This window comes from Camelus ferus, chromosome 9, assembly GCF_009834535.1.
Source record: "Camelus ferus isolate YT-003-E chromosome 9, BCGSAC_Cfer_1.0, whole genome shotgun sequence".
Taxonomy (NCBI): domain Eukaryota; kingdom Metazoa; phylum Chordata; class Mammalia; order Artiodactyla; family Camelidae; genus Camelus; species Camelus ferus.
Genome location: NC_045704.1, coordinates 10,671,908 through 10,795,932, shown reverse-complemented (window position 1 = coordinate 10,795,932; position 124,025 = coordinate 10,671,908). Strand labels below are relative to the sequence as shown.

Here is a 124,025-nt window from a genome sequence, read left to right as displayed (position 1 = left end):
GCTATCATTTGTTTTAGAGTTCTGTTCATTTGTTCTGCCTTCCCTGAGCTTTGAGGCCGGGATGCTGTGTGCAGGTTCCAGCGGATGCTCAGTGCCTTTGCCACTTGCTGTACAATTTCTGCCACAAAGGCGGGTCCATTGTCAGACCTGATGGAGGTAGGCATTTCAAATTGAGTGATAACATCCCTGAGGAGAGCCTTTGTCACTTTCCTTGCTTTTTTTTGTCCTGGTGGGGTAGGCCTCTACCCACTCTGTGAAGGTGCAGACGAAAACCAGCAGGTACTTATATCCCTTACTGGGCCCAAGTTCAGTAAAGTCCACTTTTAAATCTTTAAAGGGAGCCAATCTGCATCGTTGTATTTTCATTGGCCCAGTTAGCCCTTGTTTTGGATTGTTTTGTGCACAGAGCAAGCAGCGTTGGGAAACTGATGTACACAGAGTAGGGAGATGAGAAATTAGGAAATATCGCTTTAAGAGGGCCTCCAAAGCCGTTTTTCCCATATGTGTGGCTTCGTGTTGTTGTTGGACTAGATGATAAGCTAGTCGTTCTGGGATGAAAACCCTCCCATCTGTCATGATCCACCATCCGTCCTTTCCTTTTTTCCCTCGTTTAGCCTGTGTCCACTTGTTTTTGTCGTGGCTATATTCTGGGGCAGTGGGTAGCTCTGGCGCTGCCATAACTTTAATTACTGAGTGTTCCCAGGCGGCTGCTTTTCTTGCCTTTTGATCAGCTAGCCTGTTCCCCTGGCTCACAGGGTCATTTCCTCTTTGGTGTCCCTTACAGTGAATAACGGCCACTTCCTTTGGATCCCATATTGCCTCCAGTAACTGTAAAATCTCTTCTTTGTTTTTGATTTCTTTTCCCCCAGCAGTCAAAAGTCCTCTCTCCTTATAGATGGCTCCATGTACATGCAAGGTTGCAAATGCATATTTGGAATCAGTGTATATATTGACTCATTTTCCTTTCCCTTCCCTTAGTGCCTGGACCAGTGCCCAGATCTCTGCTCGCTGAGCAGACCATCCTGGGGGAAGGGACTCTGCCTTTATTACCTCTCGGGTTGTTGTTACAGCGTAACCTGCTCGCCGCTGTCCATCTTGCATGTAACTGCTGCCGTCTGTGAAAAGTTCCAGGTCTGGGTTTTGCAGGGGCTTGTCGGTTAGATCAGGCCTGCTTGCATACACCTCTTCGATGATTTCTTCGCAGTCGTGGTCAGGCTGTCCTTCCCCCTCAGGCAAATATGTGGCTGGGTTTAAGGTTCGCACAGTCTCTAGACAGGACTCTTGGATTTCCACATAGAAGCCCCTGGTAGTGGGTCATCCTTGTGTTAGTTATCCATTTGTAACCTGGGCCGTTCATCAGGGCCACCACAGAATGGGGCACTTTTACACTTTAAAGTCTGTCCCAGTGTGAGTTTGTCTGCCTCGTTGACCAGGAGGGCTGTGGCAGCGAGGGCCCGTAAACAGGGTGGCCATCCTGATGCTACAGGGTCCAGTCTTTTAGATAAATAGGCCACAGGGCGCTGCCATGGCCCCACATTCTGAGTCAGGACTCCAAGAGTGGTTTGGTCTCTTTCATGTACAAACAGATTAAACTCTCGTGTTACATCTGGTAAGCCTAGTGCTGGGGCTTGGGTTAGTAGTTCCTTTAATTGCCTAAAGGCATTTTCTTGTTTAGTTTCCCATTTGATGGTCTCTTTTCCTGATCCAGCAGTTGCTTCATAGAGGGGCTTGGCTATTCTTGAAAGCCTGGGGATCCAGATCTGGCAAAACCCAGCTGCACCCAGGAACTCTCGCAGTTTTCTTTTTGTTTCCAGTCTGGGTATGGCGCAAATAACTTGTTTTCTTTTTGGTCCTAGGGCTCGGTGTCCCTCTGAGATAATAAATCCCAAGTATTTGACGGTCTTTTTGCAGATCTGGGCCTTTTTCCATGAGACCTTGTACCGAGTTGTTTGGAGTAACCCTAGGAGGGCTCAAGTTTCTTTCCAAAAGTCCTCTTCACTGGGGCTGGCTAACAGCAAGTCATCCACATACTGGAGCAGAGTACAGTTCAATGTTTCCCCAGGGAATTTTACAAGGTCTGCGGCTAGTGCCTCTCCGAACAAGGTGGGCGAGTTTTTAAAGCCTTGGGGGAGACGTGTCCATGTCAGTTGAGTTCTTCCTCCTGTATGGGGATCCTCCCATTCAAATGCGAATATGGGCTGGCTCACAGGTGAGAGTCGAAGACAGAAGAAAGCATCTTTAAGGTCTAGGCATGTAAACCATTTGGCATCTGCCGGAATGAGGCCTAGAAGAGTGTATGGATTTGGCACTGCTGGATGTATTGTAGTGACTACTTCATTTACTTTTCGTAAGTTCTGCAGTGGCCTATAATCTGTTCCTTCTGCTTTCTTCACCAGGAGCAACAGTGTGTTCCAAGGAGATCTGCACTCAGTTAGGATTCCCTCTTGTCTGAGGCGCTGTATATGCTTCTGGATTCCTAGGTGGGCCTCTCTGAGGCATGGGATATTGCTTCTGTCTGACCAGGCTGGCTCCAGGTTTGAGGTCAATCACCAGTGGTGCCTGATTATGTGCCAAGCCTGGTGGTCCATTTTCAGCCCAGACTAATGGAAACTCTTCCAGGAGTTTACTAGGATTTCCCTGGAGTTCTCTGCTCTCATACAGACACCACTCTTCTCGGGGAACTGAGATGGCTAGAATCATAGGACTCTCCCTGTAAGGTCAGATGTGCCTGTTTCCCGGGGACGAAGGTAATTTGTGCCCCCAATTTAGACAGAAGTTCTCTTCCGAGCAATGGTATTGGGCATTCAGGCAAATATAAAAATTCATGTGTCACCAGATGGCCTCCTACTTGACAGGATTCGTGGTTGGCAGAAATGGCAGGCAGTTGAGTCCCCAGTAGCCCCAATAATAGTCGCCTTTTTCTTGGTCAGGGGGGCTACAGGTTGGGTCACCACAGAATACTCTGCTCCTGTGTCTACCATAAAAGTCATTGGTTGGCCCCCTATAAACATCTTGACCTTGGGCTTCCCGGGGGCCCAGGGGCAAGGGAGCCCGGTCTCTCCTATTCTGAGTCAACCCCAGCCAGTCCGATGTGATTACCAGCTGGTGGCTCCAGCTGATAAGTAGGCCTTTTGGGGGGTGCTTCTCTTTCCATCCTTTCTGTTTGGGCACTCGTTCTTCCAGTGTCCTGTCTCCCGGCAGTATGCGCACTGGTCTCGGCCCAGGGGCATCCATGGTTGGGGTCCCCTCTTCCAAGGTGGTGCAGGATTCTGGCTGAAGCTTGTTTTCCTCAGGGCTGCTGCAAGGAGTGCGGCTTTCTGCTTCATTCGCTGGTCTGCTTCTCATTGGGCTTCCCATTCTCGGTTTACAAAAACTTTGTTTGCTACTTCCAGCAGCTGTGTAGCGTTCATCCCTGCGAATCCATCCAGCTTTTGGAGTTTCCGGCGTATATCTGGGTATGATTGGGCTACAAAGGCAGCGTTGACCATCCGTTGGTTTTCTTGGGCCTCAGGATCAAAAGGAGTGTAGACTTGGAATGCTTCACATAGTCTCTCATAGAAGTCAGTGGGGGTTTCTTCTGGCCTCTGGGTCACCGTGGTCATTTTAGACATGTTAGTTGGCTTCTTGGCTCCTGCTTTTAGCCCTTGTAGGATGGCCTCCCAGTATTCACGCAGTGCTTCTCTTCCTTCTTGGGTGTTAAAGTCCCAATCTGGTCTGGTGTCAGGGGCACGTGTCATGGCCCATCCCTCAACATCCATTGTGTCCCCAGGGGCTCGGCCCTGCAGCCATTTTCGTGCTTTAGTGAGAATGCGTCTCCTCTCCTCTGTATTGAAAAGAGTCAGAAGCAGCTGGCGGACATCTTCCCAGGTGGGCTGGTGAGAATGGAAGATAGACTCTATGAGGTCAATCATAGCCTGCGGCTTTTCAGAGTAGGAAGGAGTGTGATGGTGCCAATTGAGAAGGTCTGTGGTGCTAAAAGGTTGGTAGTAGAGTACAGGGTGCCTGGGCTGAACAGTCCCGCCTTCCCCAACTTGTTGTGGCCCTTGTGTCTCCCGCAGCAGCATTTGGAGGGCTGGTGGTGCTGGCTTCACGGCTTGTGCTGAGCGGAGTCTCCTTTCTACCGGCTCAGGCTGGGGGCTGGGCTCTGCCTCTGGGTCCTCAGGTTGGGGAGGTGGTGACACAGAGGGTGGTGGTGTTTCCAATGGGACTGGAGCTGTCTGTGCCTTGGGGGCATATGGAGGGGGCAGGCCCATTTCATCTTCTGCGTCTCCCTGGAAAATAGGCTTTTTTCTGTCTGTCTTTTTGGCCTGGACCGTCTGAGCTGCTAATATCTTGCATTGTCCAGGTCCATTTGAGCAAAACCGAATCCATGGGGGTACAGTCTGGGCAATATTCAGCCAGGAGTCAATGTAAGGGAATAGATCTGGGTGGCCTGGGGTTCCAGTGATTATTTGATAGACCACTCGCACTGTTGCTAGGTCCAGAGTTTCTCCTGAGGGCCACCCGACTCCAAAGGCCAGCCATTTAAGCTCACACAAAGTGTGGAGCCTGCCGGGGATCATTCAAATTCCACAGTCTCCTGAGAACCCCTTTTTGAAATTCTTAATCATGCAGTCTAGAGTGGTGGGTTTTGACTTAGAGCCTCCCATTCTTTTTAGATGTTTAAGGATAATAGATCTGTTGCTTTAGATGTTTAGGAAGGTAGCCTTTATATCTTTTTCTTCTTTACTCTTCAAAACACCAGAGTTCCCAGAGAGACTGCTCTCTTGCTGGGTCTCTGAGTTGTCTGAAGGCTAATTTGGTCAGGGACTCTGGGTTCCAGTCACAGCTGATGTCTCTGGAGCTCAAGGCCTCAAGCAGTTCCAGGGACTTTCTTCATTAAATTCTCTCTATATTCTGAACTAACGTATCAGGGGCATGGGACTGATGACAGATGGTAAAACAAATGGACTAGAAAAGGGACCTCCGTGGCCGGGTGAGCCCAGTCCTGAAGGAATTCGTCTTCTAAATTTGAGTCCTGGGGGTCTGAGGCTAGGCAAAAGGGGCACTACTTGGGTCAGTTCAGTAGGGGAACAATAAGTCTCGGGTGTTCTGTGACAGAATCAGGTAGGAGACTTTTTCAAAGAAATAGCATCTTAGCCTCTGGGGGCACAGGGGCGTTGACTCATTGGCTGTCTATGTCCTTTTCCCTCCCAGTGTAGCCACCCTGTGCCAGTGTCGCAGACAAGACAAGGGAGGGTTTTCGTTGTGTCCGCCTGGCCTCTCCCCTCGCGGGGACGAAGGTGCCTCTTAGCTTTGGCGGGTCAGTATAAGCCGCTGACTCTGATCGGGACCCTGAGGGACTGATACCGCCCTGAGCCATATGAGGTCACCATGGAACCGCAGGTTGGGACTCACTCGAACTCCATAGCAGAATGCCGTGGAGCTACAAACTCGAGCCTGATCGCATGCTTCACAGGCCGCTCATTCACTCACACACACACACAGAAGGTTAACAATAGTCCTCCCACCAATACCAATATCCTGTTTCCTGTAGGAGGGGATCAGCCTCCTCTTCTGTCCACTGGGACAGGACCTGATTCCTGACCTGATTTCCCCATCTGAAATACCATCAGATGGAGAGCCTGTAGGAGGGGATCAGTCTCCTCTTCTGTCCAATGGGACAGGACCTGATTCTTCCCGGGGGATCCTACCTTGTCCGGACGGCCATCTGGTGAGTCTGTCCGTCCCTCCACGGAGTCTGGCTCTGGTTGTAGCCCAGCCACCTGGGGGGCTGAGTTGCCGTCACAAAAGAGAACCGGAATACCGTCGGGCGGCGCCACCTCGTTCGCTGCCGGAGTCCTGTCCCCTGGTCGGCCGGAGCCACCAGTCCAGCGGCTCAAGGGGCCGGCGTGGTTGTATCTCACTGGGGCCTCCAGAAATGTTACGGAAATGACAGGCCAGCCAAGAAACAAGCACCACTTGGAGGGTTGGAGTACTCAGATTTATTATGCCGGCGGGCTCAGAGGGGCTTCTGCTCCGAAGCTCTGAGCACCTCCAAGACGTGCACATAAGGTTTTATAGGGTTAATTACAAGTATGGGGCTATTAGCCAATAAGGTTCAAACAACAAAAAAGCAAGGAATCAGTACACTGGAGCTTATCAATTTGGAACAGATCACGTTACTGACACTTGTTGAGATTGGATTTACGAGTTAGCTTGTTAGCCCAGTAAACTGACACTAACTTCAGATTTATGAGTTAGCCCAGCAGAACTTACATCAGTAAACCGACACTTATCACACTTAGATTTGTGACTTAGCTCGTTAGCCCAGCTGGGCTTTTCCTTCACAGTCCCATGAAGAAGGCTGTAGCTTAGTTGTGCCAGCCCAGAATTTATACATACATATGTTCTTTTTAACATTCTTTTTTCATTACAGGTTACTACACTGCCATTGAATATATATGTGTAAATTCTTCTCTGTTATGTTTTTTTTTAATTAAAAAAAATTTTCCCCCTAATGGAGGCACTAGGAATTGAACCCGGGACCTTGTGCTCACCAAGCATGAGCTCTACCACAGAGCTATAACCCCCACCCCACTGAGCTATACAACCCCAGCCCCCATCCTCCTATTCAATACATAGTAATTTGTATCTGCCAATCCCAAACTCCCAGCTGTCATATAATATTGTTGCTGAAAGATCAGTCCCCATCCTTGACGAGCCAAGTAATTCAGAGACCGGGTCTTGGAGCTTAGAAGAAAAGAGGTAGCTTTATTACTTTGCCAGGCAAAGGGGACTCGCAGAAAGCTAGTTCCTTTAAAACTGTGAACCCACCTTGGGGATGCCGTGGGGTGGGCATATAGCCATAGCTCAAACAATAAAGCATCGATAACAATCAACAGAATCATTTTCTCATCAGAAGATGGAATGGCATCATGATACCTCCAAAAGACCAATTCTATGGAGGCCAGCGGTTGTTCGCTCTTTCCATCTCTTTATCTTATAAGCACCCAAGGTGTGGTCTTCTTGGTAATTCAGTCTATTTTGTAAGGTTAAAGTCCTGTGAACGTCTCCTTGGAGAACGACTCAGAGACCAAGCATGATTATTACTTTCAATGACTGGAATAAAGTAGAAACGGTAAGCTCAATAGCTTTAGTTTTAACAGTGGGCCTGGAGCTGTGGGGAGCACCTGGTCAGTCAGGTCAGTTGGCTGTTTAAAGGGTGAGCATAAGAATAAGCAATATGTTAGCCTAAATGTGGCCATTTTATTAACCCTCTTCAATATCACTTATATGTGGAATCTAAAAAAATGACATTAAGTTATAAAACAGAGACTCACAAATACAGAAAACAAACTCGTGGAGGGAGGGAAACAGGGGAAGGAGGGGTAAATTGGCAGTTTAGGATTGGCAAAAACCCTGTTTCTTTATCCCTAAATACCCAAGGCCCTTGCCTTCAGGGAGGAGGATTTGGTATTTTTTTCTCCAATCTCCTAGCATGGCTGCCTTATGAATAACCCTTTTCGCTGCGGCAGATCTTCGCATCTTTGGGTTTGGCTTGATAAGTGTTGGGCAAACGAACCTGGTATGGTAATTCAACCAGTTGGGGTGGATCTCTGAAGAAAGAGAACCAGGCATGGCTTTCTTGACAGAAGAAAAATCATTTTGAGGGGAGTGGGTTTAGCTCAGTGGTAGGGCACACTGCTTAGGTTGCAAGTGGTCCTGGATTCAATCCCCAATACCTCCATTAAAATTAAGAGAGAGAACAAAAGAATGCAGTTGTCACGCATGCCAAGTAACAATAGCAAAGATACTAGGTCAGGTGTAAAGAATCCCAGTTCTGTTTCAATGGCAAAGATTAGCCTGAAGCACTCGATCACCATATCAACGGAACCTAAGGGATGATGATAATGTTGACTTTTTCTGACCCTCCAGACTTCAATCAACTAAAGCTTGGACTCCGTTGATGGCTCAAGCCCCTTCATGAACATGCATTTATCTTCAGTTTAAAACTTCCCCGGTTTTGCTGTTGGCAGACACTGCTTTGGGAAAGATACCCAGTGTTCTCTTTACTTGCTGAGAGTAATAAATCCTTCTTTCAGGCTTTGGCTTCATTGTCTTTTGGCTCTAAACCCATTTTCCCATGCACAAGATTGTCGGTTCAGTTCCCAGTACCGCCATTAAAATAAATAAATAACTTAATTACCTTCTACCAAAAAAAAAAAAAAAAAAAAAAGAAAGAAAGAAAAAAAAGGAAAATAGAAAGACCTTAAAAAAAAAAAAGGTGAGTGGCCTGATCATACTCTCATACTCAACACTGTGTTCAAGTTTCAAAGACACAGAAGGACAAGACCTGGGGTTTGAGGCTTGGAGGACTAAGGCATGTGATAATTTAGGTCACTAGCTATTGCAGTAAAAAGAGAAATAATAATTTAAAAAAAAACTTGTTATAATTTGCATTGTTTATTTTTTGCTTAAGTTTTTTTTGTTTGTTTGTTTTTTAGCCGTAGCTTGCAATTATCCAAGTTGCAATTTCTCTCGTTATTCCCAAATTCACTCACTTCTGCTGGTAAAATAACTGGATGTTGACAAACTTGGTGCCAGAAATCAGATTTTTTTAAAGTGGACTCAGAGACAACAAATCTCCCTATCAGGTACTGTTAACTAAACTTTATGATGACAAACTCCAGGGAGTAGTCTGGAGCCACATGTCTATCACACGTGAAGACATTTGTAGTAACCTGTAATGAAAAAAGAATATTAAAAAGAATATATATGTATCAATTCTTCTGCACTGGCACAACTAAGCTATGGCCTTCTTCACGGGACTTCCTATTCAGAAAAGGGCTGTGTTTGCATGTTCAGAAGAGGGAGTTTTCGGCCCTCTGATGTCGAAATGTCACAGAGCAGACACTCACAGATGCCCATGTAGAGGGTCTGTGGTTCTAATTAATTGTAACCAGCTGGATCTCGAAGTGGGCACAGCTGATTCCAAGTTAAAAAAAAAGTTTAGTCAAATCTCTTCTTTAGCTACATGATACTTGAGGATGTGCAAGTTTCATAAAAATAATTAAAGCGAGCTGCATCAGCAAAGGCCTGTTACCGATTATGATTTACTTAGCCAGTTATAGTTTCATGAATCTAACTGATGACTACTTTTGGTTTCAATGATCTTAACTCAAGCAGAACGCAAAACTGCTCTTCAAGGCTCAAAAGACACATCTTTCTAAGCCCCCAAGGGACACTTTTCAGGCTAAGCATGCACTCTACCACTGAAGTATGGTCTCCCTCCAGTAACTCTAAAAAAAACCATCTAAATGAAAAGGTTTTGTGAGTGGGTGGAAACACGTGTCCTGGGAGTGGGATGCCTACAGCTTAGCAACTAGGTTGCGTGCAGGGAGTGGGGTAGGGGACAGGGCTGGCATCTATGGTGAACTGTCGATGAGGGGTGTTGGCTACACCCAGAACTTTAAGTAGAGCCGACTCACTTCTCACCCGTGCTTTAAATAAAGTTAAATGCATCTACTTTCTCCAGTGCACTGAAACTTTGTGTTCATCCTTGCCGCCTGTTCTATGCTTGTATTGTAAGCACAAATACAAATAAAACTAAGACTTCATTTCTCTTGTACATGACAGGGATAGACATTAACTGAGTGAGTGAGCGTGCAGGGTCCTTCAGTGACATTCAAAGCCATAAACACTGAGCTTCCTGGCATGTTTGGTATTATCAGAGAGGAGAGAGGACTGGAGATACCTTAAGGACAGAATTAAGTTCACTTTTGGACACTTGCAGAGGAGGTTCCAGTTAAAAACCCACTATCTGCCTACAGCACGCAGCTGAAACATGCGGAGGGGAGAAAAAGCAGAGGGGGGAAAAAAAAATACCCATACACCTCTCGACAGCATAAAGGCCAGAATTCGGCGGCCTAGGCTTGGTTATTTATCCCCATGGGCGGGAGCTTATTGGTGGGTTCTTATGCAAATAAGGGTGACTGAGAGGTAAGTTTTGATTGGTGAGTATACTGAAAGTGAAAGGGGCGTGTCTGAAAGAGAGGGGCGGGGATGAACAGTCCCGCCCATAGTTCTCACTCAGGTCCGGGGAGGCGAAAGTTGTTACGCAGATGAGGAATGCTGAAGAGTAGATGCTGATTGGTAGGTTTTGTAGAAGGCCGAAGTCGTTACTTGCAGTCAGCTCTGCTTGTCCTGAAATGGCGGTGAATCTGCAAAACGGAGTTTGGTCGTGTCTGTCAGTTATTAATTTAAATTTTTTTAATTCCATTTTTCAAATGTAACGTAGGTTTTTTTTAAAAAATTTTGCTTGATGTCATATAGCGACCATATTAGAATTTACACTAAGTCTGTAACTGGAAAATAGCAAAGGTAAAAGAACACTTTTTCTTCCTTGGTGCTGAGGAAAACAGCGTACTTGCTAAGAACTACACTTCCTCTTTCATTTCTTTTTTGGCGGGGGAGGTCATTAGGTCTATTTATTAATTTATTATTAGTTTTTTTTAAAATGGAAGTACTGAAGATTGAACCCAGGACCTTGTGCATGTGAAGCATGTGCTCTACCACTTGAGCCATATCCTGCCCCCTTTAATTTCTAATGTTTATATTGTATTTTTACTTTTTGGAGGGGGAAGACAATTAGGTTTATTTTTATTTACTTATTTGAGGGAGGTACTGGGAGTTAAACCCAGGACCTTGTGCATGCTAAGCAAGAGCTCTACCACTGAGCTCTATCCTCCCCCCTGCCATACCCTCCCCAATACTTCCCTTATAATTTCAGTAAGACAATGATAGCCTCCTTGTTTACTTCGGAAAATTCCAGAAAGGAATCCTCCAAATTCCCATCCATTGCCTTATGAATGATTACTGATTTGTTTGTCCTCAGTGATCAGTGGGAACTATGCTCGGTTACATGGTTTAATCAAAATTTACTTAATTTTCTCCTCTCCCCAGTGCCCTAAGTTTTGGACCACTTTTGAGGTTTGTAATTCAGAACAACCTCACTGTCAGACTATCCACAATCAAGAGTAGGTGACTTCAGCATAAAACATCACCTGAGAAACTGAGGCTCCTGCCACACTCCTCCACTCCTCCATATGGGACTTTTCCTGCCTTGTTTACCCCTGGATGTAAAAGAAAAGCTCTTTTTGTTCTGACATTTGAGCCTTTACACATTTTGTGGTTGCAGCATTCTCTCTACAATAATAATCCTTTGGAATAAAATCTATCCTTATCTAAGCTTCATAGCAGTAAATATTTCAGTCATTCCATCTGGACTCAAAAATGTGTATTTTTGGAGGCAGTGGTAGAATGCAGGCTTAGTCTTTACGAGTTCCTGGGTTCAACCCCCAGTACCTCCATTTAAATCAATCAATCAATCAATCAATCAATTTAATCACACACACACACACCAATTAAAAAAAAAAAACTTTACAACTTCCCACTGTCCCTACAAGTATATTCTTTAAATTTTTAGGGCATGTCAAACTATATCCAGTGTTTTTCACCTTTTTGAATCATTAATAATTTGCATCTGTTTCATAAGAATCTCACAGGGAGGATCTGTGTCAAAAATCTTCCTGTGATTTAGGAAATGTCCTTTTTTTTCTTATAGGATATGTTCATTTGATAATTATATAAGCAACAAAACTCTCCATTTAAATAAAGGACTCATCACTTCCCCTTATAATTGACTTCTCTATTGTTCTGCTTTTAAAGAAAGTTTCCACCATTGACTCATTTCCTTGCTTGGAATCATGGAAGTCCATACTGAAACATCTTTTTTGCCAACATAGCTAGTTTGAAATAATGCATGATACAGAATGATCCATCTAATAAATATCCCCAAATTTACCCAGTCACTGTCTGTTTAAAAAATGTGATGATATATCGCCTTGTTTTCATATGTGTGATACACCAGGACATTCTACTCATTTTATCTGAAAATTATTTAAATATGCTAATATCCCTATTTAAACATAATCATATTTCAACTGATCGCCATTTCCCTATGGATGAAATCTTCCACCTGTAGGACTGATAAAAGAAATTTTGCAGCGTAAATAAGGGACAGCTTTGTCTGAGTTAACTTGAGCAAATGGTGGTGGTTCACATTCATATTTTTTAAACTTTCAAAAGTGTTAAGTATTAAAACTGTAGTAAATTCCATTTAATCTTTGGGGGGAAAATTCCAACTATACTGTTTGTATTAAAGTCTGACAGTCATACTTATGCTTTTAAGTGAAGTTTAAATTATATACATTGTAAATATTGAATAGTGTTTAAAAAGCATGCTTCAACATAGAAGTAGCAGCTATGTAATTATTTGAAGTTACACTTAACACACTCCACTGCATTGAATGCAATGGACGAATAAGAATGTTTAAGAAGGACATTTCCAAGGTTGAGTACTATGTAAAATTAAAATTTTACAAATTACAAAAAAAAAATCTTCCACCTGTAGGGATGTGATAAAACCTGCTTTGGAGTAGATGTTTAATGAGAGATATTGCCACAAAAACATTGAGGGTAGAAATCAAGTGACTGTATCATTGATAATCTGGCTTTACTTTCTTTAGGGTTCATATTAAAGAGAATATACCCCTCTTACAAAATGCCCTTAGACATATTGCAAAATTAATTATTCTTTAGATGAAAATAAATCCCAGTGTCTTCTGAACACTGTATGTTTACAGGCTCTGTTATTCAACCTGACAGAACTTTCAGAAATAGACTGCAAAGAGCAAAAATAAAATTTTTTTAAAAAGGTAAATTTCTAATTAGTTTCATAATGAATGTACACTGAATTTGAAATTCATTGTATTTAGTTGAGATTATTATGATGTAAGCAAGTTTTTCTCAAAGACATTTTCAGGTAATTCATCACAAGTGTGGAATAGAATAAGTGTTTTAAAGAATAGGGAGGAGGGTATAACTCAGTGCCAGAGTGCTTCCTTAGCATGCGGGACTTCCTAAATTCAATCCCCAGTACCTTCTTTAAAAAAAAGAAAAGAAAAGAAAAAAACCCGTAATTACCTCCCTCTACAACAACAACAAAAAGTTTAAAAAAAATAAAGAGTAAGGCAGTTCTCATCAAAAGAAAAGTATTTTTTGCCCTTACTTTCCTTTGTTGGATGCAAATTAAACATGTTGTGGTAATCCTTTCACAACATAGGGAAGTCAGACAATTTTGGTGTATTCTAAATTTATACAGTGATATATGTCATTGTATAAAGAATTGTTTATAGAACTCTTACATGTCACTGTGTAAACAGTTGGGTTTTTTTTTTTACTTTTTTGGTTTTTCTGTTGGGGAGGTAATTCGGTTTATTTATTTATTTATTTATTTAAATGGATTGAACCCAGGAATTCATGCATGCCAAACACTCACTCTACTACAAAGCTATACCCTCTACCCCTAAGCTATACCCTCCCCAGTAAGAGTTAGTTTTAAAAAGGCAAATCATTATAACTGGTTAGCAAAAAGAATAATACAATATATAACGTTTTTCAAAAATGTGTTGCTCTTTTTAATTTTTAAACTATTCTTTTGGGGCAAGCGACTAGGTTCCTATTTATTTTGACAGAGGTACTGGAGATTGAACCTAGGACACTCTACCACTTAGCTATACTCTCCCCTGCATTGCTTCTTTTAAAGCAATGGTTAGTGACTTAAATTATCACTTGACTTAGCCGTCCGGTCTCAGAACCCAAGTCTTGTACCTGAGTCTCTGGAACTGAGCAGATTGGTGAATTTGGCCTCCTGCGTGAAAAGGAAATAGAAACAGAAAACCTGTTCTGTAGGCTGTCTGTATGAAATAGCCCATTCTACCTAGAAAACTTTGTATTTCTCATTCTAGTGTGTGATACAAAGACAAGTTCAGTTCTCGTTTCCTTAAACTGCTTAAATTAATTCTAACTGCAGGAAATGTTCCTGGATCCAACCACTACACTATGTCAACCTCTCTGGGAGACCCACATTCCTGAACCCTGAATACCTTTGGCAGAATATGAGAGCAACCCGCTAGCAAAAACAGCTTTTTATTTAAATCGTTTTCAACTAGTTAGGAGGAAATATCTTAGTTTCCTATATTACTGGCCCAAACAAGTCTAAGCTTTAAACTGCTACAGGCTGTGACTTAAAAGCAGGCACGGGTAAGCAGCGTCCCCTCCCCGCCCCCTGCCCTTGGCCCGCCCCAGCCCCGCCCCCCGGCGCTCCCGGCTCCGACCTTGGCTCCCTCCTCGCCCCGCCCCGCGCCCCTAGCGCTCCGCCCAGGCTCCGCCCCCGGCCGTCCCGCCTCTTCACCCCGCGCACGCGCGGTTTCCTAGGAACCCGGAAACGGAAAGCTTGGAACCAGGCTCATGCTGCAGAGCGTAAGTTTCTCTTTTCTACCTTAAATCTGCACTTCGCAGACACTTTACTCCATCATCAGAGTCTTGGAGTTACTGCAGACTTTAAATTCCCACTCCCGCGCCTCCGCCTAAAGTTAATCCAGAAGATACTGTTCAGATCGGGGATCGTTCCCCCTGGGGCATTAAATTTCCCGGACATTGGTCCCGGAGCCCTTGGCTTTTCTCCCTTTGGTCTGCGAGACACCGCCTTTCGCAACTTTTTCTTTCTCGAAACCCTTTGCCACCTCCGCCCCGCCATGTAACGTCCCCTTCCGCGAGGTGGACTCGCGCCCCTAGCCTCGCCTCTCTCGGCCCCTGGAGGGCGGCGCCGGTCGCCCCGCTCCCGTGAGGCCGCGTCCTCTCCCGGGTCCCGGGATTCTGCGGAGCCGGGCCCTCTCCTGAGACCCCATCCCTCCCAGCCCTTCTGTCCTCGCATCCTCCTCAGGCCGGTCCTTCTGCTCCGCGGGCCTCCCTTCGTAGTCAGCCCTTCCCCCACCCCGCGTAGGGGGAGGTGACCGGGGTCAGCCTTGTGACCCCGCAGTATTGTTACGTTCCAAATTCCATCCCGCTGGAAAACGGCCTGTTCCTTTTGAAGGGCACCTTATTTTGTCTCCATCCCTGTAAATACGTGGGCGAGGTGGGTCGGGAGAAGCAGAGACAGAAAGCGACTGAGAGAAAAATAGAAACACTGAGGAGGAAGGATGAGGGAGAACCAAAGGGAATGTAGAGGATGGCTGAGGATCTTGCAGAGATAGTGAAATGAGAGAGTTTAAGCCTTAAAGGTAGCAGGTAGGTAAAATAGAGAAGTGAATTAAAAAAAAAAAAGCCGGATCCCCAGGGACTGGAGAGAAACGGGGAGCGGGGCCCTGGATCAAACGTGGGAGGCGGAGTAACAGTTGTGAAGTACTTCACACAGAGAGTGGGGGCGAGGAGGATTAAAGAGTTGGAACTGTGGCCTTGAGAGTATCATGGTGCTGGGAGAGAAGGAGAGGAAAGGAAGAATACGTACCTGGGGTACCAGAGGGTGGGGTGGGAAGGGAGGGAAAGGGGGAGACAAAGGGTGTAACTCGGAGGGCAGGGGGCAGCAGTGATGGGGGGAAGAAGGAATCAGAAATGCATGGAGATTTAGGACAATCAGAAAAGTTGGGGAAAAAGAGCAACAAGAGGGGCACAGATTGCAGAGTGGGGCAGGACAGGAGTGAGGGAAGACATAGAGGGGAGGGCAGATACAGCAGGAGAGTGGAGGGGAACAAAAAGAAAGAGAAGTAGGGAAAGAGATAAACAGAATGAAATGGAAACACAACAGTGCAGGTAGAGGGGGAAATTGGATGCAGATGGGTGGTGAATTGTTTGGATGTAGATGATTATGTTGTGGTATATAATTTGTGCCTTTAGAATCTAGTACACTTAAAGTTTATTAGCTTCATTAGGCTTTAATAGGGATGTGTGATCTGAAGAAAGTGTGAGAGGACCCAGAGATTGTCATACTAAGTGAAGTAAGTTAGAAAGACAAATATATGTCACTTATATGTGGAATCTAAAAAAAGACATGAGTGAACTTATTTACAAAACAAACTCACAGATACAGAAAACAAACTTATGGTTACAGTGGGAAGGGGAAGGGGAGGGATAAATTAGGAGTTTGGGATTAACATAACACACTACTATGTATAAAATAGATAAACAACAAGGACCTATTATATAACACAGGGAACGATATTCAGTGTCTTGTAGTAAGCTATTTAGGAAGATAATCTGAAAAAGAATGTGTATATATATCATTTTATGTACATATATAAAATTGAATCACTTTGTTGTACATCTGAAACTAACAGAACATTGTAAATCAACTATACTTCAATTAAAAAAAAATAACCTACACTCTTTGATACTCAAAGTTCTGTCATGCAATGAAGAAAAGAATAGAGTGTGGGAAAACTTAACTTGTTTGTCTCATTGTAGGGGTTTACTGTCCTGAATCCCTCCTGTGTACGGGAAAGGGGAATGTTGATCTAAGCACTAAACAGCATCTCTTCAACTTTCAAGACTGACTGCTAAAGACTCAGCCTGAGGAAGAAGCCTGGAAGAGGAGAGAGAAGGAGTGAGGAATGGCTCTGTCTCAGGTAAAGTCATATTCTCAGTTGATTCTCACTGTGTCCTTCCTGACATGTCCTTCTTTGGACTCACTAATCTTTGCTAACTTTGAAGTATCCTACCTGACACCTGTACATTCACAGTCACCCAGGACACTCCCTCAGTGCCTGTCCTCCCCACTTAGATTCCATCCCCATGACTTCCCGGGACTTGGAACTTGTGAAGAGTCTCCCTGGGCATCGTCCTGGTCAGGCTTCACACCCATGGATTGGAGACACGAAGTCAGTGCTGTTGGGCAGCAGGGATTTAGTTTAGGGGCCCATCTGGGTGCACTGTCTGCTGAAAAGATCCTGCCCTTGGAAGTCAGGTAATAATATGCACAACTCCCGGTAAATTTCAGAAACAGACCAATAACGGGAAACATATTCTGACTTTTCATCCTGCATTTGAAGTTAAATGAGTGTGTCACTGATTTCAAAATCTTAATGATTAGAAATGAAATGGAAAGTTCAGAAAGAGAAATCACTGATAGAGCGTTTTATTCCGTCATTGCTTTCAAACTGTGAAATCAACCTAAATCTCTGACACATGGAAATTCCTATACCATTTTCCTCACCTCCATTGCTTGGAGGTTACTTTTTCACTGTGTTGATTGCTCCCTTTGACACTGGCAGTTTCTCAATTTGATGTAGGTAAGGTTCCAGCTTTATTCTTTTGCTGGTAGATACCCAGTTTCCCAGTACCATTTGTCACTGAGATTCTTTTTTCTATTGTATGGTCTTGGCACCATTGTCAATACATTTTACATATATGCAGAATTATTTCTGAGCATTCTAATCTGCTCCATTGCTTTATTTATTATTATTTTTTTAATGGAGGTACTGGAGGTTGAACCCAGGAACTCATGCATGCTATGCACGTGCTCTATGACTGAGCTATACCCACTCTCTAAAACAAGTTGTACACTTTTTTTCTAGTGAGCTATTTCTTTTTTCAGGGTGGGGGAGGTAGTTAGGCTTATTTATTTATTTTCTTTGTTTTTAATGGAGATACTGGGGATTGAAACCAGGACCTCATGCATGTTAAGCATGTGCTCTACCACTGAGCTATACCCACCCCTCTGAGTGTTTCCTTCTGATCATAATGTTTGGTGAAATATTCTTGCTTAATAACAATGTATTTTTTTCATATTCTTTTTTTGTCAGTATTTTTAATTCTCCAATAAGTTTTTAACTTTTAGTAGTACTGATTTTTTTCTTAATCTGTTAAACTCATGTATAATAGTAATAACTTATAATTTTGAATCAATGTTTTATGAGTGGAATACACAGATAAACTGTTTTGCATTGTTAATACCTACCTATGTAAATTTTAGTGTTTAAATTGTATTTATATTTTTGAATCTAGATATTCTATAGAGATAGCAGTTAAAGTACTTTATTTTTCTATTTGTGTTTGTACCATTTTACTTTTACAAGACTGCTATAGACTAGTGTTGACAAACTAAATTAAGTGAAGTTAATAACTTTTCATTGTCTGAAAAAGCTGAAATACATGTGGATAAAAATGATAGTGAAAAATGTTATCCAAAAATATGTCCATAGACAACTCCTATCTTTTAAGTTAGTTGTGTATTGACATGGGTTTGCATGAGGGCATCGAAGTGTAAGCCCTTGGTTTTGTTAAAGACATAATAATTTCAAAACTATCTTTTTGCAGTTGAAATATATCTTAAATATATTTCCTGACCCTGAATTTTTTCCACACTATCGTGTGAATGATTTAAATATGATTACTAACATTTAAAAAATTTTAGAATTTATTTGTATTATTTTTAAAATTAATCTTTTTGTGAGGGGAGCTAATTAGGTTTGTTCATCTAATTATTTAATGGAGGTCCTGGGGCTTGAACCCAGGACCTCAGGCATGGTAGGCATGCACTCTACCATTGAGCTATACCCTTCCCTCTTGTCAGTATACTTTAAATACTCTTATTACCAAACTGATTCTTCACTTATGATTCCAGAGCCCAACCCCGTGAGTTCTGGTGCTTGCTGTGTCTTTTAGCTTCTTGACCTAAGTGTCTCCAAGTGTGTCTGACATGGCTGTCTTCTCTGTAAGATGGGAATAGATCATTCTCTAATGAGCTATTATGTGGAAAACAAGTTCTTAAATGTAAAGAATTTATTTAGAATAACATTTAGCACTTGGAAGTGTTCCAACACTTTTAGTCTTTGCTCTTGTTACCATTAGCATAATTTAAGGTCCTAACCTTTCCCTAAAGCCACCGTAGACTTTGTCATGTCTGAAGACACCACTCAGCCTGTAGTCGCTCTGGATATTGCATATCACTCAGTGTGTGGAACGTAGTATCTACCACTTCTGCATAGACAACCGGTGGTTGAATTTTATTTGTATGTTTTTCTTGTGTTGTCCACAAATATGAGAAATCCACATTGATTGGAGGGTATTTTAATCTCTATGAAAAGGCATAAAAAGTCAAAATTATAGACACATAATTTGCTCCAAATACCTTTACATGAATCTGTCTGAACACATGCCTCAGTTAAATTGATCCTTACCCCTCTCTCCTCTTCTCATTTTGTGTACAAATAAGAGCTCTACTCACGGCCCCGTGGTCAAATGTGTTTTCATTTCAGGCGCGATTGACCTTCAAGGATGTGGCCATTGAGTTCTCTCAGGAGGAGTGGGAGTGCCTGGACCCTGCCCAGAGGGCCTTTTATGTGGATGTGATGTTGGAGACCTACAGGAACCTAGTCTCCCTGGGTGAGGAGAACTTCCTTCCAGAAGTTAGAATTTGTCCTTGGATATCTTTGCATTTTCCTCTGTGTCCTTCTTGGGAGCCCCTGTTTTGCCTGACTGATCTGAAAGCTCTGCTGACTAAGACGTGAAAAGTTTCATCATGTTGTATCACTAGTTTAAACTTACGTTTTCTTCAAATGTTCTCCCCTTTTCATGACATATCAGGGGTTCCAGATCTTAAGTATTTATAAGGCTCAATGACGTACTTTCAAAATACCTAGTTCCCTATTTCCTGCCCCTGTGCTTTTGACTCACTACTTCTTGGAAGAGAGCTAGATGTTCTTCCCTCTGTGTTCAGAAGGAGGCAGGCAGTGGATGAGTTTGTGAAACATTTTCCAGACCCACCTGTAATGTCCTCACTCCTCAGCTGAACATAGAGCTGGGATTCTGGAAAAGCCACAGCACTTTACATTCCTTCTGATAAGCAGGATTTTTTTTTTTTAAAGACAGGGAGGTAATTAGCTTTAATTAATTAATTTTTGTTTTTCATGGAGGTCCTGCAGATTGAAGCCTGGACCTCACTCATGCTAAGCACGTGCTCTATCACGGAGCTATGCCCTCCATCCTCAGAATTTCTTTTTTGGCTCTGAATATTACTTGCATTTTGGAGCAAGAGGAAGAGCCCTAGATTGTGAAGAGCGATGTGACGATAGTAGGAAACTGGGTGGGTGGGAAAGTATGGAAAGTGTGAACACAGGTCAGGTCTCAGAAGGGCAGGGAGGAAGTGGCAGAATTAGTAGTCTTTGGGAAAGTCTACCCAAGTGAGAGGGTTCTTTGAGGAAACAGAAGTTTGTTTAGTGTGAACTCTCAGGGGAAATTTTTCTTCTCATTAACTCATCACTCTGTCCTTCATATGTAAAATGTATTCTTTCACCCTCCAGTGGTGCTGCGGCTCCACCAGAGACAAATACACAGTCTTTGTCATGATCTACAATGCTCTGCCCTCTGCCTCCTGTGAGCTTGTTGCTCGACTTTGAGGAGCTTATGTGGGCTGTATTATCTGGGTCTCTCGCCCCCTCCTCTCTCTTTCTGAACTTGACTCCTTTGGGTGCTCAGTTCTCAGTCCCTATAAATAAGAGTTGATGCCTCCAGACTCCAATCCCTGAGCCTTCCTTGGTTCTATCCCCATTGATGTTGTGCATTTAATCTGTTCTTACTTTGTGGTCTGTACTTTTGGTGTCACGTCTGATAAACCATTGGTGAATGCAACGTCAAGAAACTTTGCCTGTATGTTTACTTCTAGGAGTTTGATGCTTTTAGATCTTAGGATTACATCCTTAATCCATTTTGAGTTAATTTCATATGTAGTGTAAGATAATGTTCCGACTAAATTTTTTTGTATGCCGTTATCCAATTTTCTCAACAACTTCTGCTTAGTAGACTGCCCTTCCCCCACTAAGTGGTGCTGACAACCTAGTGGAATAGCATTAGACCATGTACACAAGAGTTTGTTTCTGACATCTCTGCTGTATTCCACTGGCCTCTCTGTCTTTATGCCAGTACCACACTGCTTTGATTAGTGTAGCTGTAGTATAAGCTTTGAAGTAAAGACGTGTCAGACTTCCATCTTTTTTATTTTATAGCTTGTTTTCTATTCAAGGTCTCTTGAGATCCCATTACAAATCACAGGATGGATTTTTTTTTGTATATATACATTTATTTATTGAAGTATAGTCAGTTTACAATGTTGTGTCAATTTCTAGTGTACAGCACAATGCTTCAGTCATACATGAACATACATATATTCGTTTTCCTATTCTTTTTGACCGGAGGTTAATACAAGATATTGAATATAGATCCCTGTGCTGTACAGTATAAACTTGTTTATTGGATTTTGTGATGATCCTGCTGTATTTTGAATCAAAGACACTCTGCCAGAGTTCAGTAGGTGTTCTATGTGATTCAGTGGGTTTGTAGATGTAATTCTTGGCGTATTTATGGGAGAGGGCGAGCTATGAGTCTCTCTACCCCACCAGCTTGGCACCTCCTTTTTTTTTTTTTTTTTTTAACAGAGGTACTGGGGATTGAACCTAGGACCTGGTGTATGCCAAGCGTGCTCTCTACCACTGAGCTATGCCCATCTCCCCCCAGGATGGATTTATCTATTTCTTAAAGACACACTGTTGGGATTTTATTAGGGATTGGATTGAAACTGTTGATCATTCTAGGTAGTATTGATAGCTTGATAGTATTATCTTCCATTCCAAGAACTTGGGATATATTTGCATTCATTTGTGTTGTTTGTAATATTTTTCAACAGCTAGTTTAGTTTACAGTGTACATGTATTTTCCTCTGTGTATAAGGCGATGCCTAAGTATTTCTTTCGTTTTTAATGCTTCTATAAGTGGAATTGTTTTCTCAATTTCTTTTCTAATTGTTCGTTGTTACTGTATAGAAATGCCGTGATTTTTGCATGCTGATTTTATATCATTTCAAAATTCATTCATTATTTCTAACTGGTTTTATTGTGGAATCTTCAAGGTTTTCTACATATTAGATTACGTAGGTTGTAAACATATAATTTTGATTTGTTTTTCTATTTGGATACCTTTTATTTCTTTTTGTTTGTTTGTTTTGGTTTTTTTGGAGGCGAGGCTATTAGGGTTATTTACTTATTAATTTTTTTTTAAATGGAGGGACTGGGGATTGAACCCAGGCCCTCGTGCATGCTAAGCACATGCTCTACTACTGAGCTCTCCCCCTCTCAGCCCCCTAAAGGGTGCTGCCTTGGGAGCCTTTTTTCTTTTTTTTTTTTTAAATCTTAATGGAGGTACTGGGGATAGAACCCAGGACCTTGTGCATGCTAAGCATGTGCTCTGCCACTGAGCTATTACTCTTGAATGGTTTTTGATTAGACATTCAATCTCCTTACAGGTTACAGGTTTTTAAAATTGTTTTTAATTAAAAAAATTTTTTTTTACTGAAGTGTAGTTGATTTACAATGTTATGTTAGTTTCAGGTGTATAGTGAAGTGATTCAATTATGTCTATATGTGTGTGTATATATATATTTCTTTATCAGATTCTTTTCCATTATAGGTTAATTCAAGATATCGAATACGGTTCCCTGTGCTATATAGTTGCTTATCTATTTTATATATAGTAGTGTGTGTCTGCTAATTCGAAACTCCTAATTTATTACCCATGACTTCCTGTTTGGTAACTGTAAGATTGTTTTCTATGTCTGTGAGAGTGTTTCTGCTTTGTAAATAAGTTCATTTTTATCATTCTTTTAGATTCCACATATCAATGATGTTATATATTTTTATTTCTCTGAATTACTTCACTTAGTATGATAATCTCGAAGTCTGTCCACATTGCTGCAAATGGCATTATTTCATTCTCTTGTGGCTGAGGTAATATTCCATTGTATGGATGTATGTGTGTGCACACACACACCACATAGTCTATATCCATTCGTCTGTGGATGGACATTTGCGCTATTTCCCGGATCATATGGTAACTATACTTTCACTTTTTAGGGAACCTCCATAATGTTTTCCATAGTGGCTACACCAATTTACATTCCCACCAGCAGTGTAGGAGGGTTCCCTTTCTTCCACACCCTCTCCAGAATTTATTATTTGTAGACTTTTTGATGATGGCCATTCTGACAGGTATGAAGTGATACTTCACTGTAGTTTTGATTTGCATTTCTCTAATAATTAGTAATGTTGAACATCTATTCTTGTGCCTCTTGGCCATCTGTATAACTTCTTTGAAGAAATGTGTCTTTAGGTCTTCTGCCCATTTTTTGATTGGGTTTGTTTTTTTGATACTGAACTGTATGAACTGTATATTTTGGAAATTGAGCCATTGTTAGTTGCATCATTTGCAACTGGGTTGTCTTTCCATTTTGTTTATGGTTTCATTTTCTGTGCAAAAGTTTTTAAGTTTGATTAGGTCTCATTTGGGTTTTTTTTCTTTTATTTCTTTTGCCTTGGGAGACTGACCTTAGAAAATATTGTTATAAGTTATATAAGAGAATTTCTTGTTCTACTCTATTAGTTTTATGTTGTCATATCTTATATTTAAGTCTTTAAGCCATGTTGAGTTTATTTTTATGTAAGGTGTGAGGGAGTGTTCTAATTTCATTGGTTTACATGCAGCTGTCCAGCTTTCCTACCACCACTTGTCGAAGAGACTGTCTTTTCTCTACTGTATATTCTTGCCTCTTTTGTCGAAGAATAATTGACTGTAGCTGTGTAGGTTTATTTCTGGGCACTGTTGATCCCTATATCTGGTTTTGTGCCCGTACCACGCTATTTTGATTACTATAGGTTTGTTGTATTGTCTGAAGTCTGGGAGGGGTGTGCCTCCAGGTTTGTTCTTTTTCCTCAAGATTGCCTTGGTATTTCTGGATCTTTTGAGGTTTAGATGAATTTTAGGATTATTTGTTCTAGTTTGTGAAAAATATCATGGGTAATTTAATAGGGATCATTTAAAATTTGTAGCTTGCTTTGGGTAGTATGGCCATTTTAGTCATATTAATTCTTCCAATACATGAGCATAGGATAACTTTCCATTTCTTTGAATTATCTTCAGTTTTCTTTATCAGTGTTTTATAGTTTTCAGAGTGTAAGTCTTTCACTTCCTTGGTCAGGTTTCTTCCTAGGTTTTTGTGTATGTGTATGTGTGTGTGTGACAGAATTTTAAAAGAGATTGTTTTTTTAAATTTTCTCTTTCTGATATTTCATTGTTAGTGTAAAGAAATGCAACTGATTTCTGTATATTAATCTTATGTCCTGCTGTCTTGCTGAATTCATTTATCAGTTCTGAGAGTTTTTTAATAGGGTTTTTAGGGTTTTCTATGTAGACTGTCTTGTCATCTGCACATAGTGACAATTTTACCATTTCCCTTCCAGTTTGGATATGTTTTATTTCTTTTTCTTTGCTTATTGCTGTGGCTAGGATTTCAATACTGTTGTGAATTGAAATGCTGAGAGTGGGCTTCTTGTCTTGTTCCAGGTTTTAGCTGGAAGGCTTTCAACTTTTCATCATTGAGTGTTATTTTAGCTGTGGGTTTGCCCTAAATGGCTTTTAATATATTGAGATGTGTTATAGGTTTGCTCAGTTATTTTATTTTTTCATGACTCAGTGTTGGTAGGTTGTGTTTCTGTAGGAATGTATCTATTTCTTACAGGTTTTTCTATATTTAGGCATATAGTTTCTCAGTCTTCTTTTCTAATTTTTTGAATTTTGGTAGAAGTAGTTGTAATCTGTTGTAATGTCCCCTTTTTCATTCCTGATTCTAGTAATTTTGAGTCTTCTCTCTCTTTTGTTGTTGTTGTTGTTAGTTAATGTAGATAAGAGCTTGTCAAAGAAGTAACTTGGAATCTTGTGACTTTCTGTAGTTTTTATTGTCTATTTCATTTGTCACTAATGTAATTGGTTTTGCTATCTTCTGCTAGCTTAGGTTTATTTTGTTCTTCTAAGATCTGTTTCCTTTTGTTCTTTTCCTTTTTGAAAATTGTTTTATAGACATGGTAAACCAGGACCTCTTTTTTTGTACTTATTTATATTTGCACTCTCCCTGATTTATTGACATTTAATTAATCTATATCATTGTGTAAGTTTAAAGTGTACAAGGTGATGATCTGATATACATTTGTATTGCAAAATGAGTATTTCAGTAGTTTCTTATCAGTTTTATTAATCACATAATTACAGTTTTTGTGTGTATGGTGAGAACATGTAAGTTTTACTGTCTTAATAACTTTCAAGTATGTAACACAATATGGATAATTGTAATTACCATGCTGTACATTAGATTCCTAGAGCTTTTTCAACTTACAACTGGAATTTTATTCCTTTGACTAATATCTCCCCATTCTCCCAACCCCTATGCCCTGGTAATCACTATTCTACTTTCTCTTTCTATTAGTTTTGCTCTTTTTTTGTTCGCTTTTAAAATTATTTTTTGCATGTATATGAGGTCATGTAGTATTAGTATTTTTCTCTGAATTATTTTACTGAGCATATAACCTCAGTGTCCATTCATGTTGGTACAAATAGTAAGATTTACTTTTTTTTATGGCTGAATAATATTATATTGTATATATCTTTAAAAGACTTTTTTTGTCCATTCACGCCATAGACATTTAGGTTGTTTCCATGCCTTGGCTATTGTGAGTACTTCTGTCAGGAACATGGGAGTCCAGGTATCTCTTTAAGACAGTGAATTCAGTGTTACATATCCGAAAGTGGAATTGCTTCATTGTGTGATAGTTTTTTTTTTTAACTTTTTGAGGAAGCTTTATGCTTTTCTAGTTTCTTTTTATATGCACATGTGTGTACAGACTAAACCCCTCAATCTTTTTTTGATGGTTTCTTACTGATTTTTTTATTCTCGTTTCTGCTAATAACATTCTTACCCAATCTCCTGGAATGTCACGTATGTTCTTTTCAATATATGTAAGGAAATGGGATGTATTGAAAATTCAGTTTGATGCCTTAAATAGAAAATTGTGTAATAGATGCAAACCTGCTTTGTTTCTACACTATCCCATTTTCTCCATTTTAAAATCTCTTTCATTTCCCTGTCATACACATGATGTAATTCCCATAGTTAAAAATGGGCCAGTGTCATGCTACTTGCTAAACCAGTTCTTTTGTCTCAAGGTCAATATCTTAGTTGCGGGCGTGAATGATGCAGTTACAGTCACACAGACGCGCAGTCCCAGGCTGTGCTCCCACGTGTGCGTGTGCCCCGTGCTCCACTCAGACCCTCTCTCCTTCCTGACCTTTCCTCACATGGCACCTGGATATGGATGATTATTTGTTAGCACTTTTAATTTGTTCTCCTGAACTTCCCAGATTCCACAGCCCTCCCTGAGCCATCCCTCCACCTTCCACATGACTCACGCTGTAAAATGGCCCCTCTTCTTCCATTGAACACCTTTCTCAGGATGCTACCAAAATCACTATGTGCAGCTGTGATGACTCAGAGACCATTTCCAGGATGGATGGCTGAATAACATTACTAGTTCACACAGCTCACTTCTTGCATCTGCCTTGAAGTTTTCTTCCTAAACACCTTGAGTTTGTTGTAATATTTTATAATCTGTCCTGCCTGGGTGGGCAGTTATGCTTTAGAATATGTGTCACGGTTTGTAGATTTAAGTTCAAATCCTGGTTCTCTCACTGGTTTCTGTGTCACTTGGGGTCATGGACATGAACCTGTGAGTCTACTGCCCTGATTTGAAAAATCATAGTCATTTACCTCAAACCTTTTAAAACAAATTAGTGCTGTCACATGGGTTAGAATCTTGCCTGTTTTATAGTAAAGATTGGAAAGTTACTTTCTGTAAGTAGTTGTATTGATATCTGTCATGTTTATTCTGATATCACTTTGCATACATCATATCTTGTATGCTTTTCATTTGCAATTTGTTCTAAACAACATTGTGTCTGACCCTAGGTAATAAATTTACACATTCCTCACTCTTTATTACATGTATTGTGGAGTCAGTGAACTGGAGAGTTTAAGCGCTCTGCGTAGGAAGGGAATTGCTCTATTTATTGGCTGTTAGATAACTGGAGAGTATTTCATTTATTAATATTTAATTGTGATTTATATATGATGGTTTTTCAGCATTTATTATAGAATACAACTGACATGCACCATGTATTAACACTGTAAAATGCATATTCTTCATGGGTACATAGGTTTGTGTTTGGGTTCTTTGCTTGTTTTTTAAATTGAAGTAGTCAGTTTACAATGTTGTGTCAGTTTCTGGTGTAAATAGCAGATGTTTAGAATAAAAATTTTTTTGACTGTGTTACCAAGTTCTTCATTTTCTCTGTTCTATTTCTTTTGCAATTCTACATTGCCAGTTATTTAAATTATTCATTAGATAAGCTTCTTTCAGATTATGTTCCATATTAATATGTTGTGTGTTTTTAGCATTTATTTATGTGCAATAGAGTGCAGATGTATGTATAGGGTAATATTTTTAGTCTCCTTAATTATGAGACAACAGTATCTTTACTGTTAATCGGTATGTGTTTTGGGGTCATGGTGGAAAAATACTCTTTCTCTGAGAGCTTAAAAGCTTGTCTAAGGGGGGAGGGAGTAGCACAAGTGGTAGAGCACATGCTTAACATACCCAAAGTCCTGGGTTCAATCCTCAGTACCCTCTCTAAAAATAAATAAATAAATAAGAAACCTAATTACCTCCCCCCTAAAAAAATGAAAAAAAAAAAGTTTGTCTAATGTGAAAGTTATTGTTGCAGGGTGTTTGAACTAGGCTTCCCTAAGGTTAATTTGAACAACACATAATTGCTCTTCCTTTAGTAAAGAGTCCTATTCCTTTAGTGTTCCTAAAAAATTTAAGGTCCTGATTGGGAAATTTCATAACCTTGTTGGGAATAAATATTACTATTGGTTTAATATCGTATATTGAATGTCAAACTTTTATTCATGAATTGTAATGATTAGGACACCTATGGGTTTTTTGTATCTTTTAGATGTCTCTCATATACATGTGATCAAGAAATTACAGCCAATGACAAATAGTGATAGCAGAGAAGTATTCCAAGCAGTGATGTTGGAAAGACAAGAAAGCCCTGAAGTGAAACATTTTTACATCAGGGAAATCCAGGAAAATACGTATGACTTTGGGTGTCAGTGGAGAGATGATGAAAGAAATTATAAAGGAATGCCTGTAACCCAGAAGGAAGATGCCCCTGACAGAAGTGACCAGCAAGGTAGGTGGAATGCAGGAAACAAGCATATTGATAATAGGCTTGCATTCAGCTTTCTGGACGAACTGCATATATTTGAGAAAGATATTTACCAATGTAATGAGTGTGGCAAAACCTTTAATCATGACTTGTCCCTGAGTAGACACCAGATAATCCATACAGGAGAGAAGTTATATAAATATGGTGTATGTGGAAATTCTTTTAGTCAAAAGTCAAACCTTGCAAGTCACTGGACGGTTCATACTCATGACGATACTTACAAATGTAACGAGTGTGGCAAAACCTTTCATCATGGCTCATCCCTCAGTAGACATCAGGTCATCCACACAGGAGAGAAATTGTATAAATGTGATGTATGTGGCAAAGTCTGTAGTCAGAATTCCTCCCTCAAACGTCATCAGAGAATTCATACAGGAGAAAGGCCTTATCAGTGTAATCAGTGCGGCAAAACCTTTAATCGTGGCTCTCACCTCTCTGAACATCAGACAATCCATACAGGAGTGAAATTATGTAAATGTGATGTATGTGGCAAAGTCTTTAGTCAAAATTCATGTCTTAGAATTCATCAGAGAATTCATAGTGGGGAGAAACCTTACAAATGTAATGAGTGCGGCAAGGTCTTTCGTCAAAATTCACATCTTGCAAGACATCAGAGAACTCATACTGGGGAGAAACCGTACAAGTGTAATGAGTGTGGCAAGTTCTTCAGTCAGAATTCAAATCTTGTAAGTCATCAGAGAATTCATACTGGAGAGAAACCTTACAAATGTAATGAGTGTGGCAAGTTCTTCAGTCAGAATTCAAATCTTGTAAGTCATCAGAGAATTCATACTGGAGAGAAACCTTATAAATGTAATGAGTGTGGCAAGTTCTTTAATCAAAGGGCAGACCTTACAAAGCATCAGAGAGTCCATACTGAAGAGAATTCTTTCAAATGTAACGAGTGTGGTAAGATCTTCTGTCGAACTTCAAATCTTGTAAGTCATCAGAGAATTCATACTGGAGAGAAACCTTTCGAATGTAATGAGTGTGGCAGATTCTTTAGTCAAAGGGCAAACCTTGGAAGGCATCAGAGAGTTCATACTAGAGAGAAACATTACAAGCATAGTGAGTGTGGCAAGGACTTCAATCAAAATTCACTTTTTCCAGTTTCATCAGAGAGTATATATTGTAGAGAAGCCATTCAAGCATAATGAAATTGAATTACCTTTCATCAGATATCTACCCTCACTAAACATCAGATAACTTATACATGAGAGAAATCATACAAATGTGACATATGTGAGAAGGCATTCATTCAAAATTTATACCTTATAATTCATCAGAGAATTCATAGTGTGGAGAAGCCGAGCATGTGTCATGAGCATGGCAAAGCTTTTGTGCATGCAAGCATCCATTACTGTGAAATAATGAATACTGGAGAGAAACCTTTAGAGATGTAATTAGTACCTCAAAGTCTTTCGTCAAAATTCATACCATAAGATCCATGGAAGAATTCATACTGGAGAGAAAACTTTCAAATGTAATGTGTGGCAAATCCTTCAGTGTTCTGTCAAGCCTAACTTACTATCAGGTAATCCAATCCATACTGGTGGGAGACGTTAATAATGTAATGCAGTTACAAGGCTTTTGTCAGGTGTTCACATCTTAGGTTTCACTGGAAAATTCATTCTGGATAGAAACTAGGTAAATGTAATTGTTGTGGCCAGACCTTTAGAGGAGGAACTCATTCATTAAAGAACTCAGGCTGGTGGGGAGGGTATAGCTCAGTGGTAGAGTGCGTGCTTAGCATGCAGAAGGTCCTGGGTTCAATCCCCAGTACCTCCATTTAAAAAAATTAAATAAATTAAAAAAAAATAAAGTCTGTCTGGAGAGTACCTCACCAGTGCCGTGAGTTTGAAACAATAATCTTACTTCTCAGGTGGGACAGCTGTTGTTTGTGAGTGACAGGTTGCCTGAAAGAAGTGGTAGGTTTGTCATCCTCACCTGACAGGAAGTCCAGAGGGTGCGGTGTGGGGTGTGGTGGGTCCTCTGCCCCCCTTAGTCCTCACATTCCTTGTAGCTACATGCCTGCTGTGTGGCCAAGAAAAGTGAAGGTTGAGGGGGCAAAACCCTTTACATTTTAAGAATTTTGGGGTGGGGGATATAGCTCAAATGGTAGAGCACATGCTTAGCATACATGAGGTCCTGGGTTCAGTCCCCAGTACCTCCTCCAAATGTAAATAAATAAATAAATAAACCTAATTACCTCCCCCTCATAAAAACAAACAAACAAACAAAGGAATTTTGTCATGTTTTCATGGAAACAATCATCCCAGATATTTTGTCTCTTATGGGTCATGCTCTTCTGACATGTCTAAGAATCCTGCACCAAGTTTTGAATTTTGATGATTTTATTCTACAGCAATTTTTAAAAACTGAATCTCTTATACTTTAAAATTTTATAATGTTTTTAAAAAGCTTTGATTAACTTTGAGCTAATGCTTGTACAGATGTGATGTTTAAGGGAAGTGAAGATTTTTTTTTCCCCCCCTACTATGATTATTTCACTGATTAGCACCAGGTTTTGAAAATTTTTCCTTCCTTGAATTACCTTGGTACCTTCATCAAAGATCAGTTGGAACTGCAGTTGACCTTTGAACATTGCAGGGAGTTCAGGGTGTCTGCTCCTGAGCAGCTGTAAATCCACATACAACTTTAAGTTGGCCCTCCATATGCACAGTTCTGCATTGGTGGGTTCGACCAACCTCAGATCATGCAGTACTGTCGTGGTATTAATCAGAAAAAGTGCACATATAAGTGCATAGCTCCTGTGTGGGCTGTTTCTGGTTTCCTCATTCTGTTCCCTTGGTCTGTGTGTGTCTCACTCAGAAGATCCCACACAGTCTTGGTTACTGTTACTGTATTACAGATCTTCAGGTCATGTGGAGTGATTCCAACCACTTGAGTATTTTTCAAATATTTTAGCTCTTCTAGTTCTTTTTTTTTTACATTTTGTAAATTGATCTTTTAGTTCTTTTACCTTTCCCTGTTAATTTTAGAATAATCTTGGTTGTGTCTACAAGTCTTCATTGGAGATACATGAAACATCTATGCTGATTTGGGGAATTTTAATATAATTTTTATGTTATGTTTTCCAATCAATGACTATGGTATGTTTTTCTAACAATTCACTAGATGTGGTATGTTCATGTAAAATGACCTAAGTAAAAGGTCATCTTTGATTTCTTTCCTTACCATTCATTGTAGGTTTCAGCATAAAAGTCCTTGTTTTGCTAGATGTACACATTTTTCTTCTACTTTGATGTTTTTGAGCATTCACACGTAGCATTATCTATTTAATTTCAATTTCCATTTGTAAACTACATGTGCATAAAATGACAATAGATTTTTGCACGTTGTATCCTGGCACCTTGCAAATTGTGCTTTTTCCAGAATTCGTATAGATTCTTTTGATTTTCTGCACACACCCTTTCGTTAAATTTCCTATTAATTTCTCTAACAAATTACCACAAACGAAGAGCCTTGAAGCAGCACAGATTTATTCTCTTCTGGTTCTTGAGACCAGATGTGTAAAATAACCCAAAGAACTGTGCTCCTTCTGGATGCTCCAGGTCAGAATTCATTTTCTTGCCTTTCCTGGGTTCCAGAGGCCACTTACATCCTTGCCTCATGGTCCCCTGGTGTATTTCCACGACACACTCATTCAGTTAATTAACAAAATTCTTCACTATCTTCTGATCATGTGGACATTTCCTAAAGACATTGTTTAAATTAGGACACTGTCACTCTGTCATTGTAGATAGACACCTTCATCATACTTAACACGGTCATATCTTGCTTCACTATTGCTGACTTTCCCTTATAGAACATAAACCACTTGAAGGCAAGGTATTGATTTTGTTTCCTGCCAGATATTCAGTGATTGATTGGAACTATTCCCAACTGACAGATGAGTGAAGTGCACTTTCTCAGTGTAGGAAGGTTGCTGTTCTGCATAGGCTCATAGATCAGTAAGTCAAATGGTCAAATAAACATGTCATTATATTTGTTCAACCAAATTCCTTACTCTGTTAAATTACAGCCTAATGTTCTGAACATAAATTCTCACAGTATAATTTTTCACACATTATGAATTTTCTGCAACATGTGCTTAACAGATCTAACTCTTTACTGAAGGCATGTCTTCATGAAGTTTTTTTAAGCCACACTTAATTCATTTATTATTTGTTTTTTAATTGAAGTATACTTGATTTACAATGTTGTATTAGTTTCAAGTGTACAGCAAAGTGAATCAGCTTTATGTATACGTATATGTGTGTGCATATATATAGATATATATTCTTTTTCAGATTCTTTTCCATTATATGTTAACTCAAGATGTTGGATATATTTCCCTATGTGATACAGTAGGTCCTTGTTAGTTATCTATTTTATATATAGAAGTAGGCTGTAATATTTTATTTTTTCCTCTTTAAAAAATTTTTTTTGGAGGGGGAGGTAATTAGGTTTATTTATTTATTTCTTTTTAATGGAGGTACTGGGGATTGAACCCAGGACCTCATGCATGCTTAGCATGCACTATATCATGTGAACTATACCCTCCTGCCTAAGCCACAATATTTTAAACTCAAGACTCTCCAAAATGCTCCATTCTACACCCATCACAAGAGTAATCCTATTTTTCATATAGGATAGTTTTTATTGGTGCATGACAGACTGCATGGAAAACGGGAACTGCAAGAAATACGAGGTTTATCAGTCTCACCCGACAGGAAGTGCAGAGGGTGCCGTGTGGTTTGTGACGGGTCCGCTGCCCCTTCTACCTCCATCAGCACTTAGTCTTCACTTTCCTTATAGCCACATGGCTCCTATAGGACTAAGAAGAGTGAAGGGTTGTGGGGAGCATGGGGGCAAAATGCTTTTCATCATCAGATATTGTCTTCTTTACCTGGAAACAATAATCCCAGTCATTATTTCCAAATACTAGCCATTTGCATTAAGTGCCCACCATAATTTTAATAAGAAGTGTGAATTTTTGTATTTCATATTTACATCATGAACAAAGAAAGGTAAAGGGGAAAGGTGTTAGGGACAGATTATATCAACAGACTTTGTTCTTTATCCTGAGAATATAATACTCCATGTATCACATAGCCACTCTGCCCAGTGTTGCAAATGTCCAGCAAAAATTATTAGAATCCTTAGTGCTTTCTAACTTACAGGTTTATTTCCTTTCTACTCTATCTGAATCCAAACACACTAAAATAATTCTCCAATGGTAATACAGTTATTCTGACTCCAGAATCAAGATAAGGAATGAAAGAATTCATTTTGAGATGTTTTTTATTCATGCCACCATACTTGAAAGTGAGAGATACACAAAAGACCTGTATTAAATACTATAATACCACCTCCAAACGTACTTTAGTGTTAGACTCTAACTTAAAGTAATATAACTGTTATAACTCTGGGATGTTGAAAATTGGGGAACCTACATTAAATATTTTTCATCAAGTGCTAGAGTCTCAAATAGGATTTCCTTGCTACTCTACCTAAAATAGATAAGCAACAGTGACCTACTGTATATCACAGGGTCCTATATTCAAAGTCTTGTAATAGCCTACAATGGAAAATAATCTGGAAAAAAAATGTAACTGAAGCAGTTTGCATTACACCTGAAACTAACACAATATTGTAAATCAACTATCCTTCAATTAAAACACCCCAAGATTTCCTTGAAAACATAGAATATATTCAATTGAGGGTAAACACTTAAAATGTTATCTGAAAGTTGTTCTGAAAGACATGAAGTAATTCTTTATTATATTATTTTCCATGTTCTTTTTTATTCATTGTTCACAGTGAAATATTGAGTCTTAAAAATCAAATGAAACAGTTTTGCCAAATATGGTGAGAGTGGAAATCATACTTTTCTCATAAGAATGACCAAATCCATATTTCTTGCAAATCACAATATTACACCAAGCAACTCCTCTTTTAGAGTTAGACTCAAATGATTTGAAAGCATTTATCCACATAAACATCCTGTGGAAGATTGTTGAAAGAAGCATTTTTGATAATGGCCAAAATATAGAATGAACCGAAAGCTCCATTAAATGATGAATGAACAAACAAACTGTGAAATGTTACTCAGAAATAAAACATGATTAGGCACTGATAAAAGTTCCAACAAGGATGATCCTTGAAATCATGATGCCGAGTGCAAGAAGCTAGAAGGCCACGTGCTTTGTGACTTAATTTATATGAAATGCTCAGAGCGGCCATATCCATAGAAATAGAAAATAGCTTAATGATTGCTTGTGGCTGGGGCTAGAATGTAGAATAATCATTGGGGATGGTGGAGCTCAGTGATGGAGCACATGCTTAGTATGCACAAGGTCCTGCATTCAATCCCTAGTACCTCCATTAAAAATAAATAAACCTAATTACCACTCCCCCCCCAAAATAAATCAAATTTATCCTTAAAAATGTGGAGTAACTGCTAATGAGTACAGGATTTTTTAAGGGTTAATGATGTATGATGAAAATGTTGTTGGTGGACAATATTGCAAACATACAAAATCCCACTGTATCCTATACTTGAAAACTGTGTATTTTATTATGTCCAAATTATGCAATAAAAGAAGCATAAGCTATTATCTCCATGTTGAATTCAGAAAATCATTCTGATCTGCTAACCATGGCGTACAAGGTGTTGGAGACCTGAGTTCCAGATTCTATTGTATGAATGGAAGGAAGACAGGTTAGGGAAGCACTGGAGAGATACATTTTATGGTAAAATTAACATATCATGTTTCCAGAGTCACTGTGATGCACCTGCAGGTTGGCAACAAGTCTCTTGCCTGCCGTTATGAGCCTTTAGTCCATTATCTTGTATTATTCCAAGTCTCTCACTGAAGCTGAACTATGAGGAGCTTCTGTCTTCATGGTGATGGAACTCATACATTGCATCTATCATTCCTCTGGGTACATTTTCATGTCACACAAATCTGAAAACAACCGCTTGATTTATGCCTCCACGAGTCATTTCAGTGAAGTAAAAAAGGAAGAAATAGCAAATAAACTACATAAATTGGGCAAAACTGTCTCAAAACAATCATAAAATGTATAATTCACAAAATAAGTTTTCTTAGAAAACTAAAAATAAAACTATCATATGATCCAGCAGTTCCACTCCTAGGTTTATATCTGGAAATTATGAAAGGACTAATTTAAAAGGCTACATGTATCCCCATGTTCATAACAGCACCAACCTGAGTGCCCATCAACAGACAGATAAAGATGTGATATGCCTATATACAATGGAATACTACACAGCCATAAAGAAGAATGCAATTCTGCCGTTTGCAGCACCATGGATGGACCTAGAGCATATTATGCTCACTGAACTATGGCAAAGACAAATACTACATGATCTCACTTACATATGGAGTCTGGAAAATAGGTTAGTGTATTATTGAAATAGAAGCAGACTCACAGAGAAAATAAACTAGGTTACCAGTGGGGAGAAGAGGAGAGATAGGAGTATAGGGTTAAGAGATCCAAACTATGTAGAAAATTCATAAGCAGTATCTTAATATATTGTACAACACAGGGAATCGTAGCCATTATTTTGTAATTAGTTTTTATGAAGTATAATCTATACAAATACTGAATCACTATGTTGTACACGTGAAGCTAATACAATATTGTAAATCAACTATAGTTTAATAAATGAATGTATATGTTATGCCTATATATAATAAAATATAGGGTGCACAAGATGGAATTTTACTGCATTTGAGTAATCTGGATATAATGCTTATTACCATTACTTCAAAAAGATTTTGTTGTTTTTTTATTTTTATTTTCTAATTCTTATTTTTTATTGAAGTGTAGTCGATTTACAATGTTAGTTTCAGGTGTACAGCAGAGCGATTTAGTTATACATCGACATACATACATACATATTTTTTCAGTTTCTTTTTCATTATGGCTTATTACAAGAAATTGAATATATTTCCCCCAAAATATTTTTTAATATTTTATTTATTGTATTATTTGTTAATTCTTTTTATTTTGGGGGGAAGAGGTAATTAGGTTTATTTATTTTTAGAGGAGGTACTGGGGATCGAACCCATGACCTTGTGTGTGCAAAGTATGGGCTCTACCACTTGAGCTATACCCTCCCCCCTCCCAAAAAGATATTTAATAGTCTTTCAGAATGGCTCTTCTGGAAATTTTTGATTCATGTTTATAATCTGATAAACACCTCCACGTATTAATTTTTATGAGACAAGTGGAGAGAATATCTTAGGCAATTCATCTAAAGAGTATTTGACAAGTATTTCCAACAATCACATCGTGCAGTGGGAGCTGGGTGCATGAGGAAGGGGAATATAATGAGTGTATTATTAGCATGAGGAATATCGTGGTCTCTCCTAAGCAAGGGGCCAGGAGTTTCAAGAGTAAACATTCTGTTTTATATGGAAGAGTCTGACTGCATTCATGAGGTCTGATCACAGACACTTTTAAGACTCACTACAGACTCTTCCTCCTCTGCCCATGTGCACAGGGCAAGCTGATAAGAAAGCGTGAGCACTCCTTCCCTTGGCTCCTTCCTTTAGTTGTGGGTTTGCACCACAAGCATGTGCCATCACCATTCTCTGCTCTGTCTAGCCATTTTTGGACCAACTTGGGAAGTCTGTCCTGCTCGCCCCAGGAAGCCTCATGATGTTACATTCTCCTAACACGTCAGTATGTGCAGTCATTAGACCTGACATCCAAACTAAACTTTGAGTGCGTTCCATCCTTTTCTAAAGGAAAAAGCAAACGGGCAAACTAATGAAAAATGTCTTGGAGAGTGAATAGGTGAAATTTCTAGTTCCTCTATCAAACAATCCCACTGTGTTCATTCCTAGAGGAAATACATGAACATTGACTTTTTTTAATGTTTTCCCTCCTTAAACATTTTTTATTTATTTGAAGGAGGAGGTAATTAGGTTCATTTATTTATTTCTAGAGGAGGTACTGGGGATTGAACCCAGGACCTTGTGCATACTAGGCATGCTCTCTACCAGTTGAGCTATGCCCTCCCTCCTGAACATTGATCTTTTCTAATTATTTCTCTGAGCACTGCAAGCAAAAAGATAAGATTGTGTCATATTAATTCTTATTTCTGGAATTTTATTTCCTCATATTTTTCAGATATTACTATATTCCTATACCAGTAATATACACTGTATTTCATGTAAATATGCAAACCATGTGTCTAATACCACCCCTAAAAAGGCACGTAGAAGTATAATTGTATGGTGTATACTCAGGCGTGGAGAGGCAGGTGTTAGGGAGCTTGAGTCTGAAGTTTTGCTGCCATGGTATTTTCGTTACAGCCACAGAAATAATGAGGGATACACTGTGGAGTTCACAGCTCAAATGCAAATTATGAATATAGATTTCCAGGATAGTAAGTTGTTTTAAATCTAACGTGGAAAGAAACTGTTATAGATGCCAGTCAACCTGGAGAGCCTAACCACGTATAATTAGTGATCATTATCAAGCACAGAGTAAGGTGGAATATGCTTGGATCAATAGAAAGCTAATGACTCCTTCAGGATTTTAAAGAAAAGACTACCTTTCATTAACTTACACATGAGAAGTGTGGTATATTCTAAATAAAATGCTATCAAAATGCAGTTTCAGTGGCCACATTTGAATTCTTCCCAAGCACTCTGCTTTTCTCTGTATTAGACTGTCCTCTATAACACTAGGTCTTCAGTGTCCAAAAATAAGACAAATTTTCATGAATCACTGATATGCAACAGCTGTTCCCTTTTAAAAGTGAGGGAAACCATCTTTCCCCTCCAGTTTTTCTACCACACAGCTAACCCATCGTGTACTCATACGAAAACCTCATTCTCTCAGTGTCGGTTCTGCTCTGTTTCATGATCACCTGACAGAGAAAGTTTTTTCCTATAATCATCAGGAATGGTCCTCAGATTGTTAAGACTGAGGAAAGAGGGTAGGAAGGGATACATTTGGGAGTTTGAGATTTGCAAATATTAACCACTATACATAAAAATAGATAAGTTTCTTCTGCATAGCACAGGAAGCAATATTAAATATCTTATAATAACCTTTAATGGAAAAGTATATGAAAATGAATATATGTATGCATATGCCTGACTGGGACATTGTGCTGTACACCAGAAATTGACATATTGTAACCTACTGTACTTCAAACAAACAAACAAAAAATATCAGTGGCCTTCAGTCATAACAAATCTAGAGGAGGTGCCTTGACCACAGAAAGCAGGATATTTTGGATAATAGTTTTATGTCTATACTGTTACTCCTCATGCTCTTGAATTTAGACCATATTGCATCTTAAAACGGGTGTCCTGGTTTTTCTCAGTCACATGGATCTGAATAAACCCCACCTCATGAAGTAGGTCCTTTCCTCTTACCCACCCCTTCCCTGGGACTGTCATGGCGATAAATGAAAAGCAGGTAATGCAAGAATAACATCAACAAATTTCAGCCTTCAGGTTGTAGGTCATTAATAAGAGTGTGTCCGTTTCAAGAAACCTCAACTAATTCAATAAAAACATTGTACAATCTGCAGATAATGAGATCTTTCCACAGATGTCCTTGCTCATTGACAGGTATCGATCTCATGAGTTTTAAAGAATTTCAACACTTAATTCTGTTGGGAATTTAACATCAGAGTTTGGTTAATCTTCAAAAGTATGAGTTTCTTAGTGTAAGTCCACTGAGAGCATTGCTTGAACATTTGTCACCTTCATTACATTTGTCATGTTTCTGTCTAGTGTGAGTTGGTTGTGGTGTATCCTGAGGTTAATGCTTAAAGTCCTTGACACGTTTGTACATTTCCATCTTATGTGAATTCTTTCATGACCACAAAGGTGTAGATTTTTGATAAAGTTGATCATACTCATTAAATTTGTTAAGTTTCTCTCTATAAAGAATTCTGTTATGTTCCACAAGGCTTCAGACTTCAATATGCTTTGCCATGTATTTTTTGTGGTTTCTCTCAAAAATATATATATTCTGATATCAAGTGAGGTGTGAGTTCTAGTTACAGGCTTTGCCACATACATTAGTTTTATACGGTATCTCTCCACAACGGAATCGCTTGTTATTTTTAATTGAAATGTAAGTGATGCATAATATTATGTTTCCAGTGTAGCATTGCTGGTGTAATATTTACATACATTATGAAATGATCAGAACAATAAGTCTAGTAGCCATCTGTCCCCAAACAAAGTTATTATAATATTATTGAGCATATTTTTAACGCTGCATGTTACATGCCATGACCTACTTACTGTCCAGCTGGACATGTGACCCTCTTATTCCTCTACACCTATCTCACCCCACTACCCCTTTCTGAAAATCACAAGTTTTACTGTGAGTCTGTTTTCACCATATTTTTCATTTTTTAAAAAGATTCTATATAGAAATGAAACCATGTGGTATTTGTCTTTTTCTCACTTCTTTCACTTAGCCTAGATCCATCCATGTTGTTGCCAATGGCAAGATTTCTTTATCTTATGGCTGAGTAATAGTCCATTTTATATATATATCCCACACTTTCATTATCCATTTGTTCATCAGTGGTGCTCAACCCAGGCTTCACATTAGATTGCTGAGACATTCTGCAAATACTTGGGAGTCCCTTTCTTTCTTTCTTTCTTTCCTTCTTTCTTTCTTTCCTTCTTTCTTTCTTTCTTACCTTTTTTATTGAGTTATAGTCATTTTACAATGTTGTGTCAGTTTCCAGTGTAGAGCACAATTTTTCAGTTATACATGAGCATACATATATTCATTGTCACATTTTTTTTTTTTTTTGCTGTGAGCTACCACAAGATCTTGTATATATTTCCCTGTGCTATACGGTATAATCTTGTTTATCTGTTCTGCATTTCCTTGTCAGTATCTACAGACTTTGAACTCTCAGTCTGTCCCTTCACACCCCCCGCCCCCTTGGCAACCACAAGTTTGTATTCTATGTCTATGAGTCTGTTTCTGTTTTGTATTTATGTTCTTTTTTTTTTTTTTTTTTTTTTTTTTTTTAGATTCCACATATGAGCAATCTCATGGCATTTTTCTTTCTCTTTCTGGCTTACTTTACTTAGAATGACATTCTCCAGGGACATCCATGTTGCTGCAAATGACATTATGTTGTTGTTTTTCATGGCTGAATAGTATTCCATTGTATAAATATACCACATTTTTTTATCCAGTCATCTGTCAATGGACGTTTAGGCTGTTTCCATGTCTTGGCTATTGTAAATAGTGCTGCTATGAACATTGGGGTGCAGGTGTCTTTTTGAAGTAGGGTTCCTTATGCCCAGGAGCAGGATTACTGGGTCACATGGTCTCTTCCTAGTCTTTTGAGGAATCTCCATACTGTTTTTCACAGTGGCTGCACCAAACTGCATTCCCACCAGCAATGTAGGAGGGCTCAGACAGTCCCTTTCATATAGTCTGTGTGGGGTCCAACCTCAGTGATATTTGAGGGGCCCCAGGTGATTCTGGTCTGCATCCCTTACTGAGCATCCGGACTTTGAGTCCTCCCATCCTGAGGGCTGGGATCTGGGCTGAGAGGGAGGGGGCTCTGCTCTGCATGGGGATGGATCAGGGCCTGGTCTGTGACCTGAAGGGGGCTGTCAGGTCCAGCTGAGGCACCCACTGCTGCAGTGTGGGTGAGGGGCTCACCAGGAGGGGAGGGTGATCTGAGGACAGTGTGGGGAAACTCCCTTGTTGGTCTGTGTGTGGAGTTTCCTGTCCCGAGTCCTTCCTGTGACAGCGGGCAGCAGAGGATTGTCTGTTCCACGTGGCGAGGTCTCCCCTGTGTGTGTGTGGTTGTGGCACAGGGAGGGCTGTGTTGATTCTCAGCATTGAATACCATGTTTTCAACCTTCAAGATTGACTTCTGAAGACTCACGTTGCTTGAGGAAGAAGCTCTGAAAAGAAGGAAGAGGAAAGAAAAGGAATCAGGAATGGCTGTTTCTCAGGTAAAGTCATATTCTCACTGGATTCTCAGTCAGACATTCCTCAAATGCCCTTCTTTGGACTCATTAATCCTGTCTGACTCTGCAGTGTCCTGCCTGACACCTGTACATTCACAGTCACCCAAGACCCTCCCTCAGTGCCTGTCCTCCCCACTTAGACTCCAGCCCTATAATAGTTGTATTTCAGATTGATGATCAGAGTCCTTTCAGTGATTCCTCTGAAGATGAAACAGATTTCCAAAAGCATCAGAGTAATGCCATAATTGCCTATAAATGACAAGTCTTGATAATGCTTATTATTAAAGACCCAATGAGAGATAACTAGAATGGGATTAAGTAACAAATCTACTTATTTCTGTAACGTATCTTTTAAAACTGTGACTGGTAATATTATATCAAGACATCTTAGGATCTGAGGAGTTTCATACAATTTTGGAATCCTCTATTAATGTATAAGAAATATAAGGTTAAAAGGTTTAGTTGTTTTTGTTTTTTGTTTTAGTTTGACAAAGCTCCAATTAAAGGGAGCATATTAAATAACCCTGATTAGTTCCACATGTACCAGGTGAGAGAGAAATCCTTCAAGATATTCCAGGGGTCATCTAGAAGAGCCTAGAGTTATTTGAAAGTCAAAAAGTCTTCACTCAGATCCAGATTTTTGGGAAGGTTGTCACAAATACCACAAGGTTGTGTACATTGACTCATACAGGAAATGATACTTAATCACCCATTTGTTCAAAGTAACAATACGAGATTTCAAAGACAAATACAAAAGGATATAGAGTTGTAAGGGATACTTAGCTCTGCTGTGTCGAAAGGTTTTACTTAGGAATCATAGACCTGTTGAAGGAAACAAGAAGTGTAGGAAATAAGTTGAGTAAAACCCAATTTTTTTCCTAACCAGTTTATATAAAGGTAAGGCAAAAACTTTCACAATCTCTTACTAGGATCAGACCAGTAGTCAAAAACATCTTCCTTTAAAAGAACAATCATTTTTCATTTATCAGAGGGAAAACCCAAATTTGAGTTTTGTACCAAGGCAGTTTTAACATTAAACTCAATTATCTTTATTTCCTGTGTAAAGGAAGCCAAACATAGATGAACCTACTTTTCGTGTTAGTGTGTTAGTATTTTATCTTATTTGGGAATGATCTAGATATTTAATAACTACCCATCATTCAGTTTAACTTGGGAGAAGTGTAAGGTTTCATGTTGCCAAAGAGATTTGGGAAAGCGATTCAAAATCTTTACCTTAAACGCTTTACCTCATACACATATAATGAATTCAGTTGTTTTCAACATTAATGTTTAGATTACTCACAAAAAATTTTATCATACGGAGTTATTTTTCTTGCTGACAGTTTTATAACAGAGACAACATAAGCTTCTTTGACTGAAAACTCTAGGTAGGATAAAAATTATATGCCTCCATTGTTTTCATTTCATTTTATTTTATTATTTTTTGATAGAGATACTGGAGATTGAACCCAGGACCTCATGCATGCTAAGCATGCACTCTGCCACTGAGCTGTACTCTCTCTCTGCCATTATTTTCAGTTTTGGTAACTCCAAAGATATGTGTGTTTTCATCGAACCAAGAACCTTAAGCTAGCTTTCAGTTATTAAACTTTAATCCCACATTGCATGAACTTGAATAGCATTTTGGTTAGGTTTCCTTAGTTTCCTTAATTCCTATAAGTGCTTGTTTGTTTTTAAGCCAAATGAGTAGAGTTCTTTTACAAATTGTAGCAATACCATCCCAACTGAGGAAAAAAAAAATCTACAAGATACATATACACATATATAGAGATATACATGAAAGTGCAGACAGATGCAAACAGAAAATATATATTTCCCTTTAATTTTTAGCCAAGTCTCAGATATGAACTCAAAAGACGTTAGATCCAATTTGTGTTTGCATGGTGTGTGGACTCTTTTAAATCCTTTGTGAAATTGATTTATCTTTTGGAAGCTTCTGCATACCAGTGAAACAATGCATTACGTTGTCTGCAGAGAGGGTATGAACCCTCTCTTGTAAGGGTGCTTTTATGTGTATGGAAAGGTGCAAAAGTCTCGGCTCATTGAAATTGTTCCTTGGATCTGCACGCTAGCTATCTAGGGCCAGTATTCTTTTGTTTCATATCCTGAGTTCCCCGAGGGTACACCACTGGGGGTGGCTGCAGTTGACGAGGGCTTGGCTGAAGTCAGTCTGTTCTTCTCCATCCTGAATTCCCTCAGGTTCCCTGTCCTGGGCAGTGGTCGTGGCTGATGGCTTAATGGTCAAAGCATCTTTTGTTTGCTGATGTGGCAGGCAACATTTTTCATTCACAGGTTCATAAAGTCTTCCTACCAACATGGCTAGTGAGACACATTGTAAAATATAAAGTCATCTACCTAATAAAGTAAACAAAACTTATCCAAGTCACTACATCTTTTAAAAATGTGATAAATCTTCTTTTATTCATATCTGTGTTACACCAGGACATTCTGCTCCTTTTACCTGAAAATATTTTAAATATGCTAATTTCTTTATCTAAACATCGTCATATTTGCAGGGATTCCCATGTCGCTATGAATGAAATGTTTCACATGTAGGGATGTGATAAAACATACATTGTAGTAGATATTCTCTGACAGACATTTCCATAAAAATATTACCGGTTGAAATGAACTTGTGTATTTCACAGTCTATTTTCACTTTCTTTAGGGTTCGTATTAAAGAGAATGAACTTGGCTACTAAATGCCCTTGGACATATTGCAGCTTAATTATTCTTTAGATGGAAACAAATCCCAATGTCTTCTGAAGACTAAATATTTTACAGGCTCTGTTATCCACGCTTGGGAGACAGGATTCCCAGAGATGGGCCATTATGTATAGCTTAAGCTTACAGGCAACATCCCCTTCGTGATTTTTTTTTTTCTTTTTTTTTAATGTATCTACTGAGCTAGCAGCCACATAAAAGAGCTGGAGACAGCCCTGCTATTTTCCTGGAAAAATGAGGAGAGGGAAAGTTTTAGCATGTCACTTATAAGAGCTCTCAACTGATAATTGTAGAGAAATTTATTTATTCTTAAGAGTCTGAAATCACTTTTGGTTTATTTTACCAATGGAATCCCATTACACTTAACTTTCTGGGATTCTCTCTCTCTCTCTCTCCCTCTGTCTCTCTCTCTCTCGCTTCTCTGCCAATCTTCTCAATGTTTAGTGTCTACCCTTTTATGGATTTTTAGGATTACTTCACTGCTTGGTTTGATAGCAGCTGATTTTAACCCTGGGAGGTTTGATTCCTAGAGTAGTATCTTCTCACTAGGCCAGCGGTTCCTTGCCTATTTCAGTCTGTGGACTTGTTCTGCTGGGGGAGGTTTTTCCTCTGGCTCATATTAAATAATTCACCAATCAGGGAAGAAGACCTCTTGATGTTTTTAATCCCTTCTCTCCCATTTTGGTTGCTATTTCTGTTTTCATCTACATTTTGTATCCAGACATCTACCTTTCTCACCAAAATGTATTAAAAGGATTTGAGGGAAATTGTATGACAAGCCAAAGAAATCTTTGCATTATTCATTATGACACTTAGCACACTATGTTTTAAATGCTTGCATTTTTGTCTTTCTTCCCCTATTAGACTGTGAATTTCAGGGCAAGAGCTGTGGCTTTATCTTTTTTTTTTTTAACATTTTTTATTGATTTATAATCATTTTACAATGTTGTGTCAAATTCCAGTGTTCAGCACAATTTTCAGTCATACATGGACATATACACACTCATTGTCACATTTTTTTCTCTGTGAGCTACCATAAGATTTTGTGTATATTTCCCTGTGCTATACAGTATAATCTTGTTTATCTATTCTACAATTTTGAAATCCCAGTCTATCCCTTCCCACCCTCCGCCCCCCAGCAACCACAAGTCTGTGTTCTATGTCTATGAGTCTATTTCTGTCCTGTATTTATGCTTTGTTTTTTGTTTGTTTTTGTTTTTGTTTTTTAGATTCCATATATGAGCGATCTCATATGGTATTTTTCTTTCTCTTTCTGGCTTACTTCACTTAGAATGACATTCTCCAGGACCATCCATGTTGCTGCAAATGGCATTATGTTGTCTGTTTTTATGGCTGAGTAGTATTCCATTGTATAAATATACCACTTCTTCTTTATCCAGTCACCTGTTGATGGACATTCAAGCTGTTTCCATGTTTTGGCTATTGTAAATAGTGCTGCTATCAACATTGGGGTGCAGGTGTCATCCTGAAGTAGGGTTCCTTCTGGATATAAGCCCAGGAGTGGGATTCTTGGGTCATATGGTAAGTCTATTCCTAGTCTTTTGAGGAATCTCCACACTGTTTTCCATAGTGGCTGCACCAAACTGCATTCCCACCAGCAGTGTAGGAGGGTTCCCCTTTCTCCACAGCCTCTCCAGCATTTGTCATTTGTGGATTTTTGAATGACGGCCATTCTGACTGGTGTGAGGTGATACCTCATTGTAGTTTTGATTTGCATTTCTCTGATAATTAGTGATATTGAGCATTTTTTCATGTGCCTTTTGATCATTTCTATGTCTTCCTTGAAGAATTGCTTGTTTAGGTCTTCTGCCCATTTTTGGATTGGGTTGTTTATTTTTTTCTTATTGAGTCATATGAGCTGCTTATATATTCTGGAGATCAAGCTTTTGTTGGTTTCATTTGCAAAGATTTTCTCCCATTCCATAGGTTGTCTTTTTGTTTTACTTCTGGTTTCCTTTGCTGTGCAGAAGCTTGTAAGTTTCATTGGGTCCCATTTGTTTATTTTTGCTTTTATTTCTTCTAGGAGAAAATTTTTGAGATGTATGACAGATAATGTTTTGCCTATGTTTTCCTCTAGGAGGTTTATTGTATCTTGTCTTATGTTTAAGTCTTTGATCCATCTTGAGTTGATTTTTGTGTATGGTGTAAGGGAGTGTTCTAGCTTCATTGTTTTACATGCTGCTGTCCAGTTTTCCCAACACCATTTGCTGAAGAGACTGTCTTTATTCCATTGTATATTCTTGCCTCCTTTGTCGAAGATGAGTTGACCAAAAGTTTGTGGGTTCATTTCTGGGCTCTCTATTCTGTTCCATTGGTCTGTATGTCTGTTTTTGTACCAATACCATGCTGTCTTGATGACTGTAGCTCTATAGTATTGTCTGAAGTCCAGGAGAGTTATTCCTCCAGCCTCTTTCTTTCTCTTCAGTAATGCTTTGGCAATTCTAGGTCTTTGATGGTTCCATATAAATTTTATTATGATTTGTTCTAGTTCTGTGAAATATGTCCTGGGTAATCCTTTAGTGATTAACAAGCAAGAGAATACAAAGGTTAAAGTAAAGGAAATACATCTAATATGGATTCAGATTTGTTCTTTTCTATTACAGTAATAAATGCTCTTATTAATATTGCAAATTAATTATTCTTCATATGGTAATAAAATCCAATGTCTTCTGAAGTTTATTTATTTTACAGGCTTTGTTATCTTTCTACACTTGACAGAACTTTCAGAAATAGAAAATAAAGGGAAGAGCTATAATATATTACAGTTTGAAAATTAAAAGTGAAGCTTTCTAAAAATCCCCATAACAGACATATATACAGTCAATTTGAAACTATAATGTGTTTAGTGATTATACCCTCAAGTATAATTTCATAAAGAAGTTTTTGTGAGAGATAGTTAAAAGTAAATCCCAAAAGTGGGATATAGAGGAAGTATTTAAAGAATAGTGCAATTTTCATAAAAGGAAAAAAAATTTTCCTGTTTCTGTGGTTTCTCTTTTTATTCTATCTATATTGGATTATGGATGTTAACTAAACTTACTGTGGTAATTATTTCTGTATATAAGTTAGAACATTATGCTGTACATTAACCTTACACTGATGTATGCCAAGTACCTCTCAATAAAACAGTGGGGAAAGTTTGTGTTAAACGCAAATAAAACACTTTAGCAAAAAGAAAGAAAGAACAATGCAAGTTATATCAATTTTTAAAAATGTATTACTCTTTTTAAAGCAATGGTTAGTGAGAGAAATTATCACATGCCTTAGTCTTCCCATCTCAGACCCCAGATTTTGTCCCTGAATCTCGGGAGCTGACAAGCAAGTTTAGTTGTAATGCTGGTTGAAGAGGGAACAGAAGGGAAAACCTTTCTGTACGGTGTCAGTCTGAAATGGACCATTCTACCCAGAGAGAGTTTTGTATTTCTCATTCTAGTTTGTAATACAGAGAGAAGTCCATTTGTCGTTTCCTTAAACTGCTTAAATTAATTCAAATTGCAGGAAATGTTACCGGATCCACCACCACCCCACAGCGACCACCTGCAGACCGACGTTCCTAACCACTGAATTCCGTGAGCCTCACGAGCGGGACAAGCGAGCCACCTGCTGGCAATAACTGCTTTTTATTGAAACCGCCTTGAACCTGATAGGATGCATCTTAATTTCCGACATAACTGGTCCACACTGTAAGCTTTTACCTTAAAATTGGTGGAAATTAACCTAAAATGAGCAGTTTCAGGTACAGGGAAGCACCACCCCCTCCACGCCCCCTGCGCTGACGTAGACTTACCCGCCCCACCCCTCGCGGGTTGCGCCCGCCCCGGAAGTCCCGCCCCCAACTCCGCGCGCCCAGATTCTTCCGGAACCGGAAGAGGAGAGCGCGGATTGAAGGTCACACTGAACACTCTGTCTCCCTTTCTAGTGTAAATCTGTGCTGCGAGGTCCCCCTTTCTCCGTCCTAGGGTGTGCGAGTCTCTATGGACCTAAAACCCCAGCACCCGGCCCTCCGCCCCACGTAAATCCAGAGTCGCCGTTTCAGGTGGGGTATCACTTTCCTTTGGGTTTGAAACCGCTCGGAGGCTGGTCCCTGCCCTTGGCTTTTCTGCCTTCTGTCGCGGAGCCACTACCTTTCGTGTCTTTTTCCTCTTTGATCCTTTTCTAACCTCGGCCATCACACTCCCACCCCTTGTAACGTCCTATTCCGCTAGGTGGACTCGCGCCCCCAGCCTCGCCCTCTCGGCCCCTGGAGAGCAGCGCCGGCCGCCCCGCTCCCGTGAGGCCGCGTCCTCTCCCGGGTCCCGGGATTCTAGGGAGCCCGGCCCTCTCCTGAGACCCCCTCCCTCCCAGCCCCTCTGTCCTCCTGTCCTCAAGGCTGTCCATCTGCTCCGCGGGCCTCCCCTTCGTAGTCAGCCCTTCCCCCACCCTGCGTGGGGGTGGGTGACTTGGCTACCCTGTGACACCCAGTATTCTTCCGTCCCAAGTTGAACCCAGCTGGAAAATGGTCTCTTCTGGTAGGCGGTCATCTTATTTTGTCTCCATCCTTGTAAATCCGTGGATGAGGGGGATCAGAAATAGCAAAGGAAAGAGCGAATGAGAAATAGGAAAAGTGCAAATGAGAAAGGAATGAAGGAGAACCGACGTAGAAAGAGTGACTGAGTCACTTGTAAAGAGACAGTCAACGAAAGAGATGTAGCTTTCAAAAGAGCAGGTGCATAAAATAGAAACGTGAATAAAGCAACAGGATCTCCATGGATTGGAGAGCAACCTAGAGAGAGGGGCCCTGGGTCAGCGGTAGGAGGTGGGGCACTTCATACAGAGAGCAGCCGGGGAGGATAAACGAGTTGGAACCTCAGCATTCAAAGCATGGTACCCTGGGAGAGGAAAAGAGGACTGCTAATGAGTAGAACACCAGACGAAGAGAGAGAGCAGGCAGGGAGCACAGCCACCTGGGATGCCAGCGAGTGGGGAGGGTGACCGGGATAGAAGAGGTGCAAATGGAAGGAGGAGGGAGAGCAGAGGTGGGGGAGGAGGCAGAAATTCAAGGGTATTTAAGACAATGAGAAAGCTTAGGCGGAAGGAGGAACAGAAGGGGAAGCAATTGCAGGGTGGGAAGGGACAGGAGTAAGAGAAGAAATAGAGAGGAAGGCAGACACAGCAGGAGAGTAGAGGGGATCAAAAAGAGACCGAGAAGGAAATAGGGAGACGTAAACAGAATGAAAAGGAAACATAATAGTGCAGGTAGAGGGGGAAACTGGATCCAGATGAGTGGTGAGTTGTTTGGATGTGGATAATTAGTGATTTATTGATTTATGGCCTTAGACTCTTAAGAAATTTGTTTGCTTAAATTATACAGGTGAGGATGAGAATTGCACTGGTTTCCATAAGGTTTGGGCATTTTGAAATTGTCTGCATTATAAGATAACTTCCATTTGTAATCCCTCTTCAGCCGAGGGACAGTGACTAGACTTAGTTGTGGTTCAGGCCATTCCCTTTTCCTGTCATGGGGGAGAGGACTGGGGAAAAAATGACAGCTCTGACATGATACCTCTTAAAGGGAACGTTAAAAGTGTTCTTGTTTTTAAAATTTTTTTAAATGGAGGTACTGGGGATTGAACCCAGGACTTTGTGCTTGCTAAGCACTCTACCGCTGAGCTATACCCAGCCACTGAAGGGGTTTTGTTTTGTTTTTAGTGGATTTACTTTTTTCTCTTTGTTTTCTTTACATTTAATTCTTTTTGTAGTTTTGAATAAATCTTAGAACATTCAATTTCTGCTTCTGGATAATTAATTATTAACTTCTGAGATAAGTTTGGTGGCCTTAGGTAGTCTCTTCATGTAATTCTTTTCTAAATGATATATCTTCCATTTTAAAAACTTTATAACACCAGAATTTTTAGGTTAAAAATAATTCACAAATGCTTTCTCTTTATTGATTCATATTTATTGTTGCCTTAGTGATTCTCCCCTCTTTATATATTGGAAAAGTTCTTTGGTAACTGGTAAATAATTTTAGGCTATTTTGATGAGTACTTGGTAAAGATGTCGATAATCTTTTATGTTAACAGTCAAAGCCCTAGTTTAACCAGGTGGTGTAATCAGTTTTTTCCCCTCTTGTTTGTTGTGTGAAAATAGTGAACTGTGAGGTGACATGAAGATGTTCCCTCAGGTCCCTCTTGACAGTCTTTGCAAATGGTGGACGATGGGCTGGATGGACTTGGAACCTTCTTCCAACAGAGCCCATCTGTTCACCATGAAGAACTTTGCTCAGAGCTCATTTCTGAGTTGACCCCAACGATATTTTCTTTACCCGTGGCTATATTTTTGCAATTCTTTTTAATTTTTAAAATTTTACTGTGATCTTCTGGAAAAGAAGAATTAAATGCTTGGTACCAGTGTGAGTAGACCTTGAAAGAGACATTTCCTTTGCTCAGGCTCATGAAAGATGGTCCTGGTGTTTTAATTTGGAAGGATGAGAAAGACAGACTCTGCCCACTGGCCCTTCAGGATCCCATTTCAGAATTCAGTTACACTGGGTTCTGTTCACTCCACCCAGCATTTCCTCAGACAGAGCTCCCCTCTGGGCCTCAGGGAGCCCACTTGTAATACAGAGATGGGAGTCTAGACCAGAAAGTCTCCGTCTGAGCAACCCTGACCCCTGAAATGATTGGCCAAATTGGGTGTGTGTGTGTGTGTGTGTATGTGTGGCAGTTCTTCTTGGAGAGTGTCCAGTTATGTTTAGAATTTTAAATGGATCCCATTCCCCCTAGAATGAAAAAAGAAAACTAGACATTCTGGAATGGAGACAAGAAGATAGGCTCAGAGTAAAGGCGACCGTAGTCAGATGTATTCCTCTGCATTAAGTCTAATTTGAGGAGAGTTTTTATAGTCAGTTCTGACATTCAGACCTACGCTGGCTCTTACTTGTCCTCAGGACCAGATCCTGACTCCTTACTGGCTCCACAGCCCTGTGTCGTCCTCCCAGCCCTGCCAGTGTCTCCACCTCATCCTGGGAGCTCACCCTGTTCTCAAGGTTCACTCTGCCTCCGTCACATTCAGCTTTTCTCTTTTTCCAGACACCAGCAACTTTTCTGTGTCAGATCAGAGTCCCTGTTCTTTTCTTTTCCCTTTAAATCTCCATGGCTCAGGCCCTTTGTCCTCCATCAGGTCTAGGCTCAGGGTTGTGTCCCCAGCCCCTCCTGACAACCTCTGTCACATTCACCAGGTCCTATTACCTCTGTGTCAATCACCTTCATCAGAAGAGCCCTTCTCCATGGATTATTTGGAGCCTTTTCCATTCTCCCCGCATTGAAGGGCTGACAGTGTTCCTCTTCCTCCCAGGATGGCCGCAGCACCTCACTCTGGGGAGGTGATTAGATGCTGGGACTCTGGGTTGGGCTGAATAATCCTCAAGGGAGACCAGGGGAACAGGGTAGATGATGCAGATGGTGCCATATTTGTTCTGGACGTTTCAACCCTAGTTGATCCTTACCCTGTGTGCTACGTAATTACTCAAAAGAAGACTCAAAAGATGTAGGGTGTCCCAAAAATCCCAGCAGAACTGGTGTCCTCATGCAGTGTCCTGAGGTGTCCCCATGTTTACTGTGCTGTGTCACTGCTGTGCTGTAGCCCCCAGGTGTTCCAGGCTGTGCACATCCAGGGACCTGTTGCCACCTTGACGGAAGCTTTGCCTTCCAGCAGTGCATCCGCTCAGAGTCGGGGATAGTGATCTCACTGTGCTGAGGGTGGGCAGACGTCCGGAGCCTAAGGCGGCATGAAGGAGGCGCCCCCCCAAAAAAGCTAAGATATCCTCTACAAAGTGCCTTTGTAACTGGACCCCATCACTTGCCCAGTTGCTGCTAAGTTTTCCCAGCAGGGCCGACTTCCTGACCGTCATACTGAATGCCCACTGTTCTTTGGGTGGCAGCTTGTGTGTGTTCCTGTCATGATGCCTTTGCTGAGAGGTCCTTTCCCTTTTGCCCTGTTTCCCACGCGTGTGTGGAGGAGAGGTGGAGAAATGGGGAAAGTGGAGGGGAGCCTGTGGGGTCTGCAGGAGGGACCTGGCAGCCGGTGTGGGCGGCAGGCTGAGCCCCGTGAGCGGTGTGTGCACCTGTCCCTTGAGGGCTCCAGGGGCATGTGGGACTGTGGGCACAGGATGTCTCAGTTCAGGCTGGAGCCCCTGGAATGGGGTTCGTGGGTACTTGTGGGGTTCACTGCAAGGGTCGAGGTGCCGTGGTGTCTTGGCTCAGGTTCCCTGGGACACAGCTGCTGAGACCGAGGGTTACATGCCTTGGCTTAATTGGGTATTTTTCATGGTCGTACCTGAGGAGGACGGAAGGCAGTGGGTTTAGGCAGAGAGAAACATTTTGCTCCAGTGTTAGAAGTGTGGCTGGAGCTGAAACCACAGGGGAGCTCTGGGTGCAGGGGATGGATCTCAAACTTCCCCCATTCCTAGGGGCTGGAATCTGGGCTGAGGGGGAAGGGGCTCTGCTCTGCATGGGCATTGACTGAGGCCTGGTCTAGGACTGGAAGGCTAGTGGGGTCCAGCTGAGGCGCCCACTGCTGCAGTGTAGGGGAGGGGCTCACCAGGAGTAGAACTAGATCTGAAGAAAGCATGGAGAAACTCCCTTGTTGGTCTGTGTGTGGAGTTTCCTGTCCCGAGCCCCTCCTGTGACAGTGGGCAGCAGAGGATTGTCTGTTCCACGTGGCGAGGTCTCCCCTGTGTGTGTGGTTGTGGCACAGGGAGGGCTGTGTTGATTCTCAGCATTGAATACCATGTTTTCAACCTTCAAGACTGACTTCTGAAGACTCACGTTGCTTGAGGAACAAGCTCCAAAAAGAAGGAAAAGGAAAGAAAAGGAGTCAGGAATGGCTGTTTCTCAGGTAAAGTCATAATCTCACTGGATTCTCAGCCTGTCCTTCCTGAAATGCCCTTCTTTGGACTTGAGAATCTTGTCTGACTCTGAAGTATCCAGCCTGACACCTGTGCATTCACGCTTACCTGGGGCCTTCGCTCAGAGTCTGTGAATTAATATCCGACTTCCCTGAGGCTCCCTGGGCGGCGTCCTGTGCAGGCTTCACCCCTGTGGATTGGAGACGCGGAGTCAGTGCTGTGGAGCAGCAGGGAGGGTTTAGGGGTCTATCTGGGTGCACTGTCTGCACCCTGTAAACGAGGATGAAGAAGATGCAGTTGGAAGTCAGGTATTAATGTGCACAATACCTGGTAAAATCTGGAAAAAAGACCAATGAAGAGAAGTTTGTTCTGACTTTTTCTAAGAGAACTGAAGCTAAATGAGTGAGTTACTGACTTTAAATCTTAATGATTGGGAAGGGAGTGCAAAGTTCAGAAACAGACATCAGCGATAGAAGGGGTTTTATTCCATCATTGAATTTAAACTATGAAATCAGCCTAATTCCCTAACAGTTGGATAAAAATCACTTTCATTAGTTACGTTTCCGTGATGCTGTCTTTTCATTCTGTGGGTTGTATCCTTTGACAGGTTTTAGCTTTGGTGCAGGTGATGTTCAAGCTCCATCCTTCTGCTGGTAGACACCCAGTGTCTCAGCACCCTTTGTTACTGAGCCTGTCCTTTGCCCTTTGTGTCCTCTTGGCTCCCTTGCCTCTGCATTTTTCATGTATTCACAGGATGATTTCCTATGTTCTCTTCTGCCCCACTGATCTGGGTGTCTGGGTTTTTTCTAGTAGTATGTCTTGAAATCTAAAAATGCTGGCCTCCATCTTCTTTTTCAAGAGTTATTTTGGCTATTTGTGGTCCCTTGAGATTCCCTGTGAATTTTGGCATGATTTTTTTCTCTCACTGCAAAAATTGCATATGAAATTTTGATAAGAATTGCTTTGAATATACAGAACACTTTGGGTAGTTTGGTCATTTTTAGAATAGTAAGTCTTCCAAAGCATTAGTTCAGAGTGTCTTTTTATTTGTATATCTTTGTGTTTCTTTTAGGCATGTTTAATAATTTTCAGTGTACACTTTTAAAATTTTTTTACTTTTTTTTTTTTAACTGGCAGTTTCTTTCTATTTAATTATGTATGTATGTATGTATGTGTTTGTTTTTTGGGGGGGTGGTAATTAGGCTTATTTATTCATTTATTTTAACGGAGGTACTGGGGATTGAACCCAGGACCTCGTGCATGCTAAGCACACGCTCTACGACTCAGCTATACCTTCCCCCTGTCCTTGGCTCTTCCTTTCCTAAGTATTCTATCCCTTTTGGTGCTGTACTATATAGGATCTTTTCCTATTTTCTTTTGACATTGTTCAGTGTGTATAGATATGCAACTGGTTTTTGCCTAATGATTTTTTTATGCTGCAACTTTTCTAAAGTTTTTTTCTTTAAAGTATTAGTTTTCTCAGGGAATCATTTTGCTTTGTACATATAAAACCCTGTCTCCTACAAAAAAGAGAATTTTGCTTTTTCAATTTGGGTAATTTTCTTTTTTTTGTCTAGTGTCTCTGGGACTTTCAGTACTCCCTTGAACAGTAGTGTAGAGTGTGCACCTTTCCCTTTTTTTATTGTAAACATTTAGCAATGTAGACTTTCTTAGTACAATGTTGACTGCATCTCATACATTTTGATACGTTGTTTTTTTAGAGGGGGAGGGGGGAAAGTAATTAGGTTTGTTTGTTTGTTTGTTTGTTTATTCTTAAAGGAGGTACATGGGATTGAACCCAGGACCTTGTGCACGGTAAGCAGGCACTCTACCACTGAGCTATATACGCACCCCCATGATATTTTGTGTTTTTATTTTCATTCATACATTTTTACAGTTTCCTGGTAGTTTCTTGTTTGAGCTTCTTTAAGAATGAACTGTGTGATTTCCAAGTTTTGGAGATTTTCCTGTTTTCCCTCTGCTTTTTCCTGCTGGTTTCATTTCATTGTAGTTGGAGAAGATACTTTTTACGATCTGAGTCTCTTAGTATTTATTCCGGTTTGTTTTGTGGCCTACGATGTGGTCTGTCATGGGGAATGTTTCACGTTTGCTTGAGAAACACGTGTTTTCTGCTGTTGGGTGGAGTGTTCTGTATATATATGTGTTAGGTGCAGGTGTCCTGTGGTGGTGTACAAGTTGTCTGTTTCCTTATTAACCTTTTTATTTATTTTTGTGTGTAGGTAAAATTAGGGAATTGGACTCTCGTTAATATTGTGTTACTGTCTATTTCTCTTTTTGTTTCTGTCAACGTTTGCTTCATTTTGGAGGGAGCTCTAATGTTAGATGTATACGTACTTATAACTGTTGTATCTTCTTGGTGATTTGAATCTTTTATCAAAATATAATGGTTTTTGTCCCTTGTGTAAGTTTTTGCTTTATTTTGTCTGATATAATATAGTTATCCTGATTCTGTTGAAGATGGACTATCTTTTCCATCCTTTTACTTTTCTCCTTTCCATCTCCTTAGATTTGTGAACGTTGAGAGTTCCAACCCTCTGACTCGCTCTCTCTGTGTCTCTCGCCCTCTGTGTCTCCTCCTGCTACTTCCTCTCGTGCTCCCCGATCAGGCACCCTGTATGGTGGTGAAAGGCAGGGGCCCTGGCCAGCCCCCTTCCCTCCACTGTAATTTCAGAGGGCATGGGTTGAGTGTTTCCTTCTGATCATGACTTTGGTGATGTGTTGTTGCTTAATGACAATATATTTTTTTCCACATTTTTTTGTCCTGATTTTCAATTTTCCAAGTAGTTGTTAACTTTACTACTGAGATAATTTTTTTCTTAATCTGTTAAATTAATGTATAAGAGTAATAACTTTTCTAATTTGAATCACTGTTTTATGAGTGGAATACAGAAACTGTTTTAATTTGTTAAAACCTATCTATGTAAATTTTAGTGGGTAAGATTGTATTTATATTTTTGACTATAGGGATACTCTAGAGATTGGAGTTAAAAGAATCCTGTGTTTTTCACATTAGTACCATTTAGTACAGTTGATATTTTTCCATTGTCCTAATAATGCTGAAATTTATGCAAATAAAAACGATGGAAAAATTTGTCCAAAAATATGTCCTAAGAGAACCCCTCTCATTTCAGTTAACTGTGTGTTTACATGTGTGTCCATTAGTTCATGGATGTGCAAGTCTGTGGTTTTGATAACAGACATCATAAATTCACAACTATGTATTTTATCATATTGCAATAGATATTATATCTTCAGTATATTCTTGCCCTTGAATTTTTTCTCCATTATCCTGTTAATGGTTTAAATAGTAGTAAGGTTACTAACATTTTATGTGAATGTGTGTGTGTACCCAGGTCTGTAGTGAACTTTTATCTCCTTCCATGTTGTTCACCTTAAACTTCTTCCAGGTTTTCTCAGGGAACCCTCTGTCCATGTACTTTTAATACTCTTTCTATTACTTAACTTCTTGCTTCTTTATCTTCAACTAAAGAGCTGAACCACCTTAGTTCATGTGCTTACTGTATCATTTCGTAGTTTGATCTGAGTTGAGTTTCTGAGAATGTCTCTGACACTTTTCTGTGAGATGGGAACAGATCTCCCTCCAATGAGCTACAATGTTGATAACAAGTTCTTGCTTATGAAGCATTTACAGTGGTGCTTAATATTTAAGAAGAATTCTGAGGGAGGGTATAACTCAGTGGTAGAGCATGTGCTTAGCATGCATGAGGTCCTTGTTCAATTCCCAGTACCTCCATTAAATTAAATAAATCAACCTAATTACCTCCCCCCCATAAAATTTAAAAATAAATACGTAAAAATAAATAAATTAAAAAAAAGAATTCAAACACCTTTAGTCACTGTTGTTGTTATCATGATCATAATTTAAGATTTTGACTTTTCTCTAAAGCCAGTGTAGACTTTGTCATCTCTGAAGGCAGCATTCATACTATGGTTCATCTTGATACTGAATATCACTCTGTGTGTAAAACGTGATGTGTAACACTTCTGCATAGACAGCACATTGTTCAACTTTATTTGTGTACATTTCATGTATTGTGCACAGAAATGAAAAATCCACATTGATTGGAGGATATCATAATCTTATGAAAAGGCGTAAGAAATTATAGACCCTTAATTTGCTCCAAATACCTTTCCACGGATCTGTCAGAGCACTTACCTCAGCTGATTTGATCCTTACCCCCCTCTCCTCTTCTCACTTTGTGTGAACATAAGAGCTCTTCTCATGGCCTTTTGGTGAAATGTGGTTTCATTTCAGGGACAGTTGACCTTCGAGGATGTGGCCATAGAGTTCTCCCAGGAGGAGTGGGAGTGCCTGGTCCCTGCCCAGAGGGCCTTGTACAGGGACGTGATGTTGGAGACCTACAGGAACCTGATCTTTGTGGGTGAGGATCACTTCCCCACAGAAGCTGGGAGCTATCCTTGGGTGTTTCGCATTTTCCCTAGTATGCCTCCTGGGAGCCCCTGTTTAGCTTGACTGATCTGCGATCCCTGGTGACTCAGATGTGAAGCTTCCTGATGCAGCATCAGGTGTTTAAATGTACCTTTTCCTCAGAATCTGCCCACTTAGAACAGCCCCATCAGGGCTTGTTCTGAAGCTTCTGTGTTTATAAAGCTCAGTGGCAGACTTTTTATTGTACCCACTTCCCTATTTTCTACCCATGTGCTTTTTTTTTTAATTGAAATAGTCAGTTACAATGTGTCAATCTCAGGTGTACAGCACGATGTCCCAGTCATGCATATATATACATATATTTATTTTCATATTCTCTTTCATTAAAGGTTATTACAAGATACTGAATATAGTTCCCTGTGCTATACTGAAGAAATTTGTTTTTTTTTTAATCTATTTTTAGTAGTGGTTAACATTTGCAAATCTCAAACTCCTGAATTTATCCCTTTCCACCCCGTTTTCCTGTTAACCATAAGATTGTTTACTGTATCTGCAAGTCTGTTTCTTTTGTAGATGAGTTCATTAGTGTCCTCTTTCTACATGTGCTCTTGATTTGGAAGTTCTTGGAAGGGAGTTGTATTTCTGCATATCATACTGTCACTGTATATTAAGAAAGAGGCAAACAGCAAATGAATTTTTGAAATGTTTTTCTAGATCCATGGGTAATGTCCTCAATCCTCCGAACAAAGAACTAGGATTCTGGAAATGTCACAGTAAATCAGGTTTCTTTTTCTTATGTGGAGGAATTTCTGTTTCGCATCTGAATATTTTATCCACTTCTTAGCAAATGAAAGAGCCCTGGGCTGTGGAGAGCGACATGAGAGAGTTTGGGGATGTACCTCGATGTGAGCACAGGTCGGATCTCAGGAGGGCTGAGGGAACGCCTCGGCATTAGTAGTGTTTGGGAGACTGTCCCCTCGTCGGAGAGTTGTGGGGTTACAGAAATGTATTTGTTACTCTGACCTCCGAGAGGAAGTTTTGCTTCTCCGTAACTTGTCACTCTGTCTTTTAACTTGTAAAATGTGATCTTTCCCCCTCCGTGGGTGCTGCAGCTCCTCCAGAGACAAAGGCAGTCGTTACCATGATCTGCCCTCTGCCGTCTGGGTCCTGTGAGTTCGCTGTTACTTGACTTTGAGGGCTGGTTTGTCAGGCTCCCTTGTCCCTCAGTCTCTCCTTCAGGGCGTGATTCCGTTGGATGCTCAGTTCTCAGTCCATGTACATCAGAGCTGATGCCACCTGACTCCAGTTTTTGGGCCTTTCCCAGTTCCATCCTCATTTGCTGTGTTTAGAAGACCTAATGAAAAGATGGGAAAACACTGGCTGCTCTTTGATTCCATCTGGTACCTTACAACCTGCCTGGAGCTGTCTCAGGCCAAGTCCCCTCGGACATTCTACTCCCTGCTTTTGCCACGCATTTCAGGGATGTGCGGGACAGCCAGGCGGACTGGATCTTCAGTAATTGTTGTGTAGGAAAACTTTGGGGACAGTGGACACATCCTCTTTTTCATGCCCAGTCCCTTGTGGGCTGAATACGTGCCTCTTTCAGGCTTTTAGTTTGGCATCTGTGGGTGGAGTGCGTGGTTCCCTCTGAAGGTCCTGCAGTATCTGACCCACGTGTGTTGTGTTGTTTTCACTCAGGTGCTGCTCTACCTAGTCTGGGAATGTACGCTCTTCTTACTTTCATATTCTCCTCAGTTTGCATGATTTTCCTTCTGAAACTTGCTTTTGACATACACCGTCCTAGGGCCGCAGTTTTTCCAGTTTCCTTGCTGTGATAATCCACCCATATTTAATGGACAACTTCTGGTGGACTTTCTGTGGAGTAGGGTTACTGGGTAACAGAAAAGTGTTGATGGAGAGTACTTTCCCTCATATTTTTCTGGCACGTACAAAACCACCACTTGAAGCTACTTAGAGTAGTTGGCATGTTCTTAAGATACGAGATAGAAAGGATCTCGAGAGCCTGGCTGATGTGTTTCAGTTGTTGTTTTTTGTCTTTTCCTTTAGGAATGTCACAGATGCATGTCTCAAGGGCACTGTGACAGTATTTTCCCATACAGAGCTGCCCCTCCCCTTTCAGCCTCAGTAAACGGTGTAGGAATTTCTCCTCTGGTTAACTCGTTCACATCGTGGTATTTGTGTTACACGTATACATATACATTGTTGCTGTTGAGTAAACTTGTTGATGCCATGTTTTCGGTCACTGTGTGTGCCGTTGTTCATTCTGCCTAATTTCAGAGCATCTTAATGAGAGAGCTTATGAAATGGAGTGGTACCTTCAATGATGAACCATTATTTGTCCCCCGTTGAGGAGTCCTGACCCCCTTGTGGAACATCATTTGACCATAGATGCAGTTTTATTTCTGACCTCTCTGCTCTGTTCCACTGGTCTCTCTGTCTCTCTTCGTGCCAGTACCACACTACTTGGAGTAGTTTACCTTTGGAATAATTTTGAAATAATTGTGAAACCTCCAACATTATCATTTTCTTTTTAAAATTTATTTTCATTATCATGTTTGTTATTGAGGTTATTTTGAGATTGCATATGATTGAATCTGAGGATGGATTTTTCTATTCAGGAAATGCTGTTGGGTATGGTGAGAAAGAATATGAAAACGAAGATATGTATGTTCCTATATGACTGAAGCATTGTGCAGACCCCAGACCTTGCCACAACATTGTAAACTGACTATGCTTCAATAAAAATACGTTTAAAAAAAGAAAGAAAGAAATGCTATTGGGATTTTCCTAGGGATTGTGTTGCATCTGTTGATGGCTTTGGGTAGTACTGACATTCTGACAGCATTGACTTCCAACCCCATGAGCTTGGGACATCCTTGCATTCATTTGTGTTTTTTCTAATGTTTTTCAGCTTGTTTTTAGTTTATAGTGTACAAAACGTTCCTGTCTTGTGTAAGGTTATGACAAGTATTTTTTTTATGGTGTTGTAAATGGAATTGTTTTCTGAATTTTCTTCTTGATCTTCTTCCATATATAGAAACACAATTGATTTTTGCCTGTCAATTTTATATCGTGTGATTTTTCTGAGTTTATTATTTTTAGCAGGTTTTTGGAGAATCTTCAGAGTTTTCTACATGTTAGATCATGTTATTTGTCAACAGTTTGAACATAGAATTGTGTTTGTATTTTCTTCTAATTTTTTTGATAATTTTACTTTTTCTGCTTAGATATCTTTTCTCTTTCTGCCTGTGTGTTCTTGCTGGGACTTCTAGTAATATATTTATTTTTAATATTTTTATTAATATATTTTTATTAATAAATAAGAGTGAGAGCAGGTATTTTTGTCTTATTCTTGATCTTAGAGGAAAAGCTTTAAATTATTCATTGTTGAGTGTGATTTAGCCATTTGCTGTTAATAAACGTCTAATGTTGAGGTATTTTTTATTTGTTCCTAGTTTTTTTGAGTCTTTTTATCATGGAAGGCTGTTGACATTTGTCAACTGCTTTTTCTATATGAATTAAGATGTTAATTTTTTTTTTTTCATTCTGTTAACGTGCTGTATTACATTGAAAGATTTTCATATGTTGAACCATCCTTATATTTCAAAAATATATCCCCGTTTGTCATGGTATAGAATCCTTTTAATGTGCTGTTGATTCCATTTTACTATAATTTTGTTGGTGATTTTTGCATCATTAGTCATTAGAGATTTTAGTTTCTGGTTTCTTGTAGTGTCTTTGTCTGGCTTTGGTATTAGAGTAATTCTGACCAGAGAGAGGGAGTTTGGAACTGTTCCCTTTTTTTTTTTCAATTTTTGCAGAAAGAATTTAAGGAAGGTTACTGCTCTTAATTGTTCTTAAATGTTGGGTAGAATTCTGCAATGAAGCTATCTGGCCTTCTTTTTTTCAGTGCTTTTTGATTAGTAATTCAGCCTCTTCACAATTTATAGATTTGTTTATATTTTTAACTTTATCATGATTCTGCCTTGGTAGGTTGTGTTTCTTTTAAGATTTTATCCATTTCTTCCAGGTTTTCCAGTATTTAGGCATAGAATTGTGCTAGTATTTTCTTCTAATTGTTTTTCCTGAAATCTGTTGTAATATCCCCTTTTATTTCTGATTTTAGTAATTTGAGTCTTCTTTCTTTTTCAGCTAGTCATGTAGACAGGGTGTATCAAAGAACCAACTTGTAGTTTTGTGATTTTCTGTAGGTTTTATTCTGAATTTCATTTACCTCTTATCTTTTTTTCCTACCTTTTGATAACTTAGGCGTATGTTGTTCTTGTAAGATCTTTTTCTTTTGTTTGTTTTTTGCTTTTGAAATTTTTTAATACACATGGTAGACCAGGACTGCTTTCGTGTATTTGTTTTCTCTGTCCCTACTTTTTTGATATTTAATTAACATATCACATGTGGTGACTTTAAAGGGTACAGTGTGACAGTTTGGTATACATTTATATTGTAAAATGATTTTCTCAATAGGTTTTTTAATACATTCTTCCATTCATTTAATTACAGTATTTTTTGTGTGGTGAGAATGTTTAAGGTCTTTTGTCTTACCAAATTTCAGTTATATACAACAGTATTGATAAGTATAATCAGTATACTGCACATTTGATTTCTAGAACATTTTCCACTTACATATTAAAATTTTCCTCTTTTGACTAATATCTTCCCATTCTACCAGCCCCCAACATCTACTCTGTTTTTATTAGTTTGGCTGTTTTTTATTTTTTTCTTTAAATAATGTGCTTCCCACATAAATGAGATCATTAAGTATGAGTCTTTCTCTCTGACTTAATTTACTGAGTAAACATTTTCAGTGTTTAGCCATGTTGATACAGATAGCTGAATTACCTCCTTTTTCATGACAAAATAATATACATTATGTATATCTATCAGATTTTTTTGTACATTTATCCTTTGGACACTTAGTTTTTATCATGCTTTGGCTATTTTAAATACTGCTGTAATGAATGTGGGAGTGCACATGTCTTTTAATGGCAGTGATTTCATACAGAAAATGCACATTATATATTTTTTTAGTTTCTCTTATTGAAGTATAGTTGGTTTGCAATGTTGTATTAGTTTCAGGTGCAAAGCAAAGTGACTCAGCTACACATATATATGTATATATGTGTTTTTTTCAGGTTCCTTTCCATTATAAGTTATTGTAAGATACTGAATATAGTTCCCTGTGCTATGCCGTAGGTCCTTGTTGTTTATCAATTTTTTATACTAGCCTGTATCTATTAATTCCAAATTCCTAATTGTCCCCCTCTTCCTCATTATATGATTTTTAAAAAAAGATGTTTTGAGGGACCTTATACTGTTTTCCTTAGTGACTGCACCAATTTACATTCCCCAAAACAGGTGCTAGATTTCTGTTTCTTCCCCATTTTCAACAACATTTGTCCTCTCTGGTCTTTTTGATGACAGTTATTCTCACAGGCACAGGGTAACATCTCACTGTGGTTCTGATTTGCGTTTCCTCCTGAGGGCATCTCTGCGAAATTGGGAGGCTTCCCCTCAGTTCAGTCTCAGTGCATTTAAGAGGGAGCCAGGTAGCCAGAGGCAGCAAGTTGTCCTGAACTTTCCTGCATTGTTTGGTTTAGTGTTTTCAGAAGCTTTTTTGTTTATTTATTGTTGTTATTTGTTTGTTTGTTTTCTTAATGGAGGTACTGGGGATTGAACCCAGGACCTCCTGCATGCTAAGCATGTGCCCTACCACTGAGTTATACTCACACCTCCACACCCCCTGCCCCCACCATTCATTGTTTTTAGTTGGGTTCCTCGTGGTTTATGAGTGTCTGTGGTTTACTGTTCTGCCATCCTGCTCACATCACTCTGTATGATTTTGTTTTTCCTTGTAGATTTGTGTCAGCAAATGTTACGATATGGTTTTTAGTAGAGAGGCCAGCTAAAGAAATCCTGTCAGTTTAATAACAAGGAATGTTAACCATAAACATTTTATATATCAGTCAACACATTTCTTTTTTTAACTGTGTTATGTAATTAATATTTTAATTAGTAACATTTTTTCCATTCACATTTTTTTTTCTTTTAATGGAGGTCTTGGGAATTAAACCCGGGACCTTGGGCTTGCTAAGCACATGCTCTACCACTAAGCTATACCCCCAAACCCCTGGTTCACATTTTTAACTAATGTAATCACAACTTTAAAAGGCTCAGACTTTGGCAAAAACTTCCTGCCAGCCTCGATTCCCCATAAAACTCTGGTCACCCAGCCAGGATCTTCATTCTGAAATCGTGGTCTCCCTGCTTTCCAGTAATGTTGATACCATAGCTGTGATCTGTGTGTGTGTGTAAATGCATCCATCTCCTTTTGATGACCTTTTTCTGGTTTCTCCTTCTGGTTTGTGCTAAGATGATTATTTCACAGTTTCTGGGAATGTTATATATGTGTTCATTGAACATATGTATAGAAATGGAACTTTTGGCATATTTAGTTGGACACATTACATATCAAATAGTGTAACAAATATAAAGCTACTGTCTCTCTACAACATTTGAATCTTTTTCATTTCTCTCGCATACCCATAATATAATTCTCATAGTTAAAAAAGGGCCAGTATCATGCTACTTGCTAAACCAGTTCTTCTTTTCTCTCAAGGTCAGTACGTTAGGTGCAGGTGTTACAGGCACACAGATGCGCAGTCCCAGGCTGTGCTCCCACGTGTACATGTGCCCCGTGCTCCACTCGGACCCTCTCTCCGTCCTGACCTTTCCTCACACAGCACCTGGATGTGGTTGGAAACACTATTAGTTGTTAGCACATGTGAGTTGTTCTCTTGAACTTCCCAGTTTCCACAGCCTTCCTTCACCCATCCCTCCACCTTTCACATGACTCACACTATAAAATGACCCGTATTCATCTATTGAGCACCTTTCTCAGGACACGACCCAAATCATTATGTGTAGCCACGATGACTCAGAGACCATTTTCAGGACGGACGGCTGAATAACTGTATTAGTTACACAGCTCAAGTTCTTGCATCTCCCTTGAAGGTTTCTTCCTAAACTCCTGATGTTTGTTGTCATACTATGTAATCTATACTGCTTGGGTGGACGGTCATGCTTCACAGTATGTTTTCTCCATCTGCTGGTCCAGGGTCCCATCTTGGTTCAGTCACTAATTTCTGTGTCCATTGGGGTTTTGTACGTAAACCTGTGAATCTGCTTCCCTTACTTGAAAAATTGTGATAATTTTCCTAATGCCTTTAAAAAAAGTTAGTACTGTTAGATGGCTTGGAACAGTGCATTTTTGGGGGCAAAGGTATAGCTCAGTGGTAGAGTGCATGCCTGCCATGCCTGAGGTGCTGGGTTTAATCCCCAGTACCTCCATTTAAAAAAAAGAATATCTTAATTACCTCAACCCCAAAAAAGATGGAAAAAAAAAAAAGGATGGTGCATTTTTATAGTAGAGTCAAAAGTTACTGCTGTGTTAAAAGATATATTAATATTCTATCATGTTTATTATGACATCCCTTTGTTTGCATTATAACTTGAATGCTTTGCTATTCCAATTTGATCTCAACAACATTGTTTCTGACTGTATTAATAAATTTACAGATTGCTCACTCTTTTTTACATACATTTTGGAGCCAATGAACTGGATATTTCAGGGCACTGCATAGGTAGGGAATTACTCTACTTATTTGCTGTTATCATAACTGCAGAATATTTTATTTATTAATATTTGATTTGACTTGCAGATGATGGTTTTTCAGAATGTTATAGACTTCTTCATGGACATTGTTTTATACGAAGTATTTAGAAAAATATTTTAGGTTTTAAAAGATTGTTTTGTCAGATTCATAATTTTCTCTATGCTTTATTTGTTTCCCAGTTCTAAAATGCTACTCATTCAGATTATTCATGAGATATGCTAGTTTTGGATTATTTACTATTACAATATATTGCCTGTTCTTTAGCATTTATTCATAATAAGTATACAAAATATAAATAGTATAATAATCTTCATCAGTTATGAGCCAGCAGTATGTCTACACTGGTATGTGCTTGGGGTTATGATGGAAAAATACACTTTGAGAGCTAATGGAAATTTGTTTGAGTGTTTTTGTCATAGGTTATTTGAAGCTAGGGTGCCCTGAAATTATTAGAATTTCCTCTGATCACTTTCTTTAGTAAAGATTCTTACTCCTTTTCTGTTCCTAAAATTTTTATAACGGTAGGTAGTTCCGTCACTCTGTTTGGTATAAATACTGGTTTTAGTGCACTGTCGTGTATTTAACATGAAACACTTTGTTATGAATTGTAATGTCTAGGATACTTACGGTTCTTTATATCTTGTAGATATCTCTCATATACATCTGATCAAGAAATTACAGCTAAAATCAAACTCCAATAGAGGAGAACTGTTCCAAACAGTGTTGTTGGGAAGACATCAAAGGATTGAAATGAAACATTTTTACCTCAGGGTCATCCAGGAAAATATACCTGACTTTGAGTCACAGCAGAGAGATGAGTTAAGAAATGACAAAGGAATGCCTGTAACCCGTAATGAAAGTCTCACTGATGAGAGACACCAGCCTGGTACAAGTGTTGCAGGAATCGAGCCTCTTGAAAATACGCTTGCGTTAAGCTTTTGGGATGAACTGCGTATTTTTAATGGTGAGGAGAACATCGATGAATTTGTTCAAGCTGACCAGAGAATCAGTAGTAGTGTCTTCTTTTTACCACTTGAAGAAATTTGTCCTAGTGTCCAGACCATTATTTCTAACACCTATGGGAGTGGTTTAATGCATCCTTTGATACTGACACAAGGCCCGAGGGCCCACAGGGAAAGACCTTACCTGTCTGACGAGCGCGGCCAAACCTTTCAATGTAGTTCAAAACTTCGTAGACATCCATTAATCCATCCAGGAGAGAAATTATGTATGTGTGATATATGTGGGAAGGTCTTTAGTCAGAATTCAAAACTTATAAGACATCAGAGAATTCATACTGGAGAGAAACCTTACAAATGCAATGAATGTGGCAAGGTCTTTAATCAGAAAGCAACCCTTGTAGGTCATCAGAGCGTTCATACTGGAGAGAAGCCTTACAAATGTATTGAGTGTGGCAAGGATTTTAGTCATAAAGGAAACCTTGCAAGTCATCAGAGACTTCATACTGGAGAGAAACCATACAAATGTAATGAGTGTGGCAAGGTCTTTAGTCATAAAGGAAACCTGGCAAGTCATCAGAAAATTCACAGTGGAGAGAGACCTTACAAATGTAATGAGTGTGGCAAGGTCTTTACTCATAAAACAACCCTGGCAAGTCATTGGAGAGTTCATACTGGAGAGAAACCTTACCAATGTAGTGAGTGTGGGAAGGTATTTAGTCATAAAGGAAACCTGGCAAGTCATGAGAGAATTCATACAGGAGAGAGACCTTACAAATGTAATGAATGTGGCAAAACCTTTCATCAGGCCTCACATCTCACAAAACATCAACCGATCCATACAAGAACAAAAGTGTATAAGTGCGATGTATGTGGGAAAGTATTCCTTCGAGGTTCAAACTTTGCAGTTCATCAGAGAATTCATCCTGGAGAGAGACCTTAACGACTTGATTGCCACGCCACCCAAACCTGGGTGGCCATTGTCTTCAGAGGCTCCCCATCCACACTGGGCGATCAAGGTGTTAAAAATGTATCTTCTGTGACCTAGGCTTTTATGAGAACTCAACCCCCTCTCAACCTCAGGTAATCCATACAGGAGAGAAGTTACATATATGATATATGTGACAATGTCTTTGCTAGAAATTTGGTCTCTGCAATTCATCAAAGAATTCATACTGGAGAGAAATCTTTCATCACAGCTCAAACCTCAGGAATCTTTAGAGGAGAGAAATTACATAAATGTGATATATGTGGCAAAGTCTGTAGTTGAAATGCATACCTTGCAATTCAATCAGAGAATTCATACTAGAGAAAAATCTTACAAATGTATTGAGGGTGGCAGGACCTTTAGTCAAAAAGCAACCCTTGCAAGTCATCAGAATTCATAGTGAGGAGAAGCCTTTCAAAAAGGAAAGAGTATTGAAAAGCATTTACTCAGATCTCAACCCTCACTACACATCAGGGAATAGATGCAAAAAAGAAGCCATATTAATGTTGTGATACACCTGGGAAGGTCTTCATCCAAAATTCACTGTTTAAATTCCTGGGAGATTTCTCATGGGGAGAAACCGTGCTATTATGAGCGAGGCAAACTGTTACTTAACACCAGGTAATCCAAACTGGTCATAGAAATGTATGTCTCAGTGTCTTCTGTCAAAATTCATATCTCAGGGTCCACAAACAACATTACAAATCAACTATGCTTCAATTAAAAAAAAAAGATCCACCAAAGAATTCATAGCAGAGGGAAAACTTATCAAATATAATGGGTGGGGCAAATCTTTCACTGTACTTTGAAGCCTCACCTGTCATCAGGTAATCCGTATTGCTGAGTGACTTTTAAGCAAGGGATTTAGCAAGAGTCCACATCTTTGGCTTCATTGGGAAGGTACCACTGTAGAGAAATGTGATAAATGTACGTAGTATGACCAGGCCTTTAGACAAGGAATTCATTCACCAAAGCATTCATTCTGGAGATTCCCTCACAGAGGCCGTGAATGGGAAAAGCCGTCACATGGGGCTCACTTCTCGCCAGTCATCGCTTAGTGCATGCTGGACAGAACATGGCACGTGGGCTGAATACGGCGATGTTCCACATTGCTGCTTACTGGTCACTGGATCCTGGGGTATTTGTCTTGGAGAGAAACCATAGAAATGCAGTGTGTGGCAAAGGTTTTACCCAGAGATCACAGGATGGGAACATACGCAGTGATAACTTCCCCAGTGCAGTGAGAATAGCAAAACCTGTCCTTGAGTTTAAGTTTTAAGCAACAGCAGAGAGTCCATTGAAGAGAAACTATAAAAATGCATGACTAGAGGCTTTGTTCTGGCCTCACAATACACTAGATGCCTCAATATACACGTTTGAGAGAAACCACACAAAGCCCTATGTGTGCTAAGGCTGGTATCTGAAGATCAAGGCTCTGAAACGAGGATTTATTTTGTGGAGTAACGTTTCAGGGGCAGTGAGTGTTGTAAAAATTTCCATCCAGTAGCCACATGTTTAGTGTCAATGAGAGAATTCATACAGGTCAGAAACTATAGGAATATATGGAACATGGAAACAAATTGACAGCGCATCCTCAGGGTTCACTGGGGAGAGTCCTTACAAGTGTAATGAGTTAGGTAAGTTTTTTGAGCAGTTCTTACAATAGACTACGTACCAGAGGATCCATACTAGGAAGAAATAAGCCTTTGGTTTTGCAGGATTAATCTGAGATATACTGCAGAATCATTGCACGTCACAACATGTTCAAACTGATGACATGGTGTGTATATGGCAATTGTTTGACTTTTCTTGAAAAGGCTACAGTACTATTAATGCTTTTCACCCTGAAGTTTGAGGTCGGTTGATCTTCAGTACAGGCCTTTCATCATGATCCCAGGGAAGGACTTGGTAAGATGAGGGGGGCCAACTTCATTAGGTGTGGTTCACTCGCATCCATGTTCCCTATAAAAATAAGGACTCTATGAATTATCCAGTTCAGTAGTGTGTGAATTAGCAACTGGGAGGGGCAAGGAAGCTGTAAAACTGAAATGACTCATCATACCTATTATGTACAGTTTGCTTGTCTGTAGGTGGATCACAGTGGGTTATAGGACAGGATGCTCTATCAGCTTACTGTGATCGGAGCAGCAAGGACATTAAATGACTGGTCTTTTCCTTGGAGGAAAGTGATAGGTTCCTCGGGACTGAATATGTGGTAGGAATAGTGCACTGGAAAAGTTGGTCACTTTCTGCATTGCATGGGAGAGGAGGTTGTAGATAACTGTATTTAATGAAAAATTAGTCTTATTCTTGGAAATTGAGGGGAGAGCAGTTACCATGAGAGGAAAACGTAGTGAAAAGTACCAGAATTGTGTGTTTATCTGTAGGATTCGCATTTAACTGCTGCCATGACATTTTGCTACGGTTTCATTCCGAATGTATCTTAAGTCTCTTGTTTTAATTAATAAAATTGAATTATTTTTCATAACGATGGATGAATTATGTACTTCCACCAACACAGTTTTATTCTGTCTGGGTCCTTTATAACGGAAGTTAACAGTGCACTTTTAGGCTCTCAGGATTGAAATAATCTGTAACTATTTCTTTCCATGATGGAATCAGAAACCATACAATTTGGAGATTAAATACTCATAATCTGTCCTTGAGTTTTTATCTCCAACTCCGGAATATTTATGTGGCTTTAATGAAAGTACCATAGAAGTGCATTTCAGACTCTGTCTTCTGTCAAAGTACACCCCCCACAAACAAACAAACAAAAACCCCAAGCCCAAAAAACTAGTAAATTTAAAGATCTGATTGGCTTTCTTGAATCATGGAAGGGGCTGAATCGGGCTGTATCCACTAAATAAAGAGGTGTTCAAAGGAGCTGTACAACATAAAATGCTTTTATAGGTAGAAACTAGGCAGGATAAGAAAGTTAATACCAAAAGAAAAAAATTCTTTTTGGCAAGGTTACCTTTTGCTGAGGGCCAGAGGGCATAGGTCTTGTCCAGTCCATGACCTCTGTAGTGTTGTTCAGGGAGTTCCAGAGTGATTGCTTTAAGGTCACATTCCTGGGAGGGGTGTGACTGCAATTAAGTCTTGATTTGCTGTCCTGGGGGCAAACAACTCTGCCCTGGGACTTTTCTTTTTTAAGTGCTCCTTAAAACCTGCTCCCCATTCATGAATATGCAATACAGGAATGTAGTTCTTCATTTTCTTAATTGTGCCAAAAGAATACCCATGGTATGCACCTGGATTTACCTGATGGGAAAATCAGACTGTGGGACCTTCCTGAGTCCAAAATCCCCTCTGTGTTCCATTTCTTGTGTGTAGAAAGAAGGCTTTGGTCTTCTAGGCCTCTCCTGAGTTCCAAAGAGCAGGCTCAATAGTTAAGGATCAGAAGAATAGAGTCAAAGGACTCCTAGGCCCTCCTGAAGGGATATAGGTAACAATCTGAAGCATATCTTTGAGTTGTTCTGCAGAAACTTAGGACCCTTTCACCAAGTGAGGATGGGGGTGTTGACTGAAAAAAAAAAACAAGTAGAACTGACAGCTGTGAGTTCTGTTTCATCTGGGGCATACTGAGGACTACACCCGGGAGACAGCCTCCTAGATAGCTCTGAGGAACTGCTGGGAAGAGGTGGGGAGAGAGGTCAGTCTACGTATGGTTTTGGTGAAGGGGCATACGTACAATGAAGCACATGTTTTGGCAGAAGGTTGCTGCTGTTGACTAGAAAGTTTCTAGTAGTCACAAGGAGCAGATGTCTCCATTAGTGATTTTAGATCTTTTCTAGATATGAGAAGATACAAGACATTGGATTCATAAAATCTTACCAACATGGCTAGTTAGAAATATTGTATAATAACAGAGTAACATACCTAACAAAGTTCTCTGAGTTTATCCAAGTCACTGCGTCTTTTTAAAAATGTGGTATATTTTCTTATATTCACATGTATGCTACACTAGGAAATTGTGCTTTAACTGGAAAATATTTTAAATGTGCTAATTTCCTTATGTAAATGTTGTCATGTTTCCATGGGTTCCCACATCTCTATGGATGAAATGTTTCACATGTGATGTGATAAAATATACTTCATAGTAAACGTTAGCTGACAGTTATTGTCATAAAAATACTGAAGGTTGAAATGAAGTTATTGTGTATTTGATAATCTATTGTCACATTCTTTAGGGTCCATATTAAAGAGATTATACCTCCCTGCTAAATGCCCTTAGAAATATTGCAACTTAATTATTCTTGAGATAGAAATAAATCCCAAGTATCTTCTGAAGACTATGTATTTTACAGGCTCTGTTATTTATACTTGACAGAACGTTCAGAATTGAAAAACAAAAAGCTAAAATATATTACAATTTGAAAATTAAGTGAGACTTTCTAATTACCCTCATAACAAACATCGTCAACTTGAAATTACATTGTGTTTAGTTATTATATAATTCTGTGTAATTTCATAAACAAGTTTCTGTGAAAGATATTTAAAAGTAATTCTAACAAGTGTGAGAGCAAGCATTTTAAAGAATAATGGAGATAAAATTTTTGTTTTTTGCTTTCTGAGTTATCTATATGAGATAATGGATGCTGACTAAGTTATTACAGTAATTATGTCAACGTATGTTTAAGTCAGAACATTATGCTGTACACCTTCAACTCACACTGATGTATGCCAAATACATCTCTAAAACTGGGTGGGGTATTGTGGTTTTAAAAGGCAAATAAAACACTTCGGCAAAGAGAAAGTACAACGCAATTTATGACAGTTAAAAATATGCATTAAAAAAAATAAATGGTTAGTGACAGATATTATCACATGCCTTAGTCCTCCACAGACCCCAGGTTTTGTCCCTGAGTCTCTGGAACTGGCCGCGTCTTGAGGTGGTCTCCGGGCCGAATGAGGAATAGAAAGGAAAAGCTGTTCTGTGCGGTGTCAGTATGAAATGGCCCATTCTAATCAGGAAGAATTTTGTATTTCTCATTCTAGTTCATAATACAGAGTCAAGTCCAGCTTTAGTTTCTTTAAGCTACTTAAGTTAATTCTAATTACAAGAAATGTTCCCGGATCCACCACCGGCCCACAGCGACCACCTGCAGCAGACCCACGTTCCAAAACCACTGAATTGCTTGAGCCTCACGAGTAGGACCTGCGAGGTACCTGCTGGCAAAAACAACTTTTTATTCAAACCATTTTAAATTGTTAGAAGGAAACATCTAGTTTCCACACGACTGTAAGCTTTTACCTTAAAACTCTTCCCGACAGTAGCTTAAAACAAGTAGTTTCAAGTTACGGGGAAGCACCATTCCCGCCCCGCCCTCCGCCCCGCCCCCCGGCGCTCCCGGCGCTTCCTCGCCCCGCCCCCGCCAGGAGCGGCCCGCCCAGGCCCCGCCCTCGGAAGTCCCGCCTCTAACCGCGCGCGCAGTTTCTTACGGAACCGGAAGTAGGGAATGTGGAGTGAAGGTCGAGCTGCGGAGGGTATGTTTCTCGTTTCTCGTATAAATCTGTCCTGGGCGGTCCCCCTTCCTTTATTTTCAGGCTGTGGGAGTCGCAGCGGACGTAAAATCCTAGTACCCGGCCCTCCGGCCACAGTAAGATCGGACGGCGCCGCTCCAGGTCGGGGATCTTTTCTTTTGGTTCTGAAACCGTTCTGAGGCTGGTTCCTGCCCTTGGTTTTTCTGCCTTCGTCACGGAGAAACTGCCTTTCGTGATATTTTCCCTCATAAAAACCGTTCCCTCTGCTTCCCCCTTCCCCCCATGTAACGTCCTCTTGCACGAGGTGGACTCGCGCCCCCAGCCTCGCCCTCTCGGCCCCTGGAGAGCAGCGCCGGCCGCCCCTTTCTCGTGAGGCCGTGTCCTCTCCCGGGTCCCGGGATTCTGGGGAGCCCGGCCCTCTCCTGAGACCCCCTGCCTCCCAGCCCCTCTGTCCCGCGTCCTCCTCAGTAGTCAGCCTTTCCCCCACCCCGCGTAGGGGGAGGTGACCTGGGCCAGCCGTGTGACACTCAGTGTTGTTACGTTCCAAATTCCACCCCTCTGGAAAACGGCCTATTCCTGTAGAAGGGGACCTTATTCTGTCTCCATCCCTGTAAATACGTGGGCGAGGAGGTTCAGGAGAAGCAGAGACAGAAAGCGACTGAGAGAGAAACAGAAACACTGAGGAAGAAGAATGAGGGAGAACCAAAGGGAATGTAGAGGACGGCTGAGGATCTTGCAGAGAGACAGTAAAATAGGAGAGTTTAAGCCTTAAAAGTAGTAGGTAAGTAAAACAGAGAAGTGAATAAAAAAGCCGGATCCCCAGGGATTGAAGAGAAACGTAGGGAGCGGGCCCCTGCATCAGCGGTGGGAGGCTGAGTAACAGTTGTGAGGTACTTCACACAGAGAGTGGGGGCGAGGAGGATAAAAGAGGTGGAACCGTGGCCTTGAGAGTATCACGGTGCTGGGAGAGAAGGAGAGGAAAACTATTGACTAGAATAGCAGAGGAAAAGAGCAGGAAGGAAGCATAGGCACCTGGAGTGCCAGAGAGTGGGGAGGAAGGAAGGGAAGATGGAAGAAAAGGGGTGTAACTCGGAGGGCAGAGGGCAGCAGTGATGGGGGAAGAAAGAGGCAGAAATACATGGAGATTTAGGGCAATCAGAAACGTAGGAGGAGAAGCATGAAGAAGGGGAAGAGGAGTAGGGTGCAGCTCAGTGGTAGAGAAAGTGTTTTGCATGCATGAGGTCCTGGGTTCAATCCTTCGTACCTCCATGAAGATGAATAAAGAAATAAACCTAATCCCCCCCCCCCAGTAAAAAAAAGGGGGGGGGGAAGAAGTTGCAGAGTGGGGCAGGACAGGAGTGAGGGAAGAAATAGAGGGGAGGGCAGACACAGCAGGAGAGTGGAGGGGAACAAAAGAGACAGATAAATAGGGAAAGAGATAAACAGAATGAAATGGAAACAAAGCAGTGCAAGTGGAGGGGGAAACTGGATCCAGTGATGAGTTCTTAAGTTGTGATACACTGATTTGTGTTTTTAGAATCGATACATTTAAAGTTTGTTTGCTTAAATTATATAGATGAGGATGAGAACTGTCTGTAAGGTTTGTGTATTTTGTAATTACTTGTATGAGAAAATAACTTATATTTGCAATTCCTGTTCAGCCAGGGAGCAGTGTGTTGACTTAGACAGTTGTGGTTTTCCCCCTGTATTTCCTGACACAGGGTAGACGACTAGGGAAGAAATGGCGATTCTGTCACCACATTTAATTCTTTTTGTAGCTTTGAGTATATCTCAGTGCATTCAATTTCTTCTTCCCTGTAAATAATTATTAGCTTCTGAACTAAGTTTTGTATTCTACTTGTGATTCTTTTCTAGAAATTTTATATCTTCAATTTTTTTTTAAACTTTGACACCAGAATTTTTAGGTTAAAAATAATTCACAGGTTACTTCTTTTTATTGATTCAGATTCATTTGACGCCTGTGTCCTTTCCCTCTTTATCTTATACATTGGAAACGTTCTTTGGTAAGTAGTAAATAATTTTAGACCATTTTGATGAGTACTTGGTAAATATGTCAATGATCATTTATGTTAACAGTCAAAAGTTAGTTTATCTAGTTAGTCTTATATTTAGTTTTTTTCCCCCTGTGTGTGACCTGTTAAAGTAGTGAGCTGTAAGGTGATATAAAAATGTTGTCTCAGGTCCCTCTTGATGATCTTTGCAAATAGTGGAGGATGGGCTGGGTTGACTTGGAAGCATCTTCCAACAGAGCCCACCTGTTCATGATGAAGTTTGCTCAGAGCTTATTTCTAAGCTGACCCTTTTCAGTGTTTTCTGCACCAACAGCTATATTTTCCCAATTCAGTATTTTTAAGTTATTTTACTATAATTTTTTTGGAGAAGAATTAAATGCTTGGTATCAGTGTGATCAGATCTTGAAATAGTAGTTTCCTTTGCTCAGGCACATGAACGATGGTTCTGGTGTTTTAAGCTGCAAGCAGGATAAGAACAGACTCTGCCTGCTGGCCTTCTAGGTGACCGTTCCAGTGTTTATTTACACCCGGGTCAGATTACGCAACCTGGACTATCTCATAAATGTGTCCTCTCTGGGCCTCAGGGAGCCTACTTGTAACAAGGAAATGAGCGACTAGACCGGAAACTCTGAATACGAGCAACACCGACCCCTGAAATGTTTGTTGGGAGTGGGTGTATGTCTGTGTGTGGCAGGTCTTTTTGCAGAGAGTCTCCAGGTGTATTTAGAATTTTAACTGGGTCCCAGTCCTCCCAGAATGAAAAAGTAAAACAAATGCTAGGATGGAGACAGTAAAAGTGGCCATAGTCAGATGTATTTCTCTGCATTAAGTCTAATTTGAGGAGAGTTTTTATCAGTCCTGGCACTCAGACCTCCACTGGCTCTTATTTGTCCTCACGACCAAATCCCGACTCCTTACGGGCTCCACAGCCCTGTGTCATCCTCTGGGCCCTGCCAGTGTCTCCACCTCATCCTGGGAGCTCACCCTGTTCTCAGGGATCACTCTGCCCTGGTCACAGTCACCTTTGCTCTGTTTTCAAACACTGAAACCTGCTCTGTCTGAGATCTCAGTTCCTGTTCTTACCTTTTGTCTTTGAGTCACCATGGCTCAAGCCCTTTGTCCTCCCTCAGGTCTTAGGTCAGATAGGTCTCCCCGTCCCCTCCTGACACTGTCTTTCACCCTCACCAGATTTTATTGCCTCTGTATTAATCAGTCACCTTCATCAGAAGAGCCCTTCTCCATGGATTATTTGGAGCCTTTCCCATTCTCCTCCCATTGAAGGGCTCACGGTGTTCCTCTTCCTTCCAGGATGGCTGCAGCACCTCACTCTGGGGAGGTGATTAGATGCTGGGGCTGTGGGTTGGGCCGAACGGTCCTCAGGGGGGACCAAGGGAACAGGGTAGGTGATGCGGATGGTTCCCATATTTGTTCTGCACGTTTCAGCTCTCATCGATCCTTACCCCGTGTGGCTACAGAATTGCTAAAAAGATGACTCAGAGATGTAGGGAGTCCTAAAAATCCCAGCAGAACTGGTGCCCTCATGCAGTGTCCTGAGGTGTCCCCATGTGTACTGTGCTGTGTCACTGCTGTGCTGTAGCCCCCAGGTGTTCCAGGCTGTGCGCATCCAGGGACCCGTTGCCACCTTGACGGAAGCTTTGCCTTCCAGCAGTGCATCCGCTCAGAGTCGGGGATAGTGATCTCACTGTGCTGAGGGTGGGCAGACGTCCGGAGCCTAAGGCGGCATGAAGGAGGCCCCCCCCAAAAAAGCTAAGATATCCTCTACAAAGTGCCTTTGTAACTGGACCCCATCACTTGCCCAGTTGCTGCTAAGTTTTCCCAGCAGGGCCGACTTCCTGACCGTCATACTGAATGCCCACTGTCTTTGGGTGGCAGCTTGTGTGTGTTCCTGTCATGATGCCTTTGCTGAGAGGTCCTTTCCCTTTTGCCCTGTTTCCCACGCGTGTGTGGAGGAGAGGTGGAGAAATGGGGAAAGTGGAGGGGAGCCTGTGGGGTCTGCAGGAGGGACCTGGCAGCCGGTGTGGGCGGCAGGATGAGCCCCGTGAGCGGTGTGTGCGCCTGTCCCTTGTGGGCTCCAGGGGCGTGTGGGACTATGGGCACAGGATGTCTCAGTTCAGGCTGGAGCCCCTGGAATGGGGTTCATGGGTACTTGTGGGGTTCACTGCAAGGGTCGAGGTGCCGTGGTGTCTTGGCTCAGGTTCCCTGGGACACAGCTGCTGAGACCGAGGGTTACATGCCTTGGCTTAATTGGGTATTTTTCACGGTCGTACCTGAGGAGGACGGAAGGCAGTGGGTTTAGGCAGAGAGAAACATTTCGCTCAGATGTTGTTGGAAGTGTGGCCGCAGCTGAGCCCACGGGGAGCTCTGGGTGCAGGAGGACGGGTGCCTTGTCCTTAAGGGATGGACCTGGGGGGTTCCCCACAGCATCCACTGCCCTAGTGACTTTTGTTTGGTCAAGAATCATTGTGCAGAGACACTGCTGTGTGAACCACTTGTGCTGTTTTACTTGCTGCAAGTAATACATTCTTGCATCATTGTGCAGTTTTTAGAGTAATAACTGGAAAATTTCAGAAATCATTTTGTGGGTCACCTTTGATATTTTTACGATTTTCCTCTGCGATGGAAAAAGTTTCGGATGCACTGTAAAAATTTGGAGTGTTTCCTTGGGAGATGTTGATTTCTCACTGCAGCATGTGGTTCACTGGAAACATCTTGCTTTTATATGTAGTTTTTGGAGATGACAGTATTTAGTGTTTGGCTGTGATCTCTGTGAATGAAAATATGGTGTTTTGCATCTTGTGGTTCCTTGAGTGTACATGTATGTATTTTTTTGTTTGTATGTGTGTGTGTTTGATGTACGTTTGTATTTTTCTCTCAGGCATGCTCTATTAGAGTTTGGAATGTTTTCTGGTATTTCATAGGAGGATGAGTGGATCACTATGTGTTGTGTGGAGTCTGTGTTGGTCCCCATGAGAATCTGTAAGTTCATTTGAGTCTGGAAGGGAAGTTATGAGCACTAAGCTTCAAATGGCAGGTTTTCATTAGAGAGATTCTGCTAGTTATATCTGTGGACACAATTTGAGAAGGACCAGTAAGTTCTTTAATGTAGGGAATGATCGTTCCAAGAATCAGAGGGCCAGCAATACCACAGTGATCTGCACTCTAGTGGACCATCCTTGGAAGATGTAGCTGCTCCTTCCTTGCTGCCAGACCAGTGCTGGTTCCTCTCCAGTCCTCTCTGTCTCAGACATGCACACAAACACACTTACACACAGACATACACAGATGTGCACATAATGCAGACAACAGGGAACCCTTGTGCTTTGTTGGTGGAAATGTAAGTGATACGGCTCTTACCAAAGACAATATGGAGGTTACTCAATAAATTGAACACATAACAGGCACATAATCTGTGAAACCCGCCTCTGGATAGATATCCAGTCACTTCATTGAGGGATATACTTGGAACACATACATCTGCTGTCCATTATGCTGACTATAGGAATCCTATTTTGTTTCCATATCCTTGGAATTTGTTGAGAGGGTAACAGTCACCAAGTGTTCCCAGCACAGAGAAATAAAATGGTAATTGTGAGTTTATGGAACTACAGGTTACTTTATCATGATCATTATTACACATTGTATATCTGTCCTATAATCACAGTGTAGCCCTCATAGGTACACCATTTTTATTTGTCAGTTATAGCTCAGTAAAGCTGGAAAAGACAATGAAAGTTGGAGGTGTGCTGGGCTTGCCTCCTCTGAGTGGTGCTCAACTCAAGTCTTCACCTTAGATTGCTAAGGCATTTTGCAAATACTTGGTTTGTATCCCTGACCAGAGATTCCCCTTCACATAGTCTGTGGGGGGTTCAATCACCTGGGGCGTCTGATCCCAGTCTGCTCATTCCAGTCTGGGTCCCTCACTGAGCATCCTGACTCTGAGTCCTCCCATCCTGAGGGCTGGGATCCGGGCTGAGGGGGAGGGGGCTCCGCTCTGCGTGGGGATGGATCAGGGCCTGGTCTGTGACCTGAAGGGGGCTGTCGGGTCCAGCTGAGGCACCCGCTGCTGTTGTGTAGGGGAGGGGCTCACCAGGAGGGGAGGGTGATCTGAGGACAGTGTGGGGAAACTCCCTTGTTGGTGTGTGTGTGGAGCTTCCTGTCGCGAGTCCCTCCTGGGACAGTGGGCAGCAGAGTCCCTCCTGTTCCACGTGCTGAGGTCTCCCCTGTGTGTGTGGTTGTGGCACAGGGAGGGCTGTGTTGGTTCTCAGCATTAAGCAGCATCTTCCACCTTTCAGGATTGACTTCTGAAGACTCATGTTCCCCGAGGAGGAAGCTCAGGAGAGGAGGAAGAGGACAGAAAAGGACTCGAGAATGGCCCCTTCTCAGGTAAAGTCATACTCTCACTGGATTCTCAGTCTGTCCTTCCTGAAATGCCCTTCTTTGGACTCGCTAATCCTGTCTGACTGCAGTGTCCTGCCTGACACCTGTACATGCACAGTCACCCAGGGACCCTCCCTCAGCGCCTGTCCTCCCCACTCAGACTCCACCCCCGGGACCCCGGGACCTGGAACTTGTGAAGCGGCTCCCTGGGCGGCGTCCTGGGCGGGCTTCGCACCCGTGGATTGGAGACCCAGAGTCAGTGCTGTTGGGCAGCAGGGAGAGTTCAGGGGCCCATCTGGGTGCGCTGTCTGCTCTCTGTAAACCAGAGAAAGAAGCTGCACGGGGAAGTCAGGTAGTGATGTGCACAGTACCTGGTCAAATGGGGAAATCAGACCAATAAGGAGAAATTTGTTCGGACTTTTTCTAAGACAGCTGAAGCTAAATGCGAGAGTCTGTGACTTTAAAATCTTAATGATTGTGAATGGAATGGAAAGTTCAGAGACAGACCTCAGTGATAGAGGGTGTTTTATTGCATCATTGAATTAAAACTATGAAGTCAACCATAATCTCTGAGAGTTGGAAATTCTTTAAATCTCTTTAATCAACTCCAGTTCTCAAGCTTGTCTTTTCACTCTGTGGATTGCATCCCTTGACACAGCTTTTACCTTTGATGTAGGTGAGGCCCCAGCTCCATCCTTTTGCTGGTAGACATCCAGTTTCTCAGCACCATTTGTTACTCAGTCTGTGCTTTCTTCTTTGTGTAGACTTGGCTCCTTTGTCAGCACATTTTCCATATATTCCAAGGATTATTTCTGAGTTTTCTAATCTGTTCCATTGGTTTATGTATCTGTGTTTATGCCAGTACCACACTGTCTTAATTACTTTGTAGTATGCTTTAAAATATAAAAATTATGGCCTCCATCTTTTTCAAGAGTATTTTGGCTGTTTGGGGTCCCTTGAAATTCCCTGTGAATTTTAGCATGATTTTTTCTATTACTGTAAATATTGGGTATGAAATTTTGCTGTTGATCCCAGTGAATCTGGAGAGTACTTTGAGTAATGTGGTCATTTTAAGAATATTAAGTCTTCAAAAAAATTTTTAGTCTTCCGTTCCACAAGTACAGAATGTCTTTAAGTTTATTTGTATGTCTTTGAATTTCTTTTAGCAACATTTAGTAGTTTTCAGTGTATAAGTCTTTCACCTCCTTGGCTGACTTTTTTGGATCCCTTTTGATCCTATAGTAAATATGATTGTTTTTTAACTTTCTTTTGCCATTGTTTGTTGTGTGTAGAAATGCAGCTGATTTTTGATTTTTGCATTTTGTGGCATCATGCTGCAACTTTCTAAAGTTGTTTTTTGAAGTAGTAGTTTTCTCATGGATCTTTTTAGCTTGTCCATGTAAAACCTTGTCACTTGCGAAATAAGATTATTTTATTTCTTTTTCAATTTTGAATTGTTTTCTTCTATTGTGTAATGCCTTTGGCTAGGACTTTACGCACTGCCTTGAATGGTAGTGCAGAGTTGCTTCTTTCCTCTTTTCTGTTGTAAGCGTTTGGCAGTGTACGCTTCCACTTTAATGCAGCTTTTGCAGCCTGTTGCAAATTTTGGTGTGTTGTTTTTTTTTTATTTTCGTTCAGATATCTTTATAATTTCCTTGTGCTGTCTTCTTTGACCATTGCTTCTTTAAGAATGAGCTGTTTCATTTTCATGTTTGGGCAATTTTCCTGTTTTCCTTCTGCTCTTTATTTCTAGTTTCATTTCATTGCGGTTAGAGATGATACTTTTTGTGATGTCAGTCTTAAATTTGTTAAAATTTGTTGCCTAACATGTGGTCTATCAGAGAATGTTTCAACTGTGCTTGAGAAGGGTGTATTTTCTGCTGTTCTTGTGTGATGTGTTATGTATGTATCTGTTAGGTACACTCGTTCTGTAGTGTTCGAGTCGTTTGTTTCCTTTTGATCTTTTTATTTATTTCCATGCATATGTAAAATTAGGAAATTGAATTCTCACGTTAATACTGTGCTGCTGGCTATTTCTCTTTTATTTCTGTCAACATTTGCTTCACGTTTAGCAGAACTCTAATGTTAGATGTACGTTTATTTATAATTGCCATATCTTCTAGGCTAATTGACCCTTTTATCATTATATAATATTCTTTATGTCTTGTGTCAGTTTCTGTCTTTATTTTGTCTGATATAGTACAGTCACCCCTGCTCTCATTAGGATGGAATATCTTTTCCGCCCTTTTCCTTATAGCCTTTTCCTCTCCTTAGATTTGTGAATGTTAATGGTTCTAATGTCTGGTACACTACTCTCTCTGTGTCTCTGGCTCTCATTTTTCCCTCCTGTTACTTCCTCATGTGGCCCTTACTCAGGCACACTGTACAGTGATGGAAGGCAGGAGCCCTGGCCAACCTCCTTAACTCCACTGTGATTTCAGAGCGAATGTGTTGAGTGTTTATGTCTGATCACAGTGTTTGGTAAATGTTCTTGCTTAATTACAATATATATTTTTTTCATTTTCTTTTTCATCATGATTATTAATTATGCAATAAAATTTTAACTTTACTGTTGTGATAAATTTTTTAATATATCTGTTAAGTTAATGTGTAATAGTAATAACTTCTCTAATTTTGAATCTGTTTTCTGAGTGGAATACACAAATAAACTCTGCTATGCATTTGCTAATACATACCTATGGAAATCTTAGTGGTTAAGATTGTATTAGTATTTTTGAATATAGGTGTTCTGTAGAGGTTAAAATTAAAGTATCCCATATTTTTTAGCTTAGTACAGTTTAGTACACTTGATACTGTTTCGTTATCCCAAAGATGCTGAAATTCACATGAATAAACTTGATGATAAGAAAAATCATGCAAAAAATATGTCCTTAGAGAACTTGGCTCATTTGAGTTAATTTTGTGTTTACATGTATGTCCATGAGTTCATGGATGTTCACGTCCATGGTTTGATGAAGGACATAATGGCATACCTACGCATTGAAATTTATTTTGAATATATATTAAACTACATATTATATCTAGTTGAGGTTTTATTTTAATTATATTCCCTGTCCTTGAACTTTTTTTCTCTGCTATTCTTTTAATGGTTTAAATAGTAGTGAGATTACTAACTTGCTATGTGTGTGGTGTTCAGGCCCATGTCTGTAGTGGCTTTTTATTCCCTGCCATGTTGTTCACCTTGAACTTCTTCCAGGTTTTCTCAGAGAACCCTCTGTTGATGTACTTTCAATGCTCTTTTGGTGCTTAAGTTATTGCTTCTTTATCTTCAGTTCAAGAGCCCAGCCACTTTAATTCCTGTCCTTGCTCTGTCATTTCTTAGTTTCTTGACCTGAGTTGAGTTTCTTACACTGTCTTTGACAGTTTTCTCCTCTGTCAGATGGGAACAGATCTTTCTTCAGTGAGCTATGATGTTGATAAAAAGCTCTTACCTGTTGGGCACTTTGAGTAGTGATTAGCATATGGGAACTGTTCAGACACCTTTAGTCATCATCATAATTTAAGATTTTGGCTTTTCTTTAAAGCCACTGTGGACTTTGTCATCTCTGAAGATTCCAATCATACTGTACCTCATCTAGACATTGAATATCACTCTGTGTAGAACACAATATGTAATACTTCGGCATAGACAACTCATTGTTTTCTTGTATTGTCCACAAAAATTAGAAATCCACATTGATTGGAGGATATCATAATCTCAATGAAAAAGCATAAGAAATTAAACTTAGAGACCCCTAATTTGCGCCAAATACCTCTCCATGGATCTGTCAGAACACACAGTTCAACTGAATTGATTTTTACCCCTCTCTCCTCTTTTCATTTTTCTTATGAAAATAAGGGCTCTCCTCATGGCCGCTTGGTGAAATATATTTTCATTTCAGGGACGGTTGACATTCGAGGATGTGGCCATAGAATTCTCTCAGGAGGAGTGGGAGTGCCTGGACCCTGCTCAGAGGGCCTTGTACGGGGAAGTGATGTTGGAGACCTACAGGAACCTGGTCTCCCTGGGTGAGAATAACTTCCCCACAGAAGTTGGGATCTGTCCTTGGCTATCCTTGCATTTTCCCTGTGTGCCTCTTTGGAGCCCCGGTTTTGCTTGAGTGATCTGAAATCCCTGCTGACTCAGACATGAAAAGGTTCACAATGCACATCAGGAGTTTAAAAGGACCTTTTCCTCAGATCTGCCTGCATCGTTATACATCAGGGGTCATTACAGAGCTTACTTATTTATAAAGCTCGATAGCAAACTTTTAATTTACCCACTGTCCTGCAGTTAAATGGTTGGTGAATTTTTGCAATATTTTTCTGTTCCCATGTGTAATGTCCTAAATCCTCAGCTAAACAAAGAACTAGGATTCTGGGAAAGCCACAGCAAATCATGTTTCTTTCTTCTTATGTGGAGGAATTTCTCTGTCTCATCTGAATATTCTACCCACTTTTTAGCAAGAAAAAGAGCCCTGGCTGTGGAGAGTGAGGTGAATGTCTCTGGGGATGTATCTATGTGTGAACACACCAGATCTTAGGAGGGCAGAGGGGAAACGTTGTTATTAAATAGCGTTTGGGAAACTCTCCCCTCCTCAGAGAGTTCTATGGGAATACAGAAGGTTATGTATTACTGTGAACTCTCAGAGGAAATTTTTCTTCTCTGTAACTTGTCACTCTGTCCTTGAACATGTAAAATGTGTTCTTTCACCCTCCAGTGGTGCTGTAGCTCCTCCAGAGACAAAGGCAGTCTTTATCATGATCTGCACTCTGCCATGTGGCTCCTGTGAGTTCATTGTTGCTTGACTTTGAAGAGCATGAGACAGGCTTTTCTAAAGGGGTCTCTCTTGCCCCCTCATCTCCATCTAGACTGGGTTGCATTTGGATGCTCGGTTTTCAGTCCATATACATCAGAGCTGATGCCTCCAGACTGCAATCCCTGAAGCTTTCCCGGTTCCACTCCCTTGGATGTTTTTAGGAGACCTAACCAGGAGGTGTTGAAACACTGGCTGCTCTTTAGTTCCATCTGGCGCCTCAGATCCTGCCCGGAGCTGTCTCAGGCCCTGTCTGCTTGTTAACGTCCCTCAGCCATTTCTTCTACTGTGTCCGCCACCCACTGCAGGAAAGTGTGTCACAGCAATGTTGACTGGATCTTCTGTGATGGTTACTTAGGAAAACTGTGAGGACAATGGGCAGAGATGCTCTTTTTCATCCCAGTCCCTCATGGGATGAATATGTGAATTTTGCAGGCTTTTAGTTTGGCATCTGTGGGTGGAGTGCGTGGTTTCACGTCACGCTCCTATACTGTCTGACCGACATACCTTGTGTTTTTTTCCTTTTACTGCTCTACTTAGTCAGGGAAGGTGTACTCTTTCATATTCTGTATTCTACGCTTGCATGATTTAGTATCTGAAACTTGTTTTTGAAATACATAGTCCTAGCATCCAGAATTTTATCCGTCTCTTTCACGTGATAATCCACCCTTAGTTAATGGCCAGGTTCTGGTGGACTCTCTATGGAGTGGGTTACTGGGTCACAGAGCGTTTAGATGGAGAGTACTTGTCCTCATATGTGTAGTATTTTCCTGCTACATACAACGTCACCCAGCTATTTGGTGGTGTGGTCAACATACTGTACCATTCAAAATGGAAAGTATCTCCAGGGCCTGGCTGATAAGTCTTTTCAGATTTTTTCCTGCTTTTGAAGAATATCACAAACACATGTCTCAAGGGCCCTGTGACTGCATTGTTCACGTATGACCGTCCCCTTTCAGCCTTCGTAAATGGTATTAGAACTTATCCTAAGGACAGCAGTGTCCAGGTTTCCATTCCTGTATTTGTGAGGCTGTTGAGTAAACCATTGGTGACGCCACATTTTCTGTCACCTGTGTGTGCCATTGTTCATTCTACCTTGATTTCAAAGCATCTTTATGAGAGAGCTTCTGAAGGGGAATGGCACCTTCAATGATGAACCATAATTTGTTTTGTTTAATAGATGGCCATTCCCTCATTGAATGGCCCTGACAACCTCGTGGAACATCATTTGACCGTACACACAAGAGTTTGTTTCTGGCGTCTCTGCTGTATTCCACTGGTGTCTCTCTCTCTCTTTTCTGCTATCAAGGGTCTTTTGACATTGCTTATGAATCTTCAGATGGATTTATCTATTTCTTCAAGAAACGCTGTTGGAATTTTACTAAGGAGTGGGTTGAATCTTTTGATCGCTTTGGATACTGCTGACATCCTAACAACAGTGACTTCTAGTCTAAGAACTTGGGATATCTTTGGATTAATTTGTGCCTTTTGTAATATTTTTAGCTTTTTTTTTTTTTTGTCTGTGGCATACCGTATCTTTCCCTTTTTGTGTAAGGTTATGGTATTTTATTTTTTTATGGTATTGTAAATGGAATTGTTTCCTGAGCTTCCTTCTTGATTGTTCATTGTTAATGTGTAGAAACACCATTGATAATTTGCTTGTTGGTTTTGTATCTTGTAATGTTTTTGAGTTGATTATTACTGTCAATTTTTTTTGCAGAATCCTCAAGGTTTGTTTCATTTCCGTTTGTCAAAACAGATGATTTTGCTTCCTTTTGCTATTTGGATACCTTTTATCTCTTTTTCTGCCTATGTGTTTTTACTTGGACTTTTCAGTAATTTGTTTTTAGAAATAGTAAGAGCAGGCATTGTCTTTTTCCTTCTCTTGGACGGAAAGGTTTAAGTCATTCACCGTTGACTATGATGTTAGCTGTGGCCTGTTAATATGTGTCCTTTATTATGTTGAGGTAGTATTTTTCTATTTCTCGTTTACTGAGTGTTTTTATCATAAAAGGCTGTTGACTTTAAATGCTTTTTTGTATCAATTAAGATGATCCTGTAGTTTTTTTGTTCTGTTATTTTGCTATCTTACACTGAGAAGTTTTCATATGTTCAGCCATCCTTAATATTTCAAAAGTTATCCCCATTAGTCATGATGTATAATTTTTAATGTGCTGTTGATTTCAGCTTACTGTTATTTTGTTGATGATTTTTGCATCATTATTCATTAGAGATTTTATAGTCTTGTGTGTCTGTGTCTGGCTTTGGTATTAGAGTAATTCTGACCTCAGATAGGAAGTTTGGAAATGTTTCCTTCTTTTCAGTATTTTGAGGAAGAGTTGATGGAAGATTGTCTTAATTATTTTTAAATGTTCAGTAGAGTTCTACAGTGAAGCTGTCTGGCCTTCCTTTGTTGAATGGTTTTTGATTAATGACTTGGTCTTTTAATAGGTTGTAGATTTGTTTAGATTTTTAATTTCATCAAGATTCTGCCTTGGTTGGTTGTGTTTCTGTAAGAATTTATCCATTTCTGAGTTATCCAGTATTTACGCTTAGAATTGTGTTAGTAATTTCTTCTATTTTTTTTTTTTTTTTTTTTTTTGGTTTCTGTGGAAGCAGTTGCAATCTGTTGTAATATCCCCTCATTCAATTCTAATTTTAGTAATTTGAGTCTTCCTCTTTTTTTGTTAGTTCATGTAGGTAAGAGTTTGTCAAAGTAGTTGTTCTTACCAAAGAACCAACTTGCAGTGATTTTCTGTAGTTTTTATTCTGTATTTTATTTATCTCTAATCTAACTCTTTTTCCTACTTTCTGCTAGTTTAAGGCGTATGTTGTTGTTCTAAGATCTTTTCCTTTTGTTTTGTTTGTTTTGTTTTTTGGAAAAAAACTTTAAACCTGAACACCTTTCTCAGGACTGTGGTAAACTAGGACCTCTATTGTGTACTTTTTTGTTTCTCTTTCTCTGCTTTATTGATAATGTACCTTATAGCATAGTGTAAATTTAAACTGTACAGGGTGATGATTTGATACACCCTTATATTCCAAAATGATTACCTTAATTGGTTTGTTAACACATACATCCACTCATTTAATTACAGTATTTCTTTGTGTGTTGAAGGCATTTAAGGTCTATTCTTAACAACTTTCTGTTGTATACATAGTATTAACTATAATCATCATACTGTATATTTGATTCCTAGAACTCTTTCCACTTATTCCTGGAAATGTATTCTTTTGACAGATCTCTCCTCATTCTACCAGTCCCCAGCCCATACTGTTTCTATTAGTTTGGAAATATATATACAGTATGTAAAAAATACACATTTTAATAATGCTATCTCATGCATGAATGAGGTCATGCAGTATTAGTCTTTCTCTCTTACTTAATTTACTGAGTAAGAATCCTCAGTGTCCAACCGTGTTGGTGCAGATTAGCCAGATTTTCTTTTTTTTTCCATGACTATATAATACTACATAGTGTATAAGTACCACCTGTTTTTTGGTCTGTTTGTCTCTTGGTCACTCAGTTGTTGTCACACCGTGGCTATTGTAAGTAGTGGAATGTCGGAAGGAGTTCAGGTATCTTTTTCAGACAGTGCTTTCATATGGGAATTGGTTCATTACATGATTTTAAGAAAAATATTTTAGGAACTTTAAACTGTTTTCCATAGTGGCTGCACCAGTTTACATTCCCAGAAACAGATACTGCAGTTCCATTTCCTCCACACTCTCAACACTTGTCCTCTCTGGTCTTGGTGACAGGTGTTCTAACAGGCATGGGGTCATAGTTCATTGTGGTTTTGATTTGCATTCCCTCCTGAGGGCACATCTGGGAACTGGGAGGCTTCCTTCAGTCAGTCTCACTGTAACCTACGAAGGTAAAAGACCAACAAAGTGTCCCGAACTCCCCTGCACTTTCCTGTTGATTGCTTTCACGGGAGGCACTTGCTTGGGTGCTGCAGCTTCTTTACTGGTTTCTAGACTTTTCCCAAAGTCTTTTTTGTTTATTTTTAACTTGGGTTCCTCATGGTTTAATGAGTGCCTGTGATTTCCTGTTGTGCCATCCTGCTCACATCACTCCTCATGTTTTTTTTCTTTTTCCCCCACTTTTTTTTTTTAAATTGAAGTGCAGTCAGTTACAATGTGTCAGTTTCTGGTGTACAGCACAGTGTCCCAGTCATGCATAAATATACGTGTATTCATTTTCATATTTTTTCGTTAAAGTTTTATTACAAGATACTGAATATAGTTCCCTGTGCTTTACAGAATAAACTTGTTTTTTACCTATTTTTATATCTCATGGTTTTGTTTCCTTGTAGTGTTTATGTTAAGAAAGATAATGATACGATCTCCAATAATTAGGACAGCTAAAGGAACACTATCACGTTTAATTACCCGGAGCATTAGAATAACATTTTTTATACCGAAGTCAATACATTTCTTTTTTAAAGCATGTTATGCAATTAATATTTTAGTAACTTTTTTGTTGTTGTTTATTTACTAACTAATGTGATCATATCCTTAAGTTGCTCACACTTTGGCGAACACCTCCTGCTAGTCTTGTTTCCCCTTACAAACTGCTTACCCAGTTAGGAGATCTTCATTCTGAAACCATGGCCTCCCTACTTTATGATACTGTTGGTATGTTTAGTTTTACCAGTGTCTGTACAGAATAAACTCATCTATTTCCTTTTTTGAGGGGTCGGGGGGTAACTAGGTTTGTTTGTTTATTTATTTATTTTTAAATGGAGGTACTGGGGGATTGAACCCAGGACCTTCTGCATAGTAGGCACACACTCTGCCACTAAGCTATACCCTCCCCTGCCATGGCCTCTTTGGGCTTTTGTTTCTGCTTCCTGCTAAGAACACTGTTGCTGAATCTCCTGGAATATTATGTATGTTTTTGTTGAGTTTATACATGGAAATGACAGTGATGGAATATTCACTTTGATGCATGATATAGCAAATAGAGTAATAGATGTAAACCTTCTACCTCCCTATAATGATTAAATCTCTTTCGTTTCTGTCCTGTACGCATAATATAATCCTCCTAGTTCAAAAGAGGACAGTATCATGCTACTTGCTAAACCAGTTCTCTCGAGGTCAGTACGTTAGGTGCAGGTGTGAATGATGCCGTTACAGTCACACAGACGCGCAGTCCCAGGCTGTGCTCCCACGTTTGCGTGTGCCCCGTACTCCACTCAGACCCTCTCTCCGTCCTAACTTTTCCTCATGTGGTACTTGGATGTGGATGGAAACATGGTTATTTGCTAGCACATATGAGTTCTCTGAAACATCTGGATATCCACAGCTGTCCTTCACCCATCCCTCCATCTTCCACATGACTCACTGTAAAAATAACCCCTCTTCAATCATTGAACACCTTTCTCAGGACTCGGTCCAAATCACTGTGTGCAGCCGTGATGACTCAGAGACCATGTCCAGGACGGACGGCTGAATAACATTACTAGTTACACAGCTCATTACTTCTTGCATCTCCCTGGAAGTTTTCTCCTTGACTCTCTGTGTTTGTTGTCGTATTGTGTAATCTGTACGCTTGGGTGAGCGGTCATGCTTATGTATGTTTTCTCAGTCTGCTGGTCCAGGTTCACATCTTGGTTCTCGCACTAATTTCTATGTCAGTTTGGGTCGGTCATGTTCGTAAACCTGAGAGTTTACTTCCCTTCCTTGAAAACTCGTGATAATTTCCCTCAAGGCTTTTAAGAGAAATTATTACATTTAGTTGGCTTCGAATAGTGCATTTTTAGTAGTAAAGACTCAGAAGTCGTTTTTGTTTAAAAATATTTTAACATTGTTATGTTTATTATGACACTTTTTTGTGTGTGTTATATATTTTATACCTTCCTCTTGCAATTTGTTCTCAACAATGTTGTGTCTGACCCTAGTTAAATCAATTCACAAATTTGTCACTCTCCATTACATATATTTTGGAGCCAACAAGCTGACTATTTAAGGGCACTGCACAGGTAGGGAACTGATCTATTTACCGACTGTTAATATAACTGAAGAATATTTCATTTATTAATGTTTAACTTGGATATACATATGATAATCTTTCAGAATGTTTTGTGCTTATTCCTGGGTAGATAATTTTATAGGAGATTTTTTTTAAAATATTCTGTTTTCTTAAAAACTGCTTTATCAAATTCTTCATCTTCTCTATGCTGTATTTGTCTCCCAATTCTAAACTGCCAATCATTGAGATTATATATTGGATAAGCTGGCTTCAGATTGCTTACTGTTACCAAATATTGTCTTTTTTTTTAGCATTCATTTATGTATAATAAGTATTCAGAATATATGTATAATTAACATTCTTTACTCCTCAATTATGAGACAGCAGTATGTTCAGTGTTAGTTACTATGTGCTTTGGAATCAGGCTTGAAGAATACACTTTTTTCAATAGCTAACAGAAGTTTTTCCAATGTGTTTTTGTCATAAGTTGTTTGAATGGAAGGTGCCCTAAAACTAAGTGGAATTACCTCTGGTCACTTTGTTTTGAGTGAAGAATCATTCCCTTTGTGTTTCCAAATATTTTGATATCATATCGGAAGGTTTCATACTCTGGTATACGTGCTAGTTTTAACGCAACGTCATGTGTTTAACATGAAATACTTACTGTGAATCATGATGCTTAGGATACCTGTGGTTATGTCTTGTAGATGTCTCTCACATGCATGTGATCAAGAAATTACGAACAAAAGCAAACAATGATAGAGGAGAAGTATTCCAAACAGTGATACTGGGAAGACATGAATGGAAAGAAATGAGACATTTTTACCGCAGGGAAATCCAGGAAAGTATGTATGACTTTGAGTCTCAGCAGAGAGATGAGGAAAGAAATTACAAAGGAACGTCTATATCCCATAACGGAAATCTCACTGATGAGGGAGATCAACATAATGGATGTGTTGGGGGGATCAGCCCTCTTGAAAACTGGCTTATGTTACACTTCCAGCACGAACTGGATATTTTTAAAAGTAAAGAGAAAACTGATGCATTTAATCAAGCCGAAGAAGAGTATCAGCAGTAGTCCTTCGTCTTCACCACTTCCAGGAATTTCTCCTGGTGTCCAAACCAACATGTCTGACGCACATGGGAGTGATTTTATGCGCCCTTCAATACTGAAACAAAACCAGAGTGCACACAGGGAAAGACCTTACAAGTGTAGCGAGTGTGGCCAAAGCTTTCCTCAGCGCTCAGCCCTCACGCGACATCAGGTGATCCATACAAGAGAGAAAATATATAAATGTGATATATGTTGCAACATCTTTAGTAGAAATTCAGATCTTGTAATTCATCGGAGAATTCATACTGGAGAGAATCCTTACAAATATAACAAGTTTGGCAAAACCCTTAATCATGGCTCCCACCTCAATGGACACCAGATCATCAATACAGGAGAGAAATTATATAAATGTGATATATGTGGAAAAGTTTTTAGTCGCAAATCATACCTTTCTAGACATGGGAGAACTCATACTGGAGAGAAACCTTACAAATGTAATGAATGTGGCAAAGACTTTGGTCAAAATTCATACCTTGCTAGACATCGTAGAATTCATACTGGAGAGAAACCATACAAATGTAATGAGTGCGGCAAGGCCTTTTGTCAAAAAGGAAGCCTTGTATGTCATTGGAGAATTCATACTGGAGAGAAACCTTACAAATGTAATGAGTGTGGCAAGGTCTTCAGTCAAAGTTCTACCCTTGTCAGTCATCAGATAATTCATACTGGAGAAAAACAGTACAAATGTAATGAGTGTGGCAAAACCTTTTATTTTGGCTCACACCTCATACAACATCAAATAATCCATTCAGGAGAAAAACCATATAAATGTGATGTATGTGGGAAAGTCTTTAGTCGAAATTCAGACCTTGTAATTCATGGGAGAATTCATACTGGAGAGAAACCTTACAAATGTAAAGACTGTGGCAAAATCTTTAATCACAGCTCGAACCTCAGCAGACATCAGCTAATCCATACAGGAAAGAAATTAAGTAAATGTGACATTTGTGGCAGAGTCTTTAGTTTTAATTCATACCTTGCAAGACATCAGAGAATTCACACTGGAGAGAAACCTTACAAATGTAATGAGTGTGGCAGGGTCTTCAATCGAAATTCAATTCTTGTGAGTCATCGGAGAATTCATACCGGAGAGAAACCCTACAAATGTAACGACTGTGGCAGCTGCTTTAGTCGAAAGGCTTACCTTGTAAAGCATCAGAGTGTTCATACTAAAGAGAAACCTTACAAGAATAAAGAACGTTGAAAAGCCGTTACTCTGGTCTCAACTGTCACTACACATCAGGGCATAAATACAGAGGGGAAACCATATTAGTGTGATGTATGTGGGAAGGTCTTCATTCCAGTTTGAAACTTCAAATTCATGGGAGATTCACAGTGGGGAGAAACAGAGCACATGATGAGTGTGCCAAAGCCTCAGTTAACAGAAGAAAATTCATATGGGAGAGAAACGGTAGAAATGTAAGGACTGTCTTAAAAGTCCTTAGTCACAGTTCATACCTTAAGGTTGACCAAAGATTCATACTGGAGAGAAACCTTACAAATACAATGAGTGTGGCAAATCCTTCACTGTACTTTGAAGCCTGCCTTACCATTAGGTAATCTGTATTGGTGAGGGACTTTAAGGAAGTTTTAGCAGGTGTCCACATCTTAGGCTTCATCAGAAAAATCATCCTGGAGAGAAATCAGATAAATGATCTTAGTATGACCAGGCCTTTAGAGAAGGAATTCATTCACCAAATAATTCATTCTGGGATACTTCATAAATGCCACGAAATGGGAAAAATCTATACTCGGGCTCACATCTCATCAGTCATCACGTAATCCATACTGGACAGAACATTACAGATGTACGGAATATGGCAAAGTTTCAAATTAGTGGTCAGTCATCACTGGATACTAGAATATTTATCCTGGAGAGAAGCCACGCAGGTGTAATGTGTGTGGCAAGGATTTTACCCCAAGTTCACAAGATGGGATCGTACTGGATCAGTACCTTACAAATGCAGTGAGTGTGGCAAAAGCTTTATCATGAGTTCAAGTATTAGGCAACAATGAATAGTCCATTGAAGAGAAAGCATACAAATATCTGAGCAGAGGGTTTATCCAGGGTTCACAGCGCACTGGCCGCCTCAGTGTACACACAAAGCAGTATGTGTGCCAAGGCTTGTACCTGAGCATTAAAGCTGTAGAACAGAATTTGTGTTGGAGAGCAGTGTTCCAAATAAAATGACCATAGCAGTTTTCACCAGATATCCACACCTGGTGTCATGGTAGAATTCATGCAGGTCAGAAACTAGAGATGTACTGAAGGTGGAAGGAAATGAATGAAACAGCGCATTTAGGATTCACCGAAGAACTCAAACTGGGGAGAATCCTTACAGATGTAATGAATCAGGTAACTGTTTTCAGCAATTCCTAAATCAGCCTACACATCAGGAAGTCTGTACTATGAATAACCAGTCTGTGGTTCTCCGGGATGAATCTGAGAAGTTACATGCTGCGGAAGCATCACTAGTCACAGTGTGCTGAAACTTCCGAGGTGGTGGGTCTGTGAGAGGAAGAAGGGTGTGTGTGGAAATGGCCCATTATCTTCTGTGTATAAATATTCAGTTATTTGAGTTTTCTTGCAAAGGCTAAATTATTGTTTATGCCTTTCCACATGAAGTTTGATGCCAGTTGCTGTATGTCATCATTACAGGCCTTTCATGATGGTCTCTGGGAAGGAATAAAATGAGGGGTCGAATCCATTTGGTGCAGTTCATTCACATCTGTGTTCCTTGGAAAAACTCAGACCCTGGATTGTCAGATTCAACAGTGTATGAATTAGGGACAGGGACGTGCAGAGAATATTGTAAAGCTGTGACTTGACTCATCACACTTACTGTGTTCGGGGTGCTCGTCCATAGATTGGTCACTGTGGGTTACAGACAGAATGCTCTACCCTCTGACCAAGAGGGACGTTAAGCGCCTGGGGCTTTCATGGGAGGAGAGTGACAGGTTACTAGGGGCTGATTATGTGGTAGGAGCATTGCACAGGAAAAATTGGTCACTCCATTGCATGGGAAGAGGTGTTGTATACATTGATGTTTAATGAAAAATTAGCTTTATTTTTGGAAATTGAAGGGAGAGCAGGAGCAGTTAAAGTGAGGGGGAAATTTGGGGGGAGGGTATAGCTCAAGTGGTAGAGCACATGCCTAGCATGTATGAGGTCCTGGGTTCAGTCCCCAGTACCTCCTTTAAGAATAAATCAATCAACCTAATTATCCCCCCCCCCAAACCATAAGTAAATAAATGTTACTGTTCAAAACATTAAATTTTTTAAGTGAGGGGGAAATTTAATTACCGGGCTAGGCTCTTGGGGGATAAGCTTTTGTTTTGAACTTCCGGTTTGTATGAGAGGAAGACGCCCTCAGCCTTTATTTGCTTGCCCCGATAGGCTGAACAGGAAGAGGTGGTCCTGAGGATTAAAAGCTCTCAATAATCATCCATGAAAAATGGAGTCAGATTATTTAATAAAGCACTGAATGTTTACTCTTGAAACTCGTTATTTCTTGATTTGGAAAACCACACTTCTTCATGTTAATAATTTATTACATATGCCATATAATACCGCTTATATCTGGAATTTAAAAATATGACACCAATGAACTTATTTACAAAAACTCACAGACATAGAAAACAAACTTATGGTTACGGGAGGTGGAGTAGGTGGGAGGGGGCGATAAATTGGGAATTTGAGATTGGCAGATACAAACTACTATATATAAAATAGATAAACAAGAAGATCCTAGTATATAGCACAGGGAACTATATATTCAATGGCTTGTAGTAACCTGTAATGAAAAAGTATGAAAAAACCATCAATATTTTCTGCCTAGATACAACTGATTTCACCATTAAGCACAACAGATAGATGTTCAGTCAGAGCATTAGACACATTTTTTAACCCATTTTTCACTAAAACATTTTCCCATATAGTCAGGCTGTTGTATTACATTTTTAAAAATCATTATGTGCCTGGAGGTTTTATAGCAACTATTCTCTGTTAACCCTGGGAATAATGTTGGGAGTCTTTTAGGTCAGGAAAAAGAGTTAAACCCATAGATAAATTCAATATTAGATTATACACTACATGGATAAAACATGAGCAACCACCATCGGCGATGATTACATTAAATTATTATTGGTAGCAGCCAAGGACTCCTGTGGTGTTTAGGACTTCTAGTTTATCTTGACAAACTTGGTTCATTTCTCAGGAATTCTTACACATACCTGTGTGTCTTTGCCACTGGACTAGTTTCTGCTCTAGAGAAATCCTTGTTTGATGTGGAAGTACTTCCCCAACTCTGCATAACCTCTCTCCCTTACAGACTCGGCCTCTCAGCCTGAAATACGCAAATACTTCTCTGATTCCTTCCCGCTGCCTGGACTGTGGGCTGAGCGTGGCGTACGCCTGTGGGTGGGGGAGGGACACAGCCAGTTCCTGAGATGCTTGTGCTTCTCACACCATCTAGAACTGCAACGTCCGTTCGATTTTAGGGTGATAGTGCACACTTGAGCGAAAATGTCTGAAAATATTTATTCCCGTTTGCCAATTCTTGCAAACAATGTGTTCCTAAGAACATCATGGGAGTATAGTAGAGACTTCTTTTTCCTTGGCCCCTGAAGACAGACGGGTTCTCACAGAGGAAAGAGAAGATGCTGTAGTCTCACTTTCTGGGTAGTGATGTTGAAAGTATTTTCCATGGGTGCGTTTTTTAATTTCCCCTGCTCTAGTGGCAAATTATAAATGATGGTATGTTCTGTTTTCATCTTTATTGAATTCAGATTGCATTTTTTTTCCTGCTTAATTCTTTTTATTTATTTTTACTGAAATATGGTCAGTTACAGTGTGTCAATATCTGGTGTACAGCATAATGTCCCAGTCATGTATGTATGTGTGTGTGTGTGTGTGTATAGTCATTTTCATGTTCTTTTTCATTAAAGGTTATTATAATATATTGAATATACAAATGACATTCTAATTTCCATTCTAATTCTTTTCCCCAAGATTAGTTACAAGTAGGTCATTTTCTAAATATTTGATTTCTAGCAGCTTTTTCTGTTATTGATTTCTATTTTCATTTCCTTGTGGTTGTTGAAATATGTTGTATAACTTGAATTCTTATAATTTATAAAGACTGGTGTGATGGCCAGGAATGTAATTTGTCTTGCTGAAGTAGTATGTGCATTTTGAAGATATTATAGGGGGAAAGATATAGCTCAAGTGGTAGAGTGCATGCTTAGCATGCACGAGATCTTAGCTTCAATCCCTAGGACCTTCTCTAAAAAGAAAACAAGTAAACCTAATTACCTTCCCGTCCAAAAAAATCTAAAAATTAATTTAAAAAATTAAAAGGTTGAAGATAGTGTAAAATTCTCTACTTAGGTGGATTGTTCTTGGAAAACTCAGTTTTTTTTTACTTCCCGTGGAAGGAAAAATTCAGATTTCCCTACTGTGTGTCTCTTTCCTTTGTGTCTCCTTTACACTCACAGCACAACCACCCTCACACAGTGAGCACTTTTGACATTTTTGGTAACCAATGTGTGGGGGTTTTCCCCACAACAAACAATTTCCGGCAACACCAGGTGAGTATCCTACAATTCAGCTCAATTCTGACACCGTCTACACCGAAATAGCATCAGATCCCACAAGACTCCCCTCCCCAACCCAGGACACTTCAGATGACAGTCGCAAGTCCAAGTTATCACCTCTGCTTCTTACCCACTGGCTATATATTGGACTTTCCAACAACCCCTTTTTTTGGTTCAATAAATTAGCCAGAACGCCTCCCAGGGTCCAAGGAAGCACTTATTTCCGTTTACTAGTTTATTAAATGATATGATAAAGGATCATATCATTTGATAAATCTCCAGGTGAAAAGACACATGGGCAAGTTCTGGGATGGGCCAAAGCACAGGACTTGCTTTCCTTGTGGAGTCGGTTTGTGTTAACCTCCCAGTGTGTGCGCAGCTCTCTGAACCAACTAATGTTGGGATTTTATGGGGTTTTTTATCTTGTATTATTAAATTCTAGAGCAAGAGTTAACTTCTAGTGCTCTTACCACTTAGGAAATTACAAGGATTTTACAAGCGCTGTGCCAGGGGCTGGGGGCAGAGGCCAATATCTATATTTTCTATTATCTCAGTTCTATAAGTGTCAGTTATGTTAGTTTCATTGATTGGTACTGTTGTTAGAATCTTCATACACTTTCTGTCCACTTGTGTTACCTATTATTCAGGGAGGGGCATGCTTAGCAAGCACGAGGTCCTGGTTTCTATCTCCAGTACCTCCATTAATTAAAAGTGAAGTTTTATGTGTATATATATATATATATATATGTATTATATTCCATTTCATTATATGTATATAAAAATATATATAATGGAATATTACTCGGCCATAAAAGAAAATGAAAATTGGCCATTTGTTACATCATGGATTGACCTAGAGGATATTATGTTTACTGGAGTCATATTTCAGTAGATTCCTGTCTCTATGGCTGAGATAGTTCACATGTAGTGATGTGATGAAACATACCTTGTAGTAGATGGTATCTCACAGATACTGCCATTAAACTATTGAGGGCTGAAATGCAGTCATTGCATATTTGATAATCTAGCTTTACTTCCCTTAGGGTTCATATTAAAGAGAATATACTGCCCCAGAAAATGCATTTAGAAATATTGCAACTTATTCTTTAGGTGGAAATAAATCCCAATGTCTTCTGAAGACTAAATATTTTACAGGCTCTGTTATCCACACCTGACAGAACTTTCAGAAGTAGAAAACAAAGGAAAGAGCTAAAATAGAATGTGAAAATAAAAAGTGAAATTTTCTAATTATCCTCATAATGAACATATAGTCATTTTGAAATGACATTCTGTTCAGTTAGTACACAGTTAACTATAATTTCGTAAACAAGTTCTGAAAGATGTAAAGGTAATTCTCAGAAGTGTGGAATAGAGGAAGTAGTTTAATGAATAATGCACTTATAAAACTTTTTTTTTCTTTTTTTTTACTTTCACTTTTTACTGCATCTATATGAGGTAATGGGTGCTAACTAAACTTACTGTGGTCATAATTTCAATATATGTAAGTCAGAACATTATGCTGTACCCTGTAAACTCAAACAGTGTTGTATGTCAAATACATCTCACTAAAATTCGGGGGAAAGGTGGTTTTAAAAGGCAATGCAACACTAGCAAAAAGGAAAAATGCAGTTTATGACAATTGAAGGTATGGATTTCTCTTTTTAAATCAATGGTTAGTGATGGAAATGATCACATACCTTAGTTTTCTAGTCTCAGACCCCAGGTTTTGTCCCTGAGTCTCTGGAACTGACAGCACATTGAGCTGGAATCCTGGCTGAATGGGGAACAGAAGGGAAAAGCTGTTCTGTGCGGTGTCAGTCTGAAAAGGTTCATCCTACTCAGGGAGAGTTTTGTATTTCTCATTATGATTTGCTATACAGAGACAAGCCCAACTCTGGTTTCTTTAAACTACTTAAATTAGCTCTACTTGCAGGAAATATTCCGAGATCCACCACCGCCCCACAGCGACCACCTCAGACCAAGGTTCCCAACCACTGAAATGCTTGAGCCTCACAAGTGGGACAAGCGGGCCACGTGCTGGCAAAAACTGCTTTTTATTGAAACTGTTTTCAACTTGTTAGCAGGAAACATCTTAGTTTTCGACATAACTGGTCCACATAACTGTAAGCTTTTACCTCAAAACTGTAACAGTTAATAAGTTAAAACGAGCAGTTACTAGGTACCGTCCCCTCCCCACCCCCTGCCCCAACCGGGACTCTTTCCTCGCCCCGCCCACGCCGGCAGCGCCCCGCCCAGACTGCGTCCCCGGAAGTCCCGCCTCTAACGGACCCGGAAGTGGAGAGCGCGGAGTGACGATCTCAGAGCCTAACGTAAATTTGTGTTTGTGCTGCGCGGTCACCTTTCCTCCGTCCTCGGGGTGTGAGAGTCACTAGGGATCTCTCACCCCAGCACCCGGTCCCCCGGCCAAGTAAGTCCTGACGGCGCCGCTCCAGGTCGGGGATCTTTTCCTTTGGGTTTGAAACCGCTCTGAGGCTGGTCCCTACCCTTGGTTTTCTCTCCTTCGGTCACGGAGACACCGCCTTTCCTGATACTTTCCTGCTTAAAAGCTTTTACTCCCTCCCTGCCTACCCCACCCCCCCGGCATGTAACGTCCTCTTCCGCGAGGTAGACTCGCTCCCCCAGCCTCGCCCTCTCGGTCCCTGGAGGGTGGCGCCGGCCGCCCCGCTCCCGTGAGGCCACGTCCGCTCCCAGGTCCCGAGATTCTGGGGAGCCCGGCCCTCTCCTGAGACCCCATCCCTCCCGGCCCGTCTGTCCTCGCGTCCTCCTCAGGCCGGTCCTTCTGCTCCGCGGGCCTCCCCTTCGTAGTCAGCCCTTCCCCCACCCCGCGTAGGGGGAGCTGACCTGGGCCAGCCTTGTGACCCCCAGTGTTGTTACGTCCCAAATTCCACCCCGCTGGAAAACGGTCCCTTCCGATAGGTGGGCATCTTATTCAGTCGCCATCCTTGTAAATATGTGGGTGAGCGGCAGCAGGAGGAGAGATGGCGACTCAGAAATAAAAAACTGAGAGAAAAAAATGAGGGAGAACCGAAGCAAGGCAGAGTTTGGCTGAGGCACTTGCAAAGAAACAGTAAAAGGAAAGAGATTAAGCCTCTAGTAAAATGGAGAAGTAAATTAACAGGGCCGGACCTCCAGTGATTAGAGAGCAGTATGGGGAGAGGGGCTCTGAAGCAGCAGTACGAGGGGGGCAACAGTGGTGAGGAACTTCACACAGAGGGTGGGGGGAGAGGATAAACGGTGTAACCGTGGCCTTCAGAGCATCATGGTGCTGGGAGAGAAAGAGGACAAATGGTGACAAGAATAACAGGATGAGCCAGAGGAGCAAGGAATCATAGGCACATGTGGTGCCCGAGAGTGAGGAGGAAGGGAAAGGCTAAAAGGAGTGTAACCTGGAGGGTAGAGAGGGAGCAGAGATAGAGGACGAAAAAGACAGAAATACAGAGGGATTTAGGACCATCAGAAAGGTGGGGGAGAAAGAGCTACAGGAAGGGCACAGGTTGCAGCGTAGGGCAGAACAGGAGTGAGGGAAGACATAGAGGGGAGGGCAGACACAGCAGGAGAGTGGAGGGGAACAAAAAGAGACTGAGAAAGAAATAGGGAAAGAGATAAACAGAATGAAATGTAAACACATAGCAGTGCAGGTGGAGGGGGAAACTGGATCCAGGTGGATAATGAGTTCTTTGGATGTGGATGATTGGTTGTGATATATAGAGGGAGGGTATAGGTCAGTGGTAGAGCATGTGCTTAGCTTACGGGAGGTCCTGGGTTCAATTCCCAGTACCTTGAATTTAAAAAATAAAGTTCTGATGGATAATTTGTGGTTTTAAAATATAATACATTTAAAATTGTTTGCTTAAATTATACAGATGATGAGAATTACAAAACCGTCCTTGAGGATTGTGCGTTTTGTAATTATTCCTATGAGACAGTAACTTTCATTTCCAGCTCCGATTCAGCCAGGCGGCAGTGACTTGAATCAGTCAGTCGTGGGTCACCCTTTTCCCTTTTCCTGACACGGGATGGAGGACAGGGAAGAGGAGACACGGGGCAGGAAATGACTGACTCTGTCACTGCATTAAAGGAACGTTGAAAGTCTGGCTTTTTCCTAATGGATTCACTTTTCTCTTTCCTTTTTTCTTTTTTAAATTTAATTCATTTTGTAGCTTGGAATAAATCTTGGTACATTTCATTTCTTCTACTCTGTAAATAATTAGAAATTTCTGAAATAAGCTTTGGTGGCCTTGTATATTCAACTCATGCAATTCTTTTCTAAATGTGATATTTTCTCAATTTTTTAAACATCGACACCAGAATTTTTGGATGAAGAAAATTCACAGATTATTTGTTTTTTAAATGGGTTTTTAGGTCTCTTTGAGGTCTGCTTGCCCTCTCTTTATCTTCTATATTGGAAAAGTTCTTCAGTAACTTGTAAATAATTTTGGACTATTTGATGAGTACTTGACAAAGGTATCAATGATCTTTTATAATAACTGCCAAAACCTAGTTTAACTAGTTAGTCTAATGTTCCATTTTCTCCTGTTTTGTGTGATCTATTAAGTTTGTGAGCTGGGAGGTGACATGAAGTTGTTCCCTCAGGTCCCTCTTGACTGTCTCTGTAAATGGTGGAAGATGGGCGGGATTGACTTGGAACCTTCTTCCAGCAGAGCCCATCTGTTCACCATGAAACCATTTGCTTGGAGCTTATTTCTAAGCTGACCCCTTACGGCGTTTTCTTCACCAGTGGCTATATTTTTGCAAATCTGCATTTTAAAAATATTTTACTACAATCCTCAGGAAAAAGGAATGGCTATAGAAAACTTATGTCACCCATAAATCATGACATTATTATGACAGGAAAAGAGACATATTTCATGTGGAAACTAGAAAATGTGAAATGCATAGAGCCGTAGAGTATAAAGGTTGTCACAAGGGGTTGGGTGGTGGGGGAAATGGGGAGATAGATGTTGGTCAAACGATAGAACGGTCAGCTGTCAAATAAATAAGTACACCACCAACATCTAATGCACAGGGTGCTGCTTTAGTTAAACACACTGTATTTCTGTATACCTGGAATTTGCATAAGTGATGTCACCACACAGAAACAAAATTGATTTGGGCGTTGATGGAAGTTTAAATTCCTTTATTGTGATAATTGGTACACAGTGTATACATCTGTCAAATAATCACATTGCTGGCCACGTTTGTACACCATTGTTATTTCTCATCTGTACCACAATAAAGCTGGGAAAGAAAAAGAAAGGGGGAGGTCTGCTAGACTTCCTTTGGTGCTTAAGGCAGGCATCACAGTAGATTGATGAGGCATTTCTCACATGGATGTTTTATACCTTCAGACCAGGAATTCCCATTCATTCAGTCTTTGTGGGGTTCAACCTCATTAATATCTAAGGGGTCCCAGGTGATTCCAATCTTCATCCCTCACTGAGCATCCTGACTCTGAGTCCTCCCATCCTAAGGGCTGGGATCCGGGCTGAGGAGGAGGGGGCTCTGCTCTGCGTGGGGATGGATCGGGGCCTGGTCTGTGACCTGAAGGGGGCTGTCGGGTCCAGCTGAGGCACCCGCTGCTGCCGTGTAGGTGAGGGTCTCACCAGGAGGGGAGGGTGATCTGAAGGACAGTGTGCGGAAACTCCCTTGTTTTTTATTTTTTAACTTTTTATTGATTTATAATCATTTTACAATGTTGTATCAAATTCCAGTGTAGAGCGAAACTCCCTTGTTGGTGTGTGCGTGGCAGTTTCCTGTCCCGAGTCCCTTAAGTGACAGTGGGCAGCAGAGAGGACTGTGTTCCATGTGGTGAGGTTTCCCCTGTGTGTGTGGTTGTGGCACAGGGAGGGCTGTGTTGGTTCTCAGCATTAAAGGACATCTTTCCACCTTTCAGGATTGACTTCTAAAGACTCATGTTCCCTGAGGAAGAAGCCCAGGAGAGGACGGAGAGATCAGAAAAGGACTCGAGAATGGCCCCTTCTCAGGTAAAGTCGTACTCTCACTGGAACTTGTGAAGCGACTTCCCAGGGCGACGTCCTGGGCAGGCTTCACCCCCGTGGATTGGAGACGTGGAGTCAGTGCTGTGGGGCAGCAGGGAGGGTTTAGGGGCCCATCTGGGTGCGCTGTCTGCTGTCTGTAAACCAGAGAAAGAAGCTGCACGGGGAAGTCAGGTAGTAATGTGCACAATACCTGGTCAAATCTGGATAACAGATCAATAGAGGGAATTTGTTCTGACTTTTTCTGAGAGAATTGAAGCCAAATGAGTCACTGACTTTAAATCTTAGTGATTGAGAATGAAATGGAAAGTTCAGAAACTGACATCATTGATGGTGTTTTATTGAATCCTTGAATGTAAACCATGAAATCAACTCAGTCTCTGATAGTTGGAAAATCTTTACGTCACTCTCATCACCTCCATTCCTCAGAGGCTGTCCTTTCACTCTGTGCGTTGTATCCTTTGACACACGGAAGTTTTTACCTTTGATGCAGGTAAGAAGGTTCCAGCTCCATTCTTTTGCTGGTAGATACCTAATTTCTCAGCACCATTTGTTTTTGACTCTGTCCTTTCCCCTTTGTGTCGTCTGGGCTCCTTTGCCAATACATTTTTTGTATATTCCAAGGATTATTTCTGAGTTTTCTAATCTGTTCCACTGGGTGATTTATTTGTGTTTATGCTAGTACCACATTGCCCTGATTACGTTGTAATATGTTTAGAAATCTACTAATGATGGCCTCCATCTTTTTCAAGAGTATTTTAGCTATTTGGGGTCTCTTGAAATCCCCTGTGAATTTTAGCGTGATTTTTTCTATTATTCCAAAAATCACCATTGTAATTTTGATAGAGATTCCATTAAATCTGTAGAACGCTTTGGGTAATGTGGTCATTACAGGAATATTAAGTGTTCTAATGAATGAGTACAGAGTGTCTTTTCTCTTTATCTGTGTCTCCATGGAAATCTTTTAGAACACTTTGTAGTTTTCAGTGTACACGTCTTTTATGTCCTTGACTAATTTTTTCCTAAGTGTTCTGTCCCTTTTGGTGCCATAGTAAATAGAATTGTTCTCTAATTTTCTGCTGAGATTGTCCATTGTGTATAGAAATGCAACTGATTTTTGCCTGCTGGTTTTTTGTGCTGCAACTTTTGTAAAGTTGTTTTCTGAAGTAGTAGTTTTCTCCCGAAATCTTTTTGGTTTGTACATATTAGACCTTATCTCCCATGAAAAAAGAAAATTGTACTTCTTTTTTTCAATTTGGATAACTTTGGTTTCTTTTTCTTATCTTGTGGCTCTGGCGAGGCCCTTCACTACTTTCTTGAACAGTAGAGCAGAGTGTGTGTGTTTTCCCTTTTGTGTTGTAAGCATTTCGCAGTGTAGACTTTCCTTTTGGTACATTGACGGCGTGTCATGCATTTTGGTATGTTGTGTTTTTGTTTTCATTGAGCCGCTTTTACAGTTTCCTTGTGACGTCTCCCTTGATCCATTGCTTCTTTGAGAAGGAGCTGTTGAATTTCCACATTTTAGGGGATATTCTGGTTTACCTTCTGCTTTTTATTTCTTGTTTCATTTCATAGTGATTAGAGAAGATACTTTCCATGATCCCAATCTTCTTAAATTTCGTAAGATGTGTTTTGTGGCCTAAGACGTGGTCTGTCTTGGAGAATGCTTCCCTTGTGCTTGAGAAGGATGTGTTTCCTCCTGTCGTTGGGTGGAGCGTTCTGTACACGTGTGTTAGGCACAGCTGGTCTGCAGTGGTGTTCGAGCCCTCTGTTTCCTTGTTGATCTTCTTTTTGTTTCCATATGTATGTGAAACTAGGGTATGGGAGCTTCAACGTGTATTTTGTCTCTTGTGTTACTTTTTGTCCTTAGTTTATTTTGTCTGATGTAATGTAGTCACCGCTGCTCTCTTTAGAGTGGACTGTCTTTTTTTCATCCTTTCACTTTCGCCTTTCCCTGTCCTTAGATTTGTAATTGCTAGCAGTTTCAACTCTCTGTTACTTTCTCTTTTGGTCCCTGCTCAGGCACGGTGTGAATGGCAGGAGCCCTGGCCAGCCCTCAGTGTCCTTGTGATTGTGACGTTTGGTGAAATGTTCTTGCTTAATTACAGTTTTTTTCTGTATCCTTTTTTGCCATGGTTTTTAATTTTTGAAGAAGTTTTTAACTTTATGACTGTGGTGATTTTTTTCTTAATCTCTGAAAATTATGTATAATACTAATAACTTATATAACTTTGAATCAATGTTTTATTATTAGAAAAAACAAAAAAAACTGTATGGCTTTTGTTAAAGCCTCTCAATGTAAGTTTAAGTGGAAAACATAGTATTTATATGTTTGACTATGGTTTTCTATAGAGATTGGAGTGAAAGTAATTTATTTTTTCCATGTTAGTACCGTTTAGTACAGTTGATACTTTTTCATTCTCTCAAAGATGCTGAAATCCATGAATAAAAGTGATGATGAAAAAAATCATGCAGAAATATGTCCTAAGACAACTCCTCTCATTTCAGTAAATGGTGTGTTTACCTGTGTGCCCATGAGTTCATGGATGTGCAAATCCATGGTTTTGATAAAAGACATCATCATTTCATAATTTTCATTGTGGAAGCGGAAATTATATCTTAAATATATTCCCTGGCTTTGAGTTTTTTCTACACTATCCTGTTACTGGTTTAAATAGTAAGATTACTGATGTTTTATGTACATTTGTGTGTATGCCTGTATGTATAATGTCCTTTGTTTGTTTGTTTTGTTTGTTTTATTTGGGGGGAGGTAATTAGGTTTATTTTTTATTTAAATGGATTGAACCCAGGACCTTGTGCATACCAGGCAGGCACTCTACCACTGAGCTATGCCCTCCCCCCATAGTGTATTTTTATTCCCTTCCATGCTCATCTTGAACTTCTTTCAAGTTTTCTCAGGAAACCCTGTGTCAATGTAGTATTTTTTTCAGGTTTTCTTTTTAAGGGGGGAGGTAGTTAGGTCTATTCGATTATTTACCAGGACCTTGTACATGCTGGGCTTTTTTTTTTTTTTTTAAGTTTTCAATGCACTTTTAATGCTCTTTCTGTTACTAAATTTTTCTTTTTTTTAGCTTCAAACTCCAGAGCCCAGCCACCTTGGTGCAGGTTCTTGCTGTTTCATTTCTTAGCTTCTTGAGCTGAGCTGAGTTTCTCAGCATCTCTGCCAGTTTTCTCCTCTGTGAGATGAGGTCTTTCTAATGAGCTGCTATGAAGATAACAAGTCCACGCCTGTAAAGCATTTAGAGTGACACTTAGCACGTAGGAAGGATTCTGACACCTTTAGTCCTTGCTGTTGTCATCATCATCGTAAGTTAAGATGCTCACTGTTCATTAAAATCACTGTGGACTCTGTCATCTTTGAAGACACGGCTCAGACTATAGCTCATCTCAATACCGAATATCACTCAGTGTGTAAAACAATATGTAACACATCCTTCCTGGACAACCCGTTGTTGAGTTTTATTTGTATGTATTTCCTGTACTGTCCACAAAAATGAAAAATACTCATGATTGTAGGATATAAAAATTTTATGAAAAAGCATGAGGAATCAAAAATAGAGACCAGTAATTTGCTCCATATACCTCTCCACAGATCTGTCAGAGCACACGCTTCAGCTGAACTGATCGTCACCCCTCTCTCCTCTTCTTATATTTTGTGAAAATCAGGACCTTCCTCATGACCCCTTGGTGAAATGTGTTTTCATTTCAGGTACCATTGACCTTCATGGATGTGGCCATCAGATTCTCTCAGGAGGAGCAGGAATTCCTGGACCCTGCTCAGAGGGCCTTGTACAGAGACGTGATGTTGGAGACCTACAGGAACCTGCTGTCCGTGGGTGAGAGAACTGCCCTTCAGAAGTTGGGATCTGTCCTTGGGTGTGTTTGCATTTTCCCTGTGCACCCCTTTCGGAGCCCCCGTTTTGCTTGACTGATCTGAAAGGGCCAGTGACTCAGGTATGAAAAGCTTCACAATCTGGCATGAGGAGTTTAAAACTATGTTTTCCTCTGATGATCTGCTGACTTAGGGGTTGTTCCAAAACTGGGAGGTGAGCTGCATTTCTGCATATTATACTCTTCTCTGTGTATTCAGAAGGAGGCAAGTAGTGGGTGAATTTTTAGTTTAATATTCTAGACCCATCAGTCTTCAGTCCTTAAGTGATCAGAGAAGTAGGAATCTGGAAGAGCTATAACAAATGCATTTCTCTATTCTTATGTGGATGAATTTGTTTCTCATCTGAATATGTTACCTACTTTGTAGCAAGAAAAAACATGCTGTGGCCATGGAGAGTGATGTGAATGCCTCTGGGGGCATATCAATGTGTGAGCACAGGTTAAATCTCAGAAGGGCAGAGGAAAAAGCCTCATTATTAGTAGTGTTTGGCGAATTCTCTCTTTGTTGGAGAGTTCTATGGGAATACAGATATTTATTTATTATTTGAACTCTCAGAGGAAATCTATCTTCTCCATAACTTATCACTCTGTCCTTCAACATGTAAAATGTAAGAACCCCACTCCTGGGCATACACCCGGTGAAAAGTATAATTCAAAAAGACACCTGCACCCCAGTGTTAACAGCAGCAGTGTTTACAACAGCCAAGGCATGGAAACAACCAAACATCCATCAACAGATGACTGGGTAAAGAAGATGTGGTACATAGATACAATGGAACACTACTCAGCCGTAAAAAAAAGAATAAAATAATGCCATTTGCAGCAGTATGGATGGACCTGAAAGTTGCCATTCTAAGTGAAGTGGGCCAGAAAGGGAAAGAAAATGCCATATGACATCATTTATATGAGGAATCTAAAACATAATAACAATAATAATAACTCCACAAATGGACTGATTACTATGCTGATCTCTTGAATATGTGTAAGCACATCTGACTGTCCTTTATGGTTGGATTACCGCATTCTGTTGATTCTTATTTTGTGATTGGCTTTATTCCCTTGATAACTAAGTTTAAAAAGCTAAAGCTCTAAACTGTTCTTAAACAATGAATAGTATATATATGTAAATTAAAACAAAAGAAAGAAATACCCAGAATAGATAAATCCAAAGAGAGAGAATGCATATTGGTGGTTACCAGGGGCTGGGAGGAGTGTGCCAACAGAGGGAAAGTGCTTAATGTGTAAGAGGGTTTTATCCTGGGTGATGGAAAGGTTTTGGAACTAGATAAAAGTGGTGTTAGCACAACATTGTGAATGTACTGAATGCCACTGAATTGTTCATTTTAAAGTGGTTAATTTCTAGATTGTGAATTTCTCCTCAGTAAATTATTTAAATAAATAATGAAATGCTAAAGAAAAAACAATAATAAAGATAATAAAAAGAAAAATATCATGTAAAATATGCTTTCACTCTCCAGTTGTGCTGCAGCTCCTTCAGAGACAAATAGAAGGTCTTTATCCTGAGCTCCAACATTTGCCATCTGGCTCTTGTGAACTTGTTATTGCTTGACTTTGAGGAGCATGAGAAGGGCTGTTTTATCAGGGTCTCTGGCCTCCACATCTCCATCTAGACTTGGTTCCATTGGATGCTCAGTTCTTAGTCCATATAGATCAGAGCTGATGCCCCCGACTCCATTCTCTGGACCGTTCCCGGTTCCAGCCCCATTGGATGCTTTTAGGAGACCTAATCGGAAGATGTGAAAACACTGGAAGCCCTTTGATTGCATCTGGCACCTCCAATTCTGCACGGAGCTACCTCGAGCCCTGCCTGCCTGTTTGCATCCCTCAGACATTTCTTGCGTTCTCCTTTTCCCACATACTGCAGGGGTGTGTTTGTGTAACAGCCAGGTTGCCTGGATCTTCTGTGATTGTTACTTAGGATGTGTATAAGGACAGTGGGCAGAGATCCCTTTTTTCACCCCCTGTCCCCTGTCCCTGAAGGAGCATGTGCATCCTTCAGGCTTTAGTTTGTCATCTGTAGTTAGTGCATGGCTCCCTCTCGAGGTCCTATACTCTCTGACCCACGTGTCGTATATTTTTTTTCAGTCTGCACTGCTCTACCTGGACGGGAAATGTCTACTGTTCCCAATTTCATATCCTTCTAAGTTTGCATGATTTTGCCTCCGAAACTTGCTTTTGAAATACGTCATCCTAAGGCTTGAAATTGTATCCATTTTCTTTGCTGTGATAATCCAACATTGTGGACTCTCTATGGGGTGGGTTTACTGTGTAACAGATCATTTTGACGGAGAGTCCTTTCCCTCACGTGTTGTGATAGTTTCCTGCTTCGTACAGCATCACCACTAGAAGGTACTTAGTGGGTTGGCCCGCACGTTCTAGGAGGTGGTATCACAAAAGCCTGACTGATAAGTGTTTTCCAGTTCTTTGTTTTGTTTTTGAGGACTGTCACACATGCATGTCTCAAGGGTACTGTGATGGTATTTTCACACTTACTGATGATCATCCCCTTTCAGCCTCAGTAAACAGTATAGAAATTTCCCCTAGGGGTAGCATTTTCCATGTTCACATCCTCATATTTGTGAGCCTGTTGAGTAAACTGTTGTTGTTGCCATATTTTTTATCACCTGTGTGTTTGCCGTTGTTCCTTCTACCTCCACATGTACTTCTGAAGCACCTTGATGAGAGAGCTTATGAAGTGGACTGATAACCTCGAATGATGAACCATCATTTGTTTTGTTTTAATAAACTGTCCTGCTGCCACTGAGTGATCTTGACCCCCTTGTGGAACCTCATTTGACCACATATGCAAGAGTTTAGTTCTGACCTCTCTGCTCTTTGCCTCTGGTCTGGCTGTCTTTCTGCCAGTGCTACACGGCTTTGATTAGTTTAGCTTTGTAATAATTTTGAAATAGTTGTGAAACCTCCAGTTTTGTTCTTTTCAACCTTGTGTTTGCTATCGAGGGTCTTTTGAGATTGTATATGAATCTTAGAATGGATTTATCTATTTCTTCAAGAAACAGTATTGGGGTTTTACTTGGGGTTAGGTTGACAGTTGGCTGCTTTGGGTAGCACTGACATCTTGAAAATACTGACTTCCAACCCATGAACGTGGGATATATTTGCATTAGTTTGTGTGTTTTCTAATTTTTTTCCTGCTCTGTTTTTAGTTTACAGTGTAAAAACCTTGTACAGTATACAAATAAGGGAAGCTTATTCCAGGAATTTTATTTATTTATTTTTGATGGTATTGTAAATGGAATTGTTTTCTGAATTACCTTTTTGATTGTTCATCATTAATGTGTAGAAACATAATTGAATTTTGCTTGTTGATTTTGTATCTTGTGATTTTTCTGAGTTCTTTCCTTATTTCCAGCAGGATTTTCTGCAGAACCTTCAGAGTTTTTTACAGATTAGATCATCTCATTTGTCAGCACACATAATATTGCTTCTTTTTTCTATTTGTATACATTTTACCTCTTTTTCTTTGTAGGTATTCTTGCTAGGACTTCCAGTAACATGTTTTTAGAAATTGTGAAAGCAAGTGTCTTTGTCTTATTTCCCATCTTAGAGGAGAACCTTTCATTCTTTCACCATTGAGTCTGATGAGAGCTGTAGGCTATTAATATATGCTCTGTATTAGGCTGAGATAGCTTTTTTCTATTTCTAGTTTATTGAGTACTTTTATTGTGAAAGCTGGCTGACTTTTGTCAGGTACTTTTTATACATCCATTGAGAGGATCATGTAGATTTTTTCTTTCATTCTGTTGATGTGCTATTTTACATTGGAAGATTTTCATGTCTTGAGCCATCATTGTATTTCAAAAATAAAGCCCCATTAGTCATGATATATAATCCTTTTAATGTTGTGTTCATTTCAGTTTACTATTATTTTATTGGTAATCTTTGCATCATTATTTATTAGAGATTTTAGTCTCTGGTTTCTGTTTGGTGTCTTTGTCTGGCTTTTGTATTAGGGTAATTCTGACTTCAGAGAAGGAGTTTGGAACTTTTCTTCTCTTTTGGGGGGAAGAGTTTAAAGAAGGTTGGTCTTGATTGTTTTTAAATGGGTAGAATTCTGCAATGAAGCTCTCTGGCTTTCCTATGTTGAATAATGTTTGATTAGTGATTATGTCTTCTTACAAGTTGTATGTTTGTTTAGATTTTTGATTTTGTCATTATTCTGTCTTGCTAGGTTGTGTTTCTGTTAAGAATTCATCCATTTCTTCTAGGTTATCCAATATATAGACACAGAATTATGTTAGTAGTTTCTTCTTGGGTTTTTTTCTTTGTCTTTTTCTTTTTTTTCTTTTGTTTTGGATTTGTATATAAGTAGTTGCAAGCTGTTGTAATGTCCAATCTTTCTAGTTTTAGTAATTTGGGTCTTCTCTCTTCATTATTTATTGTAGATAAATGTCAATTTTGTTATTTTTATCAAAGAATTAACTTGTAGTGTCATGATTTTCTGTAGTTTTTATTCTGTATTTTTCATTTATCTCTAATTCTTTTTCCTAGTTTCTGCTCACTTAGGCACATATTGTTTTTCTAAGACCTTTCCCTGTTTTTAAACATATGGGATCTATTTCATGTATTTATTTGTACTTTCGCTTTTTTCTACTTTTTTGGTATTTAATTAACATATATGACATAGTGTAAATTTAAAGTATATGGTGTGATGACTTGATATACACTGATACTGTGAAATGATTACCTCAGTAGGTTTCTTAACACCTTCTTACATTCACTTAATTACAGTATTTTTTGTTTGGTGAGAACATTTAAGGTCTATTCTCTTACCAACTTTCAATTAGACACCACGGTTTTGGTAACTATAATCACCATGGTGTACATTTGATTTCCAGAATTGCTACCACTTACAACTGGAAATGTATTCTTTGGGCTGATACCTCCCCAGTCTACCAAACCCCGTCATCCGCTCTGTTTATATTACTTTGGCTCCTTTTTTTTTTTTTTATAGTGTATTCCACACGTAAGTGAGGTCTTTCAGTATTCTTTCTCTCTGACTTAATTTACTGAGCAAATGTTTTCAGTGTTTAACCACATGGTTGCAGATACTGGGTTTCCTCCTTTTTCATGACTAATAACGTGTGTGTGTATCTACCAGATACGTTTTGCCCATTGCTCTGTTTTTGTCATGCCGTGGCTGCTGTCAGTGCTCCTGTGATGAAAGTAGGAGTGGAGGTGTCTTCTAATGACAATGATTCATATAGGAATTGGTACATTATATTTTTTTTTTAGTGTTCTTTTTTAAATTGAGGTATAATTGATTTACAGTGTTGTGTTATTTTCAGGTATAAAGCGAAGTGATTGAGCTATACATATACGTATATATTCTTGTGTTTATTATGTTTTTATTATTCATTTATTATATATTATATGCTAATATGTATATATTCTTTTTCACATTCATTTCCATTAAGGTTATTACAAGATACTGAATATACTACCCTGTGCTGTACAGTAGGACCTTGTTGTTTATCTATTTTATTTACAGTTGTGTATCTGTTAATCCCAAACTCCTAATTTATCCCCCCACCCCTGCATTATATGATTAGAAAAATGTACTTTGAGGAGCCTTATACTGTTTTCCATATATATAGCAGCACCAAGTTACAGACACAGAAGCAGGTACCAGAGTTCCATTTCTTCCCCGTCCTCAACGCCACTTGTCCTCGCTGGTCTTTTTGATGACAGGTATTCTCACAGGCTTGAGAAGGTGTCTCGTTTTGATTTGCACTTCCTCCTGAGGGCACATCTGGGAAGTGGAGGGCTTTCTTCAGTTCAGTCTCACTGCAGAGTGAGAGGGAGCCAGGGAGTCGGAGGCCAGCACATTGTCCCGAACTTTCCTACAGTGTTTGGTTTAGTGTTTTCAGGATAGGCAATTGCTAGGGTTCTGCAGCTTCTTTATTCTTTATTGGTTTGTTTCTCTTTTTCAAAGGTTCTTTGTTTGTTTATAGTTTTTAACTTGGGTTCTTCATGGGTTGATGAGTGCCTCTGGTTTGGTCTTCTGTCCTGTTCCCATCACGCCTCATGGTTTTGTTTTCCTTGCAGAGTCTGTGTTAAGAAATGTACTGATGTGATTTCTGGTAATTAGAGAGGCTAGCTGAAAGAACGCTTTCCTGTTTAATAACACGGAGTGTTAGCAGGAACTTTTCATATACCAAAGCATTACATTTCTTTTTTCAAAGTTGTTATATGGTTAATATTTTACTTAGAAACTTTTTTTTTTGTTTAATTTCTTAACTAATGTCGTCATATCTTTAAAATGTTCAGACTTTGGCAGACACCTCCTGGCAGCCTTGTTTCCCCATAAAACTCTGCTCACCCAGCCAGGATCTTCATCCTGAAATCATAGTGTGCCTACATTATGGTTTACTTTGATCTGCACGTGTGTATATGCAATAAATGCATCCATCTCCTTTGGGCCTTCTCCTGGTTTTTCTTTTTGGTTTCTGCTAAGAACATTCTTGTACAATCTTCTGGAATACTACATATGTTTTTATTGAATGTATACATATTAATGGAACTTAGGGAGCATTCAGTGTGATACATTGCATAGCAAATTGTGTATGGATATAAACCTGCTTTTCCCTATGACATCCCTTTTTAAATCTCTTTTGCTTCTGTCTCATACACATAGTATGATTCTTAGATAAAAATGGGATAGTTGCATCCTACTTGCTAAACCAGTTCTTTTCTCTCAAGGTCAGTACGTTAGGTGCAGGTGTGAATGATGCAGTTACAGGCACACAGACGCGCAGTCCCAGGCTGTGCTCCCACGTGTGCGTGTGCCCCGTGCTCCACTCAGACCCTCTCTCCGTCCTGACCCTTCCTCATGTGGTACTTGGATGTGGATGGAAACACGGTTATTTGCTGGCACATGTAAGTTGTCCTCCCGAACTTCCCAATATCCACAGCCCTCCTTCACCCATCCCTCCACCTTCCACATGACTCACACTGTAAAAATAACTTGTCTTCAATCATTGAACACCTTTCTTGGGACGTGACCTAAATCACTGTGTGCAGCCGTGAAGAAACCATTTCCAGGGCGAACGGCCGAATAACCTTAGTTACGCAGCTCATTATTTCTTGCATCTCCCTTGAAGTTTTCTTCTTAGCTCTTCGTAATTGTTGTAATATTGTGCAATCTGTATTGCTTGGGTGGGCGGTCATACTTAAGTATGTTTCCTCAGTCTTTAGGTCCAGGTTCAATCCTGGTTCTCTGGCTATTTTTCTGTGTAAGTTGGAGTCGTGTACATGAACCAGTGAGTCTGCTTCCCTTCATTGAAAAATTGTGATAATTTTTCTCAAGACTTATAAATGAAATTAGTGCTATTAGATGCCTTAGAATAGTTCATTTTTAATAATAAAGATTCAAATTTACTATAGTATAAAATATATATTAATATTGTCATTTTTATGACATCCCTTTGCGTTGTAACTTGGATACATTTCTATTGCAATTTGTTCTCAATAGTGTTGTTTCTGACCGTGTTAATATATTTACAAATTGCTTACTCTTTCTTCCATATATTTTGGAGCCAATGAGCTGGATATTTCAGGGCACTGCATATGTAGGGAACTGCTCTACTATTATCATAACTGGAGAATATTTCATTTATTAATATTTAATTTTGATTTACAGATGATGGTCTTTCAGAATGTTTTATGCGTCTTCCTGGGTACATTGTTGTTTAGGATGTAATTAGAAAAATGTTTTGTTTTTTAAAAATTGTTTTGTCAAATTCTTCACTTTCTCTATGCTAATTTGTTTCCCAATTCTAAAGTGCCACTCACTTGTATTATTCAATAGATATGCTAGTTTTGGATTATTTAGCGTTTCAGTATATTGTGTGTTCTTTAGCATTTATTTATAATAAACATGCAAAATATGTGTATAGTGTAATATTGTTTTCTCCTCAGTTCTCAGACATTGATATGTCTACTGTTAACTGGTATGTCCTTTAGGGTCATGGCTAAATAATACACTGTCTTTGATAGCTAACAGAAGTTTGTTTAATATGAGAGTTTTTGTCAGAGGGTCTTTGAGACTAGGGTACCTTAAAATTAATTACAATTGCAGCTGATCACTTTTTCTTTAGTAAAGAATTTTATTCCTTTAGTGTTGCCCAAATTTTTAAGATCATGGTAGGTAGTTTCATAACTCTGATATAATTACTTCTTTTAGTGTGATATCATGTATTTCTCATGAAACACTCATTTATGAATTCTAATGAACAGATTATTTATTGTTACTTTTATCTTGTAGATCTGTCTCAAATGCATGTGATCAAGAAATTACAAGTAAAAGCCAACACTGATAGAGGAGAAGTATTCCAAATAGTGATGTTGGGAGGATGTGAAAGGAATGAAATGAAACATTTTTACCTCAGGGGCCTTCAGGAAAATATATATGACTTTAAGTCACAGCATACAAATGAGGCCAGGAATTACAATGGAATGCCTACAACCCATAAGGAAAATCTCATTGATAGGAGAGATCGACACAGTAGAAATATTGCAGGAATCAAGCCTATTGATAAAGGGCTTGCCTTAAGCTTTTGGGAAAAACTGCATAATTTCAACAGTGAAGAGAAAATTGATGAGTTTAATCAAGCTGACAAGAGTATCAACAATAGTGCCTCATTTTCACCACCTCAAGGAATTTCTCCTAGTGTCCAAACCAACATTTCTCATGTATATGGCAGTGAATTTGTCCATCCTTCAATTCTGACACAATACCCAAAAACACACAGGGAAAGACCTTACAAATGTAATCAATGTGGCAAAACCTTTCTTAAGACATCTTATCTCAAGCGTCATCAGTTAATCCATACAGGAGAGAAATTACATAAATGTGATGTATGTGAAAAATTCTTCACTCGAAATTCCTACCTTGCAGTTCATCAGAGAATTCACACAGGAGAGAGACCTTACAAATGTAATGAGTGTGGCAAGTTCTTCAGTCGTAAAACAACCCTTGTAATTCATCAGAGAATTCATACTGGAGAGAAACCTTACAAATGTAATGAGTGTGGGAAAGTCTTTGCTCATAAAACAACTCTTTCAAATCATCAGAGAATTCATACTGGAGAGAAACCTTACAAATGTAACGAGTGTGGGAAAACCTTTTATAATTGCTCCTACCTCACAAAACATCTGAGAATCCACACAGGAGCAAATGCATATAAATGTGATGTTTGTGGCAAGGTCTTTAGAGATAAAACAACCCTTGCAAGTCATCAGAGAATTAATGCTGGAGAGAGGCCTAATAAATGTAATTGAGTGTGGCCAAACCTTTCTACATACATCACTTAACTGAATTTCCTATTTCTGCCCTAACAAATTACCACTATCTGAGTGGGTCCAACCAACATATATTCCCTTGTATTTGGAGGCCAGAATTGTATCCTGCTGGATACTCCACCTCAGAATTTACTTTCTTGCCTTTCCTGGGTTCTCAGGGCAATTGTAATCTTTGCCTTATGGCCCCATGTGCATTTTCATGACACTTTCAATTGACTAATGGTTTTTAAAAAATATCTGCTTATCATATTGGTATTTTCTAAGCACATTGTTTAAATTAGTGCAGCATGTCACTCCATCATTGCACATGTACACCTCCATTGTTCGTATTATCATCATATCTTTTATAATCATCAAACTCTAGAAAGAATCCAGAGCTCCATCCAGTGATGAACGGGAACACAGACTGTGAAATGTTACTATTCAGGAATGAAAGAGTTATGCGGTACTGGTAACAGTTACAACATGGATGACCATCGAAAGCGTTACGCCAAGTGCAAGAAGAGAGAGAGAATGCCACATGTTTTCTGACTTTATTTACATGAAATGCCCAAAATAGCCATATCTATACAGGCAGAAATTGGCTTAATATTTGCTTATGGCTGGGGATGGAGTGTGGAGTAACTGCTAATGAATACAGGGTTTTTTTGTTTTGTTTTATTTTGTTTTGTTTTAAGGAGTATTGATAATATGGGGGTTATATTGTGGTTGGAAAAGTTGCAAACATCCTAAATCCCACTATACTGTACACATGAAAAGAGTGCATTGTATTCAAAGTATGCAATAAAAGACGCCTACGCTGTTCTCTCCATGTTGAATTCAGAAAGTAGTTCTGATCAACTAACCATGCCCGACAAGATGCTGGAGACACGCGTTCCAGTTTCCACTGTTCGAATGGAAGGAAGACTCAATGGTAGGAACAGTGGCAGAATGGGGAGGACCTGGAGAGACAGCTTTTAAGGTAAAGTGAACATGCTGTGTTTCCGGAAGGTGAACCTGCACATGAACAGCGAGTCTCTTGCTCCCTCGTCCTGAGCTAGTAGTTCATTCTCTCTTAGTTCAGTATCTCGTTTCATGCCGAGTCTCTCACTGAAGCTGAAATGTGAAGAGCTTCTGTCTTCATGGTGATTGAACCCATCATTTGCACCTGTCATTCCTCTGTGTGACATTTCATGCCACCCCAGTCTGAACACAACCCCTTGAATTATACATCCTCGGGTTTTTCACTGAAGTAAAGGGGAGAAAGACAAGCTAAATATGTAAGTTGGTCAAAACAGTATCTTTAAGAAAATAATACAGTATATGAGTCACAAAGTGAGGTTCCTCAAACGGCTGAAGAGGGAGCTACCATATGACCCAGCAAGTCCACTCCTGGGTGTATATCTGGGGACAACCCACTAATTGAAAGATGTACGCGCACCCTAATGTTCATCGTATCATTGTTTATAGTAGCCAATATATGGAAGCAAGCCAAGTATCCACTAACAGATGGACGAATAGAGGGTACATGCACACATACACACTCACACGGTGGAATAGTACTCACCCATAAAACAATGAAAACTTGCCATCTGCATCACCACGGTTGGGTCGTGAGGATGTTAGGCTTAGTGAAGTTCATCAGACGAAGACAAATGCATTATGACATCACTTACATGTGGAATCTAGAAAACAAAACCAATAAATATATATAGGAACACAAACAGACTCACAGATGTAGGGAAAAGCCAAGGGCAAGGGCAAGGAATCAGTGTGAGGTTGAGAGATCCCAACACTTGTAGAAAACAGATACGCAGTATCCTGGGTAGCATATTGTCCAGCACAGGGACTCGCAGCCATGACTTTGAAATAACTTCTAATGAAGTGGAATCTGTAAAAATATGCTGTCAATAGGCCACCCACCTGCAACTAACACAATACTGTAAATCGACTATAGTTTAATTATAATTTTATGTATAGTAAATTACAGGATCTGCAGAATGGAATTACTGTAGTTGATAAATCTGAATATAATGCTTCTAACCATAACTTAAAACAGATCTTTTAATAGCTTTTCAAAAATGGCACTTCTAAAAACTTGATTCATATTTATAACCTGAAAAACACCTCCACCCATTAATTTTCATGAAACAAGTGTAAAAATGTCTTGGGAAACTTACCTAAAAAGTTAAACTAGCCAAATGAGGATTAGAGCCTGGAGACAGCACTTCAGGTAGCTCTGAGTAACTGAAGAGGTAAGGGGGGATGGTCGGTATAGATCTGATTTTGGTGAAGGAGGGTAGAGGCAGTCAGGCGCACATTGTTCCAGAAGGTTGCTGCTAGTCTCGTGAAGGTCACTGCCAGTCACAAGGAGCAGATGGCTTCATTAATGATTGTAGTGCTTTTCTAGATACAAGGAGATGCTAGAATTTGGGCTCAACACATTTCCTTCTGAAAATATCTAAGTATCCAAAGGCTTGTTCTGCCAGTTTTCCCCGGAGCACAGAGCACCTCATTCCTGACCTCCGCCCTGAACACCTTTCAGGGGCTGTTGAAGGAGAGCAGTTGTAGCCGCTTGGGATTTAGTTCTTGGAGAGGTAAGTGGCAAGTGCCAACTTTTAGTTGGCAGGGTCTGTATTAAAGAGCATGTACCTCCCTACTAAATGCCTTCAGAAACACCGAAACTTATTCTTTGCATGGAAATAAATCCCAGTGTCTTCTGAAGAATATCATTTTACAGGCCCTGTTATCCACACTTGACGAAAGTTTCAGAACTAGAAAACAGCTATCATATTACAATCTGAAAAGAAAAGAAACTTTCTAATTACCCTCATAACAAACATAGTCAATTTGAAATTAGAGTATGTTTTAGTAATCATATACTTATGTGTAATTTCATAAAAAAGTTTTTGTGAAAGATATTTAAAGGTAATTTTCCTAAGTGGAATAGATTGAGTGCTCTAAAGAACAATGCAGTTGTCATAAACGGGAAAAAAGTCTGTTTTGTGGTTTTATTTTTATTGTATCTATTTTAGATGATGGACGCTCACTAAACTTATTGCAAGAATGATTTCAGTAAACCTAAGGCAGAGCATTACAGTGTACACCCTAAACCCATTCAGTGATGTATGCCAGGTACAGCTCAATAAAACTGGGGGGAACGGTGGTTTTAAAAGGCAAATAAAACACTTCAGCAAAAAGAACAAAAGAGCAATGAAATTAGTAACAATTAAAAAAATATATTGCTTTTTTTTAAGTGACTGAAATAATCAAATGCGTTAGTCCTCCGGTCTCAGACCCGAGGTTTTGTCCCTGAGTCTCTGGAACTGACAGTGTGTCCAGTTGGTTTCCTGGCTGAATGAAGAATGGAAAGGAAAAGCTGTTTTGTATGGTGTCAGTATAAAACTCTCCATTCTCCCCAAGGAGAGTTCTGTATTTCTCATTCTAGTTTGTGATACAAGTCAAGTCTAGCTCTCGTTTCCCTGAAGTGCTTAAGTTAATTCTGCTTGAAGGAAGTGTTCCTTGATCCACCACTGCCAAACAGTAACCAGCTGGAGACCCAGGTTTCCAACCTCTGAAGTGCTTGAGCCTCACAATTGGGGTAAGCGAGCCGCCTGCTGGCAAAAACAGCCCTGTGTGGCCGGGGAGCAGTGGCTTGGCTCAGAGTTGGGGGTCACGCCCTCCCCTTTCCCGGCCTAGGGCAGGGGGCTGAGGAGAGGGCAAGTGTGGCTGGAGGGGCTGTCATCCCCTGGTGCCTCTTTAAAGGAACGTTGGAAGTTGGGTTTTTTGGACTGGATTTACTTTCTCTTCCTCATTTGTTTATGTTAAGTTATTTAGAGCTTGCAGTAAGTGGTAGTCCAAATTAAGGCTGCGCAGCAAGCAGCCGGCAACCTGGTTGGGTGGGCTTCCCCTCCGTGGCTCCTGGAGCCCAGTTCCTCTTCTCTACACGGTCTTAGTCTGGTTCCGGGCCTCTGTAACTATGCAAGGGGGTCCAAATCCGGGGAGTCCAGAAACGGCCCTTTAAAAATTTGTGGCCTGGCCCTTCCTGAGTGCCCTCGGGGATTATGGCCTCATTGCAAACCCTGAGTGGGAGGCGCGGGCGGGCACTCCCCCAGTGGGCCTAGGTCTCTGGTCTAGGAAGAGCCCTGGCGGTACACCTTGCCTCTTCGCCCTGGATTTCTCTAATACCCTCCTCCGCCCTGATTCCTTAGACTGTCTGATACCTAAACCTCATCACTGCCTTATCCCGCTCTTGCCCTGCCTTTTGGCTCTGTTTTCCTCTTTCTTTCACAGAAGGCAATCCACTTGACTGACTCAGAGCCTTGGTCTCTTCCCTCCCTCCCTCCCTGAAGGATTAGGCCCTGGGACTCTGGTCCCTTTTTCCTCCCACAGGGTCATTAAACTACAAAGGGAAGGTAGGTGAGGGGAAGTCCCATACGTCCAAGTGTTTCTGACCCAATTCCAAGACCCAAGTTTAAGGAAGTCCTGCCGGCTGTGCCTGGCTCACACCCCTTCAGAGCATCTCCTTCCCCCAAAGGAGCTCAGTGTTTCAGACGACCCCTTATGGGTCCACCTCCCCGAGGCCCACAGCTGGGAACTCCCACCTCCCTGAACTCCGAAAGGGGACAGTCATATGAACCATCTACCCCTAATGCCCCATCTGGGCAGCTGGGAACCCCAGACCCCGATGAATCAACTCATGGATCTGGCATTTGGATTAACAATAGAGACAGGGTTAAAGAGGCAAGAAGGATTCCAGGACAACAGCAAAAGGTACGATTCTTATCGGCAGCCCTAATCCCTGCCCCAGCTCAGGGTTGCCCTCGCTTTCAAAGTCCTGTGGCAAGGACACGATCCAGGGTGCCTGGATCAGAGCCACTGTCTTGCTGAGAAGGGGCCTGTTTTAGGTGCAGCCAGGGGGGCTGCTGGAAGAATGAATGCCCCATGTGTGGGAAAGTCCACTGGGACTCTGGTATGCAAACGAGATGGCCACTCCAAGCGGGCCTATCCCCAGCCCTGGAGGGGGCTTGTGGCTTCCAAATCAATGACGGCTGAGAGGATTGAAGACTGACAGGGCCCAGGACCTCCCTCCACCCCCAGCTCCCACAGGACACCTGGTCATTTCTCCGGAGGAGCCTCGGGTAACCACGTGGCAAGTAAGAAGGTTGTTTTCTTACTAGATACAGGGGCTGCGTACTCTGTGCTGATTTCCCTGCACCCTTGTCCTCCCAGTCCTGTGTAATAACAGGGATCAATAAAAGGTCCCAAACCAAGCAGCTTGCTAGGAAATTAACTTCTACACGTCAGTTTCTGCACATGCCCGAGCGCCTCATCCCCTTGTTGGGGTGAGACTCGTTCATGAAATTCCAGGCAATAATCCAATTTGAAGACCCTTACAGGGAGGGAAGGCACCCACCAAGGAAAACAGCTGCCCTTGGCCACGGGAGTCTGCCTCAGTCCCAAGCCAGAGGAGGTCTCCCTTCCACCCCAAATCGTTTCTGAAGTAACACTGCTGTCTGGGACACTGACATCCCTGACAGAGCTAGTACTGTCAGGCTTACCTGCAAAAATGGGACCGCATGAGGCTGTAGGCAAGCCTCTTCAGATCAAAGGCTAAACTGAGGCCATAATTAGAGAATTTCTCAAATCCGGGGAGGATCCTGAAAAGTTTTTGTAAATAGATTGCCAAAATGGGAGGCCAAAAATGGGAGGCCACCAGCCTGACTAAACTGATCATAGCTGATATTCAGAGCCTGACTAATTTTTGGGGAGGTCTTCTCTTAAGCTAAGTGAGGAAAAACAAAACAGCCTTTGTTTAGTATAGCACAGGGAACTAACTATATTCAATACATTGTAACTTTAATGAAAAAGAATATGAATTTCTATGTATATACATGCATGACTGGAACACTGTGCTGTACACGAGAAACTAACACATTGTAACTGATCATACTTCAATGAAAAAAAAAGCCTGCCTTCATTTTGCAAATCTAATCTCTACAGGATCAGAGTATGGCTCTGAAAATAATACAAAGCCCACCAACATTTTACCACTCCCCAAACCTCCCTTGCATATCTTAAGAGACTTGTAAATATCTAGAAAAAATAAAAAACTTTTCCTGGCCTTAAGAGAATGAAGTCTTTCTAAGAAGAACTTGCTTTCTTATGCCTTTGAGATACAAGTGTTCTACCATGTCTTCTCCAGGAACCCTGATCTTGCCATCTTTTTAAGATACAAATTTCAAAAAGGGGTTAAATAATTTAGAACTTGACTTGTTAAGGACAAATAAAAATCTAGTCTCGTTTCCATAAATATTAGAAAAAAGTGTTAGTCTTCTAGATAGGCCAACTATGATTTGTTCCATCTGCCAAAAACCCAATTTAAATCCAAACTCTTTTGTAACTGATGGGTTTTACATTGTTGCACCCAATTAATTCATGGCTAAATTTTAGAATGGAAACTGAGGTCTCTGCTTTGTATATTTGTGTGTCATAGATGTATGGTATTACCAAAATTAATTTGTAAAATAGCTCTATTTAATTGGCTTAAGGGAAATTAATTGCTTATATAAATACTCAAAAATATAAAAGAAGCTGGCCAAAATGAAGTTAAGGTTCACAGTTATCTAAAGAACTTTCAGTACTAAATCAATATCTGGAATTAAAGGTAGCTTAAGCTTGTTGGTTTAATTAACATAGACATGTCTTTAGAGTCATCAGTGTCAAGTATAATACTTCTGTTGTACCTCGGCTTACTAGAGATCAAATAAGACCCTTTTATATCTTTTACAAATTTGTCAGCAAGGAAAGTAACCCAATGTAAAAAAAGTTTTCAAAAAAAGTAAACGTAAACAAAATAAGAGCTTTTGGGTAAACTTTATAGGAGCAATTATGTTTTGGAAAAGTCTGTTTAAAATAGTCTCTTGGGGGAAGGGTGTAGCTCAGTGGTAGACTGCCTGCTTAGCATACACAAGGTGATGAAATGAAAAAATAAACAAACCTAATTACCTCCCTCCAAAAAGAAAAAAATAAAAAATAAATTTAAAATAGTCTCTCCAAATTTTGGCACTTAAAACTCAGTTAAGTGAAAAAAAAAAACCATTTGGGTCATTTATAAAATATTGTAGCATTAATTGCTGGGCAGGTCTAAGTTTACCTACCTTTGCCTTCTTAGAAGAGAAAAATAAAACATGTTTCCAATCAAAAAAAGCTGGTATGACAACCAATTCACAATTGCTTGCTTTCTGGTCTTCACCAAAGATTAAGGTTTTTAAGGATTAAAATTATAATGTATATAATTAAAGCTACTAAAATAATAAGGAAAAAATCTTGGTATACAGCAGGAAAATCAGATGTGTGTTTTCAGCAAAAGAAGGTATAAGGAATGGAATTACGTTTTGAGGGAAACGATGGTTGGTTTTTTCTATAGCTGGTTGTTTCTGGATGGAAAAAATAAGGGACAAACTAATATGGATACAGAAAGTGATGGAAGATTTGTGGAAAAGGAATCCTGAGAAAAGAGCTTTGCACATGATCAGGATTGGTTAAATTTAGATTGATTTAAATAAGGAAATGGATTAGGGTGTTAAAAGTAAGCTAGTGCAAAACTGGAATTTGATTCTATTAAAAGGACAAAGTTTTCTTAAAATGTTAATTTGCTTTTGGTAACAGACTCTAAAGCTCTTTATCTCTTAAGTGACCTGTATTAGCCTCTAAAATATTTGTTATTTTGGTTTAATAAACAACTATTGTTTCACAGTGGCCTACAATTTTATCTGACCAAGTACTTAAAAACTTTCTAACAAGCTTCTCAAATACCAAATTTTAATTAAAGTTCTTTTGACTTCCAGCTAATGACTTTATTTTTTAATTGTTTTTTATTTATGTATTTATTTTACAATATCATTTTTTAAGTTGAAGTATAGTTGATGGACAATATTATGTCTAGGTATACAATATAGTGATGCACAATTTTTAAAGGTTATACCCATTCATAGTTATTGTAAAATGTTGGCTGTAATCCCCCTGCTGTACAATTCACCCTTGTAGCTTGTTTTCTACCTGATGGTTTGTACCTCTTAATCCTCCCCCTCCATCTTGCCCCTCCCCCTTCCCTCTCCCCACTGGTAACCACTAGTTCCTTCTGTACTTCTGTGAGTCTGTTTCTTTTCTGTTATATTCACTAGTTTGTTTTATTTTTTTAGATTCCACATGTAAATGATATCTTACAGTATTTGTCTTTCTCTTTCTGACTTATTTTCCTTAGCATAGTGCCCTGCAAGTCCTTCCATATTGTACACCGGAAACTAATATAACATTTTAAATCAACTGTACTTCAATTAAAAAGCAAACAACCAACCATCCAATTTAAAACATGGGCAGAAGAGCCGCACAGACATTTTTCCAAAAGAGGAAACGCAGTTGGCCAACAGGGGCATGAAAAGTTGCTCAACATCACTAATATCAGGGAAATGCAAATCAAGATCTCAATGAGATATCATCTCACACCTGTCAGAATGGCCATCATCAAAAAGAAGACAAATA

The 124,025-nt window shown here is 40.0% G+C and overlaps 4 protein-coding genes and 1 non-coding gene across 16 annotated transcripts; 4 read left to right on the top strand and 1 right to left on the bottom strand.

Moving 5' to 3' along the window:
* Window positions 1-14,276: 14,276 nt before the first annotated feature.
* Window positions 14,277-34,445, top strand: LOC102507225 (zinc finger protein 665-like). The gene is made up of 4 exons (XM_032487778.1): window positions 14,277-14,364; window positions 16,345-16,505; window positions 19,137-19,263; window positions 27,769-34,445. Exons 2-4 carry the CDS (start codon window positions 16,491-16,493, stop codon window positions 29,196-29,198), a joined length of 1,572 nt encoding a protein of 523 aa, XP_032343669.1. The 5' UTR covers window positions 14,277-14,364; window positions 16,345-16,490; the 3' UTR covers window positions 29,199-34,445.
* On the bottom strand, window positions 17,521-17,592 carry TRNAV-AAC. The gene has a single exon. It is a non-coding gene; the product is annotated as a tRNA-Val (tRNA).
* Window positions 34,446-47,730: 13,285 nt separating the features above from the next.
* LOC116666002 (zinc finger protein 347-like) lies at window positions 47,731-71,501 on the top strand. The gene is made up of 4 exons (XM_032487795.1): window positions 47,731-47,865; window positions 52,617-52,706; window positions 57,014-57,140; window positions 65,507-71,501. The coding sequence occupies exons 2-4, from the start codon at window positions 52,692-52,694 to the stop codon at window positions 66,760-66,762; spliced, it is 1,398 nt and encodes a 465-aa protein (XP_032343686.1). The 5' UTR covers window positions 47,731-47,865; window positions 52,617-52,691; the 3' UTR covers window positions 66,763-71,501.
* On the top strand, window positions 47,806-116,313 carry LOC102507750 (zinc finger protein 525-like). 12 transcript variants are annotated; one of them, XR_004322859.1, is made up of 6 exons: window positions 72,223-72,297; window positions 78,641-78,731; window positions 82,628-82,754; window positions 102,143-102,233; window positions 105,976-106,102; window positions 108,264-114,454. XR_004322859.1 is itself a non-coding variant. In XM_032487802.1 (6 exons), the coding sequence occupies exons 4-6, from the start codon at window positions 102,162-102,164 to the stop codon at window positions 115,479-115,481; spliced, it is 1,215 nt and encodes a 404-aa protein (XP_032343693.1). In that variant the 5' UTR covers window positions 72,257-72,297; window positions 74,261-74,318; window positions 78,641-78,731; window positions 102,143-102,161; the 3' UTR covers window positions 115,482-116,313. The 12 variants fall into 12 exon arrangements, 11 of the variants coding, with proteins under 11 accessions (XP_032343700.1, XP_032343695.1, XP_032343701.1 ...); XM_032487802.1 differs by lacking the exons at window positions 82,628-82,754; window positions 108,264-114,454 and adding exons at window positions 74,261-74,318; window positions 114,466-116,313 and having other exon boundaries at window positions 72,257-72,297; XM_032487804.1 differs by lacking the exons at window positions 72,223-72,297; window positions 82,628-82,754; window positions 108,264-114,454 and adding exons at window positions 57,090-57,140; window positions 114,466-116,313.
* LOC116666005 (zinc finger protein 83-like) lies at window positions 90,609-94,134 on the top strand. Its single transcript, XM_032487814.1, has one exon. It carries the CDS (start codon window positions 90,647-90,649, stop codon window positions 91,835-91,837), a length of 1,191 nt encoding a protein of 396 aa, XP_032343705.1. The 5' UTR covers window positions 90,609-90,646; the 3' UTR covers window positions 91,838-94,134.
* Window positions 116,314-124,025: the final 7,712 nt, after the last annotated feature.

What these genes read in the sequence shown, in the direction of transcription:
- LOC102507225 (XM_032487778.1), top strand. An exon ending in CAGGAACCTAGTCTCCCTGG is followed by an intron (nt 19,264 to 27,768) that starts GTGAGGAGAACT and finishes TGTATCTTTTAG; the next exon opens with ATGTCTCTCATATACATGTG.
- LOC116666005 (XM_032487814.1), top strand. Translation starts at nt 90,647, where the DNA reads ATGTCTGACGCACATGGGAGTGATTTTATGCGCCCTTCAATACTGAAA.
- LOC116666002 (XM_032487795.1), top strand. An exon ending in CAGGAACCTGATCTTTGTGG is followed by an intron (nt 57,141 to 65,506) that starts GTGAGGATCACT and finishes TATATCTTGTAG; the next exon opens with ATATCTCTCATATACATCTG.
- LOC102507750 (XM_032487804.1), top strand. Translation starts at nt 102,162, where the DNA reads ATGTTCCCTGAGGAAGAAGCCCAGGAGAGGACGGAGAGATCAGAAAAG. An exon ending in CGAGAATGGCCCCTTCTCAG is followed by an intron (nt 102,234 to 105,975) that starts GTAAAGTCGTAC and finishes TTTTCATTTCAG; the next exon opens with GTACCATTGACCTTCATGGA. An exon ending in CAGGAACCTGCTGTCCGTGG is followed by an intron (nt 106,103 to 114,465) that starts GTGAGAGAACTG and finishes TTTATCTTGTAG; the next exon opens with ATCTGTCTCAAATGCATGTG.